Here is a 123,286-nt window from a genome sequence, read left to right as displayed (position 1 = left end):
TCAAACTAAATGATGATACTAATGGATTATAATCTACTGAACAAAATAAAATTCCATAAGTCCATTCTGCTCTAAATAAATAAGAAGGGACAGCTCTTCTTTCCAACGAATGCCAATAATAAATATAGAAGGAATGATGAAGTTAGAAAATCCTCTGGCAACCATCATAGTAATCATGGATCCAGGCAAATCTCATCAATGAAGATTAAAAACAGTGGGCAAAAATTTGATGAGGAACAACATAGCCGTATAATCTCAAAAGCAGTTCCCCACAAAATACTTAATGAGCTTAAAGAGGGGGGTAAAGAGTAACATAGAGGGGAGGAGCCCGGGGGGAACCCACCTCCCCCAGGTGGTCAAGGTCAGCATGACCAATATGGGGACGGAAGCTCATCAAGCCTGCCAAGGCCGTGCCCTGAGGGGACAAGACACCACCTCTGCTAAAGATGCTTCACCAAACCCTCATCGTAAGCAAACACCCCACAGGCCCAAACTGAGAGACATTCTGCAATGTCCAAATTGTGAGGGTCATGAAGGCCAAAGAAAGGTGGGACTACCCCACTTAAAGGAGACTAAGAGAATGGATGACCAAAGGCAGTGTGTGGTCTTGGACAGGCGGGTGGCAGGAGCTGCAGAGGATGGAGTGGGGTAGCTGATAAAATCTGAACGTGGCCTTCATATCAGATCATAGCATTGCATCGAAGTTAAATTTCCTGCCTTTGATAACTGTACTGTGGGTATCTAAGAGATTGCCCTTGTTCTTAGGAAAAGCACACTGAAATATTTAGGGGTAAAGGGGCATGTATACAGCTTACACTCAAACGGTCAGGAAAAAGTATGTGTGTGTGTGTGTGTGTGTGCGCGTGCAAGCAAATGGGGCAAAAATGTGAACAGTTGGTGAATCTAGGTCAAGGGAGTTCTCTGACATTCTCATAACTTTTCTGTAATGTTGAAATTATTTCAAAACAGAAAGAGTTTTAAATTAAGGATATTTAACCGTGTGCTGACCCACATCCTCTGCGTTGGGCATCATCAAAAGAGTGACAAGAGAATGTGGCTGACTGCCGCCCTTCAGCCCAGCACCCGTGTGTGGTGTCCAGGGACCCCAGAGCCCAACCTTGACACCTGGGAATTGGAGCCAGAGCAGCCTGGGCTTCAGGTTGGTGGGGTGGTGTTGGAGGAGGTTCATCTGAGACAATGCACGTAAGTGGCAGCAGCAGTGCCTGGCGCATAGTAGCCACTCCACGCTGCTTCCGTGGGCCCCCAGCCCCTCCAGCCCAGAGGGTTGAGGCCCCCTCCACCACCTATATCCAGGTGACACCAAATAGCAGCCAGCCAGGGGAGGTCAGGGGCAGGTCCCTGGCTGAAAGGAGGAGACCTCCCTCCAACTATGGGGGGATCCCAGGACCTGAGGGATTTCCACCTGGGACACAGCAACCCTGCCATGAGCTGAGCCCACATTCCCAAAAGAGGAGGAGAAAAGCTCCACATAGCACCAGTATGAAATTAGACCCGGATGCCTAGAAACGCCACGCCAGCCAGGGAACTGGCCTCTTCCTTTCTCAGGAAAGTGAAGGTCTCTGACCTGGGAATCCTTCCAGAAAACTGATCCAGAATGAGAAGGGAGAGAAAACCGTCATGCATGGAAATGTCCACCAGTATTATTTATAACAGGAGAAAATGGGAAACTGATGTTAAATTATGATATATTAAGTTAATAAAAATGGTATAAACCTCATAGGCTTATTTATTTAATAAATTAAATAAATTATGATATATCTGCATATGACAATATTATGTGACCAAAAGAATTCTTTTTTTTTTTTCCAAAAGAATTCTTAACATGGGAAAGTGATTAAATGAAGACACCAAATGAAAAAAATATATGTAATATAATCTGTTATTAAAAGTATTCAGAAGAAAAAAAGACTAGAAGGAAATATATCTGGAAGTTAATTATCATTGCCCGTGAGTCATATGATTATGGATATTTTTTTAATTCTTCTTTATACTTAATGTAATTTCCAGATTTCCTCCAGTGAGCATGTGTTCTGTGTCCTTATTACCCTATGAAATAAAATCCAGTTCCATCCTGTTATTCCAGGCCTTCTAGGATGACCTCTAACCACCCACCACCCATGTCCCAGCACGAACTAGACATTCGTGTTTCCCCTCCTGGAACATCTTCCCTTCTCTGCCTAGCAAGGTCCATGCATCTGTCAGGGCAGCCTAGACAGCAGGTACTTTTCTGGGGATGCTGCCTGGCCTACAGTGTGCCCAATAGAGGACTGTGGTATGAATGAGTGCAATGCCGCCTTCGATACCAGCCTTCCTTGGAATCCCTGCTTCTCTTTTCTTTTCTTTTTTTTTTTTTTTTGTAGCCATGCAGACAGCTTGTGGGATCTCAGTTCCCTGACCAGGGATTGAACCCAGGCCACAGCAGTGAAAGCCCAGAATCCTAACCATTAGGCCACCAGGGAACTCCCAGAATCCCTGTCTCTTGAGACCCCTACCAGGGCATGGGTTCATCCTGCCTCCTGATAGTTCATTGAGAGCCTGTCTCCCCCAGGATTGGGTCTCTTTGAGAATACAGCCATTACCTTCTTTATTATTATTATTTTGGCCACGCCTCGTGGCATGAGGGATTTTAGTTCCCTGACCAGGGATCGAACCCTTGGAAGCACGGAGTCCTAACCACTGGACCACAGGGAAGTCCCTACCTTCTTTATTTACCCTTAGAGAACAGATTAATGGTGCATACTGTTGACGCATAATAAACATGACCAACTGATTGAGAGAGGCGGAGGAGGAGGAAGGGGGAATAAGGGAAGGAAGGTGCATTGGGGAACTTGATAAATTCACCCCAGAAACACACAGCACATGCCCTCAATGCACACTGTGCCACCTTGATGCCCCCTGCTGAGGATGCCCGCCCTGTCTCCTTCAGAAGAAGGCCTGAGGAGCTGCCCTCCACGGCAGCCCTCTCCCCATGCTCTCCCCAATTAACTTGAGAGCCAGAGCATTACCTGAGCCAGGCTTGAGACCAGACACCTAGGTCCTGCTGCCTCTGTTCCCACTGACTGTGGGCAAACTGAGAGCTCAGGGGAAATGCATCTAGACGGGCCTAAGCCGGTTACCCCTTCCCAGACACTCTCCTTGTGGGTCATCTGCTCCCCTGGCAGGCCCAGCTCGCCCTGGGGTCATGGTGGGCCTTGTCATGGGCAGGAGTCCCGTGTGGATGATGGAGTTTAGAGCATGGCACTCAGAACTTCTGGGGTTTGCCTTCTGAGTAGATGTTGAAGAAAAAGTGGACTGGACTACAGGTGCTGCAGAAGGTTAGGAAGGGGGGGTGGGGCAGGAGTCACTGCCCTTTGTTCTCTCCCTTGGGTGGGGTTGGGTAATGAGAAGGATAAGGCAGAGGGTGGCTGGGTCAGTGGAAGAGAAGTGATAGGTCTCGGGGGGGTGTTCAGTGCCCCAAAACCAGGGAGCCTGGCCTCACTCCTCACTCCCCTTCCCCTTTAGTATTTCTTATTAGGTAGCAACAAATTTTGTTTTTGTTTATCTGGGCAAGTTTTTATTTCGCCTTCATTTTTTAATGATAACTTTGCTGGTAAAATGATTCTAGGTTGATAGTTTTTTTCTCTGAGGACTTTGAGTGTTATCCCTGCCTTCTGGCCTCTATTGTTTTCTGAGAAGTTAACTGTTAATCATATTGAAGTTCCCTTGTAAATGATGCATCATTTTTCATCTGCCACTTTCAAGATTTTTTCTTTGATTTCAGCAATTTTACTGATGTGTCAGTGAGAGCCTTTGCATTTAGTTCACCGAGCTTCATGGATTCTTTAAAAAATAAATTTGGGATATTTTCAGGCATTATTTCTTAAAATATTTTTTCTTCTCTTTTCTCTCTCTCCTTCCAGTATTCCCATTATGCATATATTGGTGCACTTAATGGTGTATCATGTTTCCCTTTGGCTTTGTACATTTTTCTTCATTCTTTTTTCTCTGTTCTTTGGATAGTATAATCTCTATCCATCTATCTGCAAATTGCCTGAATCTTTCTTCAGCCAGTTCAAGTCTAGTGAATTTTTGACTTATTATGCTTTTTAACTCCATGAATTTAGTCCCTGCAACTTGGAGCTGGAGGGGATGAGAAATGCTGCCAGCATGCCTCTCCCAGTGAGATACTGTATCCCTGGATTGGGAATTGCAGGAAGGAGCTGCATTTTCTTGGCTAAACCTACCTGGATCACAGACTCTGTCATCACACTGAGATGGGGAGGAAGCAGGGAAGGAATAGGTCGTGGCTCAAGAGCCACAGACTTTTGCTGTTCTTACCAAGGTTTAGTAGATTTTCTTGACTGTCTCTTCATTTACAATATACCCTTAGGATTATTTCCAGAAATATTAAATTTTCTGGGGGAGGGAGGGGGTGTTTGTCTTCCGGAATTTTGTCCAGTTATAGTCGTTTTCTGGATTGCACTTCTGCAGGGTCCTTCACACTGCCATTCTGGAAGTAGAAGTCTAAAAGATGTTTTAATTTTGGAAAATTACTGTGTACTTTACAACACTGAGAGAGATTTAAAGGAGAAAAACTACACAATTAAATCAATAGTGCAGAAAAAGCATTTAATAAAATTCAGCACTGGATTCAGGATTGGAAAGAGCATTTCCTTTTTATTTATTTACTTTATTTATTTATTTTTGGCTGCATTGGGTCTTCGTTGCTGCATGTGGGCTTTCTCTAGTTGCAGCGAGCGGGGGCTACTCCTTGTCGCAGTGCGTGGGCTTCTCATTGCAGTGGCTTCTCTTGTTGAGGAGCACGGGCTCTAAGTCCACGGGCTTCACTAGTTGTGGCACGTGGGCTCAGTAGTCATGGCTCGCGGACTCTAGAGCACATGCTCAGTAGTTGTGGCGCATGGGCTTAGTTGCTCCGCGGCATGTGGGATCTTCCCGGACCAGGGTTCGAACCTGTGTCCCCTACATTGGCAGGTGGATTCTTAACCACTGTGCCACCAGGGAAGCCCAAAAAGAGCATTTCCTTAACCTGATAGAGATCATCTGCCAGAAAGCAACAGTAACTGCATATTTAATGGTAAAACTTTAGAAGTCAGGAATAAGGCAAGGATGTCAACCGTTGTCAATTATATTCATTATCATATTGGAAATACATGGTGTAAGTATTGAAATGGAAGAAATACAATTGTCATTATTTGCAGTTGACATGATTGTAACACACAGGACAATTTACAGACTTACTGGAATTAATAAGAGTTCAAGCAAGGTTGCTAAATACAAGACCAATATGTAAAATCCAACAATACTCTTATAAACTAGAAAATGTGATTTTAAAAATGTTACTTGCTATAGCAACAAAAACTGTAGGATAATTAGGAGTTAATGTAAGATGTGCATGACCTTATAAAAGTGAAAGACATAATGGAATTATGCCTTTATAATACGTATTATAAACAAAGTGATATGCCCTATTCATAGATGAGAAACTCAGTAAACAATCCTCCCTAAGTAATCTGTACAGTCATTACAATTTCAAAAACAACAACAAAATCCAAATGTGACAAGTTGATCCCAAACAAAGGTCCAGGAACTAAGAAATTTTTTGGAAGATGAGGGGAATCATTCTACCATATATGATTGCCAATTATAAAGCTACAATTATTAAAACAGTGGGTTATTGGCAAAGTTAAGTAAGTGGACCAATTTAACAGAGTACAGAGCCCAGAAACATTCCCATAATTACATGGAAATTAGATATAGTGATAGAGGAAGGCTTACAAGTCAGGAGGGAAAGGATGAACTATTTTTTTAAAAGGTGCTAGAAAAAGCAACTATCCACATGGTGTTTACAAGAGAGTTTATGAGAATGTAATCATGGCTTTAGGTTAGGAAAGGGGTTCTTAAATAAGGAAACAAAATAAAACATGAAAAGACTGAATTTGACTATATTTAAATTAAAAACTCTGTATGATAAACAATATCATAAAAAAGTTCTATGTTCTAATTCTCCATATTTTCATGCAAAAGTAAAAAGATCCCTCACAAAAGTAAAAATCTATAAAATAGCTAGGAGTAAACCTAATATGAAACGTGCAAGACCTTCATGAAGAAAGTTATTAAAATTTTATCCAAGAATATAACATACTCTAATAAAATGAGGCCTATCATGATGCTAATGGGAAAAACTACATTAATTAAAAGAAGTCTATTATCCTCAAATTAATGTATAAACTAATACAATCCCAATCAAAAGAGCAACACAATTTTAGTGGAACTTAATAAACCGATTCTAAGATTCACCTGAAACAGAAAATGTACAAGAATAAGACAATGAAGAAGGGGGAAAAAGGAAGGGAAACATGCCTATAGATAGCAAAACAATGTACAAAGTCGGACAGGGAAGTGTGTGGTCAGTAGAATAGAATCTAGATCCACTGTCCAGAAACAGACAGTTTAGCATATGATAAACTAGGCATTTCAAATGGATGGAGAAAAGATTGGACTATTCAATAATAGTAGGAACAATTGCCTTTTCATTTTTGTTTGGGAAAGGGGGTAACCCCTAAGAGAGAAAATGATCTATAGTAAAAGTAGGCCAACATAACATGAACAAGCAATTTGTAATGGAGGATCTACAAATGGCCAAAAAACATGGAAACGTTTAGTTTTATAAGTAATCAGGGAAATTCAAGTTAAAACAAGGTATTTTCAACCACAATATTGTTTAGGAAAACAAACAACAAACTCCCGAGATTGATACGGCCTACTGTTGGCAAGGGTGTGGAGAAATGGTCCTTTTATGGAGTATGAATTGAAGGAAGCACTTTCACTACAACCGTTAAAATTAAGAATCCACCTAATTTTAATTCCAGCAATTCCATGAAGGTTGAGCTATACTTACAGGAACGAAAGGATGTGTCGTATATACCGTTAAATGAAAAGTTAATAGTTGCAAAATAATAAAGATGATAATCCCATTTTTGTAAATCACATATAAAACAAAACCAGCTGCTGTAACAAAAAGACTCCAAAAGACAGTGGTTTAAACAAGTCAGGAATTTATTTTGCTCTTAAGTTAACGGGTGAAAGGGAAGCAGTTCAGGATGGGCAGGCCAACGTCTCCATCCTCAGCACACGACCTCTCCCCACCTCATGTCACTGCTTAAGCTCCCACAGGCGTCTCAGCCAGCACAAAGGGGAATGTCAAATGGAGTGGACACCCAATTCCTTATTTAAGGGCCCAGTCTGGATGTTCTCTTTGTAGCCCATTGCCTGGTCACGTGGCCACAATTAACCATAAGGGAGGCTGGCAAGTAGAGTCGTGACCTGAGCAGCCACGTGTCCAGGTAAAAAGCAGGAATCTTATCAGTAAAGGAGAAGGGGAAAACAGACATTACAGCAGCAGTCTCTGCTGCATGCATCTGTAAAGGCATGGAAAATAGCCTGGAAGAATACACACCAAATACAGTACTTACCTCTGGAATACGAACAAGAGGGGGTGGGGAGGCAGAGTATTGCTTGAAAATTTTTAAAGAATGATAGTATATTCATGTATTAACTAAGGAATTTTTTAAATTTCACAAAATTTTAAAATCCTTTATTGTAGCTTAATACCAATATAACATTTTAAATACATTATATCTATCTATATTGTACAAAGCTTTTAAAGTTCCAAAAGTTAGATTTTATCTAAATGAATAAGTTACTCTATGTTGTTAAAACCATGATTTAGAGCATCTTCCTCTAAGCCTCTCCACCCAGAGGCACGATGACAATATTTACAGATATCCATAGAGACACAGGCAAGGCAGTGACTACCCAAGGTCTCAGCTGGTGGCAGAGCTGAGACAAGGTTTGGAGTGAAGGCCACCTTGCTGTGACTGCATCATAACTTTTGCTGGCATTTTCTACTTGATGAGAAGGCTACAACTTCCCTAGCTCGGTAGAGTTTAGATTTCACACAATAGAGCTAGGACGCAGAGTTTAGATTTCACACAATAGAGCTAGGATGCCAAAGCACTTCACACTCGTGAACTGCATCGGTACTTGAATCCAAGAACAAAAGGGATGCAATTTTCTTATCGGCTAATGATTACAAAAATAAAAATAAAAAAAGAACCTCCCAGAAACAAAAGTCATGAATTTTGACTCCCTTCTGAGCCAAGTAGTCAAGTTTAGGATGTACTGACCTGTTTAAAAGTCTCTTCTATTATTTCTAGATAATGATGGCAGAATGAAGAAAATAATAGAATCTTCTTCCTCTAATACCGAACCACTTTAAAAACAGAATAAAATAAAAAAGCTAGAATCCAAAAAAAGCAGCAGAAAATCCTGGTGGGAATTATGACTCTGACAATGACATCTCCTAATCTAAGGAGAAGGATTCATGGCCCAAGCTATTTAACAAAATCTCAGAACAGAAAAGTAAAACCCAAGTCCACCAACCAAAAGCTGCATGCTGCCCAGCAGAGGCTCTCCCCGACCTCCAAACCCACACCCCTTCTCTCTAGGTGGCAGGGAAGAGCATACAGGAGATCTGGACCCAGCTGCCTGATGTTAGCATGAGCAAGATGTAAAGAAACAGCATGGAAGGAAGGAGAGCACCATACAGAAAAATGAGAAAGAGTGAAAACAGCAGGCCAGAGGAAACAACTCTAAGAAACAAACAAATTGCACCGTGACAGCTCTAGAAGACATTTAAGGAGTCCAGTGAACTTCAGAAAACAGGACTTCAGAGCTGTGATGATAAAACAATGACAAGGAAAGAAAAACAAGGCTAAGAAAACAAACTAAGGATCAAAACAACATCATCACAAAACTCTAAACACATAAACAACAGCCAGAAACAGATGCAGCTGAAAACCAAACCTCTAAAACAGGAGAGTCACAGTGAACGGAAAGGGAAAAGAGAGATGAAAATGACTGGACAGAAGAAGGAGAACAATGATGTCTGATATAAAGTTACCAGCATCCTTAGAAAGACAGACAATGAATAAGGTAAAAAATGTTCAAAGTTCCCTCCCAGGATGTAAGCAGACAGAGGGCTGGAATGGTGCTCACTATGTGGTGACGATGGTATATCCGGGTGTGGTCTGGAGTGATGTGCGTGTGCGTGTGTGTGTGCATGTGCGTTGGTGGTTTTATTTGTAACTACTTTTGGTTCTGCTTGATTTTTTTTTTTCTTAAGATAACATATATTTTCCTAAAACCGCTATTCACTATGCGGTGGGGAAAGGTGCCCTTTGCTTAAAATAAAGCCACTGTAAACTGAGAAAACTACAAGTTTCTGCAAATACATGTCTCATCATTTATTATCAAGCTATTCCATGCTTTACTAATAAAAATACCTGTCAATTTAACAGTACCTTAACAGAAGATCATTTAAAGGCAACTAATAGGACTCAAAAGGTAACAAGTCCGATCTCTTTTTTGAGTGGCAAGTATCGATTTAAACATTTAAAAGCTAGGTACCAAAAACAATTCTGTTATCAGATACTGATGAACTGATTTACTGAACAGGTCTAACTGAATATAAGACATGTTTTTAGCACCAATAAAAAGAATTCTTGAGAGTTCTGGTCTATAAACTTCTAAATGAGTAGTAATGTATTCCCTGACAGCATCTTCTGGGTAAAAGAACAAATGTGTTCCAAGGATTCACAGGTCCCTGATTTCATAATTAATTTTGGGAAAAAAAAAAAGAAATACAGGTATTTTTAAAACTTTTAAGTTTCAGAGAAGAATTTCTTCCTCCTTAAAGTTTTAATTATGAGGTAGCTATCATTCAAAGTAAACATCAAATGCAGCCAACTTCCATCGACAAAACATACGATTATTAATCATAAGATTAATAATCAGAAATTTCCACTAGAAAAAGTCAATTTAAAGTTCAGAAGGTAATCTTGATCAGCAGTATTCTGGCTTGAGTTTCCAAATTCCTTCACCGCCTGAAGTTCTATGAAAAGTGCACAGGTTTCTCAGTAGTTCTCGAAAGACACAAGACTGTGATGCTGATAACTTGGATTCAAACTCCTGCAGTATCTCCCGAGTGCTGGCCTGGCCATCAACTTGGGCCTGAAAGGCAATGAAGTTTCTCATCTCCACCAGAAGGTCATCGTGTTCCATGCTGGAAGGCGGAGGAGCAGAAGCCTCTGGAAGGCACCCACTTTCACTTTCTAAGCGCTCTGGCAAAATTAGGTGGTTTCTAGCTCTCATTTTAGCCAACAGTGAGGACGAAGTGAGGGCCCCGGATGAAGGCTCTGCATCTTCAACTTTTCCACTAAAATGCTCCGAAACATTATCTTTTCCATCCTTTTTCATAGTGCTGTCCTGGAGAAAGAAGACCAGTGCATCGATATATTTAATCTCCAGTTTATGCTCCCACTACTTATTTCTCCAAAGGCTCTGAGGGGCCATAAGATAATACACGTGCCCAGGGCACTGAGGTTGATGGAGAATGGATGACACACCGTCTAATGCAAAGGGAAAGGAGGAGAGTCAAGTGTCTAAATGCACCCACTCTTAGAAAACATTTCCTAAAAAACCCAAAACTACACTATTTGCTTCGTCACCATCCTGAGGGACGAGAGTGGAGGGAGGGCAGAGAGGGTGGGGTCGGGCTTCCAAAGAAGGATTCTAGGGAAACTGTCTCCAGGAGGTATGAGCACTGTGGGCATTTCCTGTTCTTCCTCCCAAATCTTCCCTGATCTGAGCACCGTGGGATAAGGAACAATATCAGAGCTGTACTTCCTTCACTTTTAAATCTTTTTACTACTTTACACCTCATGTGAGTTTCCTTAGAACAGCTACATAAATCTAGTTTTTCTTCACATTCCTACTGCTAAAAGAACATAACACAGGAAGTTAAAAAAAAAAAGGTTCTCTATTCCTAAATGTGTTCATATTAATCTAAAACAGGAATCTGAACCTGGGAGTTTTCAAATTTTATAAGTAACATGACCCTTAAGCAGAAAAAAACAAAGTATCAAATGATAAGAGTATGGCCTACTATTTACTCTCAGTGAAGCACTCAAGGCCTTCGGGGTTGTAGGACAGACTAAAGGTCTAGAGGGCCTTTACTGAATGTTGTTTGTAATTTACTAGCTGCCAGAGCATTGTGCCCTGGCACAATCTGAGGGCATCCTGGGCAGTGGTCCTTGGAGCTAGTACTTCACCTCCAGATGGGGCAAGGCGGTATGGGCAGCAACTCACGCATCACCCATCCTTATATGAACTTTTGGAAGACAAAACAGAGATTCTACTACGGATCTTGGGTTAAAGACTTTGTCTTTTCTAGGAAGTTAGCTGGCCCTTTTAAACTCACACAAAAGTACTTCATAAATGCATGAAAGCGCGTACAATACAAGTATCAGGTGTCATCATGCCAGCGATGCTCTTCACATGCGGAATCGAGTGAAATTTTCATGGCAATTCAATTAAGTAGATCTCACAAATGAAAAGCTGATAGGCTATCAGATTACCTGGCATTTCTCCTTTGGAGATGCTGAAGAGGGATGCTGCACAGAGAAGCTGGAGTTCCTTTTCTGACCAAATCTGCTCCTAAATACGGAAGGGAGTCATAGTTGATAAAATGTAACTTTGTGACTTACAGATGAGAATGCCCTTCCAACAACTAAACTCCTCTTGGAGCAGTTTTCTTCTGCACGGTTATTCTTTCACAGCCATGACGCTTCTGCTCCATCAGCCATGATGCTTCTGCTCTATCCCCTGAGATTCCTGTATTTTACTCTCCTAGTAAAGTAGTAGAAATTATTACTGCATCTCAAGTAAAAACCACTCAATATCCTTGCTCAACTTACTACCCCTTGAATTCTAGGTAGGGAAACTATTCTAAAAGAGCACACTGAATACCATAGTAATTACTGATTGCTGAAACCTAGCTAATCATCTTATTAAAGTTTAATCGTTATTCTGTACCTCTTACTATTTTTTACAACATCACCTCTTAAGCAAAACAGATTTCTCCTTTCCCTGAAAAATCAGCTTTGGAAAGGAGGGAATGAAATCAAAGAAGAAGTTAAGATGACAAAAGTCTTTCCCCAAGTCACATACATCTGGCTGACTCAATCCCTCCCTGAGAGATTTTCTACTGCTGCAGATAAATAGGAGGAGGTATCCCCATCTGCCCTGACTTTATTTCCAGCCCAGCAGGTTTGGCCTCCTCACAAGCATGGCAGGGCGGCAACCTCTTACCTTCTTCCTGCTGGTGCACCAGCCACACCCCTGTGGCCGGTCCAGGTGGGAACACCAGATGCTGCTCCCAGACACCGCTGCCGAGAGAGTCTCAGTGCTTTGAGGGCATCCTGGGCCACACGGTTGGCCTCCGCCTCCACCAGCACGTAGTCTGGACTGGCTCCGTCCATGATGGCATCATGCTTCATGATGCTGTGCACACCCACTGGCAAGAGCAAAGGAAACAGTGAACATGTTATTTCAGCTCATACACAATCACACGTTTTCTTCTGTATAGGCTAGTGTGTTGTGGGTAGAGGAAACATCATGAGCGTTTTTAGCTGCTATTCACCCGTGACCACCAGGACCCAGGAACTTTTACAAATGCTGCTGCTCTTCACCTGCATCTCTACCCGATGAGGGAGGGTCTATCAACTGTCACTGCTTTGTATAATCAAAGCATAATGCTTTAATAACCAAACTTCAACATAAACTCTTCCCTGTTACCTGGAAAACTTTAAAATCTTCTACTAATATATTCTCTATTGAAGGGGGAAAATATACAAATATAAAATAAAACTACAGAATTTCTAAAAAGTAATGATGATGGAAACACTACATATCAGAAGAATCCAATGCAGTCATCAGTGGAAAATGCATAGCCCTAAATATTTCTATCAATAAAAATGAAAGAACAAAAATAAATGAACTGAATTCCAAGTCAAACAGTTTCATAAAAATTAGGACCAAAAAAACTCATCAAAACAACAACAAAAACAAAAGCAACAGGAAGAAAATACTGAAGATAAAAGCATAAATTAATGAGGTAGAGAACAACCATGGATCTAATTAATAAATCAAAAACTTGGTTTATTGGGGGAAAAAAAAATCACAAAATAGACAATCTACTAGCTTAACCTGACAAAGGAAAAGGGGGGAAAAATACACAAAATTAGAAATGACAAGGGGGAAATTATCTTGAAACAGAAGCCAATTAAAAAAAAATTATTACAAGAGTATTTTCTATGCCTCCATACAAATAAACTGGAAAACCAGACAAGATAGATAATTTTTCTTAGGAAAATAGACCAGGAACTGTAGAAAAAAACAGAGCAAGTTACCAATGAACTACCTTACAAGAAAGCATCAGGCCCAGATGGTTTCCTTCTGAGATGCCATACATAAGCCTGCTTTCCTGAACAGAAACCCATTCAGCAATCTTTGGAAACTCAAGGCTGTCACCTTGGGAACACAATGACTGGTGAGACCTGAGTAAGACAGTCCCAGGGATGACTAATTTGTACAGGCTGCCCAGTCCCTCCAGGGTCCTGAGCAATTGTTGAGTCTGCTTTCCTAATTTTTCTCCCTTGTTATTAGCTACCAGCTTTCCTACTTTCAGAGTGCCTGCCTCTGGCCATGCCCCTGTCTCTCTCCCCCATGATCTGTCACTTTACTCTCCTGTGGTTGTTAAATCAGATAAATATGGTATGCAGAGAAATCATCTATGAATGTTCAGGTATTACAAATCTATTTTAAGCATTGTACCCCTCCTGTATGTGGTTAGAAGTCGAGTCCTATTGTTCTCCCAAGGTTCAAATTCTCCTAGGAAAGAGAGGTGAAAATGATTTTCAAAAATGTCAATACATTTCAAATCTGAGTTTTAGAAGGAAAAATACTTCCAGTTGAGCACACACTCTGCACCGTCAGGAAAGTCTGCTTCCGCTAGAAGTGGCCCCCTCATTTCTATTCCTAGCACACCTGTGGCACGGTCAGCAAAAGGAGTACCTGATTTTCTGAAAAGCTTTTCCAGGACGTAGTCGTCATGGCTGCGTTCCTTGGGCTCGCTCTCATTTTCATTGTCTTGCCTCCGGTACTGCTTCTTCTTCACCAGGTGTGGAATTCGAGTTCCCTCAAACTTGGCGTCTCTGCGGTGCTTAGAGCTCTTAAGCTTTTGCTTCGGCCTCAGATGTTTCTCCAGGGTCTTTTCTTCTGCCACATGATGTTTCATTTTCGACTTGTGCTTATAAAAATTATTTTCTGTTTGCTCATTCTCCCAAAGAGGTCCTGTTTGAACCCGGAAGCTTTCTCTTTTATCAGAAAGACCCTCCTTTTCATCGATGCTTTCCTCACCAGACATCCTGTACATTTTGCTGATTCCTGGAGAATCTGAACCTTCCCCGTTTCCATGAATCACTGAGGAATCCTGCAGTCTGGACACTGCATCTGTCTCTTCTCCAAGCCTCTCACTGTTAGTTAGACTACAAGATGTTTGAGGGGCATCTTTCAAAGGATCACCTAGATTAGAAGTTACTGCATTCACTTCAGGTCCTATAGCTGTAGATTTCTCTTCAGATGACGTGGCAACATTTGCAGATGTGTTAGAACCAGGGAACTTTTTACCTACTGGAATGTTCTGGTCTGTTCCAAAAGCCAGTTGAAGTTTTCTTTTTAAATGGCGTTTGGGTGTCTGAACATCTGAACCAGTTCCTGTGAAAGGGAAAAATATGCTAGTGTTATACTGCATAATTCTTACGTATTTCGTTACTTTAAGTTAAATTATTTTATGAAATACCTGCAAAAATAGCACTTGTTTCAGTGCTCTGGGATGTATCAGGACTAGTCAGAGTAAACAGCTCATAAAGATCATTGGATTTGAAAAATCGCCTTTGCTTTGGATCTTTTAGCACTCTATTTGTCAAAAACTGCTTGAAGATTTGTCTAAAAAGATAGAAATTAAGCTGGTATGAAACAATGTTTAGCTGTACCTCAGAATTCTAAACATACAGTAATTGTTTATTAATAAGGTAGAAAAACAATCAGGTTCAAAGACATTTTTAAAAAACACACAATAAGACATCTAAGCTTATTTTAATGAGAAAGAAAAAATACAAAAGCAAAACAAGATAAAAAAACCAAAACACATATCGCTCAGTTACAGCAACTATTGCTTTAAGATGGAAAGACTTCCTTTTTTCTTTTTTTTAATTAATTAATTTATTTATTTGCCGTGTTGGGTCTTCGTTGCTGCGCGCAGGCTTTCTCTAGTTGCCGCGAGCAGGGGCTTCTCTTGTTGCGGAGTGCGGGCTCAGTAGTTGTGGCTCGCAGGCTTAGTTGCTCCATGGCATGTGGGATCTTCCCAGACCAGGGCTCGAACCCATGTTCCCTGCATTGGCAGGCAGATTCTTAACCACTGCACCACCAAGGAAGTCCCAAGACTTCTTAAAGTACTATTTTTTAAAAATTCCCTGCTCCAAACCCTGGCAGCGTTCCTCTCCCTCCTGCACACCCGCAACCAGGAGAGCAGCCTCCAGTCAAGGAGCACAGCCACGTGTACTGACCGGTGGTAAATCTTCTCTTCGATGGTGCCTGCGGTCAGAAGCCTGTACACCGTCACCTGTTTCTTCTGGCCTATCCGCCACGCTCGCTCCCGGGCCTACGGCAGAGAGATACAGCTCAACAAGGGCCCTTCTCAGCGATAAGCACTGACTAATAGCCGGTCGCTTCCTTCCACTCCCGAAATTAGAATTTTGGCTAATGAGGCTAAGTACACCCAAGGCCTATTAAGGAAGATAAACAGGCAGGTGACAAAACAGACCTAGCCAACTCTACCTGGAAAACAATGTGTGTCTGTCCCCTCCCACGTTCTCTTTTTACCCATGTCTAGTGTGCCTGCTACGGGAAAACTGTGAAGACCCTTACTCCAAGCTGAAGACAAGCTACAACCAAGATGTGAGCTATATGCTGAGGGTAACGTGGCACCGAAGGACGCTCCCGAGTGCAAGCCATCAGATAGTATGTCACCAACACGCTCCTTTAAACAAAATAAACGGACCTGCACGTCTGTGCTTGGGTTCCAGTCAGGGTCATAGATGATGACTCGGTTTGCCCCTGTCAGGTTGACTCCTAGGCCACCCACCCGAGTGGTCAGAAGAAACACAAATATGGATGTGTCCTAGAGGTAAGACACACAACACTCAGTATGCACATGGAAGACCAGTTACAGCTCTTCACCTCTGCCTTTACATATTCTCCACACGGAAGCCTGTTCCCAATACAAGCAATGGGTTATGCCCCAGAAACCTCTGGTCAGTCAAGATCCCATCTCACAGCTTTTACTTTAATATCAATTATATTAGCAATATTTAAACCTGGGTTTTCAAGAAGGAATACACATTCTCTGTTTAAACACACACACATCCCAATAATCCAGAAATGCACTGAGTTAAAAGCACCCACTGCCCAATCCCAGATGTAGGCACTGTGGGTGCAGACCTCTCCTTCTTTCCCCTCTGCATAAAGTAGCACCATGTAACTACATCGTTCTGTTCACTTGTTACCTCATTGTATCTTGTAATCAGTGGTTGTCTTGAAGCTATCGCAGTGGTACCATCCATCTTGAGATAGGAATACTTTTGGGCCCTAAGGAATACTTCAAATATGTCCAACATCTGTTTGGGAGAAGGGGTGGAGGATGTTAAGAGTTTAAAAATCAAATGTACACCTCCAGTGAGTACTCCACATTTGTGTAAAGAGTCACATCCTCCCCAAAAGGCTTATATTAAAAGCGGTTTCCTGATTCGAGGAAGATAATGTAACTACTGCAAGAATATTTTTGGTATTTCCAAACTGTTAATTCTTACAAGTTTTGTAATCAGCACGGCATTTATTTGAGTTCAGACCCAAACTCACCTGCACCCCAGAATCACGTGGTAATAAGCCTTTTTTAAAAAGCCAACTTCTGGGCACCAACTCTAGAGAAAGATCCCATCTCCCAAAGAGCTTTGCAGGCTGCCACTTCAGTGTCAATGGGTGGATTTGCCTTTGGAATCAGTATTTTAGACAATATCTCATTTTTTGAATAATGGTTGTGAGTCATAAAGAACCAACTTGTTTCTTGTATGAGGTTTGTATACTCACCTGTCTGGACTGAGAAAACAGCAATACTCGTTGGCCCTGCTTGTGCCATATTTTCAACAAGGACTCAACAACTATCATTTTCCCAGAACGTTTCCAGTGTCCAAACTGATCTTCCCCTAGTTCATCATCTGGAATACCTTTAAGATTCTTGGGGCCTCCAGAAAAGAGATCAGGGTGGTTGCAGATTTTTCTTAGGGCTACAAGTCCAGAGAAAATCTATGGTACAAAAGAATTACATGCACTCAGATTACCCCACGTAAAATACTATTCACTCCGGAAGGAAAGGAAGGAGGCTGTTTGATATGTAACACAGATTAAAAAGTAATTCTTCACCAGTTTCTTAGTTTCCTCCCTAATCACAGCGTATCAGGAGCTGGAAGAAATCAACCTTTACACATCTTCTTTTCCTGACAGGGCAAGTTCTCTAAAAACAAAAAAAATCCTTTTGGACCAAACATATCTACCAGGGTCACATTCAACTGCTGATGATTTATTTTCCCTCTAGAAAAAAAAGTATGCAGCTCACAGTATGTAAAAAACTGACGCACATTTTAAATATAAATAAGAAACATCATGCCCATCTAAAACTTAGGGAAATCTATCATGTAACTTAACAAATGCATTTATTTTATTATTTTTTTTAACATTTTTATTGGAGTATAATTGCTTTACAGTGGTGTGTTAAGTTTCTGCTGTATAACAGAGTGAATCAGTTATACATATACATATATCCCCATATCTCTTCCCTCTTGCGTCTCCCTCCCTCCCACCCTCCCTATCCGACCCCTCTGGCTGGCCACAAAGCACAGAGCTGATCTCCCTGTGCTATGCGACTTCTTCCCACTAGCTATCTATTTTACAAACAAATGCATTTAAATATTATACTCCTAAGAACCTCACTAGAAGTTCTATATTTTAACGTGTGAGTCAGAGGTTGAAATTCCCTTTACCTTTACATTAGTTTATCAGAAAACATACCCACGTGGAAAATCCACGGATGGGAATGATGGGCAGGACTTTTCACGCAGCAGAAGGGCTTGGAGACCCCAAGTGAGAGAGCCCACCCGCCCACCCCAACAAGAGGGAATCTTTCACAGGTTTCACCCCTGACTCAAGTCACACTCACCAGTATAAAAGCTCAAGTGGAAAAAGATAAATCATAAATTAAGCCAAAAATCATAGAGTATGGTAGTTTTAACTAGTAAACAGTTAAACAAATAAACAATAAACGATCTGAACAAAGCAGGAACCCCATCACCACTCCCCAGAGTCATCTGTAACTTGTCTTCCTTCCCGGAGATCTCTGCTGTCCAATACAGCAGTCACGAGCCATGTGTGGCCACTGAGCACGTGAAGTGTGGCTAGTCCAAACTGAGATGTGTTTACCAATGTAAAATATCCAATTTTGAAGACTTAGTACAAAAAAGAGTAAAATATCTCACTAGTTTAAAACTTTTGATTACATATTAAAATATTTTAGATACATCAGGCTAAATAAAATATATTATCAAAGTTGATTTCACCTGTTTTGCTTTTTAATCTCTTTTAATGTGAGTACTAGAAAATTTAAAATCACACATGTGGCTTGCGTTCTCTATCTACTGGACAGTGCTGATCTAGACCACCTACGGCTTCACAACTTGGAGACACGTGAAGATAAGTTAAGGGGAGATACAGGAGAGATGAATAAATGTGAATGATTTAAAAACCTCCTAGAGATGCCAATGACAGATGAAATAAATAGTAAGAGCTGGGTAAAAGAACAAAAATGCCTTAATCTGGAGGAAGAAACATGTAGATACTACGGAACACAGGCAGCCTTGTCACCCACACTCATCTCTATCTGGCTCCATGCAGGAGGCAGGAAAGTGTATCTCCGAGCATCCCATGCTACTCACAGCTGTACCTCCAACGAGGATGGACCAAGGACTAAGGAAGTCTTACATGTCAAATAAAAATACAATTCACACTTCAAGATACTGAAGCACAAAGAAGTTGAAGAGTTTACATGAAGCTTTTGACTAAAGCTGATGATAAACTTACTACATGTGCTTAATGAAGAGACGTTTACCCACATATATTGCTGAATGTGGCCAATAACTAAAATGTTATTACTTATACAAAAATGTATAACAATAATTCTTCCTCTGCGCACCCCAGCAGTCCGGGGCTGCTCCCGACATGCTACATAGGAACAGCAATCCCTGTAGGACCCACCATTACAGACCCTGTTGTCATGTCTAGTGCATTCTTCCACTAGACCATGCAGTGCTGGGTTCAAGTGTAACAGTGCTGCAGTACAGATAAAAAGGGAGCATGCTCAAACTGTGTGTTCTCTTACTTCTGGAAGGGCTTCAAATGAAGTGAAGGTTCACACCCAGATATTTTCAAGAGGGTAATAACAGTGAATCCTTGACTAGTACTAGTTTCCTTTCCTCCCCCACTTTCCTTGGTCCACAATTCTTTCTCCAGCTTCTATTATTTGGCTGACCTGCATCTCTCCATTGAGAATTCTGTAAACTTCTTTGGAATCAATGAAATTTTGGTAGACTTTATGTTGCTCATCTGTAAGACGGCAAAATAAGACCTAGGGGGAGAATAAAAACAGAGCTGAAAAAAAAAACTTAACAAAACAAAATAACTAAAATATTAACAAAATGTACTCATCAAAAGAACACAATGTATGTAATTTTCACAGTGTACCTCTTATTAAAAACAAAACAAAAAAAAGCCACATCTCAGAGCTGAGCAAAGAAGAGCTCCCTCCTCTCAACAGCCCCCTCCGTTTCTGTCTTCCATCCACTTTTTGGTCCCCATGCCATTTGGTCCCCACCCCACTATCCCGGGAGTCCCTGAAGCCTGGCTTCCTGCTCATGGGGAAGTTCAGGACCAGGTGCACAGCACTTCCTCCATCCCAGCCTCCGAGTGCTCAGACCATCTCAGCTCGCAAGCCCCTCAACCCACACTTCACTTCAGCAAACCTGACCAGGGGCCTTAACCTTGCCTGGCACACCCCCTCCCTTTCCTGGAGTTCTAAGCCATCCCCAAGTTTACAAGACTCACTTCTGACAACCCCTTACCCTGCCAGCCCAACGGCACCTACTAATCCATGCCCCCACGCTCCCCTCACCCCCCAACGTTCTGCCTCTCAACCCTCCTCTCTTTCTCCAAGACCGGTACCACCACCATTTCATGGCCTATGCTCCTCGGCTAGTCACAAACCCACGGTATTTTCCTTCAGCTACCCCTCTGCCACCCACTGCATCTGCCCTGCAAACTTCCAAAAGAAGAAGAACTCAACTGCCTGCCTTCTCCACTCTTTTCTGGTAAGTGCTGAGTGCCGCTGGAGACAGCCCCACCAGGGCGGCGTCCTAGAGAGGACCCCCGCTCAGCACCCGCTCACACCCAGACGGCCGTGACAACACTCCTCACTCTCCCCAAGCCACCCACCCGCCACCTGTGTCTCAACCTCTACTTAAAAACATCAAAAACAAAAAAACAGAAATAGAAACTGAAACTATCAGGCCTGATTTCCTAATGTTCACTCTGTAAAATGTATCTACTTCTTCATCTGCCACACCTGGTTGTTTTCCTTTATTCTCAGACCAGTAGGTCCCTACATGGGACCCAGGACAACCCTTTCATCTTTGCACCAGATCTGAAAACCCACTCATCTTCCTCAGATCAGTGCTCCACACCTTAGATGCTCCAAAAGCTGAGGGGGATGCTTCCCTGGTGGCGCAGTGGTTGAGAATCTGCCTGCCAATGCAGGGGACACGGGTTCGAGCCCTGGTCCGGGAAGATCCCACATGCTGCGGAGCAACTAAGACCGTGCGCCACAACTACTGAGCCTGCGCTCTAGAGCCCGCGAGCCACAACTACTGAAGTCCGCGCGCCTAGAGCCCGTGCTCCGCAACAAGAGAAGCCACCGCGATGAGAAGCCCTCGCACCGCAACCAAGAGTAGGCCCCGCTCGCCGCAGCTAGAGAAAGCCCGCACACAGCAACAAAGACCCAACGCAGCCAAAAATAAATAAATTAATTTAAAAAAAAAAAAAAAACTGAGGGGGAAAACTCCCTGAAAGGACGTGCACAATGACCACCTCCACTTCCCCGCCCTCCAGTCACTCCTGAGCCCAGCAGGCTCACCTATCGTAGGCAGGTATATACAGCTGTAGACTAGCCTGCCCCACAGCACCAGAGACCACACCTGTTAGCCTCACCTGTTCTGTGTGTGAAAAGCAGGGTGAATGACAGGTACACCTGTGCTTTAGGAATGTTTTGATAATTCCTGTATTTACAGACCTGTTCGTTTTTATCTGGCAAAGAAAGGCTCATTTTGACATCCGACTTCATTCTCCGCAGTAGGTATGGATTTATGGTATCTCGTAGAACACATGCACACTTATAAGCAGTTTTAACCTTTAATAAGAGAAAAGGGGAAACAATTACTGTATATCTAAGGAATGCATTTGTTCTTACCTCTCAATTGATTCCAATGCTTAAAAAAATTGTTTTAAAACAATGACCAATGGTCGTACAAAATTGTTGGAAACAGTAGGAAAATGGTTTGTAAAACTTTAAGTTCCATATACTCCAGGACGCAGTAGCTTTCATAATAATATCATCAGTAAAAAAACAAAACAAAATGAAACTTCTCATTAACCAAAATGTACGAAAGAACAACTGGTAATTTTGTGCCCTGTTCCACCTCTATTTAATTATTATTATATAGTTAAACCCTAAAGTGGAGATTTATTCAGTGCTTGACCCCCTCTAGGGAAAAAAACTGCTTTCAAACAAATCTCAGTTTATAATCTTGTACTCTCCAATAGCCACAAAGGAACTGCTACTCCGCAAGACAGAAGATCAAACACTAACTCAGGGAAATGCTGCAGCAAGGGGAACAGCAGATAATAAGCAGAGATTACTGCCCACAGGAGACTCAGAGAGTAAGTTCAAGAAAAGCCCTATGATCCCAGAAATGAAAGGTCACTCCAGCCTTAAAATGCAGCATATGGCTCTGTAATGGAGCACAGCCACATGAGATGGGTATTAACTGTCCAGAGAAAAACAAAGACCCACAGTGCAGGAAACCACTCTCTCTGCAATTCACTTAAAGGCAAACACAGAATTCAATAAATTATTGATACTTTGAAAAAAATCTAAATAGGCTTAACAACTTAGTAAACACTATTTAATGGAACAAGAAAATTTCCAACCAAAGCTTAAATTTAAGAAAGTTATTCAGCAAAATGAATAATAAAAAGAGCCTGAATAAACACAGAAAAATTCACGTTAAAAAATTAACATGGTAAAAAAGAAAACACCTTAAAAGACCCTAAGAACACCTCACTCAAGTCTGTATACATGTATGTCATGTATGTGTGTATATCTTGTATGTCTAAACATAAAAACAGTTTTACTTGGACCAGCAAACAGTAACAAAGAAACTCCATTCATCAACGACTTTTGGTTACAGGTAACCCTGTAAATGTATCATTAAGACATTGATAAAAATTACCTGAAGATGATAATCAGGTACATTTTATGGCTCGTAATGCTGAGATAAATTTCAAAATTTAACAAGACACTGCAGTCCTACCAAGGAAGCAAGTACATTATTTAAAATCTTCCTAAAAATATATACAGCATGTGAAGGAAACTCTGCCCACATGCTCGTGTCTATCTCCATTTCTCTCCTCTCGAAGAATGAGTGAGATGCTGATGGCGCTGGAAACCCAGGGCTGGGCTGGCGAGTGGCCTGGCAGCTCGCTCTCTCCTGCCCGTCTACCCTTCTGGAAAGTCCGCCCGCCCCCAGCCCACTTGTGCTGAACTTGCAAGGGTTGGAGCTCAGAGTGGCTGGGGACGGGTCTGTTTCTCACACCCCACTCTCCCCAGAGGAAGATCTTAAGCTCTAAACTGGGGTGGGGATGTGAGAGCAGGGAAGACCAAGAAACCCTATTTTAGCTTTGACGTCACGCCACATTCTCCAGTCCAACTTTCGAGCCAATTCTATATTGAATTCCCTTCTGCTTCTTGTGTCGGTCTCTCTGTGAGTAAAAACGCACGGTGGGGATCCAACTGTGCTCCTCCGTTACTCCACCTCCCCACTGCTATGGAAAGTGGACACCTTGCTGAGCCCGCTCACGCTTCCTTCCTATTCCTGAGGAGGCAGAGTGATAACTCCTCCCCAGTTCTGCCTCTTCCAGAGCCCAGTGACCTCCGGCAAGTCACCAAAATGCTCAGTCTCAATAACCTTGAGCATGAAATGAGGAGGCTCAACTAGATGACTCCTCGGGTTCTTTTCAGTTCTAAAATCCCCTGCACAGGCTTAATGTACAAATCCAAGAGGCAGTCCATGTTTTGGGTAGTTAATGTTCTTCCCCCTCACCTTCCTCAGCCTTTTAGGTCCTAATCATCCCTCACCCAGGAAGCCTGCCTTGACTCCCACAAGCTCTGCTATTGGCTATCTCCCCTGAGCACAGTCTTCATTACCCTATACTGTGATCATCTGTTTATTTACCACTTTCCCCCCTGCACACTCTCCACTGGACCAGGAATGCTATTCAAGGGAAGGTTCTGATTGTCAGCCGTTTCTCATCATTTTAGCCCCAGCCTGACACACAAAATATCTGCTGACAGACTATCTTCTTGGGATTCTCTATTTCATGGCAACTATGGACTTAAAACAAAAAGGAGCGAATAAAAGCAGTACCTCTGCTCCCAAGGACGTTACAGTCTAAAAAGGGAAAAAAGATAAGTGCACAAACTTCTGAAACAAGGACTTCAAGGAAGAAACAGACCATATTTGCACCGCCTCCAAGTATTCCCCCATAAATGACTTATTAATTATAAAGGAGAAGTGGTAGCTTCAAAGAGTTTAGGAATCTGACACACAACACCTTACCCAGTAATCAGGCCACCACCGATGAAGGGACAAAGCAACAGCATGTGCCTCCAGATACGAGTAAAGCACTGAGAAAGACAGGTCACTTCTGTGATACTCCTGCCAAAAAGGTATAACCTGATTCCAATCACAAAGAATGGAAAACAAACCCTATGAAATAATAGGCCTGTAGTCTTCAAAAATGTCAAGTCATGAAGGCAAAAGAAAGATCAGAGGAACAGCTTCAGATTAAAGGAGACTAAAGAGACATGGAAATTACTGGAACAACTTGCACAATGTGAATGACAAATAGATTAGATAACAGAATTACGTCAATGTTACATTTCCTCCTAATTTTGATGTTTATTCTATGGTTATGTAAGACAACATCCCTGTTCTTAGGAAATATACACTAAAGGATTTGGAGAAAAGGGGCATCGTGTCTACAACTTACTCAGATGATTCAGAAAAAAAAAAGTATAAATTTGTGTGTGTGTGTGTGTCTGTGTGTGTGTGTGTGTATATATGGGAGGGGGGAGAGAGAGAGAGGGAGGGAGGGAAGGAAAGATAAAGCAAATATGGCAAAATGTTAGCAAAATGCTAACAATTAGGGAATCTAGGCATTCTTTTTACAATTCTTGCAACTTTCTGTTAAGTTTGAAATTATTCCAAAATAAAGAGTTAAAAAAAAAAAAAAAGAACAGGATACATGAAGGATAACGGGGATTCAGTGGAGGAAGAGAGCTCTCATAAAAGTTAAAAATCAAGAATCATTCCATCTCAAAATTTTAAAGGTATTAAAATGGTTTCTGACAGTCCTCTAATCTTAAAGGTCTAAAATTATTTTTCTAGTTATGTATTTTATTTCTGGCTCAGTCATAACCTGGCAGGTACAGGCCCCCACCTGAGAGCTGTGCAGAGACCCAGCCTCTCATGGAGGCTGGAGCCTGCCCCCAAATGCCATGAACCGCCCTCCAGTTGGCCTCACCTCCTAACGTTCCTGTCTGTGACAACCGCACTCTACCAGTCACCAGGCCTGAAACCTCAAGGGTCTGCTGCAGCAAGCTCACCACCCCCTCACCAATTTCCTTTATCTTATCAACCTCCACATCTTGTTTGTTCTGCCTAGAAAACGCCACTTGGGACTCTTGCTCTGGACCTGCTTTCTCAGGACCATCACCCACATCTAGGTCCAGGCTCTCATCACCCTCACCCCCAACGATTCCCGCAGGTCCCTCAATGCCAACCTCCCTCCCACAACTACCTGCAGCCTGAGTAACCCTCCAAGAACAGCCTGCTCCCAGCCTCCTGCTCAAACACCTTCAATGGCTCTTCCCTGCCTAAGGGCTCCTGCCTCCCTTCAAGGCCCCCACTGCCGGCATCCACAGCTTTCCTGCAACTCCCCCAAAAGCATCTCCAGTCCAGTCAAGCGTGTCTCTTCGCTGCTCGTGGTCACACAGAGTGGCTGTGTTCATACTGTTGCTCTAACCTAGAATGTCCCACTTTTCCCAGCCTGTTTTCCCAGGATCAGGTTAAAGGGTATAGGTCTTGTTAAGTCTTCCCTGGTGTCCCCTTTTCTAAGCTTGTAAAGTACTTTATAAGATGCACTACCCAATTTGCACTATTATATGCTGTCCAGAAGTGACTCACTCTTATCTCATAATTTCTGACTGCTCTTGAATATTTTACATGATTTTTTAAAAACTCATCTGGAAAATTATGTGCTATCAAGCAAAAATAATTTTGTGGTTTTTATCAGATACTAATTTATAAGCTTGGTCATTTCCCTTACATTCTGAATGACTTGGCTACAAAGTATAGTATTTAGTAGGAACGTTTTAAATATTAAAATACCAGAAGTGTCACCTGCCTGATACATTACCTGTACTGGGGAGGCATTTGAATACCCCCCCATGGTGATGGGGACTGAGAACTGCTCCATAAACACAGGCAACGTGCCCAACTTTCCCGGGAAGATGAAATCAAAGAGTGACCACAGCTCACGGAGGTTATTCTGCATCGGTGAGCCAGACAGGATGATGCGATGAGGCGTGCGGAACTGTTCGGGGAAAGCAAGGACTTTTCTGTTAAATTCACCTTGTAGCAGATGATCACCAACCCTACCCCAAAACACTCCCACGCAATCTTATTATTTAACACAACTACGTATTATTTTAGTCTCCTCTAAAACGTAGACATTTTATGCAACTTTAATTCTTCAATTACACATAGATTAAAAAATATATATATAGGGGAGAATTTTTCTTACTGTTCAAGCTGAAGACTATGGACTAGAGTTGGATTTGGTTACATTCTAACAACTGATCCCTACAAGAGACATCAAGTAATGTGAACAATTAGAATTTTAGAAAACATGATTAAGTGCAAGAATGAAAAGTGTTCTGCATTAAGGCAAAATGTGTATTTCAAATTCCTTATGCAAACGCACAAGGAAAGACTCAATAAGTCTGTTACTAAAAGCAGAGTTTATTTTCAATTAAATATTATCCACCTGGAAACCCTCCTTGTTATAAGAGGTCACACCTGTTTGCAAGCAAGAGTGATGGCAGCATTTGGATTCCGAATTTTGTGTCCTTCGTCCAAGATCACATAGTGCCAGTCATGCCTGCTAATATCATCTTGCATCAGTCGAACGTAGGAGTAAGAAGTGATCAAAATCCCATGACAATGAGCAATATCTTGAATTAGTTTCTCCTAAAATGATGACAAAATGGTAAAGCCAGTTTTAAATAAGAAGTTAAATGAGTATGACTCTTAAAATCAACCTTTTAAGGACTTCCCTGGTGGTCCAGTGGTTAAGACTCCCCGCTTCCAATGCAAGGAGCACGGGTATAATCCCTGGTCGGGAAACTAAAATCCCACATGCCACGTGGCATGGCCAAAAAAATAAATAAATAAAATCAACCTTTCATGTGGAGAAAAGGGAACCCTCCTGCACTGCTGGTGGGAATGTAAATTGATACAGCCACTATGGAGAACAGTATGGAGGTTCCTTAAAAAACTAAAAATAGAACTACCATATGACCCAGCAATCCCACTACTGGGCATATACCCTGAGAAAACCATAATTCAAAAAGAGTCATGTACCACAATGTTCATTGCAGCTCTGTTTACGATAGCCAGGACATGGAAGTGACCTAAGTGTTCATCGACAGATGAATGGATAAAGAAGCTGTGGCACATATATACAATGGAATATTACTCAGCCATAAAAAGAAACAAAATTGAGTTATTTGTAGTGAGGTGGATGGACCAAGAGTCTGTCATACAGAGTGAAGTCAGTCAGAAAGAGAAAAACAAATACCATATGCTAACACATATATATGGAATCTAAAAAAAAATGGTTCTGAAGAACCTCGGGGCAGGACAGGGATAAACACGCAGACGTAGAGAATGGACTTGAGGACACGGGGAGTGGTAAGGGTAAGCTAGGACAAAGTGAGAGAGTGGCATGGACATATATACACTACCAAATGTAAAATAGCTAGCTAGTGGGAAGCAGCCGCATAGCACAGGGAGATCAGCTTTGTGCTTTGTGACCACCTAGAGGGGTGGGATAGGGAGGGTGGGAGGGAGACGCAAGAGGGAGGAGATATGGGGATATATGTATATGTATAGCTGATTCACTCTGTTATACAGCAGAAACTAACACACCATTGTAAAGCAATTATACTCCAATAAAGATGTTAAAAAAAAAGAAAAAGAAAAGAATGAAGTAGCCATAGATACCAGGAACAAACAGGGGATGGGCAGGGAAGAAATAGGTGAGGGAGATTAAGCGGTACAAACTTCCAGTTGCAAAATAAATGAGTCAAGGGTGAAATGTACAGTGCGGGGGAATGCAGTCAATAACTATGCAATATCTTTGTATGGCAACATATAATAATTAGACTTATCATGAAGATCATTTTGAAACCTATAGAAATATTGAATTACTATGTTGTGTAACAGGAATTAACATAGTGTTATAGGTCAATTGTACTTCAAAAACAAACTCATAGAAAAAGAGATCATAGTTGCGGTTACCAGAGGTGGAAGATGGGGGGGAGGAGGAATTGGATGAAGGCAATCAAAAGGTACAAACTTCCAGTTATAAGCTAAGTACTAGGGATGTAATGTACAACGTGATAAATATAATTAACACTCCTGTATGTTAGGTATGAAAGTTAAGAGAGTAAACTCTAGGGTTTTCATCACAAGGAAATTTTTTTCTATTCCTTTAATTTTGTATCTATATGAGGGGATGAATGTTCACTAAGCTTACTGTGATAATTATTTCATGTGTATGTATCTCAAATCATTATGCTGTACACCTCAAACTTCTACAGTGCTGTATGTCAATTATATCTCAATAAAACTGGAAGCAAAAATAAATATAATAAAATGTTTAAAAATTAAAAAAAAAAAAATCAACCTTTCAATCATGATGCAATCTAAGGCACTTTATAAATATGTACACAAACATAATACATACAACAGAATTATACATTATCAGCAGTGAAGTTTATGTTTCATTAATCTGTAAGTCGTAAACACTGACTAGTATGTCCACTACTGTGGGGGAGGAGGGCTCATAAGAAGACCAGAAAAACGTATAACATGTAAACACTTACCCAATTTTTATTTTTCCAAAACATCCTTTGTGTCAATCCTTGTTAAACTGAAAACAACACGGTAGATGGAAAACGTTTTTTTATAAAACGAAAGAAAATGAGAGAAAAGCCAAGGAGACAAGAAAGACAAATCCAGGAGCTCTAATGATGTATAACATGAATTCAAGTAGGACAGAGTACAAAGGATATAAAAGAAGTGATTTTAAAAATGATAGAAAAAACTTCTGAGGAGAGACTAGAGTGTATAGAACAAAACACCGAAACGGCCATACACCTGCGTACAAACCTGTTAGATGTCTGAATCCCAAAAACAAGGGAAAACGAGAAAATGCTGTAGCTTCTAGCCAGAACAAAACAGACTGTAAAAAGATTCCCTGCAAAGGAAAAAGACTACCTGTGTTGGATATCTTTTCTGCAACACTAAATATGTCAGAAAACGAAGGGCAAATCTTTCCATAATTCTAGGGGGAAAGCAAAGACCCTGGAATTCTGCATTGATCCAAATTAGCAGTCATGCTTGACAGAAAAAAATAACAAATTCCACCTTTAGCTCGGCAAGGACAGAAAATAAACCAGCAAGAGATGGCCTAAGAACAGCATGCTACCTCCAGCCGGTGCAGGGGTGCGGTCACTAAAAGAATGCAGCTCCTTTCCCTGGTGGGAGAAGAAAGGTGCTCAGGACCCCGCACTCTGCACAAGAGCAGGCAGCAGAGCTCCCCGCCCCATGCTCATCACAGACTGAGTGCTCACAGCAACTGTGAGAGAGGACAGAGGTCCTTACCCCCAGTTTACAGAGAGGAAAACTGTGGCTTAGAGATAGTAAATAATGTTATCAGGTCACATAGCTGGTAAAGTGGTGCTAGGATTTGAGCATAGAAAAGCAGCCAACTCCAAAGCTAATATTAACTAAATATTAGGCAACACTGCCTCTTACTTTACTATAAAAGAAAATATTTTTAAGGGAAGATTACATGTAATATACCTACCATTCTTAAATTATTAAAACAATAATTAATATTAAAACATTGTTTTAAGTACTAATGAAACTGTTATGAAATTATCTAAAATATAAAAAGGGATGTATTTTTGCATGATTATAATTCCAGTTTAATTTAACAAAACCTAGAGTGAGAACAGGGGAAATTAAGAGTGTACTAAAAATCCCACCTTATCAATGGTAGAATGGGGCACAGGTGATGAATACTGTTCAATTCTTTATCAGGACAGAAAAACAGATTGAAATACATTCATAAAAAATTTAAGCCCATTTATTGATTAATAGTTGCTACTTCAGCATAAATACCAGAAAAGTGATAGACTGTAGAACTATCAGGAAAAAAACAGATATAGGAATAGAAAATTTTCTAATAGGAAACAGAAAAAGAATTAAGAAAATATAAAAAGCAGAAAATACAATAAACAGAAAATAAGATAGCTGGTTTCAGACCTAACATTTATGTCAGGGTCTCCACGTGACAGTGGGCTGTCAGCAGTGACCCTTTCCACTAGTAAAGTACAGCCAAAACCTGGCCTTGTGTTTAAGAGATGCTACCCAAACTAGACTGGTGCTGAGAGTTAAGAGTATGGGAACTATTAAAGATATTATCCCAAGGAAATGCAAACAAAAACAGGGCAGGATCAGAAATACAAACATCAGACAACAAGAAGTGAACAGGAAAAGGAGTGCTTCTTTTGTATTTTAAGGAGACGACACACTAGAGAGAAGAGCCAGGCCTTTACCTGCCTGCCCGGAGCACTGCACCAGAACCCAAGGCACAGCCCTTAGAGCTGTGCTGGCAAAGTGGCACATCCACAGCCGGCAGGGGACACGGCCACAGCTTCTCAGAGTTCAACAGTCAGAAGAGACAGAGGAAGACTAAAGGCAACTAAAAGTTTATAGTTAGGATCCAAAGCATCTGAGTCTCTCCATCAGTGAGCTCCTTTTAATAGCTCTCAGCAGAGTCTTAACCCACACAAAGATACTCATTCCCCACACCCTACTGAGGCTGAAATCAAACCAAGCAGCCAATACAATTGGCTAAATAAAGACAGTGAGACAGTAAGATAAAAACAAAAATTAGTGAAGCTTAAGGACAAAACCTGGTAGAATTGATAAAAAAAAAAAAACTAAGTAACTCTTTGAAAAGACCAAAAAACAGACAGACCTCTGGAAAGTCAGCCCGAAGAACAGACTCAGATGGGCAGCATGAAAAACATTAAAGGAGTCACCACAGAGGCAGAGAACACAAAATGTTAGCCAATGCCACGTGCAATCCAATGCCAAAGAATCTGAACTTCGACAGAGAATCTGAACATTACCAAAATGGACCCAAGAAAAATGAGACAAACCAATCAGACCAATACGGAAGGACCTGAAAAGGATGTTATGGTTTTCCCACCAGAAGTCTACTAGACCTAAAGGGTTTTACGAGTGAAGTAGGAATCAATCCTGTTATTTAAACGGTTCCAAAATACAGAAAAAGATAGAAGGCTAGCAAAGCTCTGTTTTCAAAACTGACAGAAGCAACATACTCACACAGTGTGTGTACTCCCCAACTAGAGATTCATTACTTTATAAATAAAATCTAGCACTATATGAAGCTAACAAGGCATCACAGAAATAGAAGAATAGCTAAGTATTAGGAAAACAAATACAATAATTCATGTAATCATAGTCATACAAATTTCATAAAATTCAACATCTTAAAAAATATTATCTTAATAAACAAGGGTTAAAATATTTTTTAATTCAATAGAATATAAAAGGGTGTAACAATGGCCAAGAAAATTTTGAAAGAGGAAAAGAGGAACTTTTCTCAGGTCATAATATTGTTTTGCCATCTTCCTATTCATGATCTTCCGTGCCTACGCAATACTACATCGAGGGCCACACCTGATTTAACCATTTCCTGACTTTTTTTTTTTTTTTTTTACCTTATGATGAATGCAGCATTAAATACCTCAAGGCTCACAGCCTTACAAACACACGTATAGACTCTCCCATGCCTCACCTTACCCACTTCTCCCTGACTACACGGCTATTCCACTGCCACCGGCTCTGCCATGGTGGCTAGTGTCCAGTGTCCAGTGAAGAAAAGCAGGCTGTCCGGAGATGCACTGCTCCACCTCGAACGCATCCCACCAGTCCTGAGACTTTTAGAAGCCAGAGCTGATTTCAACAGCTCCTCCACATCTGAATTTTCCACTGAGATTCTGGGCAGGCAGCTATCCCAACTCTATCCCCATCTCTTCCTCCTCCCGGGACAGCAGTGGCTGCCAGAAGTCATGAAGCAGGTAGGGCGTGGAACGACAGCAAACTGACACACAGGAATGCCCTGTGCCCTGTGCTACTCCAGGCACAGAGCTATGTGCCCAGAGAGAAATGGGAGTAAAACAACGACAACTGTTTGGGGCCTGAAATACAGCAGAAGTGAAATTACCACTCACATTTATAAAATGTCTGCTGGATCACAGCCAAACCCTGCCCATGTGGATCTACTTGCTCATGACCCTGGAACTCCTAACTGCTAGATGCAGTGACTCCCCACAGCCATTCCACTACCCTCCAAGGAACGCCACCCTGGATTTTGGACATCACTTTACCACAGTTAAACAAACGAGATGCCATGCCTCTCAAATACATACCACCAGAGTGATGTTTAGCTTCTTTGACATGTCTAAGAATTGAAGTTTATTTGGAAAATTCTGTAACGTTAACTATAGAAATACAAAATTTCTACCATATTCAAAAAGATGTATGATGATAAGAATCAAAGATGCTTTTATAAAAAGAGTAAGAAATTTTTTTAATGTTCACGTTGAAAACATAACCTCCACTTAACAGCCACTGGGTAAAAACACATCTAAGACTATTTGTTTTTACCTGATTCAATCTCAGAATTCTATAACTGCCGAGACCGGAGTTTCAATAATGGTGAATTGTTGAATATTATGGACGTCTCTATCCAAACACTTAAGACAAATCATCTCGGGCGGTTTCAAATTAAAAGCTTGTAAAATATGTAACCTCTCCTAGTTTTTGCAATTAATAGGGTACATCTGCAATTAGCCTGCCTTACTGAATGCAGTGCTGTTGTCATTAAAAGATGTCTGTGAAAGTGCTGCTGTTATTATGGAGGCTCAGGAGACCAATCCCTCCTAGAGGGCAAACGGTGGACTGGTAGAAAACAACAGCCATAAATCACACTGTCAGGCAGCAGGCAGAGCAGAGTGGAGCACAGGCACATGAAGGCCATTCACGGTAAACACAGCTCGGCAGCTTCCCAGGCAGGATTTACTGCACCTGTAATTAATTAAAATTTCCTTCAAGCTAAATCTTTAATAAACAAGGATTTGTGCTGACAATGAAGAAAAAAGGGCTCCAGCAACATAATTTTACAATATCCCTCAAAGACCAAGCATAGCATCTATCATTTCTTGTATCAGGTGTATACACCATCTCGAAAGTTAATGGGAACTACATCACATTGTGTTGTAATTTGTGTACCTGGAGTGGGTCTAAAATATTTAGGATGCTTGAGGGACCATGTGGCCCTTTTCTACTTTTATTTGTTATGTTTTTACTTGTCTCCCTTCCAGCTTTTTAAAAAGCCAAGTCTTTTTACGCTAGTGTTTCAGAAAACGGGCCTTTTTAAAGAACATGTGATGGTAGTTGCATCAGATGGCCATGTTTTCCTGTGGTCTGTTCTTTAGTCACACCTTGCATTTCCCAAAAAGAATTTTAACATTGTATTTCACCGTATCATTTTGGGGCCAATGAATCTAGACACGAAGGAGAAAGGTCTAGACGTGAATGACTATGAATATTTTTGATAAAGTAGGTGTGAACCTTCTATCTCCAATATATTTATATTGAATCAATCAGAAATGTCAGAGCATCTTTTCTCAAGTACTGAGATGAAGGTGTCTACCATATTCTTCATTTCTAATTGTAGGAATTACCTGAGTAAACACTGTATGCTGGGGACCATACTAAGTTTATTGTGCACACATATTAACCCAACAAATCCTCAAAATATTACCAAAAATAACCCATTTTCAGGAGATCAAACTAGGCTCAGAAAAGCTAAGTGACTTGCGCCAGGTCACAAAGCTATAAGATGGCAGATCCAAGATTCCAACCCTGGTTTGGTAATTATAAAATCTATGCCTTTATGCCATTGTCACATTTCCTAATCCTATGCCTCTAAATACCATGAATGGATCAAAATGATAATCTCTTTGAATTATCAAAACTATTCCACAGAATTACTATATCCTACAAGGCAGGGAAAGGTGGGAGAGCTACAAAGTGACAACTGTTTCAGAACATAAGCAAGAAATTTCTCATTACACATCTTCCAACAAATTGAAAAAAGGGTCCTTAATAATTAAGTAAACTTTACAACACAGTGCTAAAGTTGCCACCCCCTGCTGTGAGTTATGGGATAAGAATTACAAAACTGCCTTCTTTTATTATCTTTTCATATATTTTCTTTCCCCAACAAAATGATTAGCTTTTCAAGATCAGTTAAAAACATCATATACATTTTTTGGAATCCTAATAGGATTTGGAATCCTAATCCTGCAATGTTATGTTTATAGTTATTCAACAAATAAATATTAATCAACTTACATATCAAGTTTCTCTCCATTAGAAAAAAGGGATCATAAAACATGAGAAAAGGATAATCTTAGAGTCCTAGTAAATGAGATTTCGACTGACCATTAAAGGAGATTCAGAGCCTGAAAATGTCTTTATCTGATTTGATCATTTGGTTGAAAATATTAGCCACATATTTTTTTGCAAGGTTGCTGGGTGTGCATTTGATAATTCAAAATTATGCTTTCAACCAAAGAGAATATTAACAAAGATAATATAGGATCACCTGGTGAGAGAGGTGGGAAGCTAAAAGGCAATTTAGGGAAGGAAAATGATAGATGATCTCCATTTAGAAATTGTTTGATCATTTGATAGCTCTTCTCTGAATGAAAAACTTCCAAAATTTCAAAGTTTTACATCTTACCAGCTACAACAAATCATTAGAAAAATAAAAATAATCTATTTGAATGATAAGCAGAATAATTCTGGCATTATTACTTTTTTAAGTTTTCCAAAGAGAAATTCTCTTCTCTTCCCTATTTTCTCCAGCACTGAATAACCCTATACCAGAGTGCTGCTACTATCAATACATTTAGACAGGACAGCTGGTGGGCACAGAAAGTCCCCCCATGGAAAAAAGAAATTTCAGCCTGTAAGGATGGAAAGGAAGTTAGACATTACATGCTGGCTTAAAGGAGAGACCAGCACTGATAGAATATTTGAAATGTGATTAAGAAATGTAAACTCTATTGCAATCTAACACACACCTATAAGCCAACAGGTGTGCATGGAGTGGTAAAAAAGATCTGTACACACAAATACAAAAGGAAGGAGCAAAGGGATCAAATGCCACTCAGTCTTTTAATCCAGAAGTCAGAGTTCTGATCTTGGAAGTGTTATAACAAGGCCTGTGCAGAGGAACTAACACGTTTTCAATATGTCGTCATCACAAATAATAAACTGATATTAATATTAATAATAAACTGATTGTGTCTCTAAGTGAAGAGTATGGTTTGAAAGATGCGAAAGAACATCTTTTTGATCTTTTGCATAACAGCTTACATCTTTAGAGATCTGAGATACTTTATAATGAAAAAGGAACCGTCCAAAGAGTTAAGAGTCAGAGTAAAAACACAAGTCTACTGCTTTTCCTCAAAAGTTAAGTAAGAAACTTCAAGTTAAAGTTCTTGGTAAACCATTAAGTACTAAAAAAATTATGAACAATCATATATATGCATGTGTCTGTGCATAACCAGACACCTCAGAAGGTGCAAATCACTGTAAACAAAAGTGAAATAATTGTTTGCCCTCTAAGCAAGTTAAGGAAGCAAATCTCACCAACAGAGACACTGACCAATGTCAATTCTATTTTCATTCATGAGTCAATGTATTTCATTTACATGAAGGTTGTTCTTCAGGCTATAATAACAGAAGAAACTCAAATGAGCCATGATATGGTAAAGGTGTAAAAGAAAAAGCACAAAAGAAAATAAAAGGATAAGAAGGAACATGTGAAAAATTTGCCTTTTGAAGACATTCATCAACTAATGAATCCTAGTACAAGACTTTGCAATACAAAATATTAAGAAATGTCAATAGACAATGGAAGTGAAAAAAGGAATCAAAAATGTTTTACAAGAATGATGACAGGATAGTTACAACAATTTAGTCTGACTAGAAAAACAATCTAAGCTGTTATTTTCATGCTGCTGAAAAAAAAAATCACTGTTTTTTTTTTGTTTTGATTGCAGCGTTTATCCCACTTCATTAATTATTTCAACTCATTTGTTTTCTATTTATCATTTAAAATTCAGGGCAAAGTATGCTGTTTTTAACAATAGCTAGTAAAAGCAAGATTCCATCTCACCAAAGTTGAGCCACCAAATTATAGATACTCCTGATTCAATTTTATCAAAAGTTCTGCTTACTCATGACCATGAACAAAATGGGAATTTGGAGGAAAGGGGGTACTGGCAGAATTATAAAGACACTGGAGTTTAGTGGCTCACACGTATTTAACTGAGCGAGGCAAACATTCAACAGCTCTCTCAGCTGGCACTGCTTTCATGGGGGCACAGAGACCTCACTCAAGACCTGTGAAACTCAGAATAGAAAGAACTCATAACAAACTGCCACTTCTTGTCTACAGAGTAAAACCTGCAAACCCACAGTGAAAATGTGTAATTATTATCTATTGTCTATAGGGCCCTTGGGATACAAAAATGATGAAGACATAGTCTCCACCCTGCAGAGCTTACAGTCTAGATGGTAGACAGACATGAGAATTAAAAAAGCATAATACAACCTATCTATGCTACCCAGAGGAGAACAGATGATAAACCTCCTTTTTGATAATGTGGGTAAAACTACAAGTAAGTGAGAAAATGCAACTTTCAAAGAACAGTGATTAGACTTAAATGGTAATCAACGATTCAGAGAACAAAAAACAACTAAACTGAAAGGCAACAGTACAAATTACAAAATGGCAGGCTGTTCTTTTGCTCATTTAAAACACATTTTAAAAGCATGTTAACAAATTCATTTATCAATTAAGAGTTATTTCATCACATTTTGTACCTACTTTCCTAAAACCGTTTAAAGCCACTAATGCCCCAAATCCAGCCAGTTAACTGCTGCATAAGCCCCCTGATTTCTGGTCCCACTCAGGGTATCAGGCTTGTGTTTCACTGGACAAGAACATGTCACCACCACGAACTGTTAGAATGATAAAGCCTGCATTCATAATTGTTTTAAAAATACAGAGCTCTAAATTAAATCAATAACAGTAAGTTTAAATGCAAGAAAGAAACACAGGAACATACACTTAATAAATAAATGGATCAAAGCAAAAACAATTATGTAAAATAGAGGGCTTTAAAACAAGCAAAAAGATTCTGAAATACTGTAATGTTACCTTTTTGTGGGTAAAGGACCCAGTTTCGTGCAGAACTGCCACTCTGAATGGAGGCCACCACGTGTGAAATTCCTTCACCCACTGATGCATCACTGTCGTCGGACAGACAATTATAGTCGGACCCAACCCCTCGAACCTGCACCCAAAATGTCCAAGAAGAAAAGACAACCATGAAGGACAGCATATGGATGATCAACTGCCAAAAAAACAAAAAAGAACAAACAAAAACTTAACAGCTCAAAAAAGAAAATCCTAGCTTTGGAAATTTACTGATATTTTCTTTAAAGAAAAAGCTATTGAGGATGAAACCCACCAAGTGAAATCCCTACAATCCCATTCATCAGTTAGTGAGTGCAGGTATTAAGAGGAAACACCAGCTACTATACATCAAAAGATAATGTCTATAGTAAAGTAAAAAAAAAAAAAAAAAAATCAAACAAAAATTACCTAACAAAAATACTTTTCTCTCTTCTTCCAGATTAGTGAAGGCATTATACAGTATATCTTAACCTAAGTGAACATAAGAGTTTCTTCAATTGGTGTGAAGCTTTATAGTCTACCAAGAGTTTTCACCCACAAGATTTCAACCAATCTCACAGCCTCGAGAAGCAAGCAGGACAGAAATCCTGCAGTGTTCAGGGCCGCTGAAGGCTGGTGTGCCCGAGGCCCCATGGTTACCAGGAGATGGAGCAACGCCTCAAGTCGGTCTTCTGACTGCTGCAGCCTGCTCTTCCACTACATGGTGCTGCTCTCTTCTCCACGTGATAAAAAACAAGTGGGTGAGCATCCCAGTGACCGTTTCTCCCGGAAAGCCCAGGCCAACGGAAGGCAAGCTGCTCAGTCCTTGTGTAGAGCAGCTGAGCACTACGCAGCAAGAGCTTTAACAAGAGTCGCATGTTGACCAAGCGATCCCAAGACAAACATTTGTGTACCGCGATACATACTGTAGCATTATTTATACTGTGGAAAACGTGGGCGCTGCCTGAACGTCTGTAAGTAAGAGAAGGGCTGAATAAACCATCTTTACTACAGCACAGGCTGGTGGTTAGGAGCACTGCCTGGGTCTGAATCCCAGCTCTGCACACACTAACGGAACCTCAGCTTTTCATCTTAAAATAAGAATAATAACAGTAGTGATCATACCATTTATATGAAGATGAAACCAACATCTATAAAGTGCTTAGAACAGAATACAGTAAATACTATTAGGGTTTGTTAAATAAGATGGAATATAATATAACCATTAAAATCGTCTTTGAAGAATATTTAAAATCTGGAAGATGCCCGTAAGTCTTTTAAAAAACCAAATTACTTATGGAATCACCCCAATTCACTTACATATAGGGAGCCAGTAAACTGGTCATGGCCCCCTCTCTCAACATCCACACCTCCCCGCTCTCCTTCCGAACAGAACCACAGTTTTGTGCAGGTATCCCCTCTTCCTTCCCAGACATGTACTCGATGGGACTCTGACCACTGTCTGGCTAGGGCGAAGAGGGGACAAGCCAGAATCATAGTTTGTCTGCGGCCTGTCAGCACACAGTGTTCCCCTGGCGACAATCACCAGTCCACTGAGGGGCGTGGGAAGACTGGCTTGCTCATGGTTAAGGAAGGACTTACACTCTAGGTCCGGGAGAGTTTCCTCTCCTGGTCTCTCCTGTTGCATGTGAACAAGGAAATACAGTGCAAGGAGATCTTATGACCACAAGAAGAATTGGCATCAGGAGAACCCGGGCCCCTGATGACATCATTGGGCTGCTTCTGATCATGCTGTGTCTACAACCTACCCCCTCTGTAGGGATGTGAACATTTAACCCAATTTGAGGCCAGGATTTTTTTACCTGAAGTCAAAAAATCCTGATCCACTGTACACCGTAGGCACCTGACTGAATCAGTACCATCCAGCCTTCCTTCCCTCCTGTTACCACGGAACAGGTGTCCCTTTTCTGGTCTGAGCCCATACCCCCGCTACATCAATGCTCCTACTACTGGAGCTGCTTCATCCTCAGTCCTGCTAAGGAGATGGGTATCAATGAAATGAAAACTAAGCAAAAGTCAAACTAACTATGGGAATAGTCTTCAACACTAGACTCACACTCAGCTCATGCCACCAGAGGCAACTGGGAGCCAAGACTGACAGAGGACACTGGAGCCCCACATGGCCTACCTCTCACTCATCCTGGAGCAGAGTCACTGGCACCTTTTAAACTGTCTTTCTCCGCCCCCTACCTTTTTCTGCCCAACGAGGATACTGAATATCTGAAGCTAGATCCACTGCACACACTTTCCCCATGCTATCTCATTAACTCCCAGTTTCAATTACTGTCTCTGCACTGATGATGCACATCTAGGTCTCCAGCCCCAATCTCCTTCCTGAACTCCAAAGTACCATATGCCTGGATGTCCAACTGCCGGCTGATCTCTCCACTCAGATGTCCCCACGGCACCACACGTCATCCTCTCTCCACCTGGCCCTCCTACCATGCTTCCTAATCCAATGGAAAGAACCGTCACCCATTCTCCAGGTACCCCAATTGGAAATCCGGGCCTCTGTCCCTCTCCTGTTCTCCACCGTATCCAGCCTGTACTGAGTTCATGTCACATCTACCTCCTAAATCCCTCTCAAAGTTACCCTGTCTCTCCATCTACACTGTTAACACTCCACTTCTGGCCACTATCATCTCTTACCTGGGTTACTGCACTTTCTAGGACGATCATTTCAAGAAAGCAAACTCTAAACACCTCATCCCTTTGCTTAAGAGCCTTTTCATGTTTGTCCCCTGCTCTCGAACCAGTCCAAACACCTCACCCTAGCATATGAGAGCCGGAGGATCTGACCTCGGCCCACCTCTTCAGCCTCTCCTCTCTCAGGGCCCCTACCCCGACACTGGCCTGGTGGTTCAGCACTCCCCCACCAGCACCGTCTTCAGTTCCTACAAAGTGCATACTCCTCTGACCTCTTAGCCTTCACCTTGTCCCTTCTTGCCCTCTTCTCCTAGCCACCTGTCCATCAGCCCGCAGCTTCTTCCCTTCCCGTCCCTTTCTCTCCAGGTAGGTCAAGGACCCTTCCTTGGTGCATCCACACTAGTTAGGATCCCACATTAACCCTGTCATAACGCATATCACCCTTATTGTAATTGTTTGCTAGATCCTTCCTAAGGTCCTTCAGGGTACAGGGACAGCCTCTTCTTCAAATGATCTCAATGTCTAGACCACAGGAGGTAATGAACAAATAATGGCTTTATTAAATGAAAACTTTTTTTAAAGGTTGGAAGAAGTTGTATTGAAACGTTAAAAGAGATTATTTCTGAGTTAGGGGATCCTGGGTGATTTTTATTTTCTTGTTACAGTTCAATAAATGATTCCTGAACTTAAAATTTTTTGTAAACTAGAGTAAATCACACAGTACTTGAAATATTAAAAATAATCTGCACAACTGAAAAATACCTTGTAGTTCTAGTAGAAAAACAAGCCACAGCCTAAATGAGGCTTACCCTTATAATACTCCAATGTAACAAAATGCCTCCACCTACTCTAAATCCTCCCAACCTCCAGCTATAGTCACTGCCCCTGCCCCCTCTGCTCCACAGCATGGGCTCAGATTGCAAGAAGCCAGGTGCTGACACTTCCTGAAGAATTCCCAAGCCATGCTCTGCCCCTCCCCAAGGGCAGGGCCCATGCAAGAGCCCCCTCAAGCTCCCTGGGGAGAGCATGACTCTGCCCTGGCCCCTTCCTTGACAATATTCCTTTCTAAAAGGATTAAACGCACCAACTTCTTTATATCCTCCGAGGGGAATTAAAGAGAGTTATCATCAATATGCACTTAGCAGGGATTAGGAAACAACCAATCAAAACCTATCTAAAATATTTAGAAACAAATTCACTTTCAAATAAACATAAATACGTACATATGCTTTTGTAGGTTATAAAGTATTTTTGCTCTTTTTATAACACGCTCTCTGCCAACTGCTACAATGTCATTTAAGGCCAATATTTTATTCTGGCTGAACATCCATCTGGCATTATTATGCCCTTTAATTTCTGCCACTCTGTCTATTAGAAGATTACAGAGGTTTTCACACAGAGTGGGAATCTAGGAGCAGACCTAGATCGTCCCTGAACCACAGAAGGGGCAATCAAACCCATTAACAGTCACTTCAACTGCACCACCCTTTCCCAACCCTCAATCCCGTGAGATGAGTGTAAGAAAAGGCTAAATGTACTAGAGTGATTAGCATCAATTACCAAACTGGCTACAATTCTTTTCATCTCTGATTATCACTGATTACCTAATGAGTTTACAACAAGCCAATGGCTCCAATGGTCAAATATTTCAACCTGCAGGATGGAAATCTGCCATTCGTAGCCTTGAACTTACCAGGAATTACAAAGTAAAAACATTTACCTTTGAAAGTTTATTAACTTTTTCAGGCCATTTATTTGTAACTAGGAATTTCCTAAATGATATCCAAGACTTCAAAGTATTAACTGAAGTTTGAAAGGTAAATAATTTATTTCCTCTCCATCACAAAATTCAGGGGGCCTATCATTATAATATGAATGGCAAAGTGAAAAGAAGGTAGTGTATACAATACAACTGGGAACACAACAACTAGTATAGATGTTTATTAACCACATGTAAATGTAAATATGCTTTTCCCTCTTTTTTAAAAACACACATATAAAACACATTAAAGAAAAAAAAATTAAAAACTTCTTTTACCAGCAAATTCCTTCCTGGTATCCCAGAGACTTCCATGGTTTCAGGGATCGTTGACCTTAAAATTACAACACTAAGACCATCTCAAATTAGGGCCCCAAAATCTACAGCTTGCAAGAGTTCAGAGGAAATGTACATAGCCCATGAAGCAATGCTGGCTCATGCAGAACTTCGTTTGACTATTCATCTGGCTATTTTCTTTCGGACATAAACACAGAGGAGGACTCCGAGTTCATCTAGTTTCAGAGGAGGACATATTACGAAATTGTGAGAAAACTGTCATACAATTTGCTCTGGCACATGCATGTGGAAGGGACCAAGCTCCTCCGTACACCTCTATTCATAAAGAGCTCAGTTGTTTGGCTGATATATAACTGCATTCTGGAAAGCCACTTCTACCAATACTATTTTAATAAAGACGATCTGGGCTATAATCCAACATGCCACACTACTTCATTATGGAAAAGAGGAGCTGCGCATTGATAGTTAATTGATTACAGCTGCTGCTCATTATTAGCCCTCACTTCACTCCTAGTAGGATTGTCATCACTCGAGAGAGCACGTTTTAATTTTTTGACCAAAACTACACTGCAGGGATGACTTTAGGTTTCCTAGGCCCAGCATATTAGATTCCACACAAGTTTCATGGTAATAGGAAGGGAAGAAAAGAGATGGGAGATAAGAAAATCCCAGAAATCATTTAAGGAAAGAAAGACAGTCTTAGAAACTATCCAGGGCAGCTTAGGGCATTCTAGTTAACAAAAACAAAAACAAAACAAAACAAAAAAAAACAAGAGGTGCAGAGCCAAGCCGACCAAAAAGCTTATTTAGAACAGAGAAAGCATTTTTTAAATGGTGAACTAATGACATACATAGATAAGAAAACACTAAATGCCCATTTTCAACTCTGACTTTTCCACTGGGATGGAATGTTTTCACATGAAATGTAATAGAATTCCAATATCTGAAGAAAAAACTCTGCTTCAACACAACTTCCATGTAATAATAACGGAACATTTAGTATTTAAAAATCTCCAAATACATTTTTCCCTTCCTACAGCTATATAAGTATTTCTAAAATATTCTAAAACTTCAAGTACTGCTCCCGGTAAGTGTTGATCTGCTAAATTAATGAAAAGAGTACGGAATAAAAGCAAAGCAATAGACTTTGAAGATTTAAAAAAAAGTTCTTTACTCAATAGTTTACGGTTCGTATCTGGCTCTCCTGTAAACATTTCTCTGACGATGAACCAGCGTGTGGGGCAGTAACTCTCTGCTGTTGCTGCCTGCAGGCACACTGACACTCTTTTAAAGGGATCGCCAAATCACATCTTGTGAGTGCCTGAGGTTTCCAGGACACAAGCACCTGGTAAGTATCTTGCTGGTACTCATTAGGTCAGCCTGTTGGAATCCAAGGAGATCTTGGATCACCTGGGCTCAAGATTAAAGATCCCACATAATTTACCTAGCATTATTTTTACCAATACTGATTGACATAAAAAGTCAATTTACAGCTTAAATACGGAAAAGCTCACTGGATTTCAAGATAAACTATTTCAGTCCTACCACACAGAACAAACGCAGTTTAAATGCTTATTCTTTCAGAATATTAAAGTTTTAATAGTTTATTTAAATTCCTAAAGAGAATAAAGATTACAACCTAAAAATATTTTTGTACCATTTTACAGTCACTTAGGCTTTGGCTTTAGAATTTATATAAAATTATTAAAGACTAGGAGAGGAAGTAGAAAGCATAGTGAGCAGACAAATACGTAGCTTCATTAGAAAAAAAAAAAGCACTATCTATAAAAGCTATCACGCGTAATGATTATAAAGGAAATTCTCCAAAGCTTCAACTTTCCCCATGAATAGACTTTGTACTTACTGTAATGCTCCCCCGGTCTCCTGCCAGAACAAATATTTTAATGTAAAATTTAATAAGTGGAACTAAAGGTATTATGTCTAATTTAAAATTCCATATTGTGTAAACTACTGATATTAACATAATTGAGTTTGTAAACAATCCATTTGTAGAAGCTAACCTTAGACACTGTATTGACCCAAAATATCTAGTGGGGCTCATCTGCAAAATGAAGCATCAATGCCTGGAATTCATTAAAAGTGTTACATGTTTAATTTCTCCTGCCCTACAGCTCCATTGTCTCGTAAAAATTTTCCTTTGATGTCCCCCACTAAAAGAATTAAAGGAATATTGTAATTGAAATGTCATCAATAATTCACAAGACCCTCCTCCACAGCAATACATCTGATGAAATATTAATTGAGCTCCACAGACTGACAGTCTGCAGAGGAGCACTTGCCTGTAATTTGAACCACGAGTCCTGATCTTGCTGTAGCTCAGACCTGCCAAGAAGGCAATTATCTGGATGGTCTTGCCCAATCCCATTTCGTCTCCCAGAATTCCTCCTGCCTGCTGGCAGTGCAATTCCCACAGCCACCTAACACCTGTCTGCTGGTACCTACAACAACAAACACCAACAAGAAAAAGAAAATGGCAAATGGTGGATAATACAGATCATAACAGAAAGTACTCATGAATTAATCATTTAGCGAGGTTCTAGTACCAGTCAGAGAAACATGCCGGATGTGTGTTTTACATGAGTACTATATTTATAAGGTCATACATTTTTGATTACCTAGGCATAAAAATCACAAATTTTTCTTTACAGAACATTAACACATTTCTAATTAAACTGATAGATAGGGTAATTAGGGACTATTTCATTTCTTTTTCAACATTAGAAATAGCTTGGTAAACCAGCATAAACTTATTATCTTTTATTCAATATCCTTCTGGAAAAAACTGCAAATATTTTTAGTTATACAAAGTTCCAATAACTTTTCTATGAAAAGATGCATTAACATTTACTTTTTCCATCTGAACAGCTTCAAAAAGCAGGACAGAGAACACTACAATTTACAGTATACACTGTTGAAAAGTCACTTGGTAATCATATTATCTTTTTACAGGAAAAATTAAATTAAATTTTAAGGCCATAAACAAGTCTGAATAATAGGGCTGCTCACAAAATTAGTACATAACATATGATTCTGTCATATTACTAGCAGATGCGAAAAAAAAAAAACAGTTTAAAGACTCAACAATACAAAAGGTATTTTAATATTTTAAAGTAGAACTTGATTCAGGGACTTTATCATAGACACAAAAAGGTCAGAGCTATTAAAATCTTAAATAAGGAGTACAGGTCAAAGAGCAATAATATATTCCCCTCTAAAAACAAAAAAAGAGTTGGTATTTGCCCTTCTCCATCAATGGTATGTCTAATTCAATAATCTAAAAATGAAGTTAAAAAAGGAATAATGCAAAAAGCATTTTTGAGAGTGAAAGATTTAACACTATGGAATGGTATGAAGATCATATACCAAGTAAAAAAAATCTAAAGCAAAAATCACTTAAAAGACAATGAAAGCTAAAGAATTTTTTTTTTTGAAAGAAAATACCAAGGCTAGTGAGCTGCCCATCTTAAAAGAAGGTGGTTTTGTTGTTGTTTTACTGCCCAAATTTTTTTACTCTTTGGTATGTGATATGTCTACCTAAAATCTCATTGTGGATTTCAGTCCCTGTTAAACTAGTTGTATCTACTCTTCTCTTAGAAAGTATGTCATAATTAACTTTCCCCCAGTATTCTGCAAATCAATTCCAAAAGTTTGACTCTAGCTGTTGCCATTATTATCTATCATATAAGGAAAACTTTGAATGAGAATTTTGCTGCTTAAGTTTGCTAATTATAATATACACACACAGTAGGTACCCTGGACGAGAGGATTTAAAATCCAAACACAGTGAAGTCTACTATGGATAAAAGATCATTTAATTTGGGATGAAGGACAAATTCTATTTAACACGTGGTATATAATCAGAAAATAAAGGCTGCCAACCATTTACGGGGCCTGCTGCTGGGGAGGCACCTGGCCAGGTGAGGTTTGGATACAACCTCACAACCAGCCCACACAAAGAGGATCAGCCCATTTTATAGTTAGGAAATGAAGGCACAGAGAGGTTAAGTAACTTGCTAAAGGTCACACTGCTAGGAAAAAAATGAGCAAGTCAGAACTGAAATCCAGAACCTCTGATTCCAAAGCGATTCCACTTTGGAGATAATCTTGACCAGCAGTTCTCAACCAGGAATGGGGGTAAATGGGGGGTAAAGAGGGTATTTTGCTCCCTAGGGGACACTGGACAATACCTAGAGACATTTTTGGTTGTTACAACTGGGAAAGTGCAAATGTAATCTAGTGGGTAGAGGCCAGAGATGCTGCTAAACATCCTACAATGCACAGAACAGTCCCTACAACAAAGAATTATTCAGCCCAAAATGTCAGCTGTGTTGAGAATGAAAAATCCTCATCTAAAAATAAAAGTTGGTCATGAACTACTTACATTGGACTAATCTCAGCTATGGAAAAAGATGTAGTCCAAAAAGCTCCCAAAAAAACTGATGTTCGTTCAGAATCACTAAATTCCAGTCAATCAGCCTCCTTTTACTGAGGTACAGAACAATTATGGGACCAGCTCCTCCGGACAGAGTAGGGGCCAAAATCTCCCAGTGGCCATTCCAGTGTTTTCCCATTATACAACACTGCCTCCACCCAACACAGGTCCAACCCCTCTCTCTCTTTGGGGCCAATTAACTTAAGGAATCAAGAGAGGGACAATCGAGAAATCATCAAAGGATAAAAAATGGTGACCAGCATGGTATCCCAGAGGGAGTTAGGACATCTGGATTCTAGGTGACCCACGAGAGGCAGAGACACTGTGCTAGATGTTTCCTCATCTACAGATGTAATTTCCAAGGGCGTTCAAACAGTGTATGATTGTGCATATAAGATGATGAACAACACTAAAGAAATGACTTCAGGAAAAATATCTACCAGGCAGCCCTGTAAGTCACATCACTACATGGAAATCCCCAACCACAGCTGGGGACGTTGTACAAAGATGGTGAAGAGCGGCTCTCTCTTTCCATGAAGGCCCTCAGGCTGCACAAGCACACTGATTGGTAGGCATGTATCACTGGATGAGGAGTTAGGGGGTCTGGGTTCTGGTTCTAGCAGTGTCACTAACTGACTCAGGTTTTGTTGCTTTAATTTCCTAATAATAAACACTGTAAAACAATTACATACTTTAAATGAAAGCAGGCTACGGAATTCAGTTTTCAGAACCTTTGAAGACATAAAAATTACTCTTTAGGAAAAGTTAAAAGATTTTTACAAACTACTGTATAAGAGTAAAGAAATTACTGTACTCTGCTTCCCCCATGAGACTGAAGCATCACAAAATAACCACAGATAATTGGTATATCTTGGCATTTGTCACATTAACCCAAGATTGCATTTACTAGTGTGGCTAAAAGTAAAGTTGAAAGACTGAATTTTGTCATCTGATTGCTAAATCACAGAGTCAAATACATTTTCCGGGCAAACTTTCAAAACAGAATTTTAAAAGTTAACCATGATCTTGCAGAAAACAGCAAACAGTTAAATAGATAACTGTACCTGCTGACTCCCTTGCGTACAAATATACCCTGTTAATTTAATTCCACAGAGTGCGGTAAGTACAGTAAAAATAGATCTACAGCTTTAAATTAAATTGGCCTGGCTAAAACCTAATCATAAAAGAAAAATGGAGACTCTACCAATCCTATTACTTTTATTTCATGTAGCAGAATAAAAGAAACAGAAGTTTCATAACATTTATGAAGTATTTAAAATCCTGTTTTTGAGAGATGAAAAATGAAAACAACAAAATACTTTCCAGGAATGTGCAATTAAGACAAATTTTTTTTAAAAAACGTGCATTTACGTTAACTACAATAGGGTTAATAGTCAATACACTAAATCCTATATACTCCTACTAAGCCAAGTTTGGTTCTATTAACTGTGAAATTCCTTTGCTAGAAAATACCACATTTATACAAAAATGCACATTCAACTTGATTCTTGAGGATATTTGCCAAATCACTTAATACTCATGTAGAAGTATCCTGTCTTTGTTAAACCAATTTAATCTATAATCTGGGTATTCCTTTTGCTAATATAACAGTGATACTATTTGGCGTGTTTCTTAATAAGCAATCACTTTAGAGAAGATGAAAAGAGTTGCCAATAAACATTATCTTTATTTACCTTTCCATAGTTAAATTTTCATTTGGGAGAAGCAATAAACACAGTAGCCACCTCCCCAGGCTATAAAACATCTACAAAAATTACTAGAGATTCAGGTTTGAACTTCTTTACAGTTCTTCTGTCCAGTATGGTAACCCAACCAAGATAGTTCACATATTTAGGATTCAGCCATCCTATTATGTTTAGCGGGATAAAATAACCACTCCCTTTGTCCCCTCCAACCCAGGAGAAAAATTAAAACTATAATAAAAGCTCTTCGAGAGGAAATATAAAAAGCATGCTCTTTTTAAGGAGACATCTTGCACAAGGTTAGGGCATGGCTGACAGCTGAATCTATGAAGGAGATTAAACATAACCGTCTCAAAGAAAGAAGTTTACATCCTGCACCCAACTACCAAGTGATGATACAAGAGACAGAAAGAAGCTATTTAATGTTTTAACTTCCTATATGCATCGAGGAAGCCTTCCTAAAGCACCTTGTTTAGTAAATCCCAGGAGGACTGAGATTGAAAACGTGGCTCAGTATTTACATTCATCACGGAGACTCGCCTGGACCTTATAGGCTATAGGCACGCATCTATCACAGGGCATCCAGTTATCTGCAACCCTGGGCCACTTCACATATGAAACATAGTCAGTTTCAAATAGCAACTCAACCCTGAAGGTGTTTGCCTACATCTTCTCTTTTGATATCAGAATAACATCTACAGGAAATATTTAGATACACATTTGGTCAGCTCAAAAGTATTATGCCCTTAGGTACAGTATAGGACACTCAGAAAAATAATCTCTACACAGTTTTTTATTTCAATATAGAAGTAAAAACCTCCCCAATATTGATTTTAATAAGCAACTCTTCTTAATTAATCTGATTTAGAAGTTAGAGGTTTGGCCCCTTAAAATTGCTAAGAACAGCAACAAAAAAAGAACTCGATGTAGATAGCTTTTAAATGTGTAGCTTTTAGTCTGCTCAGACAGGTCCACATAGATTCATCAGTTTATAAACATACCCAATGCGCACTTTAGTCAATTTATTACCATCTAATTTTAATGAACAGCATGTGGCTAAAATTTCATTTGACAGTATCTGTGTTTGCAATAAATTGTTGCAAGTACCTTAAGGGCCCACAGGTAAGTACTATGTAGTTCCTAAAATATTAATTTGTACACAATGGCTTGATGACAGATGTAAAGGAAGGAACACATGGCACATACTTAAAAAGCTTTTTGAAAAGAAAACCCGGCACTTTAAAACCTTCGTCAAATTCGGCATCACTTTCCTCAGAATCATCTTCAAGCCTCAAACTCTTCTCTTTGTCCCGCAGTCTCAGTTTATTCCATCTCCTACCGTGAAAACAAAAATCATATTTCCATTATTTTGGTTCCAAACCAGGTTAAAATAGATAGTTCTAAGTAATACATAGGAAAAAACAGACAAAATAAAACAGTCTGTTAGCTTTCCGCTGCCATCATTACCCAAAACACTGATATTCAAAGGAAAAAAAAAAAAAACCAACTGATTCTCTTTTCCTTCCTCCTCAATTCAATTCTCATTTGAATTATTATAGCTGCTCTAGAAATATTCCTGTAAGGTCTCATTTCATTATCAAAACTACTTGCTCCTCTCCTGGCATACCCTAAAGGGAAAATTTCTCTGCTAGTTCCTAAGATATATGAACTTAATTCTAGAAAAGAGTCAGTGAAATTTTCAATATAACTAAATTTATAGATACTAAACGTCATAGCTCCAAAATGACAACGTTAAGAAAAAATAAATTTTATTTATAATTACTATTTCTGTGCTAAAGATATGATGGTCATAGCATAAAACAGCACAACATCTTGAACATAAAGCAAATTTTTGGTCAAAATTACTATATATCAGATTCACATATTGATTACTTAATTAGGGGGAGGCATCAACAATATAAAGTACTGATAATTATACCACTGAGAAAAAAATGTGTCCACTAAATATAACCTGAGTTATAAATTTAGTTATATGCCGCTTTTCAGATATGAAATAAGATGAACATTTATATTTCAGAAGGGTGACAGCATGTATGCATAACAAAAGAAACGTCTAAAGATCTGAAAGTATTAGCAATACAGCAAGGCTGTTGGGAAGGTGCAACCATTTAGCCAGGCTAATTTTGCACCTATATAACTATAATGGACACTGGGGTCACAAGTGGGGAAAAAAAAAGTCAACAGCCTCATATTCTAGTCACTTCCATAATGAAAGGATGGCTTTTTTCAGTATGCATGCAACTGACACTGTGAATTTCACAAAACGGTGGAAATGAAATAAAACAATAACACAGATAAATGCCTTCCAAGTAGAAAGCTCACAGGAAGGGAATGAGAACAGCAACACAATAAGAAGGCATTTCTCTGCCACTGACTACGCAGGAGTAATAGAGAAAGTGTGAGGGAAGGTAAAGGAGAACATGGAAGGATAATACTGCACACGCTGCCCAGTTGGAGGAATGGTATGTTTTCCAGCACCAACTACCAAATTAGCACAGAGGCCAAACACAGCCCCGTGCACTAGATGCTGGAGGACCTTTAAAGCACGTCCTCCGATAAATTCTGGTCTTGTTGAAAATTTCAGCTCTTCAGAGTAAGGAAAGGAAGGGCTAGCTGAGGATCAGTAAGGAAGAATTGGTTGGTGATTTGAAACTGCTTCGCAGGGCACTAAGAGAACCTATAAATAAGCAGTGCTGGTGACTTCCAGAGAACAGCCAACGAAAGAGACAGTATATGGCCAAGTCTAAGGAAACAGCTATCACATAACCATAAGATTTAATATGTGACAGTCTTTTTATGGGAAAAATTTAATGGCCTTTTTGTGCTTAACTTCTAAAGGTGATCTCTTTCTCCCTTTTATTTGTATTTTTCTTCCTTAAAATCACCATGCAATTGATGAAATGAAGTACCTCTAAGTGGCTATAATAGTCTCTGCTACTCTTCTGAGTTTCACATTATCTACAAATTTAGGTAAGTGCAGTGGTATACCATAGTGGTTCTCAACAGGGGGCAATCTGGCCATCCTCCAAGGGCAACCCCCTCACCCCCACCCCAGGGTAACTTGACAATGTCTGGAGACATAACTGGTTGTTACAACTGCTGGGGGGAGGGGAGAAACACTACTAGCATCTAGCAGGTAGAGGCCAGGATGCTGCTAAACATCCTACAACATCCAAGACAGTCCTCCACAAGAAAATGCTATCTGGTCTCAAACATCAAGAGTGTCAAAGTTGAGAAACCCTGGTATAAAGGTAACCCTTACCATTGGAACTTAGAAACCAAAATGATGTATAAACATTTTCCTAATGTATATATCTGAATTCCTGTTTCTCACTATCTGAAATTTAGCAAGCAGGCAATTTCAGATAATGAGACAGTCCTCAGTACCCAAATTCTTACTATCAGAGCTCAGAACCAAACACCTGCATATTAAAAGATAATTGTTTTCAGCGAATTTGTGGATAATACAAATTTTGTGGAAGAAATCACAAAACCTATCACAGCCACTTAAGAATACTTCATTGTGCAACTACTCAAAAATAATTTTACAGGACGAAAAAGAAAAACAGAAGATCCTGGCTTAGCAAGTTTGACACAACGAGGTCGTGAAATATCTTGCATACAAGAGTACCACACATTATCCTTCATTGATAAATGATAGCTATTGCCTTAGACTTAGCCAGTTAGTCTTTGTGGCTGTTAAACTTCCCACCGCATCACTCTGTTTCAACAGATTTTCAGCTTCCTCCTCCTCCCTCCCTTCTAAAACATACAGGCATCATGTCGCCACAGAACACACAGCACCTAGGAAACCACATAAGCCACTACAGAAATGACTGCATTCCAGTGCCTTCCGCTTTGTAAAGAAAGATGAAAAGAGACAAATGTTTATTCAGTTTGGCTAACAGATGACTAAAGGTGGTGGGGAAAAATCATTATTGCCTACAAGTATTTGTATCATTGTAAAGACAAATCGCCCCAGTAGAATCATATACACATATTAAAGACAGAGAGTACCAGGGTTATAAAACCACATGCATGTGTGGCTCAGGCTAAGAGATTCTCCTGGTATATAAAGCAGTAATTCCTCATGTGGTTTACAGCCATGAGACCTGACCGTCTAACCCGCGCACGCTGAAGCAGGGCAGCACCAAGCGCTGGTCGACAAGAAGTACCACGTGGCACACTAGGGGGGTGGAGGAGGGCCAGATTCACCTGAACTCTGAGAGAAACAGACGCCTTTCCCATCCCAGATGCTACCAGGGTCTAAAACTGCCCTCTTTAGTGTGCTTAACTCGCTGGTCCTACAGCCTGGCAGGCCAAGTGACCTGTCCAGCCAGCAGGTGTAAAGGGGGATGAATAAAGCGGGTCTGACATATGCAATGAGCACGGGCCCAAACCCTCAGACTCAGACAGTCTAGAATCAAATTCTACTGCCATGTATTAGCACTTCAGCCCTCAGCAAGCAACTTAACCTCTTTAGCATCTAAGTTTCCTCGACCCTGAGATGGGGGAACAGCGGCATCTACTTCACTGGATTTAGGGGAGAATTAAATGAGGTGCCACATATAAAGCACTTAGCACGAGCCTAGAATATAATAGGTGCTTAATGAATTACTATGTTATTATATATAATCATATCTACTTAATGAAATCCTCACACAACCCTGAGTGAACTATAATGTTCACTTACAGAGGAAGAAACAGAGGCAATGTACAGTCCAATACAATCTGCATGTGATAACGCAACGCACCACAAATGCTTGACAGAACTCCTGAACGTGTATATTTGCACAAAAACTATGACAGTCTGTCAAATGGATGTTCAGTAAATGACTGTGAATAGCATGATCACCATGAGTAAAGACACCTAGTCATCAGAAGGTACCTGCTGGAATATCTCAATTTGAAAGTTCTAGAACAGATCTGTAAACAGTTAATTGTCATGAAGTATGGCCACGTTTAATACAACGGTAACAAAAAGATAACTACAGAATGACCTAAAACTGGTTGGGGGCAGGTCAAAATTAAGATCTGGACCCCAGTGATCTGAAATCTTAAAAATCTGAAATGGCCTCGAAATGTCTAAATCCTGTTGTTTCGACAAATAAGCTAGATAACAGATTTTAAAAGTGGGGGGGAGGGTAAGTAGTCCAATATTTACATTTTTGGAAAAGAAATAGCTTTTTCACGTTTTCTTTCCTCTCGTTTTAAAAGAGCCACACATGTAAGAGTCACAGCTGCAGCCGCATACAAGCAAGCGGGCCTGGTGTTCTCTGGCAGGGTTTCCAACTCCCCGCACGACCGCCGTAGTCAGCCCGCCGCCGACTCCACTGGCAGCTACTCAGAAGAGAACCCGGTAATAAACATAAACTTACAACTCCAATCAGATGCAGGCAGGGCAAATGCTCCTTGGCTTCGCCACACTCACGCAGGAATGAGAAATCAGCCCAGGCTGTGGGACCTGGGGCTGATACGGCAATAACGATCTGTCAGAAGCAACTCGGACCCAGGGCCAGATTGCTAGCAACGCCGCACAGTCAGCTGAACTGCACCAGAAACATACGCCCTTCAGTTGTAACCTACTGGCACGCCTTGTCGATGGAACCCTTAGGATACACCTGAGAAGTTAATTTATTTTCGAAGGAGAATTTCCAGCATTTCAAGGATGTTCAAAATGCCGGGGCAGAAAAACACAGCTAGCTGCCCCTGGGCTGAACTTCAGAGCCTCCTCTCTGCGCACGTGCATGCCCTGTACTGCCCCCAACCTCCCTCCCCCACACACCTGGGGACCCTTCAGAGCTCCGCCCGAGTAGCACCTCTGGAAGAAGTCGTCCCTGACCGGCCAGTTAGGCGTCCCATCCTCCAGGTAGGTGCCTTCCCAACACCACGGTACCTGGGCACACCTGACGTCTCCACTAGAACACTAGCATCTACCAGAGTGTTAGCATCTTTTGAAATCCGTATCTGTCTCCCCCATTAGGCTGGGAGCCACTTGAGGTCAGAGACTGTCTCAGTCATTTTCGTATCTTTAGAGACTAGTATAATGCCCACCTCACAAGACGCTCAATAAATGCCGAGGGAATGAATGAACGAGGTTCTGAATTGGGCTAGGGATGAGGAAGACACCAGGGGTAGAGAAGCATGGCTTGAAAACGGTCAATGTGGGTACCTCAGAAATGGGTTCAAGAAACGTCCCGTTCTACCTCCTTTTTGGCCTACCTCCTGCTGCATTTCCTACCCCTTCTACATACGTGACTTTAAAGTACTTCTCCGAGCTGTAGCCACTGCCTAAACGTGGCTGGGCCCACTGCAAAGAATGAGGCCTGGCAAAGGGTGACTGCAAAGCCAGGTGTTTAATTTAGAATTTTATAAGGAGGAAAAAAAAGGAGAGGAGGGTAAGCTCATTAGGTTGAATGACAAAAATTTTGTAAGTTATTTTCAAGCCCTGATGTCTGTTTTTGGGGGTTTCCCAGGGGATTCACTTTGCAACAAGACTGGTTTTTGCACACCAGCTGACTGGAAGAAATCAGGAGTCCTCAGTTTGGGTCCAAGCCTCCCTAGGACCAGGTGGGAAAGGCTGAGCAAAAGGTTCAACTTTTTATGAAAGACTTCATCTTCTAGCAGAGGAAAAAAGAAGTTTAACTAGCCTTATATTTACATTACTAGAAAGGAAATGATGTTTCTAGTGTTCCCACTTTCATCTTTTTCTTTAATCCATACATATAACAGCACAGCTGCAACCAAATAAAACGAGGTGAGTGTGTTATTCACTGGGAGGTTTTCTAACTCCTATAGTCCCTCAGACTCCAGGGGCAGCCATTAGAGCAGAACCCAGCAAAAAACACAGATTTCAGATACCCACTGAGAAGGGAAAACCAGATGCAGGTCCATAACTAGTAAGGGGAGGTCTGAACTTTAGAAACATCATTTAACTTTAGAAACATCATTTAACCACTGCATTTGTCCCCTCGACCACACAGTCGAGGAGAGCCAAATAATAGGTCCTTATAGGACTAAATGAGATAATATGTATACTATACCCTTTGGAAACTATTTTTTAATACTACATACATGTTAGATACTATAATTATTGGCAGGAGATCACACAAAAAAGTAACTGAGAAATTTTAGTTAATTGTAGGTTAAATGTGAATAAATAGTAACAAATGTCAAGACACTTGGAATCGCAATCTTGGGCAGGCAGGAGTTAAGTGCAGCCCCCAAGTCTAGAAGGCCATCATGCTACTGCACCTGTACTATCAGCCAAGATCAAGATTATCACGGTCACTCTAGGCACAATGTCCTACACACCTAGTACAGCAAGGAATGTGGAAACTAAGCCTTAAAAGGCACAAGAGAAGCATCTGGAACACTGACCTCAGAACAGAGAAAACTGTGAGGAACCAAAGTGTAATCTTGACTTATCCACACTCAGAACCAATAAGCAGGCTGTGAGGTTGGAAGAATGCCCCCTGGGCAGATGTCTAGTGACCCCTAGTATGTTCAAAGGAGAAATAATTTTTTATTTCTCCCCAAACAATTACTGATAACGTACTTATAGTCATACAGATATTTTATCACTAAGTGGACCTTAATCATACTAATAAAAAATGTATGAGAGGTAAGAAAAGCCTAGCATCAAACAAAACTAAGTTTATAACAGCTAATGAGTTGCCTATGCATATTACATACAATTGTTAAAGTGCTTTTTACCTTGGAAGAACGTCACATCTTCATACATATCAATATTTATATAAGCTCTTCCTCATGATTCTCACAGACCCTCTTACTGGCTTGATGGAATCTTTATAGTAAATGTTTTACCTAGTGGGCATGCAAATAACAAGAGTAGCTAATATTTGTTGAGTGTCTGACATTTGCCAAATATCTTAGATGTATTACCTTTTGTAATTCTCATATCACCCTTGAAGAAGGTACTGCTAAGATCCCCATATACAAATGGGGAAATATACAAGACCTCATAGTTATTAGGGGCGACTGTGGCATTCTGACGCCATGGCCTGTGATTTCTACCCCTTATGCCATATATTACCTCCTTAAGTAACACTGGCTAGCTCTGGACAAGCTGTGTTTTGAAATTATATATACATACATACTATGTAAACATTTTTTAAATTTAGAGGCAGAAAACAAACTCTAAGTAATAATAACAACTAATAGCTACCGATGCTCACTGTGTGCTGGGCACTGTTTTAAGTATTTATACGTATTCAATAAGTTAATCCTTACAACCCTATGAGACAGGTACTATTCTTAATCCCTTTTTCACAATTAAAGAAAGGTAGGCAGGGACAGGTAAAGCAGCCTGATCAAGATCACCAATGTGAAGATTCTAACCCGGAGTCTGTGCCCCTAACTCTTGCATAATCTTGCCTCTCAAAAAGTGTTTTCAAACTTCTGAAATTCACCCCTTTTCTCATAGCACCAGCCAAAAGGTCAATAATCACCTCTTTAAATGCTACACAACGAAAACAACTGTACAAGAGCAAATCAAATTCTAAAACTTCAATTCAAATTTGTCTCAAAAAACATCAGTGCTATAAGTTTGAGGAGAGGAAAGACGGCCTTCGTTTTTGTACGATAACATGATTCCTTCCCCACCTCGCTACTGTGCAGAGTGGGTCAAAACTGGTCAGGGTTGACACCTGCCAACTTTTCCAAGTAACAGTAAAATCAGCTTAGTAATTCTTTTGACTACAGGTAATCTGGGCTGAACAAACACGTTAAGATACACTTAATACCAGACAAACTGATATACAGGCATACCTTGGAGATATCACAGGTTCAGTTCCAGATCACCGCAACAAAGCAAATATTGCAATAAAGCTAGTCACATGAATTTTGTGGTTTCTCAGTACATATAAAAGTTGTGTTTACACTATACTGTAGTCTATTAAGTGTGCGACAGCATTATGTCTAAAAGAACAATGTACAGACCTTAATTAAAAGATGGTTAGCCAAAAAAACGCTAACCACCATCTGAGCCTTCAGTGAGTCACAGCAGTAACGTCAAAGATCACTGATCACAGATCACCATAACAAATATAATAATGAAAAAGTCTGAACTACTGTGAGAATTACAAATGTGACACAGAGATATGAAGTGAGCAAACGCTATTGGAAAAATGGCAACGATAGACTTGCTTAAGGCAGGGTGTCACACACCTTCGATTTGTAGAAAGCGCAGTTATCTGTAAGCACGATAAAACGAAAGGCAACAAAAGGAGGTATCGCCTATACTCAAATGCCTACACCAACCTACAAAAAAGGCAAAATATACCTATTAATGGGAATTATCAAATATTAGTAGCCCGAGATTATATATTAATAAAATGAACACGCCCTCTCCAAAATTTCAAGGAAGTCACGTATTTTGCTGCTTGAAATTTACAACTGACCTTATTGCTCTGTTTTCATTTTTACGTTGCAAGAGCCACCAAGATCTGTAGTGATTGTGAGGGAAAAGTCACACATCATACAGTTAAATCATTTCTAATATAGGGTGAAATGTCAATCTCAGGATCATTCTCCACTTATTGCAATATCCATGAAAAAATTCTACAACAGAAGCACAGTGAGTACAATTTGATTTTTTAAAAATATACTCAAGGCACCTAGCTGGGTATTTAATATAGTTTGCATTTCTGTAGTGCAATAGGTTTTCTATTTCAGACAGATAAGAATTCCTTACAGATTAGTCTAATTTGCTAAATTGAGATACTCAGTGTTTTACTTTTCTTATCTGCCTTTTTATGGTCTATCTGGTGGACTTAATTGGCACATCTGAGCAGATGAAATACTCTCAGTTAGGAGTCCAGATCTCACAGAGTAAATTAAGACTGATGTAGACAATTATGCACTGGAGCTGAGGATGAGAGGTGTGTGCAGAGCACGGAGCAGAATTAGTCTTCATTTGTGTCTTAGCTTCGTCATTTAAAAGAAGCCAGGATACTCTCTAAGAAAAGTCCTTAAGGGAGTTAACTTTTTCTTCTCTCTTTAAAATATAGAGTCCTAGAAGAAAAAAAGAACACAAGTTTATTTCTTGAGAAAGAAATCAACTCCCAGAAACTGATGACAAGAACAATCTTCAAATATTTATACTTAGTTTCTGGATCAAATCTAGATTAAATTTTTACCAAATTCAGATTTTTAGAGATCAAATGATCTGCGTTTTTTTTTTTTTTTAAGGTACAAGCAAATCAAGCTCTACACTGTATCAATAATTTGGCCTTTGCCTAAGTGTGACCTGAATCTGTGTGCAGCACAAAGAAAGATGCAACTGAAGGATAAACATGGGACAATCGCAGTGCAAAGGGATTGGCTCTAGGCAAAAGAAGAGGAAGAGGCTCGGTGAAGACAATAAAATGGAGACAGAGCAGCTGAGACTGTGGTTCTAGGAGGCATGGCCTTTAGTGCTGTTTCAAGCAAAGGAATGGGGCCTGCAAAAGTGTGGGCTTGGTCCTCATCAAGCAACGGGAGAAAGTGATCACTGAGGCCATGCTTTCTGAGCCCAGCGCACCAGTCCACACTGACAGACCACTCCCTCCTGACCCAAACCACCGGCTTCTCCACTTGCTGCTATCCTGGGCTAATGACTTCAGCTTTCTCGGCTCAGGTTCCTATCTCCTAGGGCGCTGTGAGGACTCAGCCAACAGATCCACATAAAGTGAAGCACTGCCAAGTGGTAAGCGTTCACTAATGTCAGCTCTCTTAGTCCTCATAACAACCTCCTCCCTCCCCCACGGATACCACCCTTGCTCAGGCCTCCAAATTTCAAATCCAAGAGACTTTTTTCAACATTTATCCTCCTCAGCTTTACTCATCTCGGCATCTGAAAATACCGACAGCCTTCCCCTCCTAGAACTATGCATGTATACAGCTAAACCCTCCAAACCAGGATCCAACTCGCCCCTGGCCACAGAAGCCACAGTGCTCAAGGGAGAGGGTGATGAAGATACCATTTTCCCAGATGATTCAGCCTTACGGAGGCTTAGAAGATACTCTGTAAGATTTACACAATGAATGGAGCCATCTGACCTTTTTTAACTCAAAGTTATTCACGGTAAATAAAGTTCAAAATGGGGCAAAAGAAAAGAAAAACCTCTAACGACAAAACTGTATTAGAAGCCAGTTACATCAACCGGTGTCATGACTACAGACGCGGGTTACACCACACCATGAGGCAAATGCTATGCCCATCCACACCAGACCTGTCAAGTTTTCTAAAGTCCCTAGCAATCTCCCCAAATCTTCACCCAGCTGACTTGGGTCTGGGGTTTGGTCTCCAGCCCAGGGAGGTAGGGGCAGCTATGTCCTGATTCTTGGCACCACCATGTGGCCAAACATAGGTACTGCCCATTCCACCCCATTCCACAAATGAAAGGAAACCGCCGTTTACACAACCCGGTCCTGGCTTCAAATCCCAGCTCTTAACCAGTGAGATCATGGGCAAACTGATCACCCTGAAAGGGCCAAGCTAAAGTGTTTGTGCAGCCTACTATAATTAGAACAACTGAAAGATATATATGCATAGGATCAAAGGCTGGAATGAAATATAGAAAAATAAAAAATAGAGGTGTAGGTAGTTTTTTCTATCTTAATATTACCACAATTTCACTATAAAAAAACAAGGAATTATCAAAAGTGAAAGGTCAGGGGCAGGGTATGGGAAGCCTTCAAACTATCTGGAAGTACCAATTCAAATCCATTTCAGGCTGTGATCTCAGCAGCTTGGCCCAAAGTACCAGGTAATCCGAGGAGACTCAGGCACCACCTACTGAAGAGTCTGTTTCTAAATTCTACTGTTCCCCTGACTGAGGATGGGGCGGGGCGGTGATTTACCCCAGCAGCAATACCAAGCTAACCGGGCTAGAGTTGAGCATTACATCCTCAAACCCCAACATCCTTACCAACAATTCTTTCCAACCTCCTCAAAGGTTTCCTAAATGGGAACATCGTAAGGGCCTCTGATGATGAGGAATGCTACCAACCTCACCTCAGAATTAGTGGGAGCTCAAAGCCCAAGCACAGTGCCCAGCTCCTGCTGCTCCAGGCTAAGCCCTAAAGGTGCTCCCCACGTGATTCTCAAGCACACACCCTGATAAGAACCCGATGAACTGTTATATACAGCACTGAGTTGAATAAAGTGACCCCAAAGCTCCTCCCCAGGCCCTCTCCTATGTAAACACAATTGTGCAGGGTACATAAAAGAGAAGTTTGCAGAAGATGACATACAAACTCAATCTGCCAAAAGTCACAGCCTCAGAAAGGAAAAGAATATATAAAGTCCACTTATATATATCAAAGTAGTTCCCAAACTTGCCAGTGCATCAGAATCACCTGGGAAAGCCTTTTTAAATTACCACCTGGTAGTCCCACGTACACTTCTTGAATCAGCACCTCCAGTGGTGGAGCTCCCAGTGATTCTGCAGGATCAGCCCACGGGCTGGGAATCTTTGCCTTAGTCTATGCTCGTTGCCAAGGAAATACAGCTGTTAGGTTAGCAACTTAAACAATGGCTGGCAAATGGATATAGAAAGGAGAGATTCAGAGTATAGGTTTAAGTCAAATTATAAATGTTCTCCCTAGTCGTGCCAGCAGGAGACAGACCTTATCTGGAAGTGCATCCTCTCACTCGGGGTGTCAACGGACCTACACTCCAAGTCTGACCCAAGCAGTACGTCCACTGCTGGGAAAAGAGGCAAGAGTTGGTGACATTTTTTGTTTGTTATATCTCACTGTTGGCAAACAGTTGGCATGTTGCTTGCTTCCCCCTGTTGTCCCCGTGCCAAGGTAGACATCACCAACGGATTGCGGCACTCTTTCCCAGGGAAGTCAAACAGGCCTCAGTCTCCCCCAAACAGATTACCACTGCCAAAGGTGGGAGCTGGCGGGCAAAGGCAAGGGCTTGTGCCTTCCCTGTCCTGAAGTGGCAGCTTAGCAACTGGACTTCTCTGCAGACCACGGCCACCACGCCAATACCCAAAGCAATCCAAACGAGACCCTTGAGGAAACAACGTGCCCCCAAAGCAATGCAAGTATTTTCCTGTCCAGTGATGCACCTGAAGTTCGGGGGTAAATGTGGCAAGTTTTTAACCTGCATCCTCAGGTCCATATCAACACATCTGAATGACCCAACAGACCAGGCCCAGTGCTGGGATGAACCTCCTCCACAAAATCTTCCCCAAATACCTCAGTCCGATTTCATTATGCCCTGCACACTGGTTAGGTCCCGTCTGTGCCCACGTCCCCTAAAAGACTGCAGATTCCTCACAGGAACCCCTAGACGCCAGTCCTAGAATGGAGATGTGCATTCATGCAGTGAGAGCAAAGATGAAGCAATGGAGCTGACCTCACAGCTCAACTGGAAAATGAACCAACTACACTGAGGGAACCAGGATTGCAGATCTCTGATCACCTGGTGGGAAAAGGTGCACGTATGAAATGTTTGGTCTTCTAGGCCACTCTGGGCTCACCAGGGACACATATCACCCAACACTGAATGTGTGTTATTTCTGTTAAGTGTTTGGCACCTGGAGCTCCCAGACCCTAGCTTTCTAAAGCAGCAATAGATTTTAAGGAAGACCTCACAACTGAGAGCCATACCCTAATGGAAACGTGAGTACCCCAAAATTAAAATAAAAAATAATGGATGCTTTGTAAGATCTGTTAGCATTGACATGAATAAGAAACGACAGAATATTTGCTTCTAAGAAGTGGCCCATCCATCACGGTACATTATCAAAGGTATGAAAATCAGGGAACACCATTGAGGAGACAGCCTCCAAATGCAACAGAACAGAGAAGAAAGCAGGATAAAAATGTTGGAAAGGCAAAATACACAGGCATTTTAGAAGATGGTTAAAACTCCCAAGACTGAGCTGAGGTCTTGGGCTAAGTCAGAGAAAGCAGGATCATCTACTACCCAGATCCAGAAAAGGTTAAGCTGTAGAAAAGGCCTGATGGGAAATTCCCACTGAGCGCCAGCTAAAACTAAAGACACCTAGTTAGGACTAATCTAGAGCTAATGAAAGACCTAAGACTCTCCAAGTTGAGAGAATAAAGGGGGTGAGATGTCTAGGAGTCACCCACTTTCACTTCTAAGGGTTCAAAACAGCATTATAATTAACAGGGCTATAACCAACACATATTTAAGTCCAAAAGGTACCTACCTTGGGTACATACTCCTAAATTCTAACCATTAGGAGAAACTCATTTTCTATGTTGTAAACTATATGGGGCTTTAGTCTTCTTACCCATCAACAAACCACTGCTAAGGTAAGAAATCCTAAAGTCTTTTTCTTCACTCAAGGGGATACCATTACAATTTCATTCTGTCTACAAAGATCAACAACAAGAAATAACAAAGTATAGAGTGACTGGCAGTTTTAAAATAGTCTTAATATGCTTCTCAATCCTGAGCATTTTATTTTCTTTTAACATCCCCCAATCCGAAGGGTACCAAAGGAGATGCAGTATAAACATTTAAATGTGGATATCTGCAGTTTAACAATTATCTACCTTAATAACTGTAGCTATAAAATTTTAAGAGCTATAGTATTTTGGTGGCAATTAAGAGTTATTGATATTTCTGAAATTCATTTGAGATTTTACTATAACTTGAGCAAAAAACTGGCTTCTAATATGGCTTTGGAAATAACAGTTTTACAATCTTAACGTTATTAAGAAAAACTTATTGCCGTGAATTTAAACTAAACCCATATTTAAAATTCAATCAAAATAATTGCTCTTGATCAAAATACTGATATACTTAAAGTATATTTAATATTGACTCAATTTAATAATGGGAAGAATATTCACTCCACTTATAATCAATATGTTGAGATGAACACTTTTATTAATTCTCTACAATAGTTAGGAAAAAGACTGATGCCACTCACTGTTCAGACAACTTTACAGATATCGAATGTGCAAGTTACAATGAGAAATGACAAACATTAAGCCACTCCTCAACTCTGTCTTGCTGCATAAGGTACTACCACAGTGAGAGTGTAACAGCTCTCTTAAAGACCTGGACTTAGGTTGCAGGTACTCAAATCACTGGTGAAAAGAACTATGCTCATCTGCTTCTAAAAGGATGTATGTGGCAGTCTGGATGTAGGGCATCAGCAGCTCTAAATAAGAGAAGAAAAGAATATCAGGTCAATCTTCATTCGCAAAGGCCCGTGGAAAGCTACAAGAATTATAATAAACTAGGTCTCCCTACACTGAGAAACAAGAAAAAACTGTTGAGGACTGGGGAAAAAAGCCACCCTGGGAGCAGGTATTAAAAAAGTAACCTGTTAAGCAGATTCCCACATCCCTTTGAGTCTCGCGGCACTCTTAATAAGCTAAGGCGTGAGACCTGAGTCGCACAACGTCATGCTCTGTGGGACATGGTGGAGACTGCAGCATACACACTGGTTTTCTTGACTCAGAAAACGTGTGGCAACATGCAGTGCGGACTCCACAAACAAACGTGTTCACCTTCCTTTTACTTACTTACATCAGATACTGAAAAATTCACGGAAATAAGAAGCCAAAGTTAGTCTCTAGCATAAAAAAAAAAGGGCACAGGAAGGGTATGCTGGGCATAGGAAGCCCATTTCTGGCACGGTATTGTTGAAATTCTGTAGAGAACTACTTTTTCAAGACAAGGAAGGAGGAATTTAGGAAAGCAAGCTTATTCTTTCATACACTAAAACTTAAATTTCAGCTCTTTTTTGAAGGAAAGTCTCCTAAAATTACTTTCCCCCAACACACACTACACAAGCCAACCTCCTCCTGCTCCTGCCCCTTGTGGCAGGGAACCCACTCTCGATGTGAAGCCACACAGCTCCTGCTTTAGTCCTAGGCATGACTCTCGCCCCAGCCCTCCCCCTAAGCTTTTCTTCTTAGACTTGCCCTCAAATCTCAATGAAGACCCCGAAGTAGAAGCATCCTGGGTCAGCTCCATCAAGGACTCAGGGGCTCTGATGGTTCTAGCAGGCTAAGGTTGCAGGAAGTTCAACCTTTGGATGAATGGAAGTCTAATATATTACATTAGACTAGAACTCATTAATAAACCTACCACCTACGATAAAGCAAGCAGTACAATCCCTGGAGACTGACCTTAACCGCTGCTTATAATAACCTTCATCTCCATCATCTCGGCATCTCACTACTTTCCGACCTCCTCCTCCTCCTCCTGCGGCTTCAGCTTCTTCCCCAGAACTGGGAAAAAAGTCATCATCACTCTCCGGCACTGTGACTTTCTTCTGCCGTTTCTGGCGACGGAGCACCAGTCTCCGATCACAGTCGGTGCCTTCCCCGGACAGGTCAGCCCCTGCCGCCTCCTCCAGCTCCTCCTCCGTGGGCAGGTACTCGGACTCTTCACCCTCAGAGTCTCCCTCTGCCTTTGGCCTCACATCACACTCCAAGGGTTTCTTTCCCTTTAGCAATCCCACCTGCCCCTGGAACTGAAGAGCCCTCTTCTGGAGTTTCTTGATGTGTTTTTTCAAGCGCTTATCTGTTTTCGAGAGAACTTTGCCTCTCTTGTCTGGTTTGTTTTCATTGAGTGTTGAGCTCAGCTCAGAAGTGACCGAGGCCGGGGCTTTTTTAGTTGCTCTTTTATTACAAGCTTGCTTCTTTCTTTCAAAGGACAGTTTTGCTTGATCTGCCAAATACTTTTCAAAATCTGATGTTTCGTTGAGCATTAGTTTTCTGGGCTTTTTCTCCTGCTTCTGAGGGATCTGGGTACCAAAAGGTGTCATCTGACCAGTGCGGACGAGCTCTTCCCAAGCAGTCTCCTGAGCAGGCATGAGCATGCTGCCGAGGCAGGACGGCCCTGCTTCTGAAAGAGGGATGACAACACGTTGGGCACTAGCACAAAACTTTCCAGGAGAACAGTGGATATGTGCACTACTCAATACATAAATTAAAAAAAAAAAAAATCACTGACGTACTAAAGTAGATGACGCACTAAAGTATAGTGTGTATGAAGAACAGAGTGAAATTTACTATAGCATTCATGCCACATTTAGTATACTCCTGTTCAAAAAGGTAACTTCTCAATAACTTTTCCCAAAACACTGCATTATCAATATACTTTCTGTGCATCCAAAGACAGACCCAGTCGTATGTAACATACAGAGGGAGAAATTTTACCATGTTTCCTTATCAACTGCCCTTGAGGAAGCAATCTCCCAAGTTTCCACGTCACTGCTAATACCAGCATTCAGATGGACTTAAATACAAGAGACAGCAGAACTGAAAATAGACATCTAAAGAATCAGCATGTACCTAAATAGGTAAAACATAAATGCTGCCTCCGCACTGCCCAATAGGAGAGTCACCATATGGCTACTTAAATTTACATTGAAAATTCATTCTCTCAGTGGTACTGGCCACATTTCAAGCGCTCAGTAGCCACATGTGGCTAAAGGCTACCATAATGGACAACACAGACAGCATTTCCACTACTGCAAAAAGGTCCACTAAACAGCACTGTTAGATGTGTGAAGTTAACTGACTGAAGGGATGAACTAAAGTTGGAAGTTATGCCATAATAAGAGAAAGCCACCCAGAAATCATCCTTCTTTCATTAGTTGAAATTAATCTCTAGCAAAATTACTTTACCCATAGCCAAAATACCAAAAGAAGCAAAGGCTTAATAGGAAGGAATCCATATTCTAAAATCTGTATTTCTTATAGGCCATAATAGCACAGTGCAGTTTTTCATTAAATGTGCACTGAAGAAAAACATACATCAGAAAGTGCACAAATCCTAAGTGTACAGCTCAGTGAATTTTCAGAAAAAAAACAAACCCATAACACCAGCATCCAGATCAGGAAGCATAAATTACTAGGACCCCCAGATATGCCCTTCATGGTGCCTCCCAGTTTCTACCCCACAAGATACTGACTGACCTATTAACACTGTAGACAAGTTGTACCTGGCTTTCAACTTAATGGAAATGGGAATGTCTGTACTTGTATCTGGTTTCTTTTGTTCAACATTATGCTTGTGTGAGTCACACTTACTACTGAATATAATTGCAGTCTGTTGATTCTCATTGCTGTTAGTATTCTATTATATAACTCTACTACAATTTTTCCATTCTAGTGTTACTGGACATTTGGGTAGTTTCCAGGTTTGGGCTACTAGGAATAATGTTGCTATGGGTATTCCAGTACACATTCTTTGGTAATGTATGTATATAATTCTTTGGGTATATTAAGCTTTAGCAGGCACCACCAAACAGATTTACAAAGTGGTCCTATCAATTTTAAGTTCCACCAACAGTGTTTGAGAGTTTCAACTGGTCCACATTCTTGCCATTCCACTTTAGCTATGCTGGTAGGCATGTAGTAGTACCACTTTGTGGCTGTAATTTGTATTTCCCTAGTGACTAGTGAACTAGGGAATCTTTACGTAAGATGTTGATCTTTTGGGTAGCCTATTGTGAAGAAAATGTTCAAATCTTTTGCCCATTTTTCTCATATGTGGTCTGTCTTTAAAAGAAAAAAAAAAAAGATTTCTAGGAGTTCTTCATACGTTCTGGACTCAAGTCCCTGGATTGATACAGATATTGCAAACATCTTTTCCCATTCCGCAGCTTGCCTTTTCACGCTCTTAAATGTTATCTTTCAGCGAACATAAGACCTTAGTTGTAACATAGTTCATTTATCAAATCTTTTCCTTTACAGTGAGCATTTTTGTGCCTTGTTAAATCTTTGCCCCAAGATCATAAAAATGTTTTCCTATGTTATATTCTAAAAGCTTTGTTTTATCCTTAACGTTGAAATCTACAATCCATTTGGAATTTATTTTTGTACACTGTATAATGGGCCAATATTCACTTTATCTTCATGTGGATTAACCCAGCACACTTAGTGAAAAGACGATTCTTCTCCACAGCACTGTACTGCCACATCTGTCATAAACCAAGTAACCACATAGGGATGGGTCTGTTTGCTGGACCCTCTACTCTGTCCCATTGGTGTATTTGTCTATCCTTATGCCACTACAGTGTCTTAATTACTATAGGTTAGTAATAGGTCTGGATATTTTGTTCTTCTTCAAGATTGCCTTGGCCATTCTTGACCCAATGCGAGTTTATATAAATTTTAGAATCAGTTTGTCAGTGCCACCCACCCTCAGCCTACTCTTCCTACTCTACACCCTCTCCCTCAAAAAACTCCCTGAAATTTATATCGGGGTTACACTGAAACTGTAAGTGGATAGAACTGACATCATTACAATACTGTATCTTCCAATCTATGACCATGGTGTATCTCCCCATTTATTTGCCTTCTTTAATTTTTCAATGACATTTTGTAGTTTTTAACGTAGAGAGCACTGAAGAAAACTACCTTTTTTACTAAGAGTTATTTCCAGGTATTTGATTTTGATCGTAATTGCCATCTTTATTAAATTTTATTTTTTGCTTTTGCTCGTATGTAGAAATATGACTGATTTTTATATATTGACCTTGTATCCAATGACACTGCTAAATTCACATAGTAATTCCAATAGACTGCCCATTGATTCTTTTGGATTTTTGATATGACCAATCACATATGCTGTAAATAATGATGGTTTTATTTCTCTTCTTACATTACTACACTATCCAGTACAATGCTGAACAGGAAAGGTGATAGCAAGCACCTCATCTCATCCCAATCAGAGGAGCAAAGCCAACTGTTGCAGTTTATCCCACCTAATTCCAGGAAAGGATTCTTTAATCAGATAATCCTCACAACAATTAGGAAATGGATCACTATGTGGAGACTAGGGGAAAGGAAACCTCAGGGAAGCATGTGAGCAAAGAAATGAAGGTCTACTATGCTTATGCCCATCTCAAAGCAGACTTGGAAAGGGTAAAGAGTGTAGCCAAGGTCTATACCTGGGCAATACAGAGCTGGGGTATACAAAGCCTAGACGCTCTGTTCTCCTGCCCCGCCAAACAGGGCATAGAGCACCAGGGAGAAGGAAGGTATCCCAGAAGGGATGGAGGAGGAATGGTTATAAGAGAGACCAGGAGTCTGAAGTGTTAGCTGGAGCCCCACTGGAGAGGGATAATAGGGACCAGGAGTTCAGAAAAAGGGAGAGGCCATAGGTCTACAGATTTATAAGATACTAGAACCTAGGTGGCCACAAAAGCCATAGGGAATGGATGAGATTATTTGGGGAGAGGCAGTATGAGAAGGCGGCGGCTCAGGGCTTCCCTGGTGGCGCAGTGGTTAAGAATCTGCCTGCCAATGCAAGGGACACGGGTTCAGTCTGTGGTCCAGGAAGATCCCACATGCTGCGGAGCAACTAAGCCCGTGCTCCACAACTACTGAAGCCCGCACGCCCTAGAGCCCGTGCTCTGCAACAAGAGAAGCCACCACAATGAGAAGCCCACGTACCACAACGAAGACTCGACGCAGCCAAAAATAAATAAATAAATAAATAAATTTATAAAAAAGACGAAGAAGAGGGCTCAGCAAGAAATTCTGAGAATAATCAACATTTAAGATAAGCCTAGAAAAGCTGGTCAAAAAAAACTAAACAGAAATGGTCAGAAGGCTAAAAGGAAAACCAGAAGAGAGACATGGATCCTGGAAGGCAGGGAAGTATCAGCTGCTACAGACAGGCCAAGTGGAGTTTCTGGATGGGGAAAGTAACAATTAACCCTGGGCCAAGTTTTACCAACCAAATAATAGGTAGCAAAAGACAGCAGCAAGTTCTAGTCAGCCAGACCAGGACAATAGTTTTTTTTACCAATGAGAAATATGGCATTTCGGCAGCAGAAAGCACTCCTCATAGGCCCAATGGATTCTGCGAGACGTTAATAGCACATCTAATATTTATTTTTTTCCAATGCCTCAATTAATTCTCACAATTCTCTTGTTTTACTGAATAGACTTCTGGAATTAGTAGAAAGTATTTGCCTGAAGGGTTTAAATCTATATTTCAACTAGTAGATAACTGAACAGCTACCAACAATTTCTAAACACACATTCACACACACTGACTACAAAGATATTTCGTTTCAGAGCTTATGCATCTTCCCGAAACGTTTTCCAAAAGATGCCCATCCAGGTCAGTGATACAAACAAAATCATGGCCATGGATTAAATAACCTGAATTAAGATGCCCTTTCTTGAACAACAGAATTGATGCTTGGAAAGCCTGCCAAATATGTCCCCAAAAGATATTTAAAAGCAATTCTATGAATGTTGATGGATGATGCTTGGTCAACAAAACGTAACTCAATCAAGATGTTAGGTGTCTATGAAATCAATTATACAAGCATGTTAAGATTTCTAATTTATAAGACGTAATACTAAATGCGCACCAGGAGCCTCCATTAGACTGAGTTAAAAATTTACTTTCTTTCTCTGAAACCCCATAAGACTTAAAATAGATTTAGTTCTACAGGTGTGGAGAATAAAATTTTCCTGTATCTCTTTTGTCACTAAGTAAACAAATGTATTTTTCCCAACACCCAGGCCAGAACTGAAGAGACACCCTCCACTGACGAGAGGCATCAGGCATCAATCCGAGAACAGAGACACTGTCCCCAGTATCCTCACCTGCATCCTCCTCCTCCAGACTGGCATGATCTAGTTCAACTTTCACCTCTGCTCCCCCAAGGATAGCCTGGAGACGTTTTTGTTTTGCTGTGATCTTCTTCAGCTGTTGTTCCTTAATTGGTAGATATTGAATACAAAAAACAGCAATGAAGTGATTAAATGTTAAATACAGAAGACAGCATTACAAAATTTTAAAAACTTTAATCAAGAGCAAAATAAAAATAAAACAGAACTATCACATATTACTATTACTACAGGAAACCTTACTTGAGTAACTGCCACTTTCCTAGCAGGAAGGAGCCCTCAAAGCACGTCCGTCGGGCAGCATCCCTGACCCCACCCACCCTCCTGACTGGGTGGCACAGCTCTCTACTTGCCTGAGCAGCTAAGTTCACGTGCACTGACTCTCCACTGACTTGGGAGGTGCAACTGCTCTACATGGTTTCCCCATTACACACTGGGTAAATCACTGAATTTCTCTGTTTCTGACCTTAGCAGCCAATGGGCTATGAGGTCAATAGGCTGTAGGGATAAGAAACAAACACAAATGTTCAAACAGTTGAAAAAGTCAGTCGCCTCTGATAATCTACCATATTTATGACTGTCCTTTATAGTATCCTACCCAATCGCAAAATTTTAAAGGGAAAATCTATTTTGATATACCCTTTTATTCTGTCCTCCCCGGGCCCCTCTTTGTCTTGTCTCCCTCTACATCACCAGAGCTTGGATATGCGGCCATTCCTAGGGACTCCCTAATTAACTAGGCCTGTGGTAGGTGGTTCTTCTTCCCAAGGTCAAGAATGCTTGAACGCCAGACATGAGTGTGGGGCAAGGGGACATCCTGATTATAAACACCATGTTGTAATGACTTGTAATTCCTTTTACTGTATCTCACAGTTTTTCTCTCAGCAAACTCTCATGCAAAACAGCCTCTCTCTCTGAACAGTCTCTCTCTAAACAGCAAAAAGCTGCTAAAGAAAGATAGGAATGTATAACCAAGTTAGACCAGTACCTAAAGGGGCCTAAGACTGGTCCTCTCTGCTCTTTGAAACGCCAGCCCACCAGAAGCCCACTATTCACATGCTCCACGAGAAGCCAGGAGGTCTCCTTTCTGCTTTGGGGAGACCCCGGGTGCCTCAAGCCACTGTGAGCTCTGACCTTTGGGCTGCTGCTGTAGAGTTAAGTGAGAGAGACAGTGTGGGGAAGATCAAGAACCGCTGAGTAGAGAGCAAAAGGAGGAACCAAGGTTAGCCACACCCCACAAGTAGAGCCTGAATAAGAGCTGTGAGGACTCTACTCAGTGCACTGAATCAACTGCAAGCACAAGGCCATCTGCTAGTCACTTCGGATGGCAGCAATAAAGTGATCAAAACTAGTCACTTCTACCTCCTGCAATATATTGTCATGAAGTGTACATAAATTCTAAAAAATGTTTCAAACCTCATAAAAACAATGTCATAAGTAACAGACATTCCCTACCCTTAAGTCCTCCAACCCTAAGTGCAGACCCGGTCAGTGTGGCTGGGTGATGACTGAACACCGAAGGCCAGCCTCTCAGAACAGTGATCACGAGTGTGTGAGGGGCAAGGGCTGGGTCGACGGGAAACGTCTGCAGACAATCAGTGCAAGCAGGAGCTGAGCAGGAAAAAGAGCAAGTCCACACAAGACGACAAGGAGACTGCATGAGAGGCCAGCATGCCAAACAAGAACCTAAGCTGGGGACAGAAAGTGGTGCCGCAGGGAGACTATGAAAGTACCCGAGTGAGGAGGCACGCAAAGCCAAGAGGAACTTTTTCTCAGTTACGTATGTATGCATACATATGTGTATTTTTAGAAACACCCTTTAAGCAGAGGATGTTAAAGGGAAACAGCCAAAAAATTAAATGTATAAAAGGAACTCAAAAGTTTCTGTTATAAATTTGCTTCACATCTTACCAGTACTTTTCAGAATAGCTCTTTCCTAAATATTAAATAAGCCTAAATAATGACTTTTGCAAAAATGCAAGACTTGGTGTGTTATTTGGAGTCACCTTGTTGTACTTCTGTCGTTTTACAGAATCTAGTTTCCTGTTGATGTCTTTGTTGGTGGCAGCTTGAGGGCTAAGTTGTTCAATAATTTTATTGATTTGCCTTAGGGATGTCGTACATGACCTGAAAAAGAAGATAAAATGTCCATTTTCCACTCTGGTAACATCTTTTATAGAATAACATGAAGAGAGAAATGCTAAAAACATGTCCCTTTTACTTCTTATTAACTAAAAGACAAAAGAAACTAAACCAGAATACATATTCTTTTTGGCCACTAATAGAACTTGAAGGGTTATTAGAAGTCTAAGAAGACTGCTCATGTTTTTCTTTAATCTGGCCAATTTTAATCAGTTCATTCCCATTTGCAAGCAGATTCATTCATCCTACAAGCATTTTAAGGGTCTACTCTATTCAAGAGATTGTGCAAGAACAATAGGCAATAAGTAGTCCCTTTATATGAAAAAATGCATACACTTTTTTTTGAGAGTTAATTTTTTAGAGCAGTTTTAGGTTCATGGCAAAACTGAGAGGAAGGTAAAGATTTCCCATATACTCCCTGCCCCACATACGCACAGCCTACCCCATTACCAACAACTCATACATGGGTGTTTAAAGGCCATTATGGAAGTCTCCCAAAGCTTGGAAAAGTACTAAAAATATTTAAACATCTTCTTATATAGGTCAGGCAACTGTGACAATATTTTTCTTTTGCATGACTAGAAGACTTACTTGCTGTCGTTTTACACTTTGTAGTGCAAAGAAAAAAAATCAATTTATAATACATTCCTCCTAAAACAGACATCATAGAATTGTAACTCCCAATTTTCAAAACACAAATTCAATCTTGACACTTGTGTAATTTGCTGTTTGTACCCTTTGTGGATTTCAGGAGAAAAGATGTTATCAATGCAAGTTACTGGCAGTCTCAGCATGTGTCACCATCTGTCTAGTGTTAGGCGGCCTCTAGTGTTAGGTGATTCTGCAACACCCTGCTCTGTCACCTCTGCAAGCAGTGGACACATTTCCCAGGTCAAATGTAAAAGGTGTGTTCATTACATAGCATCGAGGTCCTCACACCTGAAGGTCAGACTACAACTATTGGAGAATACCTGCTGCTCAAGAGGCCCAAAGAACACACCAGAAAACTGTTAGCAGAAAACATGCCCTTTAAGTGCCAACAGCTGCTTGTACCACAGTGCCCCGCCCCCCCATAGCCAAAAGCTCTACGTGCCTCCCTCCCCCTCCCCCAGCCGCTCCCACCTGAGACCACACCATCCCGCCACCCAGTCCTCCCCTTCCCCTTCCTGTTTCCCTGACACAGCGGAGAACACTGGCCAAGGGAGGGCAGACTGGCAACGGAGAGTGAGCTCAACTCAATCCTCCGCCCCGTCTTCCAACCCAGGTCCAGGGCACCCCCTTCCCCACCAGTGTGCTGTGCTCACACGGCCCAGGTCTGTTTCTCCTCTAAAGCACAAGTGAAGTCTCCATGGGACTTCACCTTTCTTTATAGAGTCAAAAGTACAACAGAAGAAAGGAGAAGCAGGGAGTTCTCACTGTTTCTAGAAATGCAAATCTGAAAAGGTACCAAAAGACTGGCCCTAAGTTTAGGGACAGGAAACTGGAAAGAAATTTCCAGTTTTGGTGGGGGGGGGGGCGGATATGTTCCTTGTATCTGGGGTAGGACATATCAGAACTTTAGGAACACTCCTCCTGAGAACCATTCTGTGCACAAGCTTGCAAAATCTGCGGCACTGAGAACAGTGCTTCTCTCCAGGACATCATGCGTAAACAATCTGCTGTGAACTGAACTGAGCCCCTAACTACTGTGTACAACGCTTCTGAGCGAAAGGAATGGGTTTTAGACACAAGGTCAAGGACCACCCTTACTGACCCCATCCTCCAATTAAAGGTTCTATAAATCTCCTAAATTTCTGGACTATCACAGCTATTGTCTGAATTTCTCCATCATATGTAAATACAAACTCTATAATCAGAGAGAAGGTGGTCCACTCACGTGAGGTCGTCCAGCACTGACCGATACTCCTTCTCCACGTCGGCAAGCTGGGCCACGCAGCTGGCCTCGTGGATGGCGCTGTCCACCTGCTGAAGCACCCCTTGCTCCAGCACGTCCTGGTCATAGACGTCCACACCCAAACCCTGCAGCTCCAGGGCCTGTGCACTGGGCTCCACCGCCTGGATCTGATGTCTGTCGATGTGCAGCAGGGCTGGCCCTCTCCTCGGAAGTTCCGAGGGATACCCCTTGGCGGAAGTGGAGGGTCCATTAGCAGGGAAACAAGAGGGGAGGCTCTCCCCCAGCTCCACGTAGCCATCGTTTTCCTGCTTGATTGTCCCCTCTGCACTCTCACTGATATCCTGACTCTGTGAACAGTCTTGCTCCTGAGTTTGACTTGAGTGGGGGATTCTCTCATTTGGCATCCTCTACAGACTATCTAAAAGGAAAACAATTTTTCAGTAAGCCCTTCAGTTATATAGAATTGATAGTTATATAGTTTCTTAAATATCTTATAATTAAAGCAGACCAATTTCTAAAAAAATCAAGAAATAATCCTCTAATTATACATAAATTTAAGTTCCCAAGTATTTTTCTTAAAAGGGCACAAGCTATGGATCTTCTTGAGTTCTGATAATTGAGAAAAATTAACCAAAAAAAAAAAAAGCAGAAAAAATGCAGTATCACCAACAAACGACACTGGGGTAGCCAGCTAAGAAAGCTGGCAACCAGAATCCTGAATGATGCCCACAGAGTCTTCTCCAAATCAACTGAAGTCATTTCACTGCTGCTTTCCAAGTTAGCCTCTTCACTGCATTATGGCACAAGTGACCTACATCATAGTGGCAAGATCAACTGTAAAGTATAGATTTAGTGACTTGAGAGAGAGTCTCTACAAATCTAACACTAAAAACTTTTAGGTTGAACTCCAAAAAACAGAAACTCTGAACAAGAGATAATAAATAGCACCACTCAAATCAGAATCTGAGGAAGATTAATTAAAATATTCTCAAAAATAACTCAATTTCAATGCATGATATAATTTCTCACCATCAGGCTGGCAAAAACATGATGACTGATAATCCAGGATAGGCAAGAAAAATCCACTTTCACATAATGCTGGTGGGAACATAAGTTAGTAAAATTCTTTTGGAAGGCAATTTAGCAATATCTATCAAGATTTAAAATTCACATTACTAGGCACTTATTCCAGAGAAATACTCACATATACATAAGGATATTTATTGTAGCATGCTTTTAAATAGTTTTTAAAAGGCATTAAGTATTTTCAATGGTAGTGATATAAAAGCCAAGTAAGACGAAAAAAGTCACATCGTATGAAGACATTTATATTGGAAAACAATGTGTATCCACATCTGTGTGTATGGAATGCATTCAAAATGATCTGGAGATACAAACTAAACCTGCGACAATTGGGAGGGGGAAGCAGAAGGAACAGGTAGGAATAAAGGGGAACTCTCACATTTTACTCCAAGAAATCAAGAACTCCTTGAATGAAAATGTGTTCGCTATATTGCCTGTATAACTCCATCGAATAAATACTTTTATATACATTAAAAAAAAAGTGACAGCTTTCCTTTTTATTTAACTGTGAATAAACTAAGGTTTCTTTAAGCACTGAAACTTTATTTCTATGAAATGACGACAAATTCCCCAACAAGCCCCACTCATTCCTCATTAAATAAAATGATCCCAGTGGCCAAGCACTAGGATACAAAGATGCCAGGAACTTAAGTGTCATCCTGCCCTGAGCAGCTCACTCTCTACTGGAGGAGAAGCGTGCCAGTAACAACACAGAGGGGCAGGTCTGTAAAAGAGGCACAGGCAAGAGCCCAGGTGGGGGACTTCCCTGGTGACAGTGGTTAAGAATCCGCCTGCCAATGCTGGGGACATGGGTTCAAGCCCTGGTCCGGGAAGATCCCACATGCTGCGGAGCAACTAAGCCCACGCGCCACAACTACTGAGCCTGCACTCTAGAGCCGGCGAGCCACAACTAGTGAGCCCGCACGCCACAACTACTGAAGCCCACGTGCCTAGAGCCCATGCCCCACAACAAGAGAAGCCACAGCAATGAGAAACCTGCGCACCGCAACGAAGAGTAGCCCCCGCTTGCCGCAACTAGACAAAGCCCACACGCAGCAAGACCCAACGCAGCCAAAAAAATAATTAATTTTTGAAAGTTATCTTAGCAACTCAATAAATTCTTTAATTCAAATGAAAATCTCTGATCAACGTAGTCTTCAAAATTAACATTACCTACAGTATTTGGAGCAAGTCACTTTGGAATATACACTGAGATATTTTTCTAACAGTAAAGATACAGAATCTATTTCCCTTTTTTCCTTCTGTTTCCCTGTGACCAAGGGCATATATTATTTTTTTCTGTAAATTCTTTTTTTTTTGAATTTTTGAATTTTATTTATTTTTTATACAGCAGGTTCTTATTAGTTATCCATTTTATACATATTAGTGTATATATGTCAATCCCAATCTCCCAATTCATCACACCGCCACCACCACCCGCCATTTTCCCCCCTTGGTGTCCATACATTTGTTCTCTACATCTGTGTCTTAATTTCTGCCCTGCAAACCGGTTCATCTGTACCATTTTTCTAGGTTCCACATATACACGTTAATATATGATATCTGTTTTTCTCTTTCTGAGAAAAAAAAAGAGGCCAGGTGGGCACAGAGGAAAGGACAGTGCACTGGGTCTGGAGTTCAAAAAACACATACAAACTGAGATTTGAACATGTGACCCAGGATCTGATATACAGGAGGTGTTCATACACGCTGAAAGGAAGTAAGGTTCAGAGAGGAATCTAAAATAACAAGTCTGGTCTGGACAACTGAGTCACTCGTGAATTCAGTCACAAAAATATGAATCAGAAAAGCAGCAGATGGGAAGCAGGGAGAGCTGGCAGTAACGTGTCCAGCTGGCACGCAGGCAGAAATGCAAATCTAGGCGCTAGAGAAAATCTGGACAAGATGTGGATGCACTGGCAGAGTAAACAGCCCCAGGGATTCCAAGGCTGTGACAGGTACCAAAGATCCTTTTAGAAGGTAAGAAGAGGCTAACATTGAAAAGGTTAAAAGAGAACAGCAGAGTAAGAAAGTTCCTCCATTTGGGGCCGTTCTGATTATTTTCAGGAGAAAGGATAAGATTGGAACTCTATCATTTTCAACAGAGAGAGCAGGATTCTGGCTCAGAGTCTTCATACTAGCTGGAATTTAACAATTCTGTTTTCATTGTTCTTATTTGTATGTATACAAAGATTTCCTTTTCAGGTTAAAAAAAAGACATTAAATCCATCAAAATATTAAGTAATAACACTGTAATACAAAGAAAAGGTTAAAATAATAACAAAGAAAAGGTTAAAATAATAATGTTTGGAGAAAACTTCCAATAACAGAAAAAGAGTAAGAGGGGTGGGCTACCCTGGTGGCGCAGTGGTTGAGAATCTGCCTGCTAATGCAGCGGACACGGGTTCAAGCCCTGGTCTGGGAAGATCCCACATGCCGCGGAGCAACTGGGCCCGTGAGCCACAACTACTGAGCCTGCGCATCTGGAGCCTGTGCTCCGCAACAAGAGAGGCCACGATAGTGAGAGGCCCACGCACCGCGATGAAGAGTGGCCCCCGCTTGCCGCAACTAGAGAAAGCCCTCGCACAGAAACGAAGACCCAACACAGCCAAAAATAAATTAATTAATTAATTTAAAAAAAAAAAAAAAGTAAGGAGGAATGGTTAAAAATGGAAGATAATAGGTCAAGTTCCAAAGGAAACCAGAAAGGGTCCAGTGGATTTGGAAAGCAGGTCACTAGTTACCTTAGTAAAAGAAACCTTAGTGGAGCAAAGGGGACAAAGCCAGACTGCAGTGGGATAAGAAGTGAGTAGAGAAGGAAACAGAGGCCTTATCCCCTTAAGGATATGCCATGGCAGGGAGATCACTGGAATAATAAAGTAATCAGAGAATGGGGTAAAGATGCTGAGTAATTGACCTTGGGGTCCAAGCTGGGTAGATTTTTAAAAAAACAAGCCAGAAGGGACTGGAAGAGGGAGGGAAGGAGGGAGAAAGGGAAGGGAAGGGAAGGGAAAAGGGAAAAAAGAAATAAGGAGGCAGTCAAGAAGCCACTTGGAGAATGGACCAAAGGGCAAGTCTCCTGGGAGTAAGAGATGAAAACAAGGAAGCTCTCCTCAGAAGATAAAGAGTTTCCAAAGTGAAATAAATTATATGACATTCAATAAATATTTATGGAGGGACTTCCCTGGTGGTCCAGTGGTTAAGACTCCACGCTCCCAATGCAACGGGCCGGGGTTCGATCCCTGGTCAGGGAACTAGATCCTGCACGCCGCAACTAAGAGCCCGTGTGCTGGCACAGCCAAATAAATAAATATATATATTTTTAACATTTATTTTAAAAAAAAATTTATTGAAAGTCAATTACACCAGGCAATGTACTAGGTTAACTAGTTTCCGTCCCCATAGAGCTTACAGGCTCTTGCGGATGACACACATTTTAAGAATTTTATATATACATATACATATTTACGTATAAGTATGTATTTATACATAAATTACACACACACACAAATGTAACTGTGGTAACTGCCGTAAGAAGTATAGGATTCTTTATGACAAAACAACAGAGGAGCCTAATTGACATTGCAGAGGTAGGTGTGAGGTCAGGGAGGTCTCTCTGATAAAGTGATATTTGAACCAGCATCTGAAGGATGAATAGGAGTTAACAGGCCAAAAGTGAACATTTTGCAAAGAAACAGCATGTGTAATTCCCAAGGCTGGAAAGAGCTGGTGCGGTTGGAAAAATGGAAGAAGGCTGGAGCATTGTGAGAAATCTTTATTTTATTTTACATGAATAACAGAGTTAAAGGAGCTGATAATGACTCCATTTATTGTGTAAATTCTACAAAACATCTTCTAACACTCTGCAAGGCTTAATCATCTGAGAAAACAATATCTTCATTGTCTTTCTTTAAGCACTGGGGCTTCTGTGGGATGAGCTGGATTCTGGTTGGGAGGTTTGGTTGAATGCATACAGAGCTGGGGAGGGGAATGGGCATAAGTGAAGACTAAGGGGCAGGCAAGGGCCCTGAGGAAACACAAAGGGCCTGAGGAAACATGAACTTGGATTTTTCTCCAAGTGTAATGGAGTGACTTCGAAGAGTTTTAAACAGGGTGACGATGGCATGACCCAATTTATGTCTGTAAAAGACCAGCTGGACTACTGTACGGATAATGGATTGGAGGAAACACTGCAACATGGACATGTTGAGACACGTACGGGTGACAAGTGACAGAAGCCTGGAACAGGGAGACAGCACTGAAGATGGATGCTACGTGGGAAATCTTTCTGTTACGGAACTTATATGCGGACTGCTCAATCCTCCTTCACATACTCCCACTTTTACTGTATCAATGCCTAAAGTGCCTGACTTGTACTTACCCCGATTCTCTCTTTCAAATAACAACTCCAGTGTTTTAACCGAGATCAAACAGGGCCGGGCTGCCCCTGCGCGCGGGGGCCGAACACAAAGCCGAAAAGTTGATGCTTACATGACAGCCCGCCTGCCTGCGGCGCAGCCAGAAACTGGGACACCCCGCGGCCCCCCAAGGTGAGCGCCCCGCAGCGTCACTTCCGGCCGCAGGTGGGCTGGCGCGTTAGGCTAGCGCCTGGCCCGAGGGCCGGCTCCCGGCCGCCCGCGCGGATGGGCTCGTTCCCGGCTGCCAGAGGTCCAGGCGGGGCCGCGGCCGCCTGGACAGCCCGAGCGGGCCCCAGACATCTCCCGCCCGACGTTCAACCCAGCCGCCATAACACTCACCCCAGGGCCGCGCGGCCAGCCGTACGGAAACGTAGACGCAGACGCCTTCACCAACAGCCTTGCAACCGGGACTGGGACCGGCCGCGGCGCGTGCGTCGTCTGCCCGCCGTAAGCGCCGCCCCCAACAATGACCTGACGGGCTTGCGCGTGTGGGGCCTACGGCGCATGCGCCGACTCTAGAGTTTATTTTGAACTGCGGGCGAGACCACGTGGTTTGAGCGAAGAATGCAGCCCCGCCTTTCTACCTGTGAACCGGGTGCGAAAGTGGCGTAGGCTGCTGACCTGTGGCTTGTGACCAGCGCTTCACTCGTGGTGAAAAATGCCTCTGTAGTAAGGCGGTTATAAGAATTAAAAGACATGTTTCCAGAAAAAGAGAGAGAGGTACGTATACTAGTGTGCCGTGCGAATGTAAGTGCTTACAATGAACTCCAAAAAGAAATTGAGCTTGGGGAAGGGAGCTGGCTTGAGCACTGCACATTTCAGTAGCCGCGCGCAGTAGGCGTAGTGACCTCTCTTGGTCAAACGGCACGGCTGTTAGCACGTAATAGGGCTTATTTATCTCTGTTCCCCCCTTCGCTGTTCCCCCCTTCGCTCTACACACACACACACACACACACACACACACACGCACACCCCACCCCCCAAGCAGGGGTGGGTGTGTGTGCATAGTGGGCCTACGTCAATGCCTTGATTGCATTAGTGAGCCAGTCATTTAATATTTGTCCTCAGATCAAAGAGGTAAGGAGAATTTTGAGCCAGGTGAGAATTTAGCTAGGAACATTTGCGGAAACGAAGTGTTCATACACGGGTTCAGAACAAAGGGAGGAAATTGAGCTACACCTAAGGAAGGAGTAGCCCATGATGGGTGGCAGCTGTACCATACAGCAGCTTCTTAGCCCAGGGATTCCTGCTCTGGGAGAGGGTGGATTTTCCAGGGGCCAGAGCCAGAAAGCCCTCTGGGAGTGGCAGTGACTGTGGGAAGGATCTTTGGGGCCTAGGTAGAGAAGTGCCTTACTCGTTTTGAAGCCTGAAGTTGGAAGGTAGGAAAAGGGGGTGGGAAGTGTACTTGATAACGCTCAGTAATACCACTGTATCTCTCCTGTTAGCAGTGCCAATCTACGTATGCCTAGAGCCATCCCACATCAAAGTATAACTTGTTTTTTTAAAAAGGAATAAAGAATTCTAGTCATCTCTTGAATAAAATATTGATAAGATATTAGTTTTAATGCTTGAATGTGAGAGCAGTTTCTCCCAGATATATAGTGGTTACCAACCATTCTGAGAATGAGGTCCGCTTTTTAATGTGTATTATTTTGGTGAGCCCCTATGTATCATTCAGAATTTGGACAGGAAGCAGATGGTACACTCAGACTAGGTAGTTGAGAAGAATTAATAACAGTGTTTACAGAGGTGTGGGCAGGTTTAGGAAAACAACTCAGGATGGCAAAGTAACCCTGGGGCTAGCAAGAGGCCAGGAGCCTCTGTTCCCATCTGTTATGGGCTAGATTGCATCCCCCCAAATTCATTTGAAATTCTAACCCCCAGTACCTCAGAATGTGTATTTGGAGATCTGGTCTTTAAAGAGCCTAAAAACCTTTAAGTTAAGATGAGGTCATTAGGGTGGGCCCTAATCCAATATAACTGGTGTCCTTATAAGAAGAGGAAGTTAGGACAGACACCGAGGAAAGACCATGTGAAGACACAGGGAGAAGATAGCCATCTACAGGCCAAGAAGAGAGAACTCAGAAGAAAACCCTGCAGACACCTTGGTCTCAGACTTCTGGCCTCCAGAACTGTGAGAAAATTAACTTCTGTAGTTTAAGCCACCTAGTCTGTAGTACTTTGTATAGCAGCCCTACCAAGCTAATACACCATCCCTGGGCCTGAAGGGATAATGGGAGGATACAGGTTCAGAAGAGAGTAGCTGAGTGAAGAAGACCACTTGACCAGAGAAATGCATAAACCTGTGGTCACTCAGCAGGAGGGAACTAAGCAGATAAATACCCGGACCTCACTATCCTCCATTATTTCATCTGCTGGTGCATCCCATTGGACAAAATCACTGAAGCCAGAGGGCAAGGGAGCCTGTTGATGCCCATCTATATAGATCAGTATCTTAGAGCACAGGGCAGGGTAGAGAGAGATGGGGAGTGGGTCTGGAACATCAAACAAGATATGCATCAAACCCCACACAATTGTAATTATCCTTTTCATATCCCTTTAATTTAGAAAATGCATAATGATTTAGAGTCACTATTAATTCAGGAAAGCTTTTCACATGAATTTGTATTTAACTAAAGGATCTATATATACTTTCCCTAAGCCAACTTTCCTCTGACCTCTCTAGACTGAAAGTAGTAATAAGTTCATGTTAGCAGCAGAATTTGAAGATTCCTGTGCCCACCTGAATATTCAGGACCCTTCTTTTCCCCCATGCCCTTACAAATGAAACTAATACACTATAAAAGGGAGATACCCTTAGCCCTTCCACCGTGTGAGGACACAACGACAAAATGGTGGTCCTGGAAGTGGGCTCTCACCGGACACCGAACCTGCTGGCATCTTAATCTCAAACTTCCCAGCCTCCAGAACAGTGAGAAATTTCTGTTGTTTATAAGCCACCCAGTCTATATTTTTGTTAGCAGCCTAAGTGGACATAGAATATAATAGTGGGATTTTCAGTAACTTATTTGTAATGCTCATTTATAAACTGAGACATCTAGATATCAGCCAAGACCTCTCCTTTCCTCCCTACTCACTCAGTCCCCACTGGTTCTGCCTCAGTAGCTTACACACCTACCCAACCTTCTCCATCCCCTCTGTTGGAACCAGTCTTCTCACTCCAGTCTTGTTCCCTACCCATGCATTTGCATGCATTTGCCAGAGGGATTTAAGACGCTGCTCTGATCATGTTCTCCTCTGCCTCAGACCCACTCTTGTACGATAAAATCCAAGCTCTTTAACATGTTATCCAAGCCATTTTATTATCCTGCCCGATCAGATTTTTCTGCATCATTTCTGTCCTTCTCTCCCGGGGTATGCTCAAAATTTAAGGAACTACATACTATTCTATTTGTAGTGTGCTGCTGTTGGCTCCTACTGGCTAGCAAGTCTATTGTGTGCATCTATTCTCAATTGTTTTAGACTTCTTGGGCTGCCATAACAAAACATGAATGGCTTAAACAACATACTTATTTTCTCACAGTTCTGGAGGCTGAGAAGTCCAAGATTAAGGTGCCAGCTGATTCAGTGCTGATGAGGGCTCTTCCTGGTTTGCAGACAGCCACCTTCTTAGTGGAGAGAGAGTTCTGGTATCTCTTCCTTTTCTTATAAGGGCATCAGGCCCATCAGATTAGGACCCACCACTCTTAAGGCCTCATTTAACCTTAAGTATCAATACATCCCAAAGGCCCTACATACATTCACATACATTCACAGTGAGGGGTTAGGACCTCAACATGTGAGGGTGGTCACGGGAGACACAATTCAGTCCATAACCCACTCTGCTTTCAGTGACTTCACATTGGTAGCTTGAAATTGGTCGTGTAGGAGTATTTACACTGCAGAAATGGATAAACTCTATGAGCCAGGGCTTTTGGTGGGAGGGGAGCAGTTAATCTTTCCCTAGCATACCTCCACTTCTTATTTTCAGGCCCATGTGACTTTGCACATGAGTCTCTCACCTGGAATTCTCTCACCTATTCCAAACTCAGCCTAAACTTTCGTCTTCTGAAGCTTTCCTTGACCCTCTCAGCAGAATTAGGCCCTTGCATCTCCTCTACACCCCAAAACCAGTATTTCAAAAATCCCTAGTATAAGCACTTACTGTTTTCGATTTTAATGCATTTTACTTAACAAGCACTTATATAGCCCTGACTGTGGGCCAGGTTTTGTCCTAAGTGCTTTACAAATATTAACTCATTTAAATATGACCAGAATTGTCCTCGTACCTTGACGTTCTATTTAGTGTTCAGTGTAAGAAACTCTCCCCCTAACCTTACAAAGCAGAAGGACTATGTCGACTCTCACTTTTAAAAACTTCTGGGTAACGACAATGCATCAGTTTGGTTCTCCATTCCCCGTAAACGTGAGGGGGAAATGTATATTGGAAGTGCATTGAAAACTGTGCAGATTTGATAAATCAAAAAATAAAGGGAAAAGCATATTGTTTAGAACTATCTTGGCAACCATTGGAAAAATTAATGTTAAATATATGTTGAATAAATGAGCAAATAATTTTAAGAGCAATGGCCATATAAAACCATATGATTCCATTGAAAAATGTAGCTATATGTATATATGTGTGCATGTTCACGGGTGTGTACAGTGGGGGAGTATAATGTAGGAATGAGGAACAGTCTCCTTACTTTTTGGGCACACCTCTGTAACAGCATTCTGTGCCTCTATCTCTCTTAATCTCATTGTTTCATATATTCTGTCCAACATTGTTGTTGCCCTGATTTTTCACAAATCCCTCCCTGATTAATTTTGGGCGTTGCTTGCTTTTTTCCTAATCTTTTAGGGGCATTTTGGTAATCTTCAGCAAACTCCTTGCTCTCCAAAGCTGGTATAGAAAGAAGAGAACAAATATGTATAAGCAAATCTCCTACGCAAACTTTAAAAGGTACCAGTTAATCTCAGTGTGCCCTGATTTTAGCAGGTTCCACTATTTCAGTGTAATTTTATTGTTAGTAACCAGCATTATAACTAATCTCTGCAGTTATACATTAAGGAGACTTCTAAGGGACTTGTGATGATTCTGAACACATGAGAAGAAAAGTTATCATCAATCTATTCATATCAATGGAAACTGATTGAGAGTATGAATATAAAGAAGAATTTAGCAATTGTAAGAATAACCTGAGGACATGGATGTGTTTACAGGATATCTAATTGCAGCTTAAATTCGTAGAAAGAAAGTAGATTCACATGATCTTAGTGTGCTGTACGCTGTGGGGCAATTTCACTTGTTTGTTCATTGTCAGTGCAGCTCCCTTTGAGCAGCCAACTCTGAGAGAATGCTATTACACCAATGGCCACTAGAGGAAGCAGAGCATCAACCAGTGGGTTTGAGTAATTTCAACAGATGCCTTTGATTGAGTGGCTACTATTATAACCAAAAGTGGAGGTGCGGCTGCCCCCCTACTCAAAAGCTAATAAACAGCCAAGGTTGGTGGAAAGGAAAGTTTGCTTTATTTTGGATGCCGGCAACCTGGGGCCGGCGGGGTGGAGCACGCCAAGGGCAGACTCCTAGCCAAAGGCCGACTCCCCCCCTCCAATGACAATCAGTGGCCAAGAGCTTTTATAGACAGAGGAAGGGGGCTACGTGCAGAAACAGCACCGTCAGCTCTGACAGTCACCTTGAAATTGGTCATGCGGTGGTCTGATCAGCATCATTTTGATTGTTTTAAGTTCAGTTAATCTTCAGTTCCAGGGTCGGTTTGTTCCCGTTTCTTTGAGGCCAGTTCTCAGAATTGTGGCAGCTTATGTCATGGCTACAGTCTGGTCCTCGTGTAGTTAACGTCTTCCACCTGGTGGGGTTTCAGCATCTACAGGACAGCTCACAGGATACGGCTCAGAATATTATCTGTAGCCCTTGAGAAGGAACTGAAGGTCCTTGACTTTGCTTACTGACTAAACTATTACTGTCTTGTCCCGGTTGACTGCTTTTCCTTGCTTCTGCATTTTCTCACTTCTCTGATTAAGCATAGTCTTTGGCTAAAGTTTTTCCTCAGGCAAAGGGCAGGAACAGGACATGGGAGGGGAAGGACCATAGGGTCCTGCTCCGTTTCACTAGGAGTCAGGTGCTCCACTGAATGTGGGGGACACAGAAGGGAACAAGGCAGAGTCCCTGCTCTCGTGGGACTTATATCAGAGGGAGAGAAACCACAAACGCTTTAAACAAAAATGTGAAGTAACAGATGCTATTAAGGAAAATAAAATAGGGTAACATCTTAGAAACTGACTGGGGCACCCCTCTAGTGAGTGTGAAGTAGTATCTGAATAGGAGACATTTCAGCTGCAATCTGAATGATAGGAAGAAGATCACCATGTGGGGATTAGGCAGAAGAGGATTCTTGACGAGAAACAGTAGTGCAGAGAGGACAAGTATATGGTCAGGCTACTCACGATGGCTCTTCTCTTGGTCTCTCTACATTCCCTGCTTGACCAGTGCCTGCTTCACCTATACCCTACTCACTGACTGACCTTCCTACATACTTGCCCCAGGCCCAAGCTGGTGATAGTTCTTATCAAAGGGGCAGTGAGGGGCATGCTAGTTTCCCTGGTAACCAATGAGCCAACCTGATGTCAATTCCCCCTGTAACTGCCAATCTCCCCTTCCTGGAGCGAAGACTGCCGCCACATCCTACACAGTGGGATGTTGCTCCAGGACCTTGCTTCAGACCTGTACACTCCCCCTATCCATTAAACCATTGATGTCCCTGTTGCTGATTCCAGGCTCTTTCTTTTGTCTTGAAGCTGGGCAAGTACAAGCCTTGTAGGTCTGCAGGGTGCAGCCCAACAGCAAGGCAATACAAACTTGGCAAATTTAAACACTAGAAATTGGGCCACTGTGGCTAAAGCCAAGGTAGGCAGGGGCCAGTTACCTAGAGCTCTGTAAACTAGGTATGGAATTTAGATTTTATTCCAAGTGCAAATCGAATCCATCAGATGGTTTAAAGTAAGGAAGTTACATGATAAATTTATATTTTTAAAATATTTTTGCATAAGGATAGTCATAGATGAACGAAATAAAATTGAGAGTCCAGAAATAAACCCACATATCTATGGTCAATTGATTTTCTTTTTTCTTTTTTTAATATTTATTTATTTATTTATCTTCAGCTGCGTTGGGTCTTAGTTGCGGCACACGGGATCTTTCATTGCGACATGCAGACTCTCCAGTTGTGGCACGTGGGCTCAGTAGTTGTGGCTCAGTAGTTGTGGCACGCGGGCTTAGTTGCCCTGCGGCATGTGGGATCTTAGTTCCCCAACCAAGGTCGAACCTGCATCCCCTGCATTGGAAGGCGGATTCTTAACCACTGGACCACCAGGGAATCCCAGTGGTCAATTGATTTTCAACACTAGTGCCAAGATCATTCAATGGGGAAAAAAATAGTCTCTTCAACAAATGGTGCTGGGAAACTGGATATTCACATGTAAAAGAATAAAGTTGGAATCTACTTCTTACCACATACAAAAATCAACTCAAAATGGATCATAGACCTAAATGTAAGTGCTAAAACTAAAGCTCTTAGAAGAATACTTAGAGGTAAATCTTCATAACCTTGGATTTGGCAATGGATTCTTAGATATGACACCAAAAGCAGAGCAATAAAAGAAAAAAATAGATCAATTGTACTTTATCAAAATTAGAAACTTTTGTGCATCAAAGGACACTCTCTAGAAAGGGAAAAGACGACCCACAGAATGGGAGGAAATACTTGCGAGTCATGTATCTGAGAAGTGTCTAGTATCCAGAATGGATAAAGAACTCTGCTGACTCAACAACAAAAAGAAAAAACCAATTAAAATAAGCAAAGTACTTGAATAAACATTTCTCAAAAAAATATTGGCTAAACTTATCAGATGTGACCTGGGTAATATTGTCTGGCAAGAGACCCAGTTTTCTTTCCTCCCCATGTTAAGGAACAGAAGAAGGACCTAAAACAGCAATGTTGACAGTGGTTTTAGAGGGGGGGAAATCATACACGCACATTGCGAGATTAACCTCCCACTTCAGCCTGTTAACATCCTCATTCATTTTTCTCTCCCTCATATTTGGAGCTAGCAGTGCGTCTGACCCTTGGAAAGTGGAGGAATAAATATCTGAGTCTTTGTTCATGTCCTTCTTCTCTCTGGGTTGTCAATACAGTGATACTGTGTGAGTCCCCCATTATTTACCTCAAATTCCAGTCCTTTCATAAAGCTTTCCCACCACCACCTTCAGGCTGCAGGAAGTCCTCTTTGCTCTCTGAGTCCAGCACAGCACTCCCCAGACTATTTTGCAATTGGCTGGGTCAGTGTCCATTTCCCCAACTGATGGGGAACTGGGACCTCTGCTGCCCCACCACCTTACCCTCTCCCTCCACAGACACAGAATGCCACCCCTAGCCCTGTCCCCTCTCCCAGAGCTACAAGGACTGTCAAGCACTTCAGATAAAGAGGTCCAGCCGCTGCCTCTCAAAGCATCATCCCCTTGGGGACCACAGATCTCAGAGCCATCAGCAGTTCCAAAGTTGTACCAAGTGGTGAAGCTTAACTTGCCTCCTCCAGCCTGGCATGAGCATCTACCCACAACCCACCTCATTTCTGCTAGGGCTGTGCTTAGAGACTCACAGATTCCTCAAGATGCTTTTTAAGACTTCCTGCTCTTTGCTGGCAAATTGTTAATCAGTTTGTGGCAGCATAAATAAAATTAGAGGGTTTAATTAAAACTAATGAATGAGTGAGTGGAGACCAGCCTGGCCACTTTGCTCTCTGAGCCTCAGAGCAGTAAATAATGAAAATGTCACACAGCAAGTGATGTGTTTTAGCAGAAGTGAAGGGCCAGCAGAAACAAGGCCACAGAGAGCTCCTCCACCGGGATGCAATTTGGAAGTAGGTGGAATCCCCATTTTGGTGTATCTTATTGACTAATTCCACAGGAACTGTTCCAGTTTTCTGGCCCTTCCAAAAAGAAAAAAATAGTAGCACACAGGAGGTCCATTCTCTGTATAGCCTTGGCGTGCTTTAATGTCCTGGTCCTCATGGAAGGGAGCAGTGGACACAATGGTAGGAGCATACTGTAGGCAGTTAGTGGGCAGGAGTCTGGAATTCTGACTTTCTCAATGTGGAGGATACAAAAGGGAGAAGTGTTCTATATCCCACTCGCCTTTCAAATGCTTTCCCAGAAGTTCATGTAGGTAAAAACCTGCCCATGATTGTTTGGGCTTAGGCCTGAACGCCATTTAATCATAAAATCCTTTTTGCACAGTTTTACTAAGGCATTTTCCAGATATGCAACGACCATGCAAGTGAGAGAAGCATTTTAAAAGTCACATCCCCAATGCAACCCTCCTCCCAGTGTCCACCCCTGTGGTATAAGACCTGCATCAGCCTGCACTGTAGCTTGTCACTTTCAAGGTGATTCTACACACAGATACAGGCATCTTATGATTCATTTTGTCCCTGAGTGGAGGCCTGCCCAAGCATTTACATGTTGAAATGAATATTACTTTATTATGAATTGCTTCCCTTTTATTTTAGTCAGCTAGGGCATTATACTGATTTCCAAAAACTGTGCGCATGTGTGCAGGGAGTGTTAAGAAATATTTATGACAGAAATGGGTGCCTCAGACGTGATTCTGTTTGTGTTTATGAAATGGGTGGGAGGCTGGCTCGTGAGGTCCTGGAATGGTCTGCTGGGGAGTTTCCTTCTGCCTTCCTGGGTCTAGCACCCTCTTCTTAGCTTGGAACAGTGCTTCTCCAAGTGTGGTCCAAGGCACACCTACATCAGCATCAGGTGCTTATTAAACAGAGATTCCCAGACCTCCTTCAGACCACAGAATTGGAATCTCCAGGAGGGGGCTGGGAACAGGACTGTCTCCCCAGCTCCGTGGGACCTGACACATGGTGAGAAGGGGCCTCCAGGACTTCCGGACCAGGGGAGGCACTTCTGACTCCTCCCCCTCAGGGGACCTCCTCTCCTCCTCCGTCCTCATCCACATGCACCCACCCCACCCCCAGGTTTAGCCAACATTTCCTTTCCTTACATTTACCTCCACCTCCTGTTATCTCCCGCTGTCAGCTTGGGCTATTTTGCACACCAGAGTAACTATTGTGGAGTCCAGTGGGAATATTTTCCATAAAGTTACACTTTCATATTTCCCACTCAAAAAATGTATCCCAGGCACCCCTATGTTTATAGCAATGCTATGCACAGTAGCCAAGGCATGGAAACAACCTAAATGTCCATCGACAAATGCATGGATAAAGAAGATGTGGTACATCTATACAATGGAATACTACTCAGCCATAAAAAGAATGAAATCATGCCCTTTGCAGCAACATGGATGGACCTAGAGATTATCGCCTAAGCAAAGTAAGTCAGAAAGAGAATGACAAATATCATATGATATCACTTATATGTGGAATCTAAAATATGACACAAATGAGCTTATCTACAAAACAGAAACAAACTCACAGACATAGAGAACAGACTTGGGGTTGCCAAGGGGAAGGGGCAGTGGGGAAGGGATGGATTGGGAGTTTGGGGTTAGCAGATGCAAACTATTATATATAGAATGGATAAACAACAAGGTCCTACTGTATAGCACAGGGAAATATATTCAATATCCTGTGATAAACCGTAATAAGAATATGAAAAAGAATGTGTGTATATATGTATAACTGAATCACTTTGCTGTACAGCAGAAATTAACACAGCACTGTAAATCAATTATACTTCAATAAAATAAATTTTTTAAAAAAAGAAATGTACTTTATTTGTAGTTAGCTGTTCTAGCCTGAGTCAATACAGAAGTGATACAGGTAGGGACTGAGGAACAAATGTACAAAAATCAGCAAAGGTCCCAGGAAAAATCCTAATTTAACAAAACAATATTCAAGAAAAGTATGCAAAACCCTCTCAAACAATTAATGGCTTGGGATCACAGCTTAAATTTAAAATTTTTTAAATCCATATTGGGGATGAGGGTTGGGAATCGTAGCCAGTGTGGTGTGTGTTGTTTTCTGACTGATAACAGTTGAGGCCTTTGGTCCAGGAGAGAAAATGTCAGGCTCAGCAAGATTCCAAAGTGGAAGCAATTTGAAAAAAGGTTTGGAGGAGATCAATTCCCTGCCCAAAAGGTCTAAACAAACCCAAACCAGAGCTTTTTACACAAATGATTAGAAAGAAAAATTTCATCAAAGCAAAGGTGTGTGTGCGCAACATATTGGCCCCCTGGTGTCATTTGAAGGAAATTAATGTGGAGGACCAAAGAGATGGAGTCTGCATTATGCAATGCTCCGGAGACCTGCCTGCGATTTTGTTCCTAGTGTAGCAGAAATAAATGCTCCCAGCAAGCCTTCAGGGAGAAATAAGACATGTGCATAAGTAAGATTAATCAGTAAAGCTAGCGTCGACCTAATGAGTCATCCTTGACAGCATAAAACTTGAAAACTACAAGGTTGTGTCCTGTCAGATCTGTGCATTCTCACGAGAAGTGAAACGGGGCTGCCCAAGTGCACAGTGTGAGCGGCTCTTCTGCACATTAGGCCTAGCAGAGAGAAAGTGATAGAAAAATGGCTGCAGTGGGGTTTATTGACCTACCATGGGACTGGTTCTGTAGAGACTTGGGATGGGATGCTGGGGTGGAGAAAAATGAAGGTTTGGGGGCTTGTGCACCTTCTTCCCTCAGGAACCCCCATCCTTGTCAAATGAAGCTCCCAGGGAGGCTGTGTTTCCAGCCAAACAAACAATCCACCAGGATTTCCTGAGGTGCAGCAAAAGCTTCTGAGAGATTGGGAAATGGGGGGCACAGAGAATGGCCAGGTCAGGACGTCCATGGGGCAGAACCTCCAGAAGTTTCCAGGCCTGGTGAACAGAGTTTGGAGTGGGCTTGTGTCCACCCGTGCTGCCAATTCTCTGCCCCCATTTGTCACCAGCTCCTGCGGTCCAGCCCTCACCTAGAATTAGCCCCTCTTTCTGCTATACATCAACACCTGCTCACACACAGCCTTTACTTTCTTCGAGCCTGAAAACCTCTTCATGTCCCTCTCTTCCCAGCCCTGATTATCCTCAGACTCAATCAAGGACAGGCTGAGGACCTGCTGTCCTCATAAGTCACAGTCCCTTTTAGAAAGTGGGGACATCCGTGTCTCAGATGTCCCCACCCTTGTTACCCTTAGCTGTCAAAATGCCAAACCTCTTCCTCAGGGAAGCATGGTCACCTGGCAAGCCAGACCCTGCCACTCCCCAGATACGCCCCAGCTTTGAGGGATTTCTTTAAACACCCGAAAAGTTGAACCCCACCTTCCTTCTGTTGACCAATTCCATTTAGATGGTGGACAGCATGCCCCAAAGGGCCCTAGAGAGTTCCTCTGTGCTTAGAGCCTCCTGAACGAATAGCCAGGCCCCTCCACACGCCCACAGCCAGGTTCTGTGGGAGCAGCGTCCTCCCTGCAGAGACAGCAGCACGGCACACTGGTGCTGGCACCCGACCCACCCTAGCCCATTGCATGCACCACCAGCCCTGCTACCTGGCTTATTCCACAAGGCTCAGCTGCAGCATCCGGCATCCTGGGCACACAACCCCCCTCCTCCCCTGAGCAGCTGATCCCGGAAGTCCTCAGCAAGGGCATCAGACCTGGCCCTCTTTCTTGAGCCATGGGCACGCTCCCTGTCTATGCATGCAACTAGAGGAAAGGTTTCTGGGACTCTTGCTCATGGTAGCCATTGAGTGCACAAGAGGGCACAAGCTTTGGAGCAATGTGGCAACCTGCCTGGCCTGGTGTCCTGGCTCAGTCACTGATGTGCATCCTGGCACATGAGTTAATGTCTTGGAGCCTCGGTTTCCTCATCTATCACTCACTCAATGATTATTTACTGTGCCTGCTATGTGCCTGCACTGTTCTAGGCACTGAGGATACAGCAGCAAATAGCAAAGATATAATCTCTGCTGTCCTGGAGCTGACACTTCAGTGGAAAAAGAAAGACAAACAATAAATGAGTAACCAAATAAATAAATGCAGTAACATCAGCCAGTGGTAAATGCCATGCAGGAAATCCATGTGACAGAGGGACTGTGGCTGGACAGATGGGAAGGGACTTGGATAGTGCGGTCAGCGAGGGCCACTCTGAGGAGATGATCTTTGAGATGAGGCCTGATGACCCAGTGGAAGCCAGCTGTGGGAAGATCTAGAGCAAGGTGAAAGGAGAGAAGAAAGGTGGCTGAGGTCAGAGTGAATTCCACATATTCAAGGAGCAGAAGAGCAGTGAATGGAGAGAGTGAAGGGGAGCACGGGTGATGTGAGTCCAAGACGTGGCTGGATCATGTAGGGTCTTGGGAGCTACAGGGTCCTCTCTGTTTGATTTTTATTCTAATTGTAACAGAAAACCACTGGATGATTTTCCACAAGAGGAGGATACAAAATTTCAGTTTTCAGAACTTTACTGTCTGCCTGCATGAGATGAATAGATGGTGGTAGTGGGGTGGGGGTGGGTGGAAAAGAAGCAGGTGACTATTACTGTCCAAGAAAGATTAGGATGGAAATAGTGGAGTAGAGCTGGGACAGATTTGGAATATGCCTTGGAAAAAACCCGATAGATCTTGCCACTGGATTTGATATGAGGGTTGAGGAAATTCAGGATGAGTCTAAGAATTTTTGCTGGAGCCACTAGTTGGCTGGTGGTGCCACTTGCTGAGATGGGGACATCTGGGAGAGAAGCAGATACAGTATATGCAGGTGGGGAGGAAGCAGGAGGAATGTTTTGGCTGGGGTACGTTTGAGAGACCTCTTAGACATGTGAGTGGAAATTCCAAGTATGCAGTTGGTTATATGAGCCTCGAGTTGAGGAGAGAGGTCCGGAGTAGTACCTGGATGGAATGTGAAGTCATGAGATCAGATGAGAGCACCTCAAGGCAATGTGTAAGTGGGAAAGATGGACCAAGCTCTGGAGACCCCAACCTTTAGAAGTAAAGCATGAGAAATCAGTGAAGGAGACTGAGAAAATGAGGTGGGAGCAAAATTGGGAAAGAGAGAACATCATGAAAGCCAAGAGAGGAGACTACTTCAAGAAGCAGGGAGTAGTCTGCTGTGGATTTTTTTCAATTTTATTGAAGTATAGTTGATGTAAAATATTATATATTACAGGTGTATGACATAGTGAGTCACAATTTTTAAAGGTTATATACATCATTTATAGTTATTATAAAATATTGGCTATACTCCCCGTGTTGTACAATATATCCTTGTAGCTTATTTTTTACCTAATAATTTGTACTTCTTAATCCCTTACCCCTATCTTGCCCCTCCCCTCTTCCCTCTCCCCACTGGTAACCACTAGTTTGTTCTCTATATCTGTGAGTCTGCTTCTTTTTTGTTATATTACTAGTTTGTTCTATGTTTTAGATTCTACATATAAGTGATATCATACAGTATTTGTCTTTCTCTGTCTGACTTATTTCATTTAGCATAATGCCCTCCAAGTCCATCCATGTTGCTGCAAGTGGCAAAATTTCAATTTTTTTAATGGCTGAGCAGTATTCCACTGTATATATATACAACAGCTTCTTAACCTGTTGATAGACACTTAAGTTGCTTCCATATCTTTGCAATTGTAAATAATGCTGCTTTGAACATTGGGGGTGCATGTGTCTTTTCAAGTTAGTGATTTTGGTTTTTTTATGTACACCCAGGAGTGGAATTGCTGGGTTATACGGTAATTCTATTTTTAGTTTTTTGAGAAACCCCCATGCTGTCTGTTTTCCACAGTGGCTGCACCAACCATGTACAAGGGTTCCATTTTCTCCCATCCTTACCAACATTTGTTATTTATGTTCTTTTTGATGATAGCTGATCCTGGCAGCTCAGTTGGACTATGTTCTGCCTTTAGTCATCCAATTCTTCACGAGCCTATATACAATACGCCATTCATCCACCCACCTGCCCATCCAGTAAGCATTCATTGATCACTTGCTCTATTCCAGGTTCTGTGCTTGATGCTAAGAAGTCAGAAATAATGAGAAATTCAGAATAAAACAAAACCAGATTTTGAGAGGGAATAATAAGGACCATAAATACCCTCCCACATGGAACAATCAAAAATGCAGTCAAAATATATGAAATAATGAATTTCAACACATTGGATACCAGGCAAGGAAATACAGGGATTCCTGAGAAATAGAAAAAAAAAAAAAAATGGGATGAGGCCTACAATTGCTCAGTACACAGTACACAGAGAACCCAAACTGAACCAGAAGACTCTCTGATTTGAGAACATGGAGCTGAGAGTCTGGGGCAACCAGACAGCTAGAGTTCTAAGGACAGAGTACCAGAGAGGAGAGAGAACTACAGAGACTTACAGCAAGTCCCTCTTGAGTATTTAGCAGAGTACTGACCAGCACGTTTGTATAAGGAGATTACCCAGGTCTGGGAAAGGAGCCATCCAAGACTATTAGGGGGAACAATGCCCAGTGCTCACACAGTGATTGGAATAGTGCCTGCTCCTACCAGGCAGACTGGAATACCTCATAATTCACAATAGAAATACTCAGGAAAATCTTGTCTCAATAATGCAAAATAATTAACCCGAGACTGGGCACTGCTCCAAACTCACCATACAAATCATAAATCAAAACTTAAAGGATCAAACTGTCTCCTAGTAAATTAACTTCATCCCAGAACAAAACTCAAGAAGATTTATAATAATAAAAAATATTTAGCATCTAACAAGGTAAACTCACAATGTCTGACATCCAATCAAAGTTTACCAGGCATTCAAAGAGGCAGGAAAACATGGTCTACAATGAGGATAAGGCAGTTATTTTTAAAAAGACCCAAGTTAAATTCCTGAGGTGAAAACTACCACATATGAAATGAAATCTACCCTGGATGGGATTAATGGAGGAATAGACATTGTGTACAAGATTAATGAATTTGTAAACATTGTAATAAAAATTATACAAAATGAAACACAGAGAGAAAAATAAATTTTAAAAAGAAAAGAGCATCAGTGAGGTGCAGAACAACTTTAAGCAGCCTAATATATGTGTGATTGGAGTCCCTGAAGGAGCAGGAGAGAATATTTGAGAAATAATGGCTAAAATTTTTCCCAACTTGATGGAAGCTATGAACCCACAGATCTATGAAACTTAGTAAACCCAAAGCACAAGAAACATGAAGAAAAGTACACCAAAGCATATCATTATCAAATTGCTCAAAACCAGTGATAAAGAGAAGATCTAAAAAACAGCCAGAGGAAAAAGGCATGTTATATACAGAGAAACAAAGATAAGGATGACTGTAGATTTCTCTTTGGAAACAGTGCAACAAGGAACACAGTGGAGCCACATCTTTAAAGTACAGATAGAAAAAAATCTGTCTAGATTTCTATACCCAACAAAAACATCTTTCAAAAACAAAGGTGAAATAAATACTTTTTCTGACATATGAAAGCTGAAACAATTTATCATGAGCAGACCAGCAATACAAGAAATGTTAAAGGAAATCCTTCATCGAGAAGTAAAATAATACCATATAGAAATCTGGATCTATCCAAAGAAACAAAGACTACCAGAAATGGTAACTCTATGGGTAAGTGTATAAGATTTTTTATTATTTAAGTTAATTTAAAAGATAGCAGTTTAAACAAGAATGATGATAATATGTTATAATATTATAACATATGTAAAGATAAAATGTTTGGCAACAATTGCATAAAGGCTAGGCGAGAAAGTATACTATTATAAGGTTCTTATACCATATGTCAGTGTTTCTCAACCACTATTACCATTTTGGACTGGATAATTTTTCATTGTGAGGGACTATTCTGTGCATTGTAGGATTTTTAGCAGCCTCCTTGTCCTTTATCGATTAGAGGCCCCTAGTCTCTAGATCATGCCAACTGTCTTCTGAAGGACAAAATTGCCCCCAGTTGAAAACCACTTCTGTATGTGAAAAGGTTTAATATCACTTGAAGGTAGACTGTGATAAGTTAAACATATATACCTTAAACCCTAGAGCAACTACTAAAATAACAAAACAAAGAGCTAATAGGCCAACAGAGGGGATAAAATTGAATATTAGAAAACATTCAATCCAAAGAAGGCATGAAAAGAGTTAAAAGGGAACAAAGAACAGACGGGATACGTAGAAAACAAATAGGATGATAGACTTGAACTTAACCATATCAAAAAATCATATTAAATGTACATGATTTAAACATCCAATAAAAGGCAGGGATTGTCAGACTGGATTAAAAAAGCAATACCAAAACTACATGCTGCCTAAAAGAAATCCACCTTACATATAAAGACAGAAATAGATTAAACATCAGAGTGGAAAAAAAACATATGCCACGCTAACACTAGTCAAAAGAAAGCTGCAGTGGCTATATCAACATCAAACAAAGAAGATTTCAGAGCAAAAAATAATATCAGGGATGAAAAAGGTCATTTCATAAAGATAAAGGGGTCAATCTATCAAGAGGACATAACAGTCATAAACATTTGTGACCCTCAATAAGAGAACTTAATAATATATGAAGTAAAACTGACATAACTGTAATGAAAAATAGACAAATCCACGATATGCAGAAATTTCAATACTCCTCTCTCGATAATTGATAAAACAAGAGCACAGAAAATCAGCAAAGATATAGCAGATATGAACATTCTCAACCAACTTGACCTGTTTGCCATCTATAGAATGCTCCACAGAAAAGTACTCATTCTTCCCAAGTGCACATAGAACATTTACCAAGATACTCCAGGCTATAAAATAAGTCTCAATAAATTAAAAAATATTCCAGTCATACAAAGTATGTTCTGTGACACAATGGAATTAAATTAGGAGTCAATAACAGAAAGATATCTGGAAAATACCCAAATATTTGGAAATTAAATAATATACTTCTAAATGATCCATGGGTCAAAGAACAAATCCAAAAAGAAGTCAAAATATCTTGACTTGAATAAAAATTAAAACACAATATAGGGCTTCCCTGGTGGCACAGTGGTTAAGAATCCGCCTGCCAATGCAGGGGACATGGGTTCGAGCCCTGGTCCGGGAAGATCCCACATGCTGCGGAGCAACTAAACCTCTGCGCCACAGCTACTGAGCCTGCGCTCTAGAGCCCGTGAGCCACAACTACTGAGCCCACACACCACAACTACTGAAGCCCACGTGCCTAGAGCCCACGTTCTGCAACAAGAGAAGCCACGGCAATGAGAAGCCTGCGCACTGCAACCAAGAGTAGCCCCCGCTCGGCGCAGCTAGAGAAAGCCCACGTGCAACAATGAAGACCCAATGCAGCCAAAAATAAATTAATTAATTAAATAAATTTTAAAAATAAAATAAATAATAAAATAAAATAAAAATGAAGGAATCATTATTTAAATATATATACATATCCAGATTTGTGGGATGCCACTAAAGCAGTACTGAGGGGGGAACATTATAGCACTAAACATTAGAAAAGAACAAAGGTCTCAAATCAATGACCTCAGTTTCCACCTTAAGAAACTAGAAAAAGAAGATCATATTAAAGCCAAAGCAGAAAAAAGGAAATAAGATCAATGAAGAAATCAATATGACTGGAAAAAAAAAAAAAAAGAAAATCAATGAAATCAAAATCTGGTTCCCTGAGAAAACCAACAAACTTGATAATCTTCTAGCCAAACTGATCAGAAAAAAAATAAAGACACAAATTGCCAATGTCAGAAATTAGACAGGTGATACCACTAAAAATTCTACACATATTAAAAGGACAATAAGAGAATATTATGAACAACTTTATGCCAATAAATTCACAACTTAGGTGAAATTGACAAATTCTAGACAAATTTTGGTTGCATTTTTGCTGTCTCCTACCCTCTTTTGACTTCTAAATGTTGGAGCACACAAGAGTCCCATCTTGTCAATCTTCTCTTTTCAGTCTACTTTCATTTTCAATATGATCTCATCTAATCCTGTCTCTTTAAACACCATCTAAATGCTGATGACTCCCTGATTTTTTCCTCCAGGCTGACCTGTCCCCTGAGCCCCAAACATGTATATTCACTTTCTACTCAACAGCACCACGATAATATCCTATCTGCATTTCAAATTTAAAAGTTCGAAACAAATGCAACGACACTTCTTCCAATGTCTTGGGCTAAAACCCAAGGAATCATCTTTAATTCCAATCCAACAACAAGTACTCTCTACTTTCAAAACATATATTGAATCTAATCTCCTCTCTGTCTCCACCACTACTGCCCTGGTACAAGTCACCATATCTTCTCTGGACTTCTGCAGTAGCCTCCTAATTAAAATCCCTGCCTACACTCTCGCTCAGCCCCTACCATTTATCCTAATGGCGTAAATATTGAGTGTTCACAGATTATCTGTGTGCTCCCTCACACTTTCCAGCACCCTTGTAGTTCAGCCTATCTGACCCACCTCAGCCACCATGGGAAGGGCTTCAAACTAAGGGAGCAATTGGAAGAAAAGGGAAGGGTACCGGTCTAAGTGAATGAAAAGCAGATGAAACAAGAAGGGAAAAGGTGAGCCCAAGTAACTGGAGTTCCTGGTCAGAGAGTGGGAGCGGGGGTTATAGTGGGATAGCACCAGTTCGAGGGAGCTCATAGCAACAGCCGTGAGTTTGAGCACCACCAGCTGGTGTAGGTGGGAGCCCCTGGGGCCTAGGAAGTCAGGTGTTGTGAGGCCGTAAGGAGGATTACATTCTTCCCTGACTATTCCTGCCTCCCCTTGCCCAGCCCTTTCTCACTGTGTGCTGTAGCCTCACAGAAGGAGGGACGGCCACAAACAGATTATAAAAAGGGACCCTCAAAAAAAAAAAAAAAAAAAAACAAGGGACCCTCTCCTGGCTTTGAATTTCAAAGCTAAGAAGGCCCTTCGGTGGCATAGACCATGGATTTGGGAGAAAAACATGATGAATGAGAATAGGGATACCACCCACCTTGCTCTGCCACCTGTCTCCCACCAACTGGAAAACCATTCCCTAGGCTATCAGGAGAGGGGATTTGGGGGTGGGGGGTTGGAGGGACAATGAGAGTGTAAATTTGGGTGGGTCTCAAAGAGACTGGTCATGCAGGTTGTCCCCAGGCTGATCCTGAAGTATGCATCAGAATCCAGATGAGTCTGTGGGATCTACGAGAAGAAGCAAGCTATGCCTGCCTCCTGGGTGAGACCTGGGAGAAGCAGCAGGGGTAGTCCTAGAGGGACAGGCTGTCAGTCAGTAATGACAGTGCTTCCTGTCATATCTCCAAGGACCAGTGGAGAGTAGGGTTTGCACTATCACCTCCCATCACAGCCCTTCTGCATACGAACAACCCCAGCTCAGTAGCTTACAGCAAAAAGCATTTATTTCTCTCTCTGCACGGTGAGCAACTCAGCTGGGATTGGCGGAGGGTGGCTCCAGGCTGGGACCAGCACGACTGGGGCACGACTTTCTCGAGGCATAGGGCAGAAGCACAAGATTCTAAATCGCATCACACAAGTACACCAAAGCCTCTGATCACAGTTCCACCGGCCAAAGCAAGTCACACGGCCAAACCCCACTCCAGCGGGGCAGAGAGGTTCACTCTGCCCATGGCGAACCATGGCAAGAACGGACGGAGGGAAGATGGTGCATCAACAGTACCATCCATCTTGTCGATCCCACTAACTGGCGGGACTGTGTGACGAGACAGTGTATCACACTTGTGTTGATACAAGCACGTGGCTCAGTGCCTGGCTCACAGTGTGTTAGTGAAGGTAAAAGATACTTTCAGGCAAAGACAAAAAAGCCCTGTTTCCTTGCCCCAATCTGACCGCCACATTTGGGAGACTCACTTCCCCACGGCCCCTTGTGATGGTTAATTTTATGTGTCAACTTGGCTACGCTATGGTGCCCAGATGTGTGGTCAAACCACTGTCTAGATGTTGCTTTGAAGGTATTTTTCAGATGAGCTTAGCATCCAGATCAGTAGACTTTTGAGTAAAGAGGATTACCCTCCATTCTGTGGGTGGGTCTCATCAGCGGATTGAAGGTCTTCAGAGAAAAAGATCAAGGTCCCCCAGGGAAGAAGGAATTCTGCCTCCAGTCTTTGGACTCAAGCTGCAACATCAACTCTCCACTTGGTCTCCAGTCTGCCAGCCTGCCCTGTAGATTTTGGACATGCCAGTTGACCTTCTCAAGGCAGAAGGCAGGGGCAGGAGACTCTAAGCCACACCACCACAATCACATGAGCCAATTCCTTAAAATTAATCTCTCGTTCCCTCTCTGTATATATACACATCCTACTGGTTCTATCTTTCTGAAGAACCCTGACTAATACATCCATCAAGTAATTTGTCCATTGAGGCCCAACCTCTGACCTCCCACAGGGTCACACTTTTCCCAGGGACCTGAAGCCTGGGCAGGGAATAATCTATGCATGGTCATGGGTCAAAGAGGAAAAGGTCAGGTTCCAGAAACCTCGGAGCACAGAAGTGTCCCAGAGCAAATCCTCACTGAGATGGTTGGCTTGCTGGCTGCTTTGATCCCAAGCCATTTTTTAAACGCATCAGCACTTCTTCAGCTTTAATCCCTTAAAATGATCCTCAGGAGGAGTAAAAAGGCTGAGTGGTAAAAGTTTGGAAGACATTGGATAAGCTCATGAAAATTTCCAAGAAGTTCTGCAGTAAAATACAAAACTATTATTACAGTAATAATAACAAAACCCCCCAAAGCCAAACCTGTTTTACTTTGTTTAATGTAGCCCAAGATGCTGCCCTTTATCCTCAATCTGAAATACCTGCAGAAAATGATGTGCCCACTGCCAGAAATCAAAGAGCTTGGGGGAATTAGAAGTTAGGCAAACCAAGGTCAAATTTCAATCACTAAATAGTTTGGTATTGGACGTCAGCATTTCCCCAAGCCCGAATGAAAGAACGATCCTTCTTCTTGCTATGAGAGATCCCAGGGAAATGCCTTGGATGTGGCCGGTACTGCTGAACATAGTTGGGAAGTTATTATCCCTCTCCTGGGGACAGAGGAACTGTCTCCTTGTCCCTCAGCAAGCACACCGAGACCTCTATGTGTCTTCCAAAAGAAAAGTGGTCTAGGAATCTGCTCTGAGAGAGGAGGACATCTATCTTCTGTCTCAAGCAGGTGTTTGAAAGCCTCTTTCTTTTTTTAATTGAAGTATAGTTGATTTACAATGTTGTGTTAATTTCAGATGTACAGCAAAATGATTCAGTTATGCATACATACATATATATAATATATATATTATTTTTCCTTATAGGTTATTACAAAATATTGAATATAGTTCCCTCTGCTATACAGTATGTCCTTGTTGGTTATCTATATATATATGTGTGTGTGTACACACACACACACACACACACACACACACATATATATATATAAAACTCCTAATTTATTCCCCGCTTTCCCCTTTGGTAACCATAAGTTCGTTTTCTATGTCTGTGGGTCTATTTCTGTTTTGTATATAAGTTCATTTGTATCATGTTTTTAAGATTCCACATATAATGAAAACCTCTTTCTTTAAAAAATCCTGTTTGTTTTGTTTATGGACCAGTTTGAGTCAATTATATATAATAAAGACATGCATAAGTCATTTTTAAAAATCCTGCCTGCTTAATCTTTTGATATATGCCTTAATAAATAAATTGGGGAGGGGGGGAATTTGTCTCTTTATACCCCAAATAGGACTAAGGAAATGTTTTATACCTGTCACAGTAGACACACAATGTTGCCCCAGAGAAGGTGATAGAGGTCAGAACGTTCCCATCTTCTGTTGAAACCTTTTGTTGCCCAAAACTGAAAGTTGATGCCGTTAGAGGGAGAACATGTCATTCTCAAGAGTGACCAGACAGTGGCAGCAAAGACCAGTAATGGAATCATCCAGGCCAGTGCAGTCTCTCGACCAGCAACCTGTTTAGCAAACATATAAGATAATTTCAGGCCAGAGCAAAGCCCTGCTGAGATCTTGTTAGAAATACAAATCCCAAACCCACTGAATCAGAAATTGCTGGTGATGGGGTCCAGGACTCTGTATTTTACCAAGCCTTCCAGATGATTCTTGTACCTGCTCAGGATACCCTGCAGCCAAGCCCTGGTCAGTTTTCTCTGAAATTAGCAGGCACTACTGTAGGAATTGATTACGTTTCTTTATTTCACCAAACAGCTTCTGCCTAGCCAATAAATGGCTTATTTTTGAAAGAAATAAAATGTGGTTGACTCTATGTCAGACTTGGAAGCCTGCCGCTTTAAACCTTGTCTCCAGCTCTGGCACAGGGATGGGTGGGTCACAGCCCTGTGTCTACAAGAATAGCTCCCAGGCCGGCCACTCTCATCCCCTTGTCCTCCTGGCCTGGGTACTGCGGCTGCCCAGCTTAACCTCCGTCTCCTGCCTCAATGCTTCTCACACTGATTACCTGCAGGTAGCATCTTCCCCTTTTGTCTCGGTTCTCCTCTTGGAAAAGAACCCTGTGATCAACCCCAGGAAGCAGGATCTGCATTCCTGGGTCCCACACTGCCCCCCACCCCCGGCCCGAGTGCTGGAGTTCAGATGTTGTACCTCCTGGAACTCCCTCTTTCCATAGTTTCCCAGTCAGTAAATTAGAGGGAACACCCAGACCTGGCCCTCTTCTTTCACCAGGTCAGCCCTGGTTTCTCCTATGAAAGCCTGGGCAGCACTCACAGTCACACCCCATGAGGGTATTGCACGAGCAATGAGTGGAGGGAGGTGATGAGATGGACATGATATTGCCCACAGAGCCTTGGAACAAGGTCTGGGTGCAGCAGCTGAAAGAGTAGGGACTCCGGAAGAAGACAGACCCGTTCCAGGCTCGGCACCCCCGCTTTCTGCAGGGTCTGCACAGATCACCAAGTCTTGCCGAGCCTGAATTTCTAGTCTGTGAAATGGAGCTAAAATTGCATTCCTCACAGGTTCACTGTACTATCAAGCAGTGTCTAGTACGGTATGTAATACCTACTAGGCTCTCTGCACATGGAGATACTCTTCCTTTCCCACAGGAAGTAATGAGCTTCCTGTGCTGGGAGGTATGTAAACAAAGATCGATGCCCATTTTGTCAGAGACATTTGTTAGGAGCAAAGACGACAAGCTCAAATGCTTACAGGATGCCGGAGACTAACAGAAGTTTGTAGAGTAGCCAGATGGGGCCTGTGAGAGGCTGGGGACCGCATGGCCTGTCTGTATGGGAACGCTGCTACTTGGCTCAGTGGGCTGCTGCCCGCGGAAAAGAGGGCCCTGAGTCATCAGACTTTCTAGTTTTTTGAGAGAAATTGGAAATACAGATGTATACATGAAGCCCAGGCTATGGCCTTCACACCTGAGGGCTACAGCAGAGGGGCTTCATGCCCTGGGGCACTCACAGCTGTGCCAAGCTGAAACCATCACCCTCGGAGGCCTTCCCAGAGGGAGGGCCTGGTCCCTAGTCAGCAGACCTGGCTTTGCATCTTGGCACCATGAGATCTTGCACCCTATGGTAACCAACACGAGCCTCTTCTTCTCCATCTGTTAAATGGGGCAGGTAATAACATTTACCCTGCCAGTCTTTAGTGGGGGTTGAGTGAAACTGCATGTGGGGAAGGGCTTTGAGACCTCACTGTTAATCAGTGATAACAAAGCCCATGTGGGGACTTCCCTGGAGGTCCAGTGGTTAGGACTTCGCCTTCCAATGCAGGGGGCGCAGGTTCGATCCCTGGTCGGGAGCTAAGATCCCACATGCCTCCAGGCCAAAAAACCAAAACATAAAACAGAAGTAATATTGTAACAAATTCAGTAAAGACTTTAAAAATGGTCCACATAAAAAGCTTAAAACAAAAAAAGCCCATGTGATAAAGACTGCTAGGGATGCACCACCATAGCCCAATAAAATTGTTAGTTAATTTGCTGCAAATAAGGAGACTGCCTGCCGTGGGTAGGGAACTGTGGGTGTCCAATCAGAGGAGTGGCAGGGCTACTGGAGAGTTTGGGGGAAGGGCAGAGCATAGGAACACATCTAGATGAAGCAGTGTTTTAGACACAGCTAAGACAGAGCAAGGCTGTGTGTAAAGGGGTCTTCTCCAAGAGGTGGACCTGGGGTCCTGTTTCCTTAGAAACTACAAAGATAAGATCATATGGGATGACGTGTCTGATAACCCTCACCTGGGGCTCTGCACCTGGGTTGGAGATGCAGACTGGTTCTCTGAGCCACAGCAACCCCCTGGCGTGGGTCCTCCTGTGAGGACTAGGATGTCCCATTCTTGCTCATGATTCCAAACAGCCAAGTGTGTGGCCATCTGCAATTTTAGAGAGCTGGTTTCTCAGCACCACATCCCTGACGTCCCTGACGTGGTGTAATAACAATAGTAGGTGCCCCTCCAGCGCTGCGCAAGTTCAGAGCCTGTTACTGGAACCAGAGAGCCTGCCCTTGAGCCCCAGCTCTGCCACTTCTTAGTTCTGCCACCACTACATTCATCAGAACCTCAGTTTGGGGACAAATACAGACCAATAATCCCTAATCTGCCATTTCAAAATCTAAAAAGCACTAAATGCCAAAAGATGGTTTAGAACTCATGTGGCTGCAAAATCTGTCTTTACCTAACTCTTTGGGTGGCAAAACCTGTCTGAACTGATATGAGCCTTTTTCTGTTTCTTATGGTCTCTATTGATGCTGCAACATGTGAATATTCATACACATCTCTGCAGAAAATACTGATACATTGGATTATAGGGTACTCCCCCAGACCCTGCTGGAAAGTTAGAAAAGATACAGTACATGCATTATCTTCTTTTGTTAAAATAGGAAAGATTTTCAATTCCAAAAACCCTAAGGCCTCAGGGTTTCAGAAAAGGATTTGCAGATCTTTGGTAGCCAGCTCACAGGGCGGCTGGAGGAGTAAATGTGGAGCCGGGTGGAAAGTTGATCTGTGTAGAGCACACGGCAAGTACTCGGTGATGCAGCCATGAGGATTGCGGCTGCATGCTGGTGACACCCTCCTCCCCCGCACCCCCACTTCCCTTCCCCAGGTCTCACCTCCTTCCTCAGGGCCCCTGGGCACTTTGCCCTCTCCCCAGCCTGGATACCTCCTCTAGGCATTGCCAATTCTGAGGCTGTCCTCATGGGGTGAGCCCCCCTTCCCAGGACAGACGAGGTATGGCCCTCCTGTCCATCAAGATGCCCCCAGAGCCCATCCTTCATCTCACCTCAAGCCTTCAGCCAGGCCTTCCAGATTCAGAGCAAGGCCAAAGCAACTCTGCTCAGCAGCTTTCTCCCCTCCCCCCCCACTCCCAGCTGATTGCCGCACTCCACTTCTCTTGCTGAAGAACCGATTAAAAGGGAAGGCCTCCCAAAGGATTCACTGTGTCACTCGTCTCTCCATCAGTCAAGGGCAGAACCTGCTTGTCCAGTTCCGCAGGACCTGATGCCTGCGTTACTCAGAACCCTGGGAGGCATGGAGACTTCTCAGCAGCTCCTGTGTCTCCTGGGGTTTCCAGGCCTCCTGAATGAGCCATTCATAGACCCGCTGGGCTCCTCCACTCTGATCTGGCAGCTGGAGGACACAGCCTCGCCCAGTGAGTGAAGCTGGGATGCACATCTCCTGGGGCTGGCTGCCGTGGGTGGCAGTCTCCACCCATGAGGTGCGATCTCTGATTTTCACCAAGACAGAGCCCACCCAGGCTTCACCCTGGCAGCTTTCAGTTCTGCTCGGGCCTGGTCCTGACCAGCTCCCTTCTAAGGGCCGGCGGCCAGCTCTCTGCTGATGCAGGCTTCCAGCTCCAGTGGTCTTGAGCAGGGCAGGAGGTGCTCAGGAATCAAGGAGTGAGAGCCACAGGCTCTAAGACAGAAGGACACAGATCTCCCAGGCCGAGAGACCCTGGGGACAATCTCAATGAAGACTTGTCCCTGGATAAGCTGAAGGGAAGTCTGGACCACCAGTGACTATGGGGACAGAGGGCAGTTTCCCTGGGCTAAGCTCACGGCTCAGGACACTTGGGCTGTGTCTCGGCACATTAAGAGTCCCAGCAGCGGGTGGATGCCATTAACCCTCTCCCCTCCTGCTTCTCTTCTCAAAGTCACACGTCATCAGCTCACCGTAGCCCTTCCTTCACCACCTGGCTCTACGGACGACTCCTCCAAGTTACACTTTCCTCAAACACGCCCTCCACCTCTGGGCTTTCCTGAAGCCTGGCTTTTCTCCAGGGACACCATCTCTTTCCCACCCTCCCTCTGGATTAATTCAACAGCCACTCAAGAGCCTTGGAGTGCCAGTGCCTGCCACCTCCATTGCCCCCACCCTCACCTCCCAGGACACTTCAGGGCTCCCTATCAGAGGGACCATGTACTCAGCCCTTGCTACAGGCTGTGCATTGTCACCCGAACTGCAGCTGAGGCAGAGAATGGCTGGGAGGTCTCCCATGCCGTTAACACCCTGATGGGGGGCAGTGGAAAGATTCTCCCTCCACTCCCAGCCCTCCCCAAAGAGCAGCAGAGGGGTCAGACACCAGGACGCACCCCCATGCTTCCCCATCCTCAGCTCCTCCCTCCACTCCAGCTGAGCAGCCAGGGCTAGGCCCCAGGCGGGGGCGGGGGGGGGGCGGTTAGGTGCTCGTAGGGGAAAGTGTGGCTGGCTTCTCTCTTTCTAGTTAACATTCAACTCTGCACCCTGGCCTTGTTTCCCTTTCCGTGTGCCATCCTGGGCATCCATTCCAAGGAAGGGAGACAGACAGTAAACATAATCTATAAACTGTGCATATGGGGACAGGTACATTGGAAAAAATAAAGCAGCTAGGGAGGGATAAGAAGTACTGGGGTGCGATTTTAAGCAAGGTGGCCTGGGAAGGCTTCATTAATAGGTGCGGATGGGAGAAAGAGGAGGGAATGAGACCTGCAGATGAATTACTTGCCAGGCAGAGGGGAGAGCAGGTGCAAAGGACCTGAGGTGGGTAGAGCAGGCACACAGAGGACCTGCCAGCTTTGGCGAGGGTGGGGTCTAGACCAGAGTGCCTGGAGGCCACCGGGAGGGCAGGAGGCCGACATCTAATCATCAAAGGACAGTAATTAAACAAGATGACATAGTTCCCAGGTTAGCTTGTTAGTTGTTTAAGGTAATAAACCTGGGTGTTGTCAGGGTGAAAAGAGGCACCCTCACAGCGGGAATGGAGGTCACATCATGCTTTTAGAAAGCCATTTGGCTGTATGAGTTGAGACATAAAAATGGTCCTACCGTTTGGACCAGTCATTCCACATCCGCGACTGTATCCTTGAGAAAAATCCCAAACATGGGGATCTTTATATTGCTCCCTTCACTTAGCCATGAAAAGCCAGTTGGCTCCCTGGGTCCCTGGCACACTGCCCCCCCAGTCCCAGGGCTCTGCACCCCAGCACATCCCACCCCTACCCACGGCCCCCTGACCTGGCTTCCCACCTGGAACCCCTGCCTCAGAGTGTGACGTTGGTCTCCTCCCCCTGCACCGCATGGGTCAGGGTGTGCCTACCCCACCCCCTCCTTCCCGTCACTAGAGGAAGGACAGGGGCTTTCTGAGCCCATCAACTGTGCAGACTAAACACTCCACAGGGGAGGCTGGAATTTGCTCAATATCTGGGGTCAGACGAGACGAACGTTCCAGGTCATGCTGTCTGCTACCAGATGGCATCTGAGAAGTTCACGGGAAGAAATGGTGCCCGTCCACCTGTCACTTATTCATTTACAAACCCACGGACAGTCCATCCTGTACCAGCCTGGACAGTCATGGAGCCTGCCAATGGTCCAGCCCCCGGCTGAGGCCTCACAGCCCAGAGGAGACAGGCACATTCCTTATGAGGGGTGCACACACGTGTCATCAAGAGTTCGTTTTGAACCTAGCTTTAAATGGAGTTTAATTAATAGCATCTTAATTACCTGGGAAAACAGTGCTCTGGTTAGTTTCTTGATACAAAGCTGATCATGCTTTCAACTGAGTCAGATGATCTTCCCCACAGTCGGGGGCCCGGTCTCCACACCCACATGGGCAGAGGTCTCCACACACCTGCATTCATGTCTCTGGCTATGAAGTCTCTGTGTCCCTGTCTGTGTCACCATCTGGAGCTCCAGGGCTACGCAGGGGATTCCCCTCCCGCACTCGGACAGCCCTGAGTCAGGACTCACTATGGAACTTGACTCAGGTGGTCGGGATGGCCAGAGTTAGTGTCCGTCAGAGGTGTTCTGGGCCACCTTCCTGTGCCCCAGGGGGCCACCTTCCTGTGCCCCAGGGGGCCAGTTCTTTTCATCAAGATATAAGGTTTTTCTCCAGAACCTCCCACGACATCACCAGAAGTTTGGGGGTTGGAATCCCCAGCTTAGTAACCTAGACTTTCTTCGTCTCAGGGCCCCCTCTTGTCACATGTCCACAGCGCAGGCCCCCAAAGTTCTTCAGTTGTACTTTAATATCTTTGTGCCTCAACAAGAAAGGGTCAGAGCTCCGCTCACTTTCCTCGCCGCAAATGCCTCCCCAAAAAAGCCACTTTTTATTTGTTTGCTCCACAACCACGGTGCCAGGTGCTGGGGACACAATGGTGACAGATCTGAGAGGGTCACGGCTCGTGCATGAGAAGCATTGGCTGTTGTCGGTGCACCGTCACGGGCAGGACCGGGGGCGTCGCTGTCCTGCAGTTGGCTGTATGCTTCGCAGCCCTGTTCACATGTCCACCAGCCCTCCCTCAGACCCTGCTCTCCCTGGTCCCAGATCCCGATACCCGCACTTCAGCACAAGCTAACTGCCCCCTCACCCCTGGAGGTACAGCCATAGCTCGACCTCGGAGGGGAGGGGAGCACTCCAGCTCTTTTTTTCCTTCTGGCCACTTCCGAAGGGTGTGTAGGGAGCTGGAAGCCACCTCTGCAGCAGGCTCACTGTGGCCTCTTGTCCTACCAGAACCTCGAGCCCCGATCAATCATCAAAGCCACATTTGTGGGCGTTGGGAGCATGGGCTCTGGGGCCGCCTACCTGGGTTCAAACCCTGGCTCAGTTTCTTCCTGGCTGTGTGACCGCGAGTGAGTTATTTCATCTCTCTGTATCTCAGAGTCATCAGATATACATGGGAGAGAATCATAGTATCAACATGATAAGGCTGTTGTCAGGAAGAAGTGAGCCAGCGCCAAGCTTTACAAGTTGCAAGTCACCAACAATTTTCTGGTTATAAATCCAGGTTAGTGGGTTATGACCAGCATTTAACATAAATATAGTGGAAACAAGAGCATGTCTCACTTCGGAAGTATCGATACACACATCTGTACGTGCATGTGGCACAAACCATCCCCAGATGTTTTTCTGCCTGTGAGGCACCATTGTGGGCTTTGGAGATGTTAGATGGATTAAATACAAGTCAAGGTGGGGGGAAGACATGCAATGCAAGCCTGGAAGCCATCCTGCAAGTGCTAGGTTTGAGGTGTGTGCACGTGGGCCAGGAAGCTCACAGTGGTGAGTAACTTATTCTGCTGGGAAAGAAAACACGGATGACAGTGCGACACGGCATGGCAGGACCCTGGTGTCCTGGACAGGTAGCTGTGCATGTGTGGCAAGCAGTGCCAAGAGAAGCAGCACGGGGAGGAGCTGGAGTCACACACCGAGAGCCTTGAAAGCCAAGGTTACCTTTTGAATTTGACCCTAGGCAATGGGAATTTAAAGCAGGATGACCGATTTAACAAATATCTATTGAGTGTCTACTATGGGGAAGATTTATGTTGTAAAAAGTTGACTGTGAGAGCAGCTTGGGGGGTCAGGAGCTAGTGGCAATACTGAAGGCGGGGGATCTGCCACGAGGCTACTGCAATAGTCCTAGCATGAGATAATGAGGACAGAGGTCAGAATGTCTGGAGAAGGAGGAGTCAGGTACAGCCTCTGTATCTGGGTCTGTGAGGTCCCCAACATCCAGGGGAGGATGGCAACTATGACCCTGCACACAGGTCAGGGGGAAAGAGCAGGGCTTTGGAGGTCACAGAGGAATTCCACAGCCCCCAAATGCACAGAAGTCACATGGCCAAATGGATAAACCCATGGGCATGAGTCAGACAGCCCTGTGACCATGGCACATTACTCAAGCCCCTGCATTGCCAATTTATAAAATGGGGCCAGCCCAGAAGAACACTTAGCTCACAGGGGTGTTATGATTGAAAGCTAATAATGGTAAAAGCCTTTCACTGTGTCTGGCACAGGGCCAGGGGTCACACTAGGACTCCTTGCTGACCTCTCTTACATCACAGACATGCCTAGAGAAGGTGTTGGCAGGCAGCCTGAGAAAGGACCAACTTCTAGCCACTTACACACAAGTCAGGGAAACGGGGCTGAGTTTGCAGCACCGCTGCCCTCTCCAGACCAACGTTCACAACTCAGACCCATCCCTCCCCAAAGACTTGGAGCCTCGGGGTGGGGCGGGGGGCGTATGTAGTATGCAGGCCCTGCAGGGCCAGCCCTCTCGCCCATGAGGGCTCCTCCTTGCATCTTCATCACCCACACCTGGGCCCCCCTGAGAGGGAATCGGTTTTCAAAGGCTTCAAGACAGATGATCTTGAACGTGTGACGTTACCCAAGCACAGAGGGTTTCCCTGGTCCTCAGTGAAGATGGTCACTACATACACATTCAGAACAATTCACTCCAAAGCAAGCATCTCCCTTGGATTTTTCACTGAGCCCTTCTGTGTGCAGAGAGTGTGCTGGGTGCTGGGGAGGCAGCCCTGTGCAGCACGCATCTGCAAGGAACATCCTTCCGGGGTAATCCTCTGCCCTCCCTCCTGTTGGCTCCCAAGATTTCCCTGCCTCAAACCTACACTTTTCGGGTCTGACAATGGAAGTGACTCTGACTGATCAGTGCTCACTTTTGGTTCAAGGCAAGCCTCCAAAACCAGGAGAGCTGGCTGGCAGCCTTCATCGATCTTCTTGGTTTTCCCAACAGAACCAACTCCGAATGTAAAATAAAGAGTTTCCCTTAACTATCTTTTGCCTACTGGACTGGCCAAACAGGGAAGCTTTCCAGCGAGGCTGCATTGTCAATGTGCCTTAAAGCAAACCTGTTTCCTGGCTATCCCCAGGGTATATCTGGGGTATTTTTCAGGAACACTTAAGCTTTTCTCTAAGTGTCCCTCTATACATTCCAGGCTCAACAGAATTTTGGCACAGTGAGAAAGTCTACCCTTTTCAAAAGTGATAAACAGTTCTGTTCTTCCATTGCACAGTCATCTATTGGGTGTGTTGTGTACCAGGTGCTGAGCGCAACCCAGCCACCTCAGACCCTTCCTGCAAGGACACACACCCTGGTAGAGGAAACAGACACATGAACACATCCTCATGATACAGTATGACAAGTACAGTGATAGACACATGGAACTGACCCAAGGGAAAGAGAAATCAGTTTTATTTGGAAGGTGGGACAAAGAGGCTTGATTTTATCGTAAGAGATGAGTAGAAGTCACCTAGGTGGCTAGGGAGAGGTATAATTAACAACAGCATCAACTTACTTCACAAGGAATCTCATTCCAACAGTACCAAACCCTGTGAGGCATTGTCAATGCACCCATTTTACAAATGTGTAAGTAAGGTTTGGAGAGGTTAAGTAATTTTTCACAAGGTCGGAGAGTTAGAAACTTGCAGAGGAGAGACAACTCTGTACAGTTTTTTAAATGATGGAAACTAGATCCAGAGAATTTAAGAAAATTTGCTTAAGGTTAGACAGGTGATGGAATAGGAATCAAATCCAGGCATCATATTGAGACCATAGAGGTAGATGAATTATAGAGGACCTTTTATGTCAAGCTAAAGAATTTGGACTCTTTCCCATTGATGATGAAGAGGCTCTGAAGGGTTTTAATTGGTGTGGCAACTTCACCACATCCACTCTAATTTATCCTGCCCAGTAAGTATAACTGATAAATTCTAGTAGTGAAGAAGGAACACCAGTTTTAGCCACAATGGATATGTCCAGGGCAAAGATATTTTATTTAATGATGTTATTCTATTAAATGATGATATTCTCTTTAATGAGAATTACTACAGCTCAGGAAGAAAAAAGACAAAGACTCTAATAGAAAAATGGGGAAAGAAAGTAACAGCAATTTACAAAAAAGAAAATGCAAATGGCTAATACACATATGAAAAGGTAGTCAGCCAATTAAAACAATAATGTAATTAAAACAATAATGAATACCATTTTTCTCCCATCAGGTTGACAAAAGGGAAAAAGAAAAGAGCAAGTGTTAGCAAGGGTATTTAGGACTGTGTCCTCTGCTTTGTGAGGGTATACACTTATGCAGCCACTTTGGAGGGCAATTTAGAAATTTCTTTTCAAATTTAAAAAGCACACAGATTGCTGGGATCTACCAAGTTGTTGGTGTATCTCTGGGTGAAGCCCCTCCATACAAGCACAAGGAGATTCATTGCAACATTGTCACACCTAAAAATTAAACATAACCCAAATGTCCACCTAAGGAAATAGCTGTAAACACTGGGGTATGCTCATAACAAAAAATAATGTGCAACAGCTAAGAAAATCATGCTGTTTCTGTATAGACTAAAGTGGATACATTGTTGAGTGGAAAAGGAGAGAACTGCAGAATGATACATATATAACAACATTTATGTAGAAATATACTTATTTAAACACAGAGGCTGCTTATGTTACATTTTATATGGGTTCATAGATGTGTATGGAGAGGGTTTAGAAAGGGCTTGGAAAATACATGTTAAAAACAGTAACAGTGGTAGTCTGAGAGGTAACAGAAGGGACCAGGGTTGGGGGCCAGAAAGAAACATTTATTTTTTTTAATGACTTTTTTTTTTTTAAAAGATTGATTGATTGATTGATTGATTGATTGCTACGTTGGGTCTTCATTTCTGTGCGAGGGCTTCCTCTAGTTGCGACAAGCGGGGGCCACTCTTCATCGCGGTGCGCGGGCCTCTCACTATCGTGGCCTCTCTTGTTGCGGAGCACAGGCTCCAGACGCGCAGGCTCAGTAGTTGTGGCTCACGGGTCTAGTTGCTCCGCGGCATGTGGGATCCTCCCAGACCAGGGCTCGAACCCGTGTCCCCTGCATTAGCAGGCAGACTCTCAACCACTGTGCCACCAGGGAAGCCCCCAGAAAGAAACATTTATAATGCCCTAATTTCTATGAGCAATCTCTGTGAGCAATTTCTATTTCTGTACTACTTATGTGATTAATTTTCATTTTAATAAATGTAGAGATGGATTTAAAAACCACTGACACATCAGTTCCTATGCAGTTTTATGGCCAGTGATCTGCAGAATGCATAACAAGCAAAATCTTGTTATTAGACACCCAGACGCAGATCCTGCCTTCAAGGAGCTCTCAGGCTGGTGTGGGGGAACGGGTCCACCACCATGTGGGATTAATTCCTGATGAGGAGTAGATAATGCAAGGGGATTCATGCTGGGAGGAAAGGGAGGTTATTCACATTATTTCAGGAATCAGGAAAGTATGGCAACCAAGGAGAGGCAAAGCTGGGCATGGGCCAAGAGAACTTCCCGTTCAAAGTGGGACCCAGCAATCCCACTACTGGGCATATACCCAGAGAAAACCACAATTCAAAAAGACACATGCACCCCAATGTTCATTGCAGCACTATTTACAATAGCCAGGTCATGGAAGCAACCTAAATGCTCATCAACGGACGAATGGATAAGGAAGATGTGGTACATATATACAATGGAATATTAGCCTTAAAAAGGAATGAAACTGGGTCATTTGTAGAGACGTGGATGGACCTGGAGACTGTCATACAGAGTGCAGTAAGTCAGAAAGAGAAAAACAAATATTGTATATTATCACATATATGTGGAATCTAGAAAAATGGTACAGATGAACCAGTTTGCAAGGCAGAAATAGAGACACAGATGTAGAGAACAAATGTATGGACACCAAGGGGGGAAGCGGGGTGGGGGTGGTGGTGGTGGGATGAATTGGTAGATTGGGATTGACATACATACACTAATATGTATAAAATAGATAACTAGTAAGAACCTGCTGTATAAAAAATAAAATTAATTTTTTAAAAAAAGTGCAGAGGTGGGAGTTCCTGTGGCCATTAGGGAAGACAGGGAGAACGGGAGGTGGGGGGCAGGTTGTGGAAAGCCACGAGGCTGGGAGAAGAAGACGGACCCTAGTCCCAGGCGTCAGGGGTCCCTGCAAGGTATGTTGGTCCCTGAGAACGTGCCTGAAACTTTACAGAGAAAAGAAGTTTGGCATCTGTGCAGGAGTGGGTTGGCCAGGTCAGGAGGCAAGGGACAAGTTGGAAGGTAATTGACTGCCCCAGTGCAAAGGAAGATGTGCAGTCTGTGCCAGGGGCAGGGGTGGTCTTGATGGAGGAGGGAGATGAACCTGAGAAACTCATTCGATTGGGGTGGGAAGTCAGTGGAGGGAGCAGAGACAAAGGGGATTTTAAGGCTCTGCTTCCACTCAGTGATTTACAGGAAAGTGGGTAGAGGCAGCCCCTTCTCTGGGAGCTATACAGAGGAGCTACAAGTCCCACACACAGTGCAGGAGCTGCAGTCCCCTTCTTTTCCCATTGGAGCCCAGCTATGCTGTGCATAAGGCAAGTCTGGCCCCTAAGGACAGGCTGGCCAAGGGCAGGCAGGCAGGCACGTAGTCCTTCTGGCTTCCAGCCACCAGGCTCACAGGCTTCCGGGAAAGGCTGACAGGGCCGCTCTGTTCCTTTGAATCTGAAAATATGTGGCTGGGGAAACCTAAATTAATTAAGTGATGCTGAGGCCCTGAGGTCCCCCCGGAGGAAGCACACAAGGGAGGGGGTGACGAGGGCAGGGTAAACTGCACCGCCCCCCCCCCAGTATTGGAATCCAGAGAGGCTCATGAGCCTCATTGGAATGAAGCCGGCACTCACGTGCTTTCTGGGAGACAAAGAAATAATAAATCAAGAGCAGGTGCCCTGCCCACACACTGCCACCACCAACATCAACCTGCTTCTCCACAGAAACATGGCCATTTCCCGTCTCTGGGACCAGATGTCTCAGTGAAGCAACAAATGGCAAGGCCCTGGAATTGACCCGGTCCATGACCTTCTCAGAAAAGAGGCCACGATGGACTGATGCCTCCCTCCAAAGCAGCACCCCTCCATACACAACTCCTCCAGGACCCCCCTAAATACACACACACACACACACACACACACACACACACACAGCAGACCTCACCCAGGCACAGGTGCAAGATGGCTATCCTTCCACCCCCTCCCCAAGCTGCAACATACCAGGACTCCCCGAGTCCCCAGCAAGCTCCACTATGGCACTAGTCTGGTGTAGAAAAAAATTTCTTTTCCTAGCAGACTGAGGTCACGACTGTAGGCAATGGATAAAATGAGAAGGAAGATTGTCAGCCAGAAATCATCAACCTGTCTCTATCCATACAAAGCAATAATAATTAAGCTCCCACTAAGTGTCAGGCACTGAGTTAGATACTTTCAAGTAAGTCATCTCATAATCTTCATTCATCCTGGAGCAGGACAGCATGGTGGCTGAGAGCCGGAGGGTGGAGCTAGCCTGCATATGAAGTCTGTCCCCACTTGTGAGCTCTCTGACTGTGGATGAATTACTATACCTTGGTGTCCTTACCTGCAAAAAGGTAGTATGAAGGTTGATAAAAGATTAAATGAATTAATGTTTGTAAAATGCTTAGAACAGTGCCTGGCACTTTATAAACACATCTATGTGTCTTATAAATAAGTTCCTTGCTTTACTCATTCCACTTACTCGATATGTACTCTCTAGTAATAGTTACTACATCTGGTTGAGAAAAGAGAGAAAAAATTGCTTTCATTTTCTCCAACAGAATTGGATGGGAAGTTCCCTTTTGCCTGCAAGTTATGCTCAAATAGAGGAGTCTCTGGGAAGGAATTTACCAAGAGTTCTGGTGAAGAGGAAGCCACAGGTGCAGGAAGATGGAGGGTCCGGGCCCTTGAGGGAGGCTGGTTGACAAGTTGCAAAGCCGGTACCAGCACCCTGGACAGCTCCCCGCAGGCCAGGGCCAGAATAGAGGTTGTTCCCCTCCTGCCAAGGCTCAGCTTTTTGCTGAGGCGAGGCGTCCTGGCCTGCTGCCAACTCCTCCACCCTAGTCCTTGGGGCTGCTGATGCATGGGTAGGAGGTTGCCTTCTAAGCTGGAAGTTGGAGGGTGAAAGAGTTTAGTGTCCCTGGAGCTTCCTTAAGGAGCTGGTCCTGGACCATCTTCCTTCCTTCCTTCCTTCCTTCCTTCCTTCTTGCCTGCCTGCCTGCCTGCCTGCCTGGGTGAAGTCTGGGGTGTGTGTGTGTGTGTGTGTGTTTCGGGGGGGATGTCCTGGGGGAGTTTTGTGTGGAGGGCTGCTGCTTTGGAGGGAGGCATCAGTCCATCCTGGCCTCTTTTCCTTCCGTGGATCTTCATCTGCCCCTCTCCTTGGCACTGCCAGGGAGGGTGTGGTCACCTTGCACAAAGAGCAGCAGGGGCATGATGAGGCACAAGGAATAGGGAAGCAGCATGAGGACAACAAGACTGGTCCCCATGGCCTGGGTTTAAATTTAGGCTCTACTGCTGGAATCTCAGGCAAGTGACCCAGCTTCTCCATGCCCAACTTCCTCATCAATAAGACAGGGGAAGTAGCACCTACACTGAACCAGGACTGAGTGAGAGTTAAATAAAGCAGCACACACAACACCTCTGGCACAGAGATGTGCTTAATAAATGAACCTGTTTCCTACCATAGGGGAACAGAGGACTGGAGAATTGGGCATGAGCCCAGAGATAACTTGCCTTCATGCTCAGGAACAGCCATGAATTCTGTGGACCAGAGAGCTGGAAGAAGGGATCTGCATCTTGAAGGCCCTGGGAAAGTTTCTCTTCTCTAAGATTCCACTGTTCTTTAGCCACGAGACAGAAAACTTCTGCCTTAAATTCCAACCCCCCTTTTTCAAATCAGATACGGCAAACAACATATGCATAAATAATACTTGCTCAGTAGGTTGGAAGACTGTCCCTTTAAAAGCCTCATAATGGGAGAATCAGAAGGGACCAGAGGTCTCAAACTCAAAAGACCAGAGAGCGAGGCAGGTGATGTAAATTTGCGAAGCCAGCTGGAGAAAGACTGCAATGAGCTGGAGAGGGTGTGTACTGACTAACGGCCTTCAAATAAAATTTAAAATAATTTTCTCACCCAACAGAGCCCTTCTACAGCACCCATTTCCTATTGAGGGCTGCAGCGAGTTAGGAGTCACCTAACCCCTTACTTAACAGAGACCAAGGCTGGAGCCCAGAGAGAGGCTGTGACTTGCCCAAGGTCATCCAGAGCCAGGCCTGTCCCCATACTGGAACTTCTTCCCTCCCTCAGACAGAGGACAGTTTGGCCACTTCAGAGCAGGTGTTGGCAACTCCTTAAGTGAAAGAGTTTCTTCTCCTTCCCTGAGGTGTCTGGGTGGGTGGAGAGACTGGGCAATGGGTGGCAAGTCTGCTACCTCTCACCCTGGCGTGCTGGTCTCCATCACCTCATCCGACAGCTATCTCAGGGACAGAAGCCAACTTTCCAATGCCTTCTGGGCCTCTCACCAGCCAGGACAGAGCCTGGAATCATAATGCCTGCTTAACCAGAGGGGCTAGCCAGGAAGCCAGGGTACCCCTGAAACTTTTATCTGCTCTTTACAAGACCCACAACTGTAAAATGAAGATAAAACAACACATCTTACAGATGATAAAAATAACCACAGCAGCCACTTACATTGCTCTTACTGTGTGCCAGGCACCCTAAGCAGTGGGTACTATTATACATTTTACAGATAAAGAAACTGAGGGATAGAGAGGCGAAGTGATTCCCCCCCTTCCTCCCAGGCACCCTAACTAGTAGGTGGCAGAGCCAGGAGCCATCTCAGTCCTCTGCCTCTAAAGCCCAAGTTCTTTCCACTGTATCAGGATGCCTCCTTCGGGGTGGGGAGCACCGTAAGGGAAGAAGCCCCGTATCTAATGGTAGTTTGCTTTTGAGGCCAGAAGGATGGGAAGAATCCTCTCTGACTCTGGAAGAAAGAGACAAACTGTAATCTCAACAGCACGAATCTCCCAGCCTCCACTGCCTCAGAGCCTCTCTCCGGCCAGTCCGCAGACCAGAACATGGACTCGATGTGCCATCCATGGTCAACGCTGGGGACACATTAGGCCCAGCGCAAAGCCAGGGCGGCTCACCTTGTCTTCTGAGAACGGGGCGTCTCAGCGGGTGTGGCCCTCTTAAGGTGAGCCCCCCTTGAGCCTCTGCTGAGAGCAAAGCTGCTGGATCCCGCCCAGAAAATGGTTTCGGCACCCACGCGGGGTCTCTTACAGATCCAGGCGTAGACCCCTGCCACATCACTCCCTGAGCCCACCCGGGACTTGGAGGCAGCTCTGGAGATTGGAGGTGGGGGTGGGGTTGGGAAGGGGGCGGGACCTCTCGGAGCGGAGGGAGGGCTTGGTGTAGTGCGAAGACTGCCTGGGAGGAGTTAGAATGGGGAGGGAGTGAGGAGGCGGGAAGGGAGAAGAGGCGGAGCTGCCGGACCCGGACAGTTAAAACGGAAAGGGGGCGCACTGGTTAGGAGAAGGAGGTGGGGAAAGCGGTAGGGTGGCCGGGGCAGAGCTGATATTGGGGGCCCTGGGTGGGGACGAAGCGACTTCTCCCCTCAATCCCCAGATGCTCACAGTCAGGAGTTCTCTGCTGTGACATTCTCCCGAAGGGCCGGTCGGTCGGAACCCAGTCCAGCAGTCTGCGCCTCCCCTCCCCGGCGTGGAAGGGGCCAGGGGGCGGGGCCAGAGAAAGGGTTGAGGGATCTGTCGTCGGCGCCCCTCCAGTCACTGCTCCACATTCCAGCTGCGAGAACAGATGGACGTAGCCGCGGCTCACCTCGGGGACTCCTTACCCGCTGCGCGCTGAGATCCAGGCTAAGGCGGAGATCTGGAGCCCCTAGCGCCCCCCTCTCACGCGGGGCCGGGGGAAAGCGGCCGCTGTGTGCCCCCTTCCGCGGGGAGAAGAGCGGGCGCGGACCCCACGAGTCCTAGAACTGCGGGGGCGGAGAACCCGCTTGTCGCGCGGCGCATCCATCCTCAGGGGCTTGGCCAGTACTCTTTCGCACCGAGACCCCTTTCTGGGGCTTCCAGCCTTGGCGCATCTGGGGAGAGGACCCCCTCCCGGCAGCGCCCCGCCCCCAGCCCCCGCCCCGCCGACGTCGCATTAGCATGAGCGACGCAAGTGGCCCGGGCACCACTCGGGGGCCGAGACTCGCCGCGTCACAGCCCCGAGTGTAAAAGAAAAAAAGAGTAGGCGGCGGCGGAGGAGGCAAGAGCCGACGCGAGGGGAGGGGAGAGCGGCGGGGCGAGCGAGCCGGCGGGCTGGCGGCAGCAGCATGCCCCTCGGCCTGCTCAGGCGGCCTCTCAGCGCTGCGGGGGTGGCTCCCGGCGCGCCCGAGCCTCAGAGCGCTCAGTCTCCGGCCCCGGCGCCTTGGCACGGCCGCCTTTCCTGACCGCCCCTGAGCCCAGCGGCGGCGGGTCCCGAGCTCTGTTCCGGACAGCGGCGGCGCCTCGCCGGACAGGGTCCTTGCCTTTCCCGGCGAGCAGGGTCCCCCGAAGTTCCGCGCCCTGGTCTCTGCACTGCAGGGCGCGCGCGCCCGGCCCCGGCCGAAGCGTCCTCGGAAGAGCGGCGGGGTGCGGGTGATGGAACCCGAGGCGCCGGCGGGTCAGGCCCCGGCGGCAGCCAGCAAGCTGTCGGAGGCGGTGGGCGCGGCTCTGCAAGATCCCCGGCGGCAGCGGCGCCTGGTGCTGGTCATCGTGTGCGTGGCGCTGTTCCTGGACAACATGCTGTACATGGTCATCGTGCCCATCGTGCCCTACTACGTGCACTCGGCCAGCGAGAAGCCCACCCTGACTTCCAAAGTGTGTGTGACCACCCTGCCGCCGCCCACTCCGGCCAATGCCAGTGCCGACACGGTCAACACCTCGGAGTCCTCGACGGCCGCGATGCCGGCCAGGTCTACCGCGCAGCCCCAATACCCCACCGACAACGAGGACGTGAAGATCGGGGTGCTGTTTGCCTCCAAGGCCATCCTGCAGCTGCTGGTGAACCCCCTGAGCGGGACCTTCATCGACCGCATGAGCTATGACTTGCCGCTGCTTATGGGTCTGGGCGTACTGTTCGCCTCTACAGTGATGTTTGCCTTCGCGGAGGACTACGCGACGCTCTTCGCCGCGCGCAGCCTGCAGGGTCTCGGCTCGGCCTTCGCGGACACGTCTGGCATTGCCATGATCGCCGACAAGTATCCTGAGGAGCCGGAGCGCAGTCGTGCCCTGGGCTTGGCGCTGGCTTTCATCAGCTTCGGAAGCCTAGTGGCGCCGCCCTTCGGGGGGTTCCTCCACAAGTTCGTGGGCAAGACCGCGCCCTTTCTGGTGCTCGCCATGGTTTCGCTGCTCGACGCCCTGTTGCTGCTGGTCGTGGTCAAGCCCTTCTCCGCCGCGGCGCGGGCGCGGGCCAACCTGCCAGTGGGCACGCCTATCCACCGCCTCATGCTGGACCCCTACATCGCCGTGGTGGCAGGCGCGCTCACCACCTGCAACATCCCCCTCGCCTTTCTCGAGCCCACCATCGCCACGTGGATGGAGCACACGATGGCGGCGTCCGAGTGGGACGCAGGCATAGCCTGGCTGCCGGCCTTCGTGCCGCACGTGCTAGGCGTGTACCTCACAGTGCGACTGGCAGCGCGCTACCCCCACCTGCAGTGGCTGTACGGCGCCTTCGGGCTGGCAGTGATAGGCGCCAGCTCGTGCTTGGTGCCCGCCTGCCGCTCCTTCGCACCACTAGTGCTCTCGCTCTGCGGCCTCTGCTTCGGCATTGCGCTGGTGGACACGGCGCTGCTGCCCACGCTCGCCTTTCTTGTGGACGTGCGCCACGTCTCTGTCTATGGCAGCGTCTACGCCATTGCCGATATATCCTATTGCGTGGCCTATGCGCTCGGGCCCATAGTGGCGGGCCACATCGTGCACTCGCTTGGCTTTGAGCAGCTTAGCCTTGTTATGGGCCTGGCCAACCTGCTGTATGCGCCCGTCCTGCTGCTGCTGCGCAACGTGGGCCGCCTGAAGCGCTCCCGCTCCGAGCGCGATGTGCTGCTGGATGAGCCACCGCAGGGTCTATACGATGCTGTGCGCCTGCGGGAGCGCCCTCTGTCCGACCGGGAAGGCGCGCCTCGCAGCCCGTCAGGCCCCTTTGACGCATGCGAGGACGACTACGACTACTACACCCGCAGCTAGCAGCCCCGCTTCTCCTCCAGGCCACCCACCCACTCCCCACCCCACTCCCACCCCCGGGTCAGGGTGGCTGCTCTGTGAGCACACTGGCCAGCTCAGGCTCAGGTCCCGCCTTCTCCAGCGAGTACCCCAGCCCCTCCTCTGTCTTGATTTCCCCTGCCCGAGTCCCCTCTCTATGACCCTTTCTGTGTCCTCCTCCCTTTCCTCCAATGGGGCGTGGAGCACCGAGGCACGTGAACTGATGTGCTCCTGGCAAAGACGAAGAGGCGCGCGGGTCGCCACCTCGGGGCTCCCCGATGTAGAGCCGTGCCTCTGTTTGTCCTTCCTTCCGTTCCTCCCAGTGCCAACTTGGCCCGCTGCGCCGCGGTGCCTCCGGGCCGAATCAATAAACTATATCTGTACGAGACCGAGTCTCTTTACTGATGGGGTGGGCGGCCGGGCAAGGGGCCAGGGCAGAATGGGAGGGTGAGCTGGGTCTAACCCAAATCCAGGTCTCAGTCCAGCGGGCACGCAGGAAGCCTGTTGCTCTTTTGCTACCTGGAAAAGGAGATACGAAAGAAGCAAACTCAACAAGGATCTCACCCACGAACACCCTGGTGCCTAGGCCGGCCTCAGCCCGCGACAGCCCCTCCCTCACCCAGGCCTAGCGCAGCGCCCCAGGGCGCCGCCCCGGGGAGCCTGAGGACCCGCTCCCTCCGGGTGCGTTGGTCCCGCCCCTTGAGGACACACCCTGAGTCTAAGACAGAGCTCTTAGGCGCCCAAGCTTCCCTTCCCTTCGAGCCTGGCAACCTGTCCCGTCCAGTCTCCGAAAGGGAATAAGGGTGGAACTGTTATGGGCAGCTGAAAAAAAACCGGCCGCATCTTTAAGGGCTTGATTTCTCTAGACGCGTGTGTGTGATGTGTGTGTGTTCGTTAGACCGCTGGACTCTATCCTACGAGGAGTGGAGGAACAGTTGTCGATGTGTCCGCTGTGTCCCAGCTATGCGGGCTTGAGTCAGGGCTGGAGAGAATGATAGTGTGAGAGCTGATACCAACCCCACCCTACCCGGTCCTGAGTGCAAGCAAGTGCCCAGGGCTGTCAGAGAAGTCTCCCCACCTTGAGTGGGGGTCCCCAGAATCCCAGACCAGCGTGTGTGCACCACTCCCAGTCCTGCAACCTGCGGCCTCCTGAGGGCTGCAGAGTCCTCGGATTCCGGCATGGAGAGGTCGCCGTGTTGGGGTACGCCTGTGTATTAGACAACGTCTGTGGGGGTCTGTACTGCTGGTGTGTGCACATCTGTTCTGACTCTGTGTGTCCGGCTGTGTGTGTGTGTCTGTCTGAGCAGGGTCTCTCTTTGTGAGTGTCTGTGTGTGTTCGTGTGTAAGGATCTATATGGGGTGGGGGGGGAATGCATTGTCTGGGAGGAATGTCTGCCTCTGGCTGTGTGTCACTAAGCATCCCCAGGTCTGTATCCTGCATATTCCCCGTAGTGCCAGCCGGGATGAGTGGGAATAGAAAAGGACCTGCAGTGATCGACAAACAGGTTGTTTTTATTTATTATTATTATTATTATTATATTGTAAAAGGAGTTGTAATAAGGTTTGAGCCTGCCCTAGACAGTGGGGAGGGCACAGATTTATCCAGACCCAACCCTCCCCAGGCTTCTGCAGAGGCAGCCACGGCTAGGATAAAGGGGTTAGGGGAGCGCAGGGACTGGGGAAGGCTGAGCTGAGGGCGATGGGCACGGGCGGGGCCACGTT

At 43.4% G+C, this 123,286-nt stretch overlaps 2 protein-coding genes across 6 annotated transcripts; one reads left to right on the top strand and one right to left on the bottom strand.

The window, feature by feature from the left end:
- Window positions 1-9,143: 9,143 nt before the first annotated feature.
- Window positions 9,144-79,666, bottom strand: ERCC6 (ERCC excision repair 6, chromatin remodeling factor). Of its 5 annotated transcripts, none has more exons than XM_036828238.1 (21): window positions 79,568-79,666; window positions 73,710-74,145; window positions 71,698-71,818; window positions 69,668-69,779; window positions 64,217-64,937; window positions 49,268-49,396; window positions 44,206-44,364; window positions 37,165-37,300; window positions 26,559-26,729; window positions 25,897-26,073; window positions 21,431-21,547; window positions 19,619-19,714; window positions 17,128-17,343; window positions 16,548-16,658; window positions 16,043-16,162; window positions 15,549-15,643; window positions 14,783-14,928; window positions 13,996-14,697; window positions 12,232-12,436; window positions 11,499-11,577; window positions 9,144-10,347 (listed from the first exon to the last, which is right to left on the bottom strand). In XM_036828238.1, the coding sequence occupies exons 2-21, from the start codon at window positions 74,129-74,131 to the stop codon at window positions 9,925-9,927; spliced, it is 4,458 nt and encodes a 1,485-aa protein (XP_036684133.1). In that variant the 5' UTR covers window positions 74,132-74,145; window positions 79,568-79,666; the 3' UTR covers window positions 9,144-9,924. The 5 variants fall into 5 exon arrangements, with proteins under 5 accessions (XP_036684133.1, XP_036684134.1, XP_036684136.1 ...); XM_036828239.1 differs by having other exon boundaries at window positions 73,710-74,141; window positions 79,568-79,665; XM_036828242.1 differs by having other exon boundaries at window positions 10,200-10,490.
- A 40,296-nt stretch (window positions 79,667-119,962) lies between these two features.
- On the top strand, window positions 119,963-121,549 carry SLC18A3 (solute carrier family 18 member A3). Its single transcript, XM_036829735.1, has one exon. The coding sequence runs from the start codon at window positions 119,963-119,965 to the stop codon at window positions 121,547-121,549; it is 1,587 nt and encodes a 528-aa protein (XP_036685630.1).
- Window positions 121,550-123,286: the final 1,737 nt, after the last annotated feature.

Source organism: Balaenoptera musculus, chromosome 16 (assembly GCF_009873245.2).
Source record: "Balaenoptera musculus isolate JJ_BM4_2016_0621 chromosome 16, mBalMus1.pri.v3, whole genome shotgun sequence".
Taxonomy (NCBI): domain Eukaryota; kingdom Metazoa; phylum Chordata; class Mammalia; order Artiodactyla; family Balaenopteridae; genus Balaenoptera; species Balaenoptera musculus.
Note: the sequence above shows the minus strand (reverse complement) of the source record. Positions and strands in the feature narration are given on the sequence as shown.

Bases quoted from the DNA above. Each gene is read 5' to 3' on its own strand.
- ERCC6 (XM_036828238.1), bottom strand. From the start codon at position 74,131: ATGCCAAATGAGAGAATCCCCCACTCAAGTCAAACTCAGGAGCAAGAC. The intron at 15,644-16,042 runs GTCCGTTTATTT...TCTCTGCCGTAG, and splicing joins ACCCAAGCACAGACGTGCAG to GCCCGGGAGCGAGCGTGGCG. The intron at 14,929-15,548 runs GTCAGTACACGT...CTATCTTTTTAG, and splicing joins GAAGAGAAGATTTACCACCG to ACAAATCTTCAAGCAGTTTT.
- SLC18A3 (XM_036829735.1), top strand. From the start codon at position 119,963: ATGGAACCCGAGGCGCCGGCGGGTCAGGCCCCGGCGGCAGCCAGCAAG.